The sequence below is a fragment of the Cryptomeria japonica genome, chromosome 3 (genome assembly GCF_030272615.1).
Source record: "Cryptomeria japonica chromosome 3, Sugi_1.0, whole genome shotgun sequence".
Classification (NCBI taxonomy): Eukaryota; Viridiplantae; Streptophyta; class Pinopsida; order Cupressales; family Cupressaceae; genus Cryptomeria; species Cryptomeria japonica.
In genome coordinates, this window is record NC_081407.1 from 459,892,066 (window position 1) to 460,036,244 (window position 144,179).

General features: G+C 36.7%; 1 protein-coding gene across 1 annotated transcript; it reads left to right on the forward strand.

Annotated features, from left to right (window-relative positions):
* The first annotated feature begins 9,135 nt into the window (after window positions 1-9,135).
* Window positions 9,136-110,956, forward strand: LOC131062416 (beta-carotene isomerase D27, chloroplastic). The gene is made up of 7 exons (XM_057996067.2): window positions 9,136-9,569; window positions 9,700-9,839; window positions 84,025-84,117; window positions 99,206-99,267; window positions 99,503-99,609; window positions 110,395-110,490; window positions 110,583-110,956. The coding sequence occupies exons 1-7, from the start codon at window positions 9,323-9,325 to the stop codon at window positions 110,630-110,632; spliced, it is 795 nt and encodes a 264-aa protein (XP_057852050.1). The 5' UTR covers window positions 9,136-9,322; the 3' UTR covers window positions 110,633-110,956.
* Window positions 110,957-144,179: the final 33,223 nt, after the last annotated feature.

Genomic DNA, 144,179 nt, shown 5'->3' on the forward strand with positions numbered 1-144,179 from the left:
GTTAAGATTGCTCAATCTTAACCCTTCATTTCTCCATTTCTTCTATAAATAGAACCCTTCTCCTCAAGCAAAAAGAGAAGCATTTTAGAGTATTGTTGTTATACTGGCATTAGCATAGAGCTTTTTCATAGCATCACTATCTACTCTAGCATAGTATTTAGCTTTTCATTTCATATTTGAAGCTTAGTATTAAATCTCAATCCTCCATAAGCATCCATAGTGCAAAAAGCTGCTGAGAGCTACACTCATTTGGGACTTGGAGAGGAGAGGAACAAGGGAGGAGCAACTATGAGCATCTTGATTAGCTATTTCATTTTATGTTTATATGCTTTCTATTTCATGCTTAATATCTCTCTTGATATGCCTGTTTAGGATAATCTTTTGTTGCTAACACTAACGTTTGTTTCTTGTGCTCTTGTGTGTGTTGCTATCAAACAGATTTTCTAATCCTTTTTGCAGAGCATCAGCGACAATATTTGAAATCCATGGGGAATAATCAATAGGGCGGATAAATCCAGCCTCCAATAATTTTTCAATCTCAGCCTTAACAAGCAGAGCCACCTTAGGATTCATTTTTTAAATTCTTTGTTTCACGGGCTTAGCATCAGGAACTAAGACAATATTATGGGTAACAATCTTAGGATCTATACCAGGCATGTCAGAGCATGTCCAAGCAAAGATCTCGGGGAATTCATGCAATAAATCTTCATATTGTTTTTGTTCCCCTTTGTCCAGACATTTTCCAATTTTAATAACTTTTCCTTCATTGCAAGGGTCCATCTTAACATCAGTGGTGTCACTTATGAGAAGATTACTTTGTTGAGGAGTATCTTTTAACTGAGGGAATTCTTTCACAATCTCATCATTATCAATCTCTTTTCCAAAATAGGCTTCAATGTTCAAACAATAAGGGAGTCCCCTATTGTGATGATAACGAGGAAGAGTATCATATGCTCCTAAAAATTCAGCTAAAGCATCATCGGTAGGAAAAACATCCAAAGCAAAGGCACACGAAGGATCTTCATCAATATACTCAGGGTGTTGCATTGATAGAGATGTAGAAATAGTATCAACGCTAATACATGGTCTTCTAGAAGCTTTAGTGCGCTTACAGGGATTATAGCCAAGTCCAAAGGCATAATTGTGAAGATTATTCTCTAGAGGAACTTTTATCCCTTGTTCGTGAGCGCCACAACCATTTCCATGATACCCATGCTTAGCAAAAATGCGAAAACCACGACCATAACGATCAGCCATTTCAGAAAGAGAAGGTGGTTTTTCATAAGACAAAGAGTCAAACTCTTCAGAATTAGAGGTGTGAGGAGAAGAAGTTTGAGAAGCGACCACAAAGTTATTACTCATAGGCTCAGGTAATGTTGATTGATTTTTAGCTTCTTCCTTCTTTTCAGCTTTAAGCTCTCTAGAAGGAACCTTATATTCACCCACAAAGGTAGGATTAAAATCAAGAGATCCCCAATCGTTGTCTGCGAGAATCTTCTCAGGATCAAAATCCTTCTTATGTGTAGTTTCAAATCGAGAAGAGTCTTCTTCGGGAGCTCCAGACTCATCCAAAGAATTTTGATCATCAGAGAGTGAGGATTCATCGATAGGTATCTTGTTTAAAGAGTCATCACTAGACGAGGACGGCTTAGAAGAACCCCCTTTGGAAGTAGATGTTTGTAAACAAGCTTGGAAATTAGTATCACCTATCAAGGTATATGTCTTATTGTTATAAATAAATTTAACTTGTCTATGCAATGTAGAGGGGACAGCTTGCATACTGTGAATCCAAGGTCTCCCTAATAGCAAGTTGTATGTTAGATTTCCCGACATAACATGGATAGGAGTAGGCAAAGTAACAGGCCCCACTGTGAGGGGTAAGGTGATAATACCTAATGAAGTTTTAGCCACATTGTCAAAGCCTCGAATAGGACGAGAGTTAGGCTCAATTAGGGATGTATCCACATTCATCTTATGCAAAAGATTAATGCTACACACATTGAGACCAGAGCCATTATCTACTAGTGTTCGTCTTATAGCAGTGTCTTTCATGATAACCACAATCATCAAGGGATCATATTGATGTTGAATTTCACTAGTAGGCAACTCATCTTGGGTAAACACAATTTGAGCTTTAGGATTCATCACAGAGTTAACCAAAGATGCTATATTACTAGATGTATTCGGTGGAGGAACATCCAGATCTTTCAAGGCATCTTGTAACATTCCATGATGAGCGGAAGAAGTTTGAATCAAATCCCAAAGGGATATCTTAGCAGGGGTAACTTTAAGTTGTTCTATGAGATCATATTCCTTACTAAGAACTTGTGAAATACGTGGAGCTTGCGGAAGAATTGGTTGAGGATTCAGAAGAGAAACTGGAATAACAGGAGGAGGACTAGGCTGCCTATTATTTCTGGTATGATAAGTATGGGCAACCGCATGATAACTCTCTCTAGTTATTTGCTTGGCATAATTATAAGGACTTATAGGTTTTCTTCCTTGCACAGTGATGATAGGTTTATTTGGAGTAATAAAGGAGTCATGATCATACCCTCCTTGGACAGTAAGGAGAGGTGATTTAGGAACTTGAAAGGTGGGAGAAGGACAAGCACCTTGGACTTCAAAGAGAGGCCTATTATGCTCATTAAATTTTATCATGTTAACCAATTTAGAAGTCTTGTTCTTGTTTAGAGATTTCGATAAAGCCACAAAGTCATCAAGAGCATCATCCAACAAAGCATGATCATATCTATTAAAAGGTTTATCTTTTGATTCAAAAGGAGACATCTCCTCATAGAGGGGATTATTGAAAACAACCATGTTACTAGATTTAGTGGAAGAGTTGATAGGAATGTACCCTTGAGAGGAATCATTCAACTTATCTTTCTCATCACAACGAAATGGCATAGTAACAAGGTTTATGAGTTTTTGGTAAAATGAAGGTTTAGCATCTTTAGGGTTCAAAAACTCATCTAAAGCTTCATCTAATTCATCTTGGCTATACTCATAATCAACATAATTGCATACATCATCATAAACATGAACATCTTGCAAATAGAAATCTGACATTTTGAAATAAAAGTTGCATAAAACTTAGACACACAATGCAAAGAAACAAAGAAACACACTCCTTTCTTTTTTTTTCCTTTCTTTTTTTTGAAAATGAAATGAAAACACACTAAATCTAGATCTAGATCTAACAAATGCAATGTAAGAGGAAGCAATGATAGATTCACGTCGGGTTCACCAAAATGTGTGGGGGAAAAAGCGAGACTAGGTTATCATGCCCTAATCCTACCTTTTGACACACATTACGGAATACGAAAGAGCCTAGAGGTATCACACAATTGGCTACTTCTTTTTGTGAATGAGAGAGCCACGAGCTACCTATTAGGGTTTCTATTCCTTTGTTGTAATTGAAAGGTAAGATTATGCAAGTTCAATTCCTAACCCTAAAATGCAAGTATGAACTAATAACAAGATTGCAGAATTGAACTTAAACAATGGAAAGCTGTAAATACAAAGATAAGACAAGAATGCAAATGCATACCTGGAGTCAAAATCTGAGTGGAAATGTTCAGGACGGGGGCGCGGGCGCCACTGTCCTGAAACTGCACCTGAAACTGCTGTTTTGCACTCTGGAAAACTGTCTGAACTGCTAAAAATTGCTGTCTTTCAGGAGGACCAGGGCACCCAGCGCCCCTGTCCTAGGGACCAAGGTGCCTAGCGCCCCTGTCCTGGCAGGACCAGGGTGCCCCACGCCCGTCCTGGTCTTCTGCTCCGAAACTGGGTGTGTGGTTTCGTCTCTGTCTGCTTCTTTCGGATCTGTAACTTGCGGCGTCGTCTGAATCCCGAAATCTGCACTTATATTTGAAAGAGGTGTTTGGGTGGCTATATAGGGTTTTGCCTTAGTCAAACCCCCGCTTCGGTGATTTCCACCTCCACGAATAGCCAAGTTGTATTGTAAAAGTAATGTGTGTGCAGACCTTGTGTGTGTGCAAGATCTAAAATGCAAGTAAGCAAACTAGAGCAACCTAGAAAGTAAACCCTAATTGCTTGTAAATGACAATGTAAATGCTCCAAATCAAGATGCCAAGTGATCTAAAGCATGAATGTAAGCGATATAATGAAGCTTATGTAAATACATGAAAACAACATGAAATCATACCCAACCCCAAGGGAGGGGTACAAGCCAATCTTCAGTCGGTGATCCCTTATTGCTCTTCAATGCCTTCAAAGCCCTAAGTGAATGAATGGATTTGATGAATGCTTGGAGGATGAATGTTGAGAGTTGCTGAAGTCTTCAAAGATTTGCTCTTTCGCTACATATGAGGTTCCTGAAAACCAAAATTCCGGATCCCTTCAAATGAAGAAAGAGAGCTCTTATGTATGAAACCCTAGGTCTTAATTCCAACTTTTGGCCGACCTAGAGATTGAATATCCTGCCAATTTCTTGGGGTTAAGCTTTATTTTATGATTGGATCGTGCTCCTAAAATTTCGGGAAAAATGTCCTGGACCGTGTGCACTTCGGGCGCCGCGCTCCCGACAACTTTTCACCAAATTTTCAGGGCCGTCAGATATGATGATTTTAGAGAGAATCCCAAAGTTACAGGTGATTTCGAGATGTTTTGACCCTCGAAATTAAGCCCCCAAGCTCAGAATAGGGCCTAATTAGGGTTTTTGATTAAGTGATGTCTTGGAGGAATAAAATGAGAGGGGCACGCTTTAATGAAAAGGGCCCGACTTTATGATGTGGAGGATGATGAAATAGAACCTTTAGACCTAATTAATTTGATTAATTAAGTGCTAAAGGGGAAATAAAATGCAAAATGCAACTGCGCCAAGGCGGGTGCTAAACTAGGTGTAAAATTGTACTGCTTTAGCAAGTGCGTACAATTTATGACTTTACAGATGCAATATAAAAAATATGTGTCTTTTCCTATGGTGAATTAGGTTGCCCTCCTCATGATGCACAAATGCATAAACAAACTCTCCTCTTAGGTGACATCTTATATGAGAAATTCCATAATGAAATAATTTAAAGTTTCTACACATAACACACAAAGTTCCCATTGATAAAACTTGGCTTTGATACCAAATATCATGCATAATTTTTTTGACCCTTGGATAAAAATATTACCAACAATTTTTTTGATGCATTACTACTAAATGTCTACCATGCTTGACATGGTAGTGTAACTTGTGCATCAAATGACATTGAACATTCACCATCATCACTAACAAGTTGTCCAAGAGAGGAGAAAGGAGAAAATGCGAGTGGGTGTGTGAAATTGTTCGTGCACATCCTTACATGAAGTAGGTTAAACTATGTGGGTTTAGGTGTGTAATTGAGAGACACCTCGTTGGGTTTGTCACACATGGGTCAACTATCATTAGGGTTACAAAGTGACACAAGGTGGTTGGTCCTTCAAGGAACAACCCAACCTAATAATACTAAAATCTTATTTAACTAACACAAGATTTTAATAAAATATCATTGTAACTAAATTGTACTTCAAAAGCATAAAACTTTGCAAACAAGTTTCCTCGCATTATTATCTCATCTAATATAAGTAAAACTTAAATATATATTACTAACTTTTAATATTTGTAAATTGAAACAAAACTTTTGAAAATTTTCCTTTTTAATAAAAAATGCATACATGCATACTCATATATTAACATTTAATAATTCCCACAACAAGAAACCTGATAGATCTTTTGTGTTCATTGACATAAAAGAAAATACATACCTAAATATATGTACCGCTTTATATATTTTTCTATAAAAAATAAAACTGAGTTTATTTGTATTCATCCAACAAGAGAGCACTAGCATAGTGTTTTGCATGAACCAACACTAAACTAGTTAAGCAATATATTAATCTGTTGAGGTCCATGAAATGTAAATAAGAAGAAGTCCTTAGATAAATTCCTAATCCTGAACAACTTAATGCCATGATCCAATTCCTAGGAATTCCTAACCCAAGTGAGGAAGTACTATTAAGAGTCGATACAACCTACAAATTAAGCAACTAGACTATAATTTTCATACATGCTGAATATAAATTCAGCAATATTATCAAGTAAAACAATATTAGGCTCAAAGGACAAACCTCATTGTAGACCTTTGGGACATTTTTTTAAGCACAACTTGGAGCCATCTTTGCCACCTAATGTAACATTGGTTGTTGAGGTCTCTGTGAGAGTTGAGAAATACAACACATAGGAGCCCAAATGATCTTTGCAAGCTGAATAAACCTATTACAAGGAGAAGCATGGAAGCAACAGAGAAAAACCAAAATACACAGGAAATGCTCAAAAAGATGAGAGCTCTATATTCACAAAAATGTTTAATAGAATAATGATACAAAAGAAAAGATTCAACCTCTAATAGGTCAAGAAACCCTAAAAGGGAAAACCCTAGGCTTGCACATAATAATTAAAAAAAGAATTAATTATTATGCACCTAATGTTAGCTAAAGTGTAAAAGAGATAAAGGAGAACTTAATTAATTAAACAAATATCGTTTAATTAATCAAGTAAAGACTTGATTACTCTAACACCCCCCCTTAAGCTAGACTTAGGGAGAAGCTAAAACCTAGAACAGCTACAACAAGGCCTGATTAGGTACCCAAATACAAGGAAATCTCTTTGAAACAGAGAAAAAAGAGAAAACCCAGTGGGAAAAAACTCCTCTCCAAAAAGAGATAAAAGAACACCATTGAAGCATGAAATAGATGCAAACATTGTCGAAGAGTAACTGCTGATCTGAAGAACCTCCACTGAAATAGAACATGACCAGGTAAAGAAGACTGTGATCTGCATGAGTGCCCTCAAATGATACTACTCGAATCAGATGGCAAATAAGGCAAACAACTGAACTTGAAGATACATATGGCATGAGAAACCAAAGCCTGAAGAGTTGATCAATCGAACCATGAAAGCATTAGAACCAACATGACAAACCTCCCCATAATGCTGAAAAGGGAGAGGGACAAGAACACTGAAAAGAATGACCAACAAGAACTGCATGACAAAGAACCAAGAACATCAAAGGTGTTGAGAAAGTACATAGTGTCGTGGAAGGAACACTCACTTGACACACATCATGAGGTGAATGTCAAGGAAGGAGCACTCACGTGACAAAGGTAGATGGCAAACAAAGGTAAACATCAACCCCCCCATGACACTTTATCAGTAGTGCATGTAAATCTGGAAAGAAAACTCATATTACTGGAAAATACACAGAACAATCTTTCCAACAATATAAAGTTTTCGAAAAACGGAGTTCAGATGCTCATTCTATGGCCCTAGAAGTGCAGAAAAGAGACTCCACTTTGACTGGAAAAAAGTACAGTCAAACAACAAAGTTGGAAAAAAATTCCAACACCATGAGGTCCGGCTCGGAACTAGCTTTCTGACGCCTATTCGTTTTCGAAAAAATGACTCCGTATGCTCAAGATATGGCAAAAAAACCAACCCCCCCTAAAAGAGGCAAGAGGGAGGATGTCTGGTGGCAGGACCGGGCGAAGGTGGGCCGTGAGTGGCGCTCCAGTGCTGGAGCGGCGACGGGGCTGCAGTGGCGAGCGAGTGGCGTAGCAGCAGCAGTAGAGGGGGGGGGCCGACAGGAGTCGGAGGTCGGCGGGCGGGGCCCGCTATGTCAGTGCCGACAACGGTGATGCTTGCTGCAGGCCAGGGGCCCACAGTACCTTGCGTACCGTGGGGTAAACCCCTAAAAAAAAAAATTTTTTGGTTTTGAAAAACTTTTTGCCAAAAAACTTTGAAGTTTGATTTTTTTTTTTTTTTTTTCAAAAAATCAAATTTAGACTTGCATGTCGTAAAAAGGCAAAAAATTTTAAATTTTTTTCTCGAACTGTGTGCCAGGGTCGTACGACCTGGTACAAAACAAAAATACCCCCAAAGGCTCAGGAGTCAAAAGTGACCAAGTTTTAAATGACCATAGGGGTTTTTGGGCCTTCTGAGCACGATGGTGAGGTCCATTTAGGCCCAAAGTGCTCAGAAAAAAGGCCTATCCCTAGGTGCACAAAAAAACTTTTGAAAAACTTTAGATCTGCTTCCAATGCAAAACACTCAAAACAAGAACAGGTAGCTGCAGATCTGAAACTCTAATACCATGTGAGAGTTGAGAAATACAACACCACATGAGTCCAAATGATAAACCTGTTACAAGGAGAAGCAAGGAAGCAGCAGAGAAAAACCAAAATACACAGGAAATGCTCAAAAAGACGAGAGCTCTCTATTCACAAAAATGTGTAATAGAATAATGATACAAAAGAAAAGATTCAACCTCTAATAGGTCAAGAAACCCTAAAAGGGAAAACCCTAGGCTTGCACATAATAATTAATAAAAGAATAATTATTATGCACTTAATGTTAGCTCAAGTATAAAAGAGATAAAGGGGAACTTAATTAATTAAACAAATATCGTTTAATTAATCAAGTAAAGACCCGATTACTCTAACAGGCTCAACTTTGGACATTATGAAACCCTAAACCGACATTAAGAACAAATTGAATGCACACTCACTTTAAAATTTCTCACAAAAATTATTTAGCATAAATAAGATTAAAATGCAATTATAATTATATAAAAATAGATCATAAAAGAATGCACAAGATTAGAACACTCAATAATAGATACTTGAAAGATCCAATTTAAACCTTAAAGAATCTTTAAAACTTCATTTAACAAAAAAGTTGTCATAACCATAAGACAAAAGTTTTTCACTTGTAAAAAGTTTTCATGTCTACATTTTTTAAGAATATATATTTGCTACATTAATGATATATATATTTAAAAATGATATCTATTGAATAAAATTATATATTATTTGTTTCAAGATTCACATTACTCCAAATAATAACAATTTTAAAAATCAAATATTTAAAATGATGCAGGGAAAAAAAATCCCTTTCAGTGGGACCATTACCCAAGAATAGACTAGATTGCACTAGAAAAGAAATAAGAGAAAATATTGATTACCTAAGAATACAGTAAATTGCGCTATAAAAGAGATAAGAGGAAATATTGATTACCTAAGAATGGAGTAAATTGCACTGAAAAGAAATAAGGGAAAATATTGATTATCTGAATGGAATATACCATGTGTATCCAAACGAGGTCAAGAGTTATGCCATGTGTACGTCTCCCATCCTCTCGCGCCACTTCCTTTCCTCTGCATTCATTTTCAAGCTAAACACCTCTCTGAACTTAACAGGAAAACATTTGACCAGCTTCCAAGTATACATTTGGAAGTATTCCTGCTAAGCAATATCAAATCTAAGAAATCAATTATGGAGCTGGCTGCCAACAGCTTTGGTAGAGTCTGTTATCAAATTCCAAGAGACATCACCAGTTCAAACTATACAAGAAGTGTTTCCCATGGTATCAGAAACAAGCAGACTAGTTTAGTTGTCAAATGTGGCATAGCAGAGCCTTCAGGAGAGCCAGCTCCCATGGGCCAAAAGACTCGTTACAAAGACAATTTCTTCGACAAGGCCTTCATGGCTCTCTTTGCGAGAAAAATGAATCAGATTACCGGTTACAATTTATAAAACTCAATCCCATGGATCAAAATAGCAAGGATGAAACTGCATTTTTTAAGTTCTAATTTGGCTCTGTTAGGTGCAAGAACTGCGAAGTATTGAATTAAGATTAAATTTGAATGCAGGGAAGAGAGGTGCAGTGGATGGGTATGAAGGATTTGTAGAAACATCAAGAAGAGTAATGCAGGGCAGGACATCCATACAACAGCAGGAAGCTGTGAGGAAGGTGCTCCTCTCCATGTTACCACCTGGTGCACCTCAAACAGTAAGCCCCTTCATTCTATTCCTGCCAATCATAATCATTTTCACGCATTGTGTCTCTTGCACTGTTTGACAACTTTTCCAAAAGCTCGATGTTCTCTTGAGCAATATTTCTCCCCTGCATCACTCCAGGCTTTTTTTTGTCAATTGTAAGGCCTGGTTGAAATTGTTTAAATTCTCTTTTAGTGAATGGAGTGTAATTACTCACTCGAACTACTGTAGCAACAAAATGTTTGACATACGGTGAAAAAGTCACAATGAACTATTTATACAATATGTGTCTCCTCTGTCACAAGTAAATTCAACTGCAGCATCTGCTGTACTTCTTGATTTATACTATCGGACAACACATTGTGTACAGTTCATTTACATTAACATGACATTTTTTCTAAGAAATTCCCTAAGGGGGCTCAAATAACTGCTGTACGGGACGGTGTAATGCACTCTAAATTCTGTGGAATAAAACATCTTACATTGCCCGATTTTTTGCGCCCCTTAATGAATGCATATTCAGATTATGAGTATGGAGTACAGAGCGGGCAATTGAGCAATGAATGGGGATATACCTGTTGAGTTTAAAGAGCAGATTGAGTATTTAAATAACCACCAAATAGAAAATGACAAACAGAGACAATCAGAAAATAGACATTGCCCAACGAATTACATACTTCACCATTAAAGGTTACATCCACGGGAAAAGCAGAGTAATATCTTCTAGTCACTGTTGCAGCAAATATAGAGTCTCTTCTCATCATTTATACAAGTGTTTTTTTTAGCTCTCCAAATATGAAGAGACAACGAGTAAATGAAGAGGCAGGGAGGAGAAGAATGGTCAGATGACCGTTGGACTTCACGCATTCAACAATCTTCCCTTGAAGTCCAACCAATACAGCCACGAACAGTGAAATCCCCTGCTTTTCCAAGCTCAATGTCACATTTTAACCAGGCCAAGAGAAGCTTTGCAAGACTTTAGCTTCTTCAAATTCTGTTCAAGGACACTTTTGATGAGTCTTCTCGAAGACATGTTGGAGTCAATAAAATCTAACAGCTGAGCATCATCTGCTTTAAACCTCACAATATTTTCAGAACTAGCCTTTGTCAAACTTATAGGTACTTTCAGGACCTCTGGCCTACGATTTGTGACCTTTGAGAAGAGAATTGATTGCTGCCTGTACAAATCTGAGTATTTACCATGTATGGAACTTGCAATTTCATGTTCACCTTTGAGGAATTTATATCAACACGTTGGAGAGCTACATCTCCAGTACCGTGGAGTTAAGGTGCTTGCACAGAAGTTTCCAAAGATCTTGTCAAGGGAGATTTGCCATTACCTTAAAATATTTGCTCAGAATTAGAAGCTTCTTGATCATGAGATTGACTATTTCCTTGGAGAGAAAAGGTGCTTTGGCCATGCATATCCAAAAGGGCTATCTTGTCTACAGTCTCAGTGCTTCTTCTTGCATGTCGATCAAGCATGGTAACATTCAACTATATAGAAGGCTCGGACCTTGCAATCGCCAACTATGATTCCACAGACGTTTCTTTAAGTAAGGGCATCATCCACTCCAGATGCTCCAAAATTTTACATGCGGCCTCGCTAGATTGTTGCGGCATATACCAAAGTTTGAAGTCAAAGCTTTTCTGCAGTCCTCTTGTAATGGAAATATTGACATAAATTTTTGTTTCTTTATTTCCAGATACTCTGCAACACAGTGAAGGGGAGTTAAATTAAAGGGTGTGAGTTCCAATTTGGCACCATAGCAGAATTTTGTAGCAAGATCAAATGCATAAGCCCCACCAAGAATGTCTAGGAGAGTGATATGGCAACTTCGTTCCTCGTTGTCATCTGGTGCTTCAGGAATTAATCATGATAACTTTTCACATCTTGACATTAAGGAAAACTTGTGTAGATGAAATGACATTTTCTCTACCTCTATTATAATGTCACCCAATGTAAGGCCTCTTTCACAAACAAGACTTTCAATTTGGTGAAACTTGACAAGATGTGTCCTATCCTCTGCCTCATTTTGAAGAACCTAATCAATGGAGAGGTATCTTTTGGGAGTAAAAAGCTTATGGGCTAATGCATAAAGCATTCTAGATGATTTCACTTCTAGTTTCAAACCCAGTAACTACATTTATTTAAAAGTTTTAAGACTTCATCGCCTTGCCCATTTTGTGTGAATCTAGCCTTATTCTTTGTTGTATGAAGAAAAGGCTGAAGTTGAAGCTCTACCTTTGCCTGTGGACTCCTCTCGACCAAGGAATTCAATCCTTCTCCCCGCTTGTCCTCAAGATTTACAACAGGCTGGTGTTTGGCAATTTACTCAACAAGACTTTCCCTATTTCTTCTATAAGCATCAGTTTTATCTGAGGTGAGTGCATCTCAAAATGATCTATATGGTGTACTGTCATCTCCAAAAGGTCTACCTTGCAAATGTAAAGTGGATGTTGGTGCCCTATGAGACTGCACATCCATAAAAGCTTTTTTGCTATATTTGTTGGAGTTGAACCAACATCATCACAAGCATTTCTAGCTACAAAGTTCCTTGCCTTCTTCCTCTCATCTCACCATCTTTGAGTCTTTGCAATTCGCACATTGTTTGGTTCATTTCTGCCATTAAATTCTCTCATTTTTACTTTATGGTTTTCCATTTTAGGAGAATTATCCACATCTGACAACTATAATACACGTATCAAGTGATTGAATTCCTCTGAATTTGTTGCTCCTAATAGGACACTTGCTTTGCTCTTCATGTTGTTTTTTAAGGTGTATTTGTGATTATAATGTGGTAAGAGCCTTAGCGTTGAACTTTGTGATTTAAATCCATCACTTCTAGAGATGATGTCTTCTAAAAATACACATTCTTTCACCAAATTTCTTTGTTCTGATGAACTTGGCATTACCCTTTCATTGAAAATGACATCTCTGTTGTGAGTGACTTGTTTCAAAATGGGATCCCACTTGTAGCCACATGTTTTATCTTTGGATCCGATGAAAATACAACTGCTTCTATTTCACTTCTACCTTCGTTCTTTCTTCTTGTGGAATGTGAACAAAAGCTTCACACCCAAACACCTGTTGATGATTATATGGAATCCTCTTTATCAGCCACTTTTCTTCAAGAATTTCAAAATCCAACGGAGAGGATGGACCTCGGTTAATTAAATACACTGCTATATTTACTGCCTCTGCCCAAAATTCTTTTCCCAAACCTACATTTGATAGCATGCTACGAGCTCTCTCCGAAATTGTCCTATTCAAATTTATTGCTTGAAAACGGAATAATTTTAATACTATTCTCTACACAAAATTGATCAAATTCTATGGAACAGAGTTCATCACCATTATCCATTTTCATAAACTTAATTTTATTTCTAGTTTGGTTTTTAAACAAGTGCTTTGAAATTCTTAAATTTTCCGAATACTTCATTCTTCCTAATTAACATATAAACTTAAACTTTTCTAGCGCAATCATTAATAAAAGTAACAAAATAATTAAACCCACCAATCGAAGTTGCTTCCGTGGGACCAAGGATAACCAAATGCATTAGCTCCAATAGTTGTGTCTTCTTGTCATGTTCCTTGGTAGAGAATCTGGCCCTCTTTTGTTTGTCATATATATAGTGCTCACACATCTCCAAATCTATTTTTTTAGCCCCAAATTTTGATCCCTATTGTGCAAAATCTCAAGGCCTTGGTTACTCATGTGATTGAGCCTCTTGTGCCAAATCTTCGTGCTATTATCCGCACAACTCCCACTTCAATGCGACTCTTTATCATATACAAAGCGCCTGATTTGCTGCCCCTAGCAATTACCAAGACCCCTTGTCTCACTTTCCATGTACTTGATTTGAAAGTGACTCTACATCCTTGAGAATCCAATTGCTCAGCTGAAGTCAAGTTTCTTTTGAGTTGAGGTACATATCTAACATCTTGTAATAGCCAACTATTTTGATTTTTTAGTTTCAACAAAATAATCCCCTTGCCAACAATATCACAAGATTTATTATCACCAAGATAAACCTTACCAAAATTATTGCTTTGATAGTTTTGGAAATGCTCCTTGCATGAAGTGGCATGAAATGATTCTTTGGAATCAAGCACCCAAACATCTGTTGTACATTTCGTCATAGTTAGAACAAGAGCACGTGTATCTTCTTCATATGCTAAAATTTGCTACATTTTCTTTTGGCTGATTTTCAGCACCCTTGAATGACCAACAATTTCCTTTTGATGTGGCCTTTCTTGCCACAATACCAACAACCACTATCTCTGCCTCTTGACTTCTATCTCTTCCTGAATTTTAATCTTCCTCTATGGTTATTGCTTTACTCTTTCTTGTGATTCTCCCTTGTTGTTGGTTATCAAAGCGTCTCCCAATGAAGCTTCTTAATTCTTCCTCCTCATATCCTCACTGAGAAGAGTATTGACAACATCATCAAATTTTAATACACTTCCCTACTTGTCGAACACCGAGTTGCTGATTACCACAACAACTCCTCCCAGCTATCGAGTAGAGAGCACAATAACAAAATGGCCTTGATTTCATCATACAAGTTTATACTCACATAAATTAATTCATCAATGCGTTAAATTCATTTAAATGGTTTGACACAATTCCGCCTTCCTTCATCTTCAAATTGGATAACTTCTTCACTAGAAAAACTTAGTTTGATGTGGAAGCCATTTCATGCATATCGGATAAATGATCCCAAATACCTTTTGTTGTCTTCTTTGTTGCAATATTGAACAACACATTGCTGGAGAGGGAAAGAATTATGGTTGCCACTGCCTTCTTGTCCAATTTCTCCCACTCATCATCGAACATCGTAGTTGTCTTCTTTGCTCTTCCTTCTAGCATTATTGCAAGGTACTTTTGAACCAAAAATGCTTCTAGCTATAGCTTCCACATGCTAAAGTTTTGCCTCAAGAACCTCAAAATTCTCCATTTATCTACTTCTTCCATCTTTCCTCATTTTCTCCACAATTTTCCAACAACTTATCCTTGGCTTTGATACCAAATGTTGAGTTCAAAGAGCAGATTGAATATTTAAATAAGACCAAACAGAAAAATGAAAATCAAAGACAACTAGAAAAATGACACATTTCAGCGAATTACGTGCTTCACCATTAAAGGCTACATCCATGGGAAAAACTAGAGTGCTATCTTCTATTCACTGTTACAACAAATACAGAGTCTCTTTTCATTTATACAAATATTTTAACTATCCAAATATGAAGAGACAATGAGTAAAAAAAAGCCAGGGAGTACAGGAATGGCCTAATGACCATTGTGCTTCACACATTCAACAAAACCTGCTGCACGAGCAACCATAATGTTTCATCAATATTTCTCCCAATAGGTTTAGGCAGATTTTAATTTCAAACTCCCATGGCAAGCTTGATGTAGAACTATTCTCCAAGCTCTTGAAGTAAATTTTTAATCTCTAGTAATGCTTGATGTAGAACAAGCAACTATTATATTCTCCAAGCTCTTCAAGTAAATCTCTAGTCTCTAATAATGCTTTAAATTAGGAAGGACTGATACATGGTTCTACATGTAGAAGGCTCAAAGAAAGGGGCATTCCAAAAGACAATTCTAAGGCAAGTGGGTGTAAAATAATCTCTTCCATTACATTTCATTTCTTCACTGCACGTGTAACAACCTAACAATTCTAACAACCTTTCGACATCAACGTTCGGCTTTACTACATACATTATAGTTCCTAGTAGCACATTTAACGACTTAGAATCATGTTGTTATTAATACTCCATTTAATATATGGTTTCTTCTGATTCAATAAAGTAATATAACATTCCGTTATCAGAACCATAGTATTAGCGCCATGTGACTAAAGACTTAATTTTTCTATTTCACTTTTTGATTTAGCTAATATCCTGATAGGAACTCCATAAACATTAAAAGATATCCACCCACAGTAAACATACAGGTGAGACAGAAAGTAGAGTAGTTACAAATCTGCCTCTTATGGGCATGCAGCAATTCTAGGTCTTTCAAAACATATTAAAACTATCCATGCATATATCATTCTCTAAAATTTTGAGATCATAACCAATCATGTTTACACCATAATGGAGATTCTTGATACTATTAATTATGGCATAATATATTGTCTCTTGTGATTCAATAGTCATTCCATATCTTGACCATAGTATTACTGCCATGGGACAGAAGACTTCTTTTCCTACAGGTTATGCACGTAGTGCCGATAAGCTTAGTTTACATTTTGATTTAGCTAATATTCTGATATGAACTCCTTTAACATTAAAAGACATCCACTTGGCAGTAAACATATGGGTGAGTCAGCAAGTAGTAGAGTAGTTACAAATCTGCCTCTTATGAGTGTACAGCAATTCTAGGTCTTTCAAAACATATTAAAAACATTCACGCATATCCTCAAGTTCTCTAAAATTTCACATAACCAAAATGACACCATAATGAAGATTCTTGATTCTATTAACTTGCATTGGAAATCATCATATAGTTTACTAAACAAATCATATAATTTTTCATAAATTACTATCCTCAGTCTCACTATATACTTTCCCAAGTTTGACCACCATTACCATTACAATTACAATCATGTACATTCGCTAAATTTTATGCTCCTGCACCATTCATAACAAAAGGATCTCAAGCTAAGGACTTTTAAATCTACCTCTGCACAATCATATCATTTTGACAGTTACAATCATCTCCATACATTAAGTTTCATGCTTCTGCACCATCCATAACACAAGGACCTCAAGCTAAGGACATTTAAATCTGCCTCTGCACAATCGCATCAGTTTGCCAGTTTGCATAAGCTTTGATGCTTACAAGGACACAGAAACAATTGTAAGTAGAGCATATCTGTCCTAGACAAAGATAATAAGTAAGAATGGCTAAACCATTCCTTTACCATAACAAGGGGTATGGCTTGTCAACTTAAGAATTGGATTCCACACTTAAAATCGATACCACAGAGATAATGGTATATCCAGCCCCCATCATTTTAATCATACAAGTTTGTTAAGACAGGTCTCAAAAGATCATCATGGGTTACACACACACATCCGACACATCCATCATCATTATTCATTATGGTTTTGCCCATTTTGGATAAAAGATTTCACCATGATCATATTTAGCTAGCTAATCAGTCCTTAATCACTACTTTTAGGAGTATACCATCAATTCTAAACATTTTTCCACACCTTTACAACTAACTGACATACATTCAATCCCAAACAATATTCTAACATTAATTTAATAGCATTGAACATTCACACTCATAAATGATAAATCCACTCAAACAATATAAGACTCCAGTTAACAAGTCATGAATCCACAGTCACACACAAAGATATTATAAAACAATGACAGTGACCTCACACAAACCAAGCAGAGCTCCCAATCAGAAAGTAGTAATCAAATGAAAATCATTTCAATCAAGTGAATGTATGTGTACTTGTCACTTTCTCTGCTTTTTTCCGTGGCTGTATCACAATGCTGAAATTGAGACTCTATCTCTTTGCACTCACAACAGCCGGAGAATTTAGTTAGTACAGTAAGTTCTATTATTGGAAGGAAACATTGTAAATATGAATAGCTTGCACAGACATTAGAAAACAGAAAACAGAGAGAGAGAGAGAGAGAGAGAGAGAGAGAGAGAGAGAGAGAGAGAGAGAGAGAGAGAGAGAGAGAGAAGAGAAAGAAGAGAATTTTGTAAACCAGGTAATCATAATGGCCATCTGTATTCCTCTTTTATATAGAATAAAAGTATAAAGAACTGACATTTCCATTTTACATGAGTGTATGTGGGAATCTCCCTAACTTACAATCAGTTATGCATGCACTGCATACATTTACAAGAGCCACTAATTTAGTTCGTTCACCCCAAAATTAGCTATTAACTGAGGGGTATCTGCCACACACTCACTTAACAATTTCCCATGTGGTGACTACCTAGGGCAAGGTTGTATTCCCACCTTACCTCGACACCAAGAAAAATTTTGTCCCTCCAAAGGTTTGGTCAATGCATTTGGAACATTCCTTTGTGCTTCACATTAAGCACAGTACATTACCCAATTGCACCACTTTTCTAATGTAGGGAAACTTTAATATGCCATGTCCTAGAGTGAAATTTAGGATTCACTGTTAGATCAATTGCACATTGGCTTGAAGGAATATAGAATACAAAATGATGATTCAACAATCTCCATAACATTCATTTATTTTTCATTACATTCTGAGAATACATTGTTGTGTATATAGATTTAAAAATATAACTATAATCTGCAACTACCTATAACAAACAACAAATTACATTAACTAATGTTCATTATCCTTCATTCTCCCCCATAATGAAATTGAAAAAATTGTCATTATTCTATCATTTCTCCCCCATAATGAACATTTTGAAGAATATTGCAACATTTTCTTGTCTCAGGGCATCTCCTTGGTCATCTCCCAAAAATGGTGGAACTACATTTTCCAATTATTGATGCAGTCATGCTACAATTAAGGATGAACAATCTACAGCTGAGCATTGAATGAATGAATGAATGTTTTTAATAACGTCCACGAGGCCAAACAGCCTATGGGATCCATGGATAGCTAGCAAAAGAAGCACGCAAAGCCCAAACAAAAGACTATGACTGCTAAACCTCCTTTTCCTTCTGCATCTTGGATCTTCTATTGTGTTTCTTGATTAGGAAATCTGCAACTCTTGTTATCTTTTCTTCGTCAAATAGGTTACTCAAGGTGTTTACATTTAGTATCTCAACATAGTTGATCCGAATATCATTGTATGCTGGACACTCCATGATGTAATGACATTATGTCTCCACCACCCCTTGAGTGCAATATCTACATCTTTTTTCTTCCCATTCCTCTTTAGGTATCATCCATCTTCCTGTTTTGCATCTAAGTTGATGTGAGCTGGTTCTTGTCTAAGCAATTAACATTTTCGCCTTCCATTTTATGTCCATTCCTATGTAGTTCTTTTGTGTATGGTCATTGTGAGTCACTTTGGTGCTCATTCCAATAAAAAATGATCAAATTACAATTGACCATCATGAGCGCTCACTCTAAATCATGACCATGCATGGTCATCTCATCTCTATATGCGGTGTCCAAAACTCTATAACTTGCAATCTAAAAATCTCAATCAAATTAGATATCAATAATCCTAGACCCTATCTCACCGTCCATCCACAAATCTGACCATTTACGACCAAAAAATATCCAAATCTGTCACCAACAAATTATGCGAAATCAATAGATTTACCCTTTGTGAAGGAAGCATACTACAATAACTACTTATACAAAATCAATAAATGTGCCCTTTGCAAAAGAAGCATGCTACAACAACAATTGAATCAACATCATCAAAACAAATAAAAAAAATCAAATTGAAGGCATCTCTAACATAAAGGGAGTCCATAACACTCTGAAGATGAACATAAATTTTATCATCACCAATAACATTGTCATTGCCAACAACATTGTCGTCACTATCATCATTACCATCCTCATAGCCATCACCAATAACTTCATCAACATCATAGTTATTAACATCATTATCATCACCAATAAGGGCTTTAACAACACTCAACATAGCCTCTTTTGGAGCATTTGGCTCAATATTTGTTAAAGGTGTCACAATTTCAGTATCTAAAAAGCCATTCGATGTCTCCCATGGAAGTGGTTCAAATAAAGGATTAGCAACACATAACACAAGTTTGTGCTCTTTCTTTTGAAAAAAATGAGAAGTATCATGAGTGTGTTGACAACATAAAGAACAAGAATGCAGATCAAAACAAGAAATTGATGTATGACCATGCCGACCACAATGAGAACGCAATTTTGGTTGAACCAATTTGACACTAGTAGATGAAGATTTTACTTTACATGTATTCATAAGCCCTTCAGATATAAATTTCATGAGTTTCGAATACTTTGGAACATAAGACCCAACAATACACCTCTAACCAAGACCACATTTTCCTTTGTTTATGTTTTGAGACTCTTAAATTCTCACGAAAGGCTTTTCACTTGCTGCTTGTTTGTAAGTGCTAGAAGGAACATCTTGTTCAACATTTTTCTTTTATACTGAGGCAACATGTGTTTGATCTTGCAACCCATATATCTCTTGTCGTAGCAAAATATTGAGTAAAAAAATGCATAAAGGTAGGCTGAAATTACCTCCAACATTTTACAATTTGATTAGCTTCTTTTGAGTTGTTAATTTTAATGCATAAATATAAAGTACTATCTTCATACAAAATAGATCCTATTAGGTAGGCTTAATCAATAAAGCCAAAAACAACTTCTTACAAGCACTTATTTCTCTAAGTAGTTTGGTTTAGCAAGGGAACCCCCTGAGTCTTGGTCCGGTTCCTTGTGGGTTCAGCCCTGTGAACCCAAGATTAACTCGAGAACAATTTATGGGAATTTCAAGGAACTAAGGAAGGAATTAGGTTTTTATTGTTCTTTGCGTTTTTTTTAAAATAAATTTTTCCATTGCATTTTTTTTAAAATAAATTTTTGCATTGCATTTTTTCTACAAATTGAAATGAACTCTCTAGTTTTCTTTTATTTTATCATTTTGGTTTGTAGAGTGGCAAGTGTTTCTAGTTGTAATGTCCCCTCTCCTCTAGTTGCCATTCAGGAGCATGGATTTGCCTTTTAGCCATCTCCGTAGGCAAGTTCTGAGGCTAGGAGATGATTGGCTAAGCAAGGGGATTTATACTTGTCATTTTCTTGGCCTTAGTGACCTTATTATGTAAACTTTATAATATTTTATTATAAAGTTAATTTTTCTAAAATTAGACATATTTTATAAAGTAACTTTATGAAAGGGGTTAATTAAGTTGTCAATTATAAAATATAAAGTTTACCCCTTTATACACGCCTATCTAGGCAAAGGGTGAATAAACTTTAATAAAAAAAAAGTGGCCCCATCAATGATGAATCATAAGTTCATAACCCTTAAGCTGGGAAACCAAGTTGAAGGGATATTCTTTTGGAATCTTGGCATATTGGAGCTCTAATTTGGGCATAGGGTGAATGAAGGCATAAAGGGAAGTGTACGGCCATCATTTTGGCATACTATTGATAATTTTTACAACCTCTCATTGGGATTTGTGCTCTGCAATTTCAGAACAACAGGGAATTTTCATTAGGGAATGAAAAATCCTCAATTCCAGGTGAGCTTGGACGAAACCCCAAGCCATACAACTAAGGAATTCACTCAAAATTCCTATTTGGGCTTCAAAAATCAATCTTTATTAGCATTTACAGACCTGAAACCGCAAGAGGATCAGTTATTGGAGGTAACTGAAGGCAGCAATTATCATTTTCAAGCCCCATGTGGCCCTCCTAGGCTGGTCGTACCATCATGATGTCATCAGCAGGGTTGATTTAATTAATTAGCAGCAATTAGGGTTTGAAGATTGAAGGAAATCCATTGATAGTGTTGGCAATCAGTAAATAAATTATTTTATCAGACTTATTCAGGCTTATATGAGTAGTATGAGCAATTATTTGAGGATAACAAGGCAAACTCAGTGGTCTTGCGTGGGAAATTGATAGAACTGTTAGCAAATTTACTTAATTCTTCAATAATTGTTTTTGATAATTCTAGTGGATGCAAATTTACCCCATTGGAGGTATTGTCACAACTTGGACACCCCCAATTTGTCATTTTTGTGAGATCCACCAATAAAAAGTACACTTCCGGGCTGGGCGTTGGACTCATTGTATGCTATTTGTCCCTTTCTAGTGAAAAAAACACTCTTATTTGAAATTATAGTTTGCTGTTGTAAAATTCTGAATTCTGGAATTATTTTTCAGTCAATTATTTCCTTGTATTTTGCATTCAATATTCATTCAAAGTTAAAAACACACAAAAAATAATCAGAAAAATATCAAAACAAAACAAAGATCAAACAAAACCCCTTCACTGGCCAAAGGCAGAATTGGAAACAAAAATCAGTAGAATGAATAAGATTTCAGTTCGGGATCTTACACTAGTGCTAGGAACGAACCCCGATTTAAAAGGGACCCAAACTCTCCCATTTGGAAATATGTAGAAATGGTCATGAAAACCAAATCAAATCGACTGAGAGAATCAGTAGATTACAATTTTGTAGATAATCTTACACATGAAGAAAGTCATACACATAAAGGCCAACACACAAAAATTATCACGTGGAAAACCCTTCCGGGTAAAAAACCACAACATTAAAATCTTTCATTAAAATGGGCACCAACCCGATTACAAACGAGAGCATTAATTCCCAACATAGAAGAACTCCCAACACAGAACAACTAAGGCACCAACCTCAAAGGCAGTTCAAGAAAATAAATGTTTGTGAAAACTCAGTGTTTTACTCAGAAGTAAGTAAAACTCATTCAACTAGGTACAATGACATATTTAGATACAACACATTCCAGTTATCAAGAAGTCACCGTTGCATCAAAAGCTCCTAAGCATTAATCAGGCTTCTTCATGAAATAAGGAAACAAAAATTTCAACATATACATCACTGCATTCACTAATTCATCATCAACCTCAAAAAATTATATACAAACTGAAAACAAGAAACCAAAATCTCAGAAGCAAATGATCATCCCAAAATTTGAAATCTTCAGTCTGACATTCAGTTACAGCTGCAAGAATAATGAATCTTCTTCTTCATGACAAGAGATTGAGGAAGAACTTCCTTGACAGAGAAACTCCATAAAATTTGCAATCTTCTTCAAGTGCACTAAGACAAATGAGAACAGAGGCATACATATAATACCAACTACCAATTATTTTCACCTTCAGCACACTTCCTAAAACGCTTCTCTCCCTTTAAAAAAAAACATAAAACCTTGTATTCGTAATATCTGAAGGCCCCCCAAAACGTCTTTTAGCACTCAGACTTAATGCGACAACACAAACTCCTTGTTTTTTTTGCTCAAAAATATATTTCGTTTAATAACAGCCTCCTTCCAATCATTAAACCACTACATATGACTCACAACTGTTATCAGTTACCATCTTGAGAGACGTTTTCAGGTTATACATTTTGTTCACCAAAAAGCATCATACAAAACTCCAGCAAGTGAATGGATGGAGAAGCAAAAGATATCCACTAAAGCAAAACATGTGTTTGTTTGTTTATTTTTTAAAAATCTGACAAAAGAATGCCCAAACACAACACGCACTCTCAAAAACCTCCAAGCCTGAAAAAAACGGCTTCTGCAGATTAACCACACCTTCATATGTTTAAAAAAAAAAAAACGTCTTTCTTAAAAAACGACTCCAGCCAATGGAATAAAAGGAATATTAAATACGAGCAAGTTACAGACAGAAATTTTGCAGATTCACCAGCACCCATATATCAAACAAAAATGTATCCATTGTGTCAGGAATAATGCCTTACTAAGAAACTGGCAATTACACAAATGGCAACTTGCAAACTGCTTCCACCTGGAAGAAAGATTGAAACTGAATCTTAAAAAAAACTTCACGCAAACTCCAACACTTATTGGAAATTTGTCTAGTAACAAGGACCAGATGACAAATGGCACAAATTGAAGTGAACAAGAACAACAGTCAGCTCGAGCAAAAAGAACTGCCACCAAACTGCAAAGATCACATCTAGCTACAACTGACTAGTTTTAACATCAATGACACAATCCAACAGGTAGAACAACATCCAAGTGGAGGAGGTTTTCTTTGGATTTGTTCTCATTGCAAAGAACCATATAAGAGCTCATATAGTTGAGTGAAAGCATATTTGTGCTTTATCCCTCAAAAAGGCATCAAATTTTGTCTAGGAAAGCCAAAGGTAAAGGCCTTCTTATAGAGGCACAAGTATTAGCATATTTTTAAGAGAAATCAAAAGCAAACGAAGTAGTTGGGAAACAATCTTCTCATCCTTTGGCAAAGAGTAAGACTAAGAAACAACCAATGGCCACTCCATCATCTTCCAATCTTGAACATACAGAGGGCCATTCATTTTTGTGTATACCTCAAGAACAACCTATACTGTCACATAAGAGAGCAAAGAGACCGTTGGAAACATCATTTCACAATGAGGGTAGATAGATTGTTGAGCAAGACATAGCTAGATGCATCTATGCTAATGGATTGACAAATAATGTTGTTCGCTCACCTTATTGGCAAAAAATGGTGAGATCAATTAATGAGGCTCCAAAGGGGTTCAAGAACCCAGGTTATGAGAAGGTGCACACTTCCTAATTGGAGAAAGAGGTGAAATATGTAGAGGACTCCTTGAAGTCCATCAAGGATTCATGGATCGAAATAGGGGTGTCCATCATACTTGATGGATGGAAAGATGCAAGAAATCGCCCATTGATCAACGTTGCAATGTTCCCTAAAGGGGCAATGTTTTTGAGAGCAGTGGATTGTGAAGTGCAGGCGAATGACGGTCCATTTATTGCTAATATTCTTTTCCAAGCCATTGAGGAAGTTGGCTCTTGAAGTGTTATTCAAGTGGTAATAGGCAATGCAAAACATTGTAGGGTTGTTGATTTATTGGTTGAGGAGCGCTATCAACACATTTTTTGGACACCTTATTCTGTCCACTCACTCAACCTAATGCTGCAAAAAATTGGCAACAAAGTTGATTGGATCAAACAGGTGTATGTTGAGGCCAAGGAGATCCAAATGTTTATCACCAACAACCATATGCCACAAGGCATATTTAGACAATTCTTGAGATTGAAACTATTGAAAGTAAGTTAATTTTAAATTTATTATTTAGTTAATTAATAAATATATTTAGTAAACTTTTTAATTTAATTTTAATTTTAACTTTTTCTTATTTTGATTTTGAAATAGGTTGCTGAGATCCATTTTGCCTCCAACACACTTGTGTTGAGATGACTTGGGAAGGTTTGTGAGGCACTAGCTAGCATGATAATCAACCCTAATTGGAGCATATGGAGGAAATCTAGTAGTGCAAGGGCATAAAACATTAAGAGAATGATACTAGATGACTCTTGGTGGGATTGTGTTGAGTAGCTCCTAAATTTCAGTGAGCCTATATTGAGCATGATTTGTTACACTGACATGCATAGGCTTTGTTTGGGTGAGGTATAAGATAGCATTGACTCAATGATTGAGAAAATGAAAATCATCATAAATGCAAAAGAGCAAGATCTAGAAGAAACATTCTTCAAACAACTACAAAAAATGATTATGGAGAGATGGAACAAAATGACCACTCCATTGCATCCCCTTGTCTTCGCATTGAGTCCGAAGTATTATAGTCAAGATCTCCTAACTGACACAAGAGTTGCCTCGTATAGAGATCTCGAAGTTGCTCAAGGGTACAAGGTAGCCCTTCGTAGATTCTTTCCCCAAGATCTACGGTCTGTAGTGAGAGCTGAATTCATGAGTTTTTAGAGTACAAATGATTGTGGTCTTAAAGCTCTCTGGGACAAGAGTAAGGTTCGTGCTCATAGTTGGTGGTACTTCCATGGAGGAGCATACTAACACATTCAACCGATTGCCATCAAAAAGATTTCTCAAGTTCTTAGTAATTAAAAAACTTCTATTTGGCTTATATTTTAATTTAAATTTAAATTTATCTCTTAACTCTCTAATTTCAAAATTTTGATAGGTTGCTAGTTCAACTTCATCCAAGAGGAATTGGAGCACATACTCGTACATCCTGTTGGTTGAAAATTTTGTACACTTGGGGAAATATACAAAATTGTGGTTTCAACCACAGTGTGTGAGTAAAACTCTCCTAATTAAGGGAAGGCTCCCCATATCTAACTACAACTTTAAAAATAAAATAAAATGGGATGACACAACAGTCTTTCTTCTTCTTTCAAGAAAGCCAATATCCTTTTCTCTTCACAAAAAAAGTGATAGCAATTTAACATAAAACAATAGTAACAACTTTTTGAAATGAAATGAGAGAAAGGAAATGAAGTTTTCTGAAAGCTCAAAGACTTTTATCACTTCCTTCGGGATGGGACAACAATATTAAGCTCAAAGTCTTGATTATATGAAGTCCTATCTACCCTTTTCTATACTAACACTATCAAGAACAAATTATAGCAGCTCAAAGACTGAAATATCTTATTCTTTTCTACATAAAACAATGGGAAGTAGTATAAGCTCAAAGACTCACAACTATTTCTCACAAAATCTGCTTCTAAACTCTCTTAAGAATAAGTGCAAGCACAAAGACTTACAACTCCTCTCAAAAGAATATTTATTCTAATTTATATTAACCTCAAATACTTGCAGCACAAAGGTTGCAAATCAAATTCGATTAAGTTATTTGAAGAAACACTTGCAAGAAAGATAATATAGAACACAAACTCAAGAATGTAGCACAAAGACTCAAAGCTTGAGCAATTTCCTTCTATTTCTTTCAATTCTTGAATTCACACATGAAAGCTCAAAGAATTCTTTGCTGTAAATTTGACAGATTTTTTGCTTTCTTTTCAAAAGATAAAGATTACAGTAGACCCCTCAAGTATTTATAGAAGAGGAGTCTTGAGAAAAAGGTGGGAGGATCCTAACTAACTTGAGAGACTCTCTCAACCACCAAGACTTATTCAATAACTAACTAAGACTTATTCCAACTACAGTCTTAACTGAACACAACATGTAGTTGCCTTACATGTAATTACAAAAGTGCAAGTAAAGACTTAACTTGCAATTTAAAAAAGGCTTTTACATGCAACTTGTCAAAATAAAAACTACAACTAAGAGCTTACAAATCTGGAAAAATACAACTAAGTGTTGAAAAACACTTAAGCTGCAGCATGTGAAGACATTAATCCTTCGAACTTCTGGATGATAATTCATAGCTCAGCGGGATTCGGTTCGTGGGTGTTCTTGGCAACAACCATGGTCTTCACAATGGTGTCATGGCATCGAAGAAGCATAGAGTCGTTCTTCTCCAAGATGGATTGGATTTCATGCAAAAAGATTTGATGTTTCATCAGAACCTGAATTGAAGCAGCTGAGAATTGTTCGCTCCTCCATTCATTATGAATCCTCATCTGTAGATCTGCGAGCACTTCTTCTTCTGGTATCAACTCTCCATTCTGACTCATTATGTTGCAAGAGGCCTTCTCACAATGGGAAACAATACCTTGGAATACTTCACCTCGCAATCTCATTGCATCATCAATCTCCTCAATGAGGGATTTGAGAACAAGGGCTTTATTCTCCATAAGTTCTTCAAATTCCAAGTAAATGACTCTGGAAGAAATAATGGCATGCTCTTGAAGAACACTCAACTGTTGTTGGGGCATAGTGCGCCAACAACACAACTAATTACAAAAGTGCAAGTAAAGACTTAACTTGCAATTTAAAAAAGGCTTTTACATGCAACTTGTCAAAATAAAAACTACAACTAAGAGCTTACAAATCTGGAAAAATACAACTAAGTGTTGAAAAACACTTAAGTTGCAGCATGTGAAGACATTAATCCTTCGAACTTCTGGATGATAATTCGTAGCTCAGCGGGATTCGGTTCGTGGGTGTTCTTGGCAACAACCATGGTCTTCACAATGGTGTCATGGCATCGAAGAAGCATAGAGTCGTTCTTCTCCAAGATGGATTGGATTTCATGCAAAAAGATTTGATGTTTCATCAGAACCTGAATTGAAGCAGCTGAGAATTGTTCGCTCCTCCATTTATTATGAATCCTCATCTGTAGATCCGCGAGCACTTCTTCTTCTGGTATCAACTCTCCATTCTGACTCATTATGTTGCAAGAGGCCTTCTCACAATGGGAAACAATACCTTGGAATACTTCACCTCGCAATCTCATTGCATCATCAATCTCCTCAATGAGGGATTTGAGAACAAGGGCTTTATTCTCCATAAGTTCTTCAAATTCCAAGTAAATGACTCTGGAAGAAATAATGGCATGCTCTTGAAGAACACTCAACTGTTGTTGGGGCATAGTGTGCCAAATTGTCAAACTACCTTCAACCCTTTCCAAATTCTGTTTGAAAGTGTCGGAGGTATGATTCAATTTTTCTTCAATGGTCTCCAACTTAGACATCATTTGGAAAATGTCTTTCAGCACTTGTGCACATAGATCATGAAGTTGATCCACCCAAGAATCCAACGCTTGTACTTTCTGAGTAGCTCTTTCAACTCCCCGAATTAATTCTTGGGAATTGGAAGAACTTGTAGGATTACTCCCTTCACCAACAGGTTTTGTAATTTTATGAACAGCTGCAACAAGTTGCTAGTTCTCCTCTTCTAGCTTGTCTTTCTTTGCTAGAAGTTCATCATACCGCTGCACTAGTGAGGCTACGGATTGCTTGGCATCATGTTTGACCAATTCATGCGTTTGTTTACCCAATTCAATCCTTGTAACCCTATAATCCACAACTCACATTTCCTCACGTGGCTTATCCGCAAGGGGCTCAACAATTTTTGCCCCTTTCATCTTATTGCTATCAACAGTTACTCTTGAGATTGTCTTGGCCTTTTTAGCAACCTTGGCCCTAGACTGTTTGAGTTGCTGATAGTCAAAGACATCAGGAGAGATTCCCTGCTTCTTCCTCTTTGGGGTAAAAGAACTAAGCCATGGAGGTAAAACAACTAGTTCTCCTCTAGTAGCTGTTGAAGGCAAAGGAGAAGCAGTTTCTGTTTGAACAGCTGTGGTCACCCTGGGAAGAGTATCTGTTTGGATGGCGACCATGGTTTTCTCAGTAACCAATGGGCATGAAGATTGCCTCATAAATTCTTCAAAGCCAAAAGTAGAGGTATCAATCTCTGACAAATGGATACATGCAGTAGTATCCTCAGGAATTTCCAGTGAACTCTCTTGTAGATGATTAGGAGGCGGCTCAACTGCTGAAATGGGAATGACATTCTGAGGAGACTCTTCCATTACTATGTCAGGAGGAGAAAGAGGCATCTCAATGGAAACTGAGGAAGGAATCTCATGAGGTGAGTCCGAAGCTAGAGACTTAGGAGCATCATCTGATTGATGTCCTTCCTCTGGATTATCAGGATAGATCACATGAACATGAAACCGAGACTTTTCCTTTCCACGAACTATCGCCTCCTCAGGAGGAAGCACTATTGCCCGACTAACCCGCAATTTGATCCTGGTGCCTGAAGATGATGCACCTTCCTTGTTATCAATCTGAATCTTAGACTTACGTCCAAGAGGCCTCGTAGAGTCATCTTCTTTCCCAACCTTGATCTTGATGAGTCTAACACAATTACTTTTGAGCCAAGTGTTGGTGTTAGCCAAGATAGGCTGAAATATTTCAAGAATGGACGTGCATTCTTTATGCAACCATTGGATTAAAGGAAGTGGGGCTTCCTCAACCCTTCGTGAGATGTACTCTGGATCAAGCACATGACCATCATCGATCATTCCTTGCGGAATGTCCACCAGGTTCAGATCAATAACTTGCTCAACAGTAAGCCTGTAGTAGTCCATCTTGAGAACCTCCATTTCTATATGGAGATCTACCCAAATATCCTCAATACAATGCATGTGCACGAAGGGCTTTTTGATCTTTTCCTTCATACCCTGGTAATCAAAATCTTCCCTAGACTTAAACCTTTTGAGTTTAATCTCTTGCATCTCAGTCTCCATAGCTTTGGCTTTGAAGGATGCGACAAGAGAATACCGGCCAATTTTCAATGGGTTTGTTGTAGAGATCCCCATTCCGACCTTATGTCTGACAGATTGATGAGCGTGCACAACCATGATCTATCTTCCCAACTCCATAAGAATGATCTTATCAGTCGCGTATCTAGGGAGCATATATGGTTGCTTGCTGTAGCATCCGACCCTCACATAAGTGAAAGTTGGGAATTGAAGAAACAAGCACCCATACTCATTGACTCTTTCCCATGCTTCATCTGACACCCTTCTGTTCTTTAGAGTCTTGTCAAACTGGCACATGAAGTAACCAAAGAATGCATCTTGAACTCTTCTGAAATGTAATCTGGTGGGTCTCAAAGGCAGCTAATCATAATACTCCCACATAGGTATAAGCGAGCGGTCACCCTTGGTAGAAAGACCAGGGAAATGTCTGAGTGACGCTACCAAATACACTAAGTATGAATTCATGTAGAAAGTCATGGTGGTAGGGACTACTGCAAGTTGCTCGCATAAAGCATCACTGATAATCTATCCCCATGATATATGATGGGATTGCCTTATGAACATGGTAAACTGATACATCTAGGGTTCAAAAACATTAGAGTGTTCAAGACCCATTATCCTGCTGAGGAGAGTTATGATGTTTCCAATTTCCCACTTAAAGTCACAACGGTACAACATAGCCCACCTTGAGAAGGCGGCTCGTGGCTCATGAATACACTTGTTGATATGACGTTTACAGTCCTTTTCCCTCTTGACATAGTACTCGGCTGCACTATCCTTTGAAATTTCCATATAAACAAGTGCTGGTGGTATTTTGAAGACTTTCTCAATTGTATCTGCATCAAGGTGGATTATTGCCTCACCATCATCATTTTTAATGGTTCTCGTCTCCTTGTCAAAGCGATGGGCGCAAGCGAGAACAAATTCAAGTTCTAGGGCAGCCACTGGAAAAGAGGATGCGTGATGGATGTGGCTGTCCAACAACCGCTGCATATTACTATCCTGCGGATCCTTCACTCTCTTGACGAATTCTGACATGTCGACATGCCCTATCTTCGTGTCTTTTATGTGATCCAAAGGAGAGGAAACTTGCGAAGGCGAAACTTCGTTCTGGTACTTGTCATATTTATACTTCATCTTCTTCGGAATAGGAGAGGATGGTAAATCTGACATTGAAGGATAACCTGGTATACTGCGATGAAGACTTAAAAGTGTTAAGGCAACATCATAATCTGCTGCAACTAACATTTTTTCTTCTTCAAATGGGAAGAACTCCAACCCTTGCACTTCACGAATTTGTGAGAGAAAGATGGGAAATAAATGGGAATGGTGGAAATTTGACTTTGACCAATTTCGAATCTTGGGGAGAGCTTTACAAGTATACAAGTTGGGAAGAATGAACATGCAATCAGATTTTTAAAACCCGAATGCAAGTATACTTGTAAAATGGAAAATGGAGAAATAAGTGAAAAATGAGATTTAGACTTGTGGGAAATGACGTGAACGGAAAGTACGGATATAAGCAATATGGATGGATAAAAATAGGAAGGTTTTGGGAATGCCATTATCAAGAAAATGGGAAGAACTTTGGACATGCAATCCGGTTCTAAAAACCTGATTTTGGAAGGATGGGTATTTTTCATCTTTGCAACTTGAAATTTCACTAGAAGATGGTTAAATTCTTATAACCATAAGGGAAGATCAATTATTTTCATCCAACTTGTAATCGGGATTTAAAATCCCGAATGCAAGTAAAGAGGGAAAATGGGGAAGAACAATGCAATTCACAAATTGCTTTGCAAAGGGGAAAATCTCTCTCACAAAACCGATTTTGGGGCAAAACCAACATATACACAAATTTACAACTAGAACAAGAAGACAAGAAAACAAGAAAAAGAAACAAGAAGAAGAAAAGAAATCATACCTTGCTTTAATCCGAAATGCCTCTTCAAAATATGATCAATCTTTGAAAGAAGAGAGGAAAATTCTTAAATAGAGAAAAAACCGCATTCCAAAACCCTAACCACGTTTTTGCCAAAACGCCATAGGAAGCAAAATGTGGCACAAGATGCAAGTTTATAGAGCCAAATCGCTAAGGAGGAACCCCGCCTAAGAGTCCCAAAGCCAAACGCCTAAGGGAGAAGTGAAAACGTGGCACCAAAACCCCCCAAAATGCAGCTTGGAAGAATCACGTGGAAAACTGTTTTTGCAGAAAATGAGGGTTAAACAATTTACCAAATCAAATGCAACGTGTTCTTAAACTCACAAAAATCGCCTTGCAATAATATCGCCTCCTTGTTCCATGAATCTCTCCACAAAAATCGGGAAGAATTTGTGGCAAAATTGTTTTAGGAGAGGAAAATTGGGTTCTTGGGAAAGAATGACAAGTTTCATTTTACATGCAATAGAGAAAATCGGGTTTTTATTCTCATTTTACAAGTTTAAAATTTCACTTTTCTTTCAACAAGGAAAAATCGGGTTTTATAAATCCAATTGCAAGTTTAAAATGCCTCCATTTTCACTTTATGGAGCAAATCGGGTTTTTTAGACACAATAGCAAGTTTAAAATTTCACTTTATTCCATTTTTAAGCAAAATCGGGTTTTTGAGAGAGAAATACAAGTTATAATAACTTGTAAAGGGAAAATAAAATCCCTACAACAAGTTTTAATAACTCAACACATGCAATAGGGGGATAAAATCCCCATTACAAGCAAAAAACACCAAAATAGGGATTTTACAAAAGAATTACAAGTGACCTTTAAATATGTAATTTAAAATTAACTTGTAACTTATCCAAAAAATCCCTATTATGACTTAAAAAGCCAAAAAGCATCAAGGGGGAAATAAAAAGTAAGTTACAAGTTCTTTTTTTCAAAAAGTACACATGTAATTAGCTAAAAATTTCCCTGCAAAGACTAAAACAAAGGAAAACTTGAAAACTTGCAATTTAAGGAAAATTTCCCACCTAAAGTCAGGGAGAAAAAACCCGAAATTGAAGAAAAGACAAAGCAAACGAACCCAGAATGCGATGAAATTTGAAAGGTGGTTTGAGGATGGATTGAGGATTAAGCCAGTCCAAGGGCGAAGCAAAATTTTGCCTCAGGAAGCGTGTCGTAGAGTAAAATTTTCATTTTTTGACAAAATTTTATGTAATGGTCCTTCATTTTTGAAAACAAAAATGAGGAAAACACATCCACTCAATAAACCACAATATACTACACTTCAAAAAGGTGGAGAACTTGGTATTTGTACATTCAAACTTGTAGCTGCTCATACACAGAGAAAATGCCTACAAACAAGGGGAGACAAAGCAATGGGATATTGATCTGGAGCATGCTAAGTTGGATGATTCAATTTCCTGCCTTGCTGCACTTGGAGATGATGACGACCATGAGTTACCTAGTGATCATGAGACTGGGTATGTTAGTATTGCTGCCAATGTCAGTGCTAGTGCCACTATTTGTGGTTCTTCTAATTTACCATAGTATATGGAGGACGATGATGATATTTTTGATGACCCATATGATATTTGATCAATGATAACTGATTGGTGACACAACATTATTAATTTTGAACAACATTATTAATTTTGAACTAAAACATTAATATGGTTGTGTATTTACTATTTTTCTATGTTATTTGAATTAAAACTTTAATATACATCATGACAGTTGAGTTTTGACTACTATTATGGTGGTGTATTTTGCTATGTTATTTGACTATTATCATATTGGTGTATTTTGAACTTAACTTCTACTGCACACACACACAAACACACACACACACATATATGTTTTTGTACTAACAAACCTAAAACGAACTCAAAACCCCCAAAAAAATTTGGCCAAACTTGTGAACCCGAACCTTGAGCCCAAACCAAGACCGACAACTTAGTTATTTCTCATCACACACAAAAATACCTTATAACAACAAACCAACATCTTATATCTCACAAAAAACTTGTAATATCACATTGCAAAATTATCTCCTTTTAATATTGCACATCACATTGCAAAATTATGAATCAAAGTCCTTAACCTATGTGCTTTTTATCACTATTTGTCCATGCACATGGTAGTCCCAAAGAAACAAAAAAACCTCATGCCAACAAAAACTAGAAATATATATTGAACACAAATGACACCTTATGTAAGGTAGATAATACCTATACACCCTTGCATGCAAAGATGGCTTTGTAAATTATTCACAGCATAAGTAGAGTGCACCCGATTTCTTATACTAGCAGAATCATAATAAAAATGATTTACTTTCACACAATACTATAGTAATCCTCTCCTTCTACACAACAAGGTGTTCGACCATTAGGAGGACAAAATTAAAGAGAAACCATAGGAAGACCTGAAAATAAAATACTTATTGCTGTATGGCACAACAACTGCTATGCTGGATAGTGTGCATGCACTTCCACACTCGCTGGAATGACTCAATACTGTTACACAATTGAAAATTTGAACACTTTTAGTGACTGCTACTATAATTCCTTTTGCCTATGATGGCACAACAATTTGGACAACTTCCATTAGCCTTTTGTGGTGACGAGAATTATATGACTCAAATAACTTTGTGAGAAGACTTTGGAAAAGATGCAAGAATAGTAAAGATAGATGTTGAGGTCATCACATGGATGATCATTATTCTCTCTTCAACTACTTGAAGATGAGACTAACTGTCCTACATGCCTTCTTTGTAGTTTTTTGTTCCATACTTCAACATCATATCTTTCTTTCTCGTATCCACACACAGTAATGTTGGTTGAAAATTTTGTACACTTGGCGAAATATACAAAATTGTGGTTTCAACCACAACACACGAGTAAAAACTCTCCTAATTAAGGGAAGGCTCCCCCTATCTAACTACAACTTTGAAAATAAAATAGGATGGGACAACAATCTTTCTTCTTTTTTCAAGAAAGACAATATCCTTTTCTTTTCATAGAAAAGGATAGCGATTGGATATGAACAACAGTAACCACTTTCAAGTGAAATGAGAGAAAGAAAATGAAGTTTCCTGAAAGCACAAAGACTTCCATCACTTCCTTTAGGACGGGACAACAATATCAAGCTCAAAGACTTGACTATTGGAAGTCCTATCTACCCTTTGCTATACTAAATTTTAAAATGAATAAAAGACAACAGCTCAAAGACTGGAATAATCTATTCTTTCAACACAAAGACAAGAACTAATGCAAGCTCAAAGACTTGCTGCTATTTCTTATCAAACAGTAATTTTTCTTCAAGAATAGATGCAAGCTCAAAGACTTGCTGCTCCTAGATATTTTCCTATTTTAATTAATCTTCTCTACTTGCAGCTCAAAGACTTCAAATCAGATTGGACTAAGCTCCTTTAGAAACACTTTGCATAGAAGAAATAAAAAGATTCAAACTCAAACATGTAGCTCAAAGACTCAAAACTTGAGTGATCCTTCTTTATTATTCTTCAAAACCTTCAATTCACATACATAAGCTCAAGACTTCTTGCTATAATTTGGCAGAGTTTTTACTTGCTTTCTCAAAAGATAAAAATTACAATAGACCCCTCAAGTATTTATAGAAGAGGAGCCTTGAGAAAAAGGTGGGAGGATCATAACTAACTTGAGAGATTCTCTCAACCACCAAGACTCATTCAATAACTAACTAAGACTTCAATAACTAACTAAGAGTTATTCCAACTAACTAAGACTTATTCCAACTACAGTCCTAATCGGACACAACTTGTAGTTGCCTTACATGTAATTACAAAAGTGCAAGTAATGTGTAACTTGCTTTTTACAAAAAATACTTTTACATGTAACTTGTCAAAACTAAATTACAACTAAAGATTACAAAAGAGGGAAAATTCAACTAAGTGTTGAAAAACACTTAAGTTGCATTTTGTGAAGACACAAATCCTTGAAATTTCTGGATGCTCGTTTGTAGTTCCTCGGGATTTGGTTCATGGGTGTTCTTGGCAACAACCATAGTCTTCACAATGGTGTCATGACACCGAAGGAGTGTAGAATTGTTTTTATCCAGGATAGACTGGATTTCATGCAGAAAGACTTGGTGTTTCATCAATGTCTGAATTGAAGCAACCGAGAATTGTTCGTTCCTCCATTCATTATGAATCCTCATCTGTAAATCAACAAGAACTTCTTCTTCTAGAATCAGCTCTCCATCTTGACTTACTATGTTGCAAGAGGCCCTTTCACAATGTGAGACAATATCTCAAAAAACTTCACCCCGGAATCTCCTTGCATCACCGATCTCCTCAATGAGGGATTTAAGAACAAGGGTCTTGTTTTCCAGGAGTTCTTCAAATTCCAAGTACATAACCCTGGAAGAGATGATGGCGTGCTCTTGTAGAACACTCAGCTGTTGTTGGGGCATGGTACGCCAGATTGTCAAACTTTTTTCAACACTTTCCAGATTCTTTTTGAAAGTGTTAGAAGTCTGATCCAGTTTCTCCTCAATGGTCTCCAATTTAGACATTATCTGGAAAATGTCTTTCATTACCTGTACACATAGATCGTGAAGCTGATCAACCCAGGAATCCAGTGCTTGTACCTTTTGAGCAGCCCTTTCCACTCCACGAATCGATTCTTGGGAACCAGAAGAACCTATGGAGTTACTCCCTTCAGCAGCAGGTTTTGTGATTTTATGAATGGTTGCCATAAGCTGTTGGTTTTCCTCTTCTAGCTTGTCTTTCTTCACTAGAAGCTCATCACACCTTTGCACCAATGAAGCAACAGAAAACTGAGCATCATGTTTAATGACCTCATGCGTCTGTTTTCCCAACTCTATCCTTGTAACCTTATAATCAACAGCTGACATTTCATCAAGTGGCTTATCTGCAATAGGTTCCACAATTTCAGCTACCTTCATCTTGTTACTGTCAACAGTTACTCTGGAGATAGTCTTGGCCTTCTTGGCAACTTTGGATCTGGATTGTTTGAGTTGCTGGTAATCAAAGGCATCAGGTGAGATTTCTTGCTTCTTCCTTTTTGGGGTAAAAGAACTAAGCCATGGAGGCAAAGTCATCAACTCCCCTCCAGTAGCAGCCGTAGGCAAAGAAGAAGCAGTTTCTGTTTGAATCACCGTGGTCATCCTGGGGGGAGTATCTGTTTGGACAACGACCACGATTTGCTCAGTTACCAATGGGCATGAAGATTGCCTCATGAATTCTTCAAAACCAGAAGTGGAAGTATCAATTTCTGATAACTGGATGCAAGTAGGAATATTCTCAGGAACTTTCAACACACTCTCTTGTTGATGATCAGGAGATGGCTCGTATGCTGAAATGGGAATTGCATTCTGAGGAGATTCATCCACAAGTAATTCAGGAGGAGAAAGAGGCGTCTCAATGGAAACTGGTGGAATGATCTCATGAGGTGAGTCTGAAACTGGAGATTTGGGAGCATCATCAGATTGCTGCCCCTCTTCTGGATTATCCAGATCAATTACCTGTACATGGAATCGTGATTTTTCCTTCCCACGAATAGTTGTCTCCTCAAGAGGAAGCACTACTGCACGACTGACTCGCAACTTGATCCTTGTACCCAAAGATGAAGCTCCCTCCTTATTGTCAATCTGAATCTCAGACTTCCGTCCAAGAGGCCCCGTAGAATCATCTTCTTTACCAACCTTGATTTTTATAAGTCTAACAACATTACTTTTCAGCCATGCATTGGTGTTGGCCAAGATAGGCTGAAATCTGTCGAGGATGGATATGCACTCCTTGTGTGACCATTGGATCAAAGGAAGTGGAGCTTCCTCAACCCTCTGTGAAATGTATTCAGGATCAAGTATATGCTCGTCATCAATCATCCCTTGTGGGATATCCGCCAAGTTCAAATCAACAATTTGCTCAATAGTGAGCCTGCAGTAATCCATCTTCAGAACTTCGGCTTCTGTGCGGAGATCTACCCAAATGTCTTCAATGTGATGAACATGCACAAAGGATTTCTTGATCTTCTCCTTCATACCCCTATAATCAAAATCAGCTCTAGGTTTAAACCTTTTGAGCTTGATTTCCTGCAATTCAGTCTCCATGGCCTTAGCCTTCACAGATGTGATAAGGGAATACCGACCGATTTTCAATGGGTTTGTGGTAGAGATCCCCATTCCAACCTTGTACTTAGCAGACTAAAAAGTGTGGACAACCATGATCTGTCTTCCCAACTCCATAAGAATGATCTTATCAGTTGGGTATCTGGGAAGCATGTATGGCTGATCACCATAGCATCCGATCCTCATATAGGTGAAGGTGGGAAACTGTAGAAACAAACATCCATACTCGCACACCCCATCCCATGCCTCATCTGATACTCTCTTGTTCCTAAGATTTATGTCAAACTGACACATGAAATATCCGAAGAATGCATCTTGGACTCTTCTGAAATGTAGTCTGCTAGGTCTCAATGGCAACTAGTCATAATATTCCCAAACTGGTATAAGTGAGCGATCACCCTTGGTAGAAAGACCTGGAAAGTGTCTAAGTGATGCTGCTAAGTATACCAAATATGAATTCATGAAGAAGGTCATGGTGGTAGGAACTGCTGCAAGTTGTTCGCACAAGGCATCGCTGATGACTTCTACCCATGAAATGTGATGAGACTGCCGTATGAACATGATGAACTGGTACATCCATGGCTCAAAGACATTGGAATGCTCAAGGCCCATCATCCTGCTGAGAAGAGTGATGGTGTCGCCTATCTCCCATTTGAAATCGTAGCGGTACAACTTCGCTCACCTTGAGAAGGAGGCTCGTGGCTCTCGGAACCACCTATTGATGTGTCGCTTGCAATCTTTTTCCCTCTTCACATAATACTCCATTGCACTTTCTTTGGAGATTTCCATATAAACAAGTGCATGAGGTATTCTGAAGACCTTCTCGATTGTATTTGGATCGAGACAAATTATAGCTTCGCCATCATCGTTTTTGATGACTCTTGACTCTTTGTCAAAATGATGGGCGCAGGCAAGAACGAACTCAGGTTCTAGGGCAGCCACTGGGAAAGAAGATGCATGATAGATATGGCTGTCTGATAGCCGCTGCAAGTTATTATCCTGTGGATCTTCTACCCTTTTGACGAATTCTAACATATCAACGTGCCCTATTTCCGTGTCTCTAATGCGATCCAAAGGAGAAGAAACCTGGGAAGGTGTAACCTCGTTCTGATATTTGTCATATCTGTATTTCATCTTCTTGGGAACTGGAGATGTCGGCAAATCTGACATTGATTGTGAACCTGGAATGCTGTGATGAAGACTTAAAAGAGTTAAGGCAACATCATAGTCAGCTGCAAATATCATTCTTCCTTCTCCAAATGGGTAAAACTTCGATTCTAGAACTTCACGATTTTGTGAGAGGAAGAGGGGAAATATATGGAAATGGGAAAATCTTGACTTTGACCAATTTCGGATCTTGGGGAAATTTTTGCAAGTATACAAGTTGGAATGAACATACATGCAATCGGAGTTTTAAAACCCGAATGCAAGCACACTTGTAAAATTGCAAATGGAGAAATGGATGGAAAATGAGATTTTGATCACTTGCGGAAAATGACGGAGATGGAAAGTACGGATATGGGGAACATGAATGGATAGAAATGGGAAAATCCAGGAAAGTCATTTTCATGAAAATGGGAAGAACTCTTCAACATGTAATCCGGTTTTTAAAACCCAAATTTGAAAGAGGGGTATTTCACACTTTTCAATTTGGAATTTTAGCCAAAAATGGTTAAATTCCTTAACCGTAGGGGAAGAACGAGAATTTCTAGCGAACTTGTAATCGAGATTAAAAATCTCGAATACAAGTAAAGAGGGAAAATATGGGAAGAACAATGCAATTCAAAAATTGCATACCAAGGGAAGATTTCTCTCACAAAAACCGATTTTTGGGGGAAGAACAACACATGCCAAAAATGCAACTAAGAGAGGAAGAAAATAATAAAAAGAAGGAAAGAAAGGACAAAGAACATACCTTTCTTGAAAATGCAAAAGCTTCTCCAAAAATGCAACCAATTTTTGGAAAGAAGAAGGAAGACCAAAAAATAGAAGCAATCTGCAATGCCAAACCCTTAACACGTTTTTGCAAAAATGCCCCAAACTGATAAATGTAGCAGCAATCCCAAATTTGGAGGGCCAAAATGCCAATGATTGAGCATACCCAAGAGGGTTATAGCAAAACGCCTAAGGAGGAGTAGAAGAAATGGTGTCAAGTCTTTGCAAAACGCAGCCAAAGGAATCACGTGGAGAAAAACGTGGCCAGCAAAAGCATCTTCAACGACATCATTAAATAGATCAAAACTCCTCCCAAACTCCACGCCTAGGTGAGAGAGGGTAAAACTATTTAGGAGATTGCAGCTTGTTGGAGATTTAATCAACCAAAATGTGGCATTAAAGAAAAACATGATTGCTGATTTAGGGTGAAAAACCAGTCAATGCAACCTCCATATGGCATGAAAGGTGTCCAAGAATGCATGAAAATAGGATGCAAGCCAAAACGCCTTCCTCCTCCAACAATTTCTCCACAAAAATTGCCTTGAAATGTTCAAAAACCGTTTTTCCTTGCAATTCGGGTTTTTTGGAATAAATGACAAGTTCGATTTTGCATAAGGGAATGAAAATCGAGTTTTTGGGAAAGAATAACAAGTTTCAATTTCACTTTTTCCACTTACAAGGCAAAATCGGGTTTTTGGAAAAGAATAGCTGATGAATACTAAGAGGGGGGGTGAATTAGTATGCCAAAAATCTCTGCACTTAAACACTTTACAAGACTAACAGTAAATCAGTAAAACAGTTTAGCAGACAAACCGGTTAGCACACATGCAAACCAAATAGTAAATAATGCATTCACCCACAAAAGCACAAACACCATAACACATGAGATTTTGATGTGGAAACCCAAATGGGAAAAACCACGGTGAGATGGAACTCACAAGTAACTATCTGTAGAATAGGAACCAGACCGGTTAAGGTCTTACAATGTTCTTTACCAGAACAGATCCTGTTAGGAATCTCAATCTCTGTTAGGAGATAAGTCCGATTAAAGACTACCTTGCTAGAGGATTTTAGATCCACAGATGTGAACCACCTTGTTAGAGGATTTACAAAAGGCTTTTGGGCCTACCCGGTTAAGGGCTACAGACTTGTCAAAGATGTGAGTAATCAACAAGTGTTTGATCTAGCTAGTAGCACAGACTGCTCGGTTAGATCCTTGATAGCTCGTTCTTAATGCATTCCAGCATTACTTCAGTCTTCTACACATTCATTTTCTCTCTAACTCCTCAACCACCTTAAACCCTAGCAACAACATAAACTTTCGCTATATCCACATCAACAACCTAAAACCCTAGACATGATGTCCTTATAAAGGAATTTGATTTCATGTCGGTCCAATAGGATTACACTACAAATTCCTAGGTTCAATGAACCTGGACATACTTGGTAACACGACACAAAAAGCACCGTTAAAGTGTCAGCACCGTCAAACAATCGGTGGATGGTAACTCATCACAAAATGCCGGTTGGTAACTCATCACAGAGTATTACCAGTTCATACAAAATGCCGGTTGCGGGTTTGACAAAAATGAAGACTGGTAAAAATGTGTTATGCCGCTTTAATCCCTTGTACCACTTGGGATCTATGAACCGCTTGGGGTCAACATGCCACTTTAGACCGAGAAACACATTCTGCAAACACCAATAGTCTAAAGACTATAATACAACATACCGGTTGGAACAAATACCGGTTGTGCTCTAACTCATACATATAAAGGGGATCTCAATGCAAGTGTGTGTCCATCAATGACAATCACAACATAAACATAAAAAATGCCAACAATCTCCCCCTTTGGCATTGATGGCAACACTTAGGAAAATAAAATTTTGACATCTAAGTGTTTTACAACAAAATCATGCCATTAGCAAAATTGCTCTCCCTAAGCATATACACTATCCCTTTGGCAATACAATGTATAACAATTTTGCATAAAGAGCATAAACATTGAGATATTCAGAGCATATATCAAAATTTTGATTACTAGATACTTCTCCCAAATAGAATTTTTCTCCCCCTTTGTCAACAATGACAAAGTACAGCTGAACAACCCTATTTTCATTTGATATTAAAATAATAAAAGTTTATGACAATAAGGAATAATACTTGTCAAAAACAGATTTAAAGTCCTGCAAGAATTGTTTCATCGATAAAGACCAGGACTCAAGTAGGGAGGTGGCTACTTCTTTCTCTGTCTGCATCTGGGAGACCTGTTCTTCCATGGCATCGATTGTGCTCATCTCCTGTGTCACTGTTAAGGCTTCCAAGTTTAGATAGCACTTCTGAAGAATTTGCAATTGTGGAAGTAGAACTAGTTGTAGCTCCTGTAAATCTCTAGACCGGGTGCTGATCTCTTGCTCCATTTTTGCTGACTGGATGTGAAACCGGTGAATGGTTTTCCCATAAGTTGTAAAGGAATCATAAGGTGGCTTGAATATGCTCATGTAGGACTGCAAGTCCGTTTGAAGCTTTTGCTTCTGAGCTAGCACATCATCATAGAATAGATGGGATTGGCAGATCTTGCTGTTATCTAAAATTTCATTACCCATGTAATTTTAGCCAAAGGATGCATATTTATCAAATGATTGCATTTACAAAAGGTACATTGCAGTGTTTAAAAGGAAGAAAGGGCGTATTTTTCATTTGTATTGAACAATGATAGATTACAAATTGAGTTCATGCATCTGAAGCATATTTATATACACTGAGTTTCTTAAAACCTCACACAAGCCGTGAGCTTAGCATTTCTATCTTTCCTACATATCCAAAACAAAAAAAGGATAGAATCAAATAATGAGTGTGAGGATAACCAGTCATTGCCTTGGGTTGCTTTGACTGGTTATTGGCTGCTCCGTTGCCCTTATGAATGTTTTCTCGATCTTCAGACTTTGAAAAACTCCTACTTTCCTGCACAAAAAAGAAGAGGTGTTAGATCCAACCGATCTAAGCAATGAAAGATTATCCTACAACATATCATTTATTATAGCCTATCATATTTCTGTTTTGAAAGGGTGGGAAAGATAAAGACAAATCACTGCTTCAGGAAAAAGAAATGTTTATGCTAATGTGTTTGTTTCATGTGCAGATAATTAGTTACTCTAATTGGCATGTGCCCCTGACCGAGGCTCCCTTCGGGTATGAGCTTGACATACCCTTTAGAGTAACTAATCTCAGAATATCAAGTGGAATGATGAAGAAACCAACTGAAGTATCAAAGGGACATGTTTGTTTTAAATATGAAACCTTTTACTTTACTATTCATGATATGCATAAAAAGAAAATGTTAATGCATAAACTGTTTTAAGGGACATATTATTTCAATGTGAAACCTTACAGTATTTTAAAAGGGTCAATACTACATCATGAAGATAAACAATTCAATGCAACAAGTTGGTAAAGAAATGGAGTATTTGAGTTTTAAATGCATATTCAAACAGTGAACTTCAGTGAAATCAGAATCGACTCGTAATGAAATGAGTGTCATGAGCCCGTGCTCGAACTTCATTTCTACATAAGATCAATCCCAGCATGTGCCAAAGTCAGAAATTCAATAAGGATAAAACACAATCTAATCAAAAGGTACAATTCTCTCAAGGAATAATGTGTATACTTCATCAGCTAATAATCTAACATTCTGGAGATTATGTATAGCTATTTAAAAGTTGATGGTTTATCTGAAATATGCATTTTATGGCGAACTGGCTTGTATTTCTTATTCTTCTATGCTATCCATATATAAAAGTGTGCTGGAACTGTTCGATAAAATGTCTTTTAAAAGATGCGGTATCATGGAATGCGATGATTCCAGAATATAGACAAAATGGCTAAAGACAGATCAATGGGTCACCAACCTTGATCTTCTTAGAGGCCTACGCCAATTTTCAGATAACAGTGAGCTGCAAAGTGAGTGGGCCTCGGCTAAGATGGCCAACAAAATTCGCTTGGCCCAGTACATTTTTCAAGTAACAGGAGTGAAAGTTAATCCAAACAGTCTCTTTGATATTCAAATCAAACGCATCCATGAGTACAAACGTCAGTTGTTAAATATCTTGGGTGCCATATATCGGTACAAGAGATTGAAGGAGATGAGTGCAGAGGAACGAAAGAAAGAAATGCCCCGGACTATTATGATTGGTGGGAAAGCATTTGCAACATATACCCAGGCTAAAAGGATTGTGAAGCTTGTGAATGATGTAGGAGCTGTTGTGAACAATGACCCAGATATTGGGGATCTTTTAAAGGTGGTCTTTATCCTAAACTACAACGTGTCAGTTGCAGAAATTCTAATTCCAGGAAGTGAGCTATCTCAGCATATCAGTACAGCTGGAATGGAGGCAAGTGGCACTAGCAACATGAAATTTGCATTGAATGGGGGTCTGATAATTGGTACACTTGATGGTGCAAACGTAGAAATCAGAGAAGAGATAGGCAAAGATAATTTTTTCTTGTTTGGTGCTGAAGCCCATGATGTACCAAAGCTACGAAAAGAGAGAGAACAAGGCTTGTTTGTTCCTGACCCTCGTTTTGAGGAGGCAAAGAATTTTGTAAAAAGCCGTGCTTTTGGGGTTGTTATCTATACCACAAGTTTTGTAAAGTGCACAAGAGACCAGCATTGAATGTTGATGAAGGCACATCTGTGGTCATGTTCCATGGAGATTTGCCTTACTCCTCAAAAGACATTCTTAGAAAAATAGAAACTTTAGATGATGAGAATATCATAGGTTCTGGAGGATTTGGAACTGTTTACAAACTAGTCATGGATGATGGCAATGCCTTTGCCTTGAAGAGAATTGAAAAAAACCACATTAGGCTCTGATCGGGTTTTTGAGAGGGAACTTGAAATCCTAGGGAGTGTCAAGCATCGACATTTGGTGAATCTGCGGGGATATTGCAATGCTCCTTCAGCAAAGCTACTAATATATGACTTTCTACCAGGTGGAAATTTGGACGAAGTTCTTCATGGCATGCTAGTCTCCAATGTTTGAACTGAGAACGGCCTCTCTTGGTAGCAGTGATGGAATTTATATCATAGCGAATACAATTTTTCAATGGACGTCTGTGCTAATGACAGCTTCACAGTTGATAATTATAAGAAAACCCAGTGGGGCTACATGTATTTATTTGAGGAGAGAACCAACCCACTGTCAAGCAAGGTGTCTTCCAGCATACAGTGAACCCCAATGTCAATAATAATTAAAGGCAATTTAAGAGTTTGCAGCGCCCTGTTAATGCAAATAGAGCACTACAAAGTTTCAAGCACCTTGAATAAATGCTTTGTACAACAAATTTTCTCAACACTCTTTCTTAGTCGGGATACTCTATGGACTCACAAGTACAACCAGCTACAACAAAAAAATATTGGGGTAGCAAAGAATCCTGGAAGCTGAAAATGCAACAAAATATTATGAACAAGCTGGAGAATATGTGCATGCAAAATATACAAACAGATGCAGCACGTTATTTTCCTGGCAAAATGTATGCAAAATGCGTGCAATGTGCAAAATGTAAAAAACCAGACACAACACGTTATTTTTCTGGTAAAAATATATGCAAAATGCAGTGTATGCAAGTTGTAAAAAAAAAACGAACACAGTAAGTTTCCTGGTAAATGTGGTGCGAGCATACCTGTAGAGGAAAAGATTTGCATTTAAAAAGAAGACCCAGAAAGTCCAGCAACCTTCGTCCATGGCGGCACCAAACCCTCCAGAACTTTCTTCGCTATTCGCACTTTGCAAAATGAAAAATGCGATGGGAGTGCAAAACTTTAGGGTTATAAAAATCCTTTGTCATATTTTATATTCTCCCTCAAGTCCGCTGGGCTTATTAAATAAACAAAAATATAATAAAAAATAAAACATATTCGATAAATGGATGTTTATTAAAATATCAAATATGTTTTATTTTTATTATATTTTTGTTTTCATTCTTATTTCAAAAGCTGGTGTTTCTTTGTAAAAAAGTATTTAATTACAATGCAATTATAAATTGTAATTGAATATTATTATTCGAAATGTAAAAGGTATACTCATATGCAAGAAGGAGACTAAGTCTTTTGACTTAGTTTTGAAGGAGGAGTTAATTCAGGAGAGATAAGGCTTTCATTGAAGAAGTCTTTTCAGTTTGGAGACATAAGGAGAGCATATAGGATCACTCATAACCACTTGGGAAACATTCAAAAGGAGTTGAGATATTTTTGGAGACAATAACGTTTTTATAGGAACATGAGTTTGTTTGAAACCAAATGGAGCAAATTTAGGGAGGTTGGAGCATTTTTAGGTAAAGGGTCGAAGTTGGACTTTTCCACCATTTTGGGGGGCTTTTATTACTTGGTTAAGTGTTTTGAGGCTGTTTCTAGTAATCTTTTGGGGTGATTATTTATTAAGGAAGACTTTTCCAGGTTTATAGCCCTTTTGGGTGTCTTCTAGACTCCTCTTTTTGAGGCATTTTTCTTGCATCCGACCCAAATCAGTTGGGGTTTTTTGTACTTAGTGCCTGAAGACACTTCATTTGGAGTTAGTTCTGATTATGCAGAGAAGGCTCTTGTGACAACATTTTGTCCTTAGCATATTTTCTTGTATACTTTCTGTAACTCAATCTTGGAGACTGAATATATGATGACAGCATTTTTTGGAGCAAGGTTTTATTAAGTTTTTTTTTCAAGCCTTCTTTTCTTTTTGTATCTTTGTGTTCATAGCATGATTGATAGAGGTAACCAGTGAATTGTATTATTCCTTGTTATTTTGTCTCATCAAGAGCCTAGTTGCAGAAGTGTATTTTGTTTGCAGGTTGCAGTTTGTGTCCACAAGAACATGGAGCTTTTATGTGAATATATATTTTCCTTGATTGCTCAGTCTAGGACCTTTCTGTGAAACATTTATGCAGGCCTATATAGAACAGAAGTGTTACCCACTAAAATAGAGATTTTTGCAATTAGAGACCTGTCATTATCATTTTAGTTTCCCTCAAAGTTTGGTGAATCACCTAGTTACTTAGTTTATTTTTATTTTTTCCTTTTCTCTTCCCTTTTCCTACCAAGTTTTCAGTTGTTAGAAGAGCAAATAGGCGATTTATCCAATAGGAACCGGCCTAGGAACCGGAGGTTTCATTTCAAGTTGCGCAATTGCCCACATGCAGAAGTGAATCCCATGTTAGGCCAAATTACTAAACTTGTAGTTTAGTAGGGTGCAAATTTGAGCCTTAACACTTGCTAAGTAGCAGATTCCCCTCATCTAGAGCGTCCCTTATATCCTTTTGTTCTTTCTTCAGTTCAGACCAGAGCTCATTCAACTTCTTCACCAGAGCTATATTAAGAGCTTTTTGATGCTCCTTCTTGACATTTGCCTCTGCTGCCTCTTCTAGACTCTGCACTTGATCATCCACTACTGTGCATAGGAGCTTTAGTTTGGCTAGTGATGATTCAGTGCTGGGAAGGTTAGTACCGGGTATCAAACCGGTAAGAGTGTCCACAACCGCTTGAATTACATCCTGCTCCTTCTTCCTCCGTGCTGTGACCTTTTTTTCCACACATCGTCCCATTGCTACTGGGGACCCTCTGATTTTCTTGCTTTCTAGGGTTTGTTAGCGTCCTGTGACCTTTTGTTGCAGTTTCACCAAGCCTTGTCCAGTTCAGAGCATTTCAGGCCCTGACGATTGAAAGTTAATTTTTGCAAGTTATGTGATTCCGAAGTGTGAACACCACCAGAGTGCTTAGAGAGGCCAAAGGACGAAGATCGCAGTTGATTTGGACGAATTTGGACAACTTTCTATTTTTAGAAAGTTTTCTTTTTTTGCTTTTTCCTATTTTTTAGGAAGTTTTGTTTTTTTGGTATTTTCAGCCCGATCCCCGGTATGGCTATTTTTAGAAAGTTTTTCCTATTTTTTAGGGATGTCTGCTTTTTTCTTTTTCGGGATGCAAACCTAGGGTTTACACTTGCACCACTGACCAGCTTCGACCGAAACTCAAAAAATTCCAAGTTTTGATCTAAAAAGTTAAATCCCTAGATTTTAGGCTTTTTGCTTTTTCGGGATGCAAACCTAGGGTTTACGCTTGTACCACTGACCAGCTTCGACCGGAACTCGAAAATTCCAAGTTCTGACCTAAAAAAGCTAAATCCCTAGATTTTAGGCTTTTTGCTTTTTTGGGATGCAAACCTAGGGTTTACACTTGTACTACTGACCAGCTTCGACCGGAACTCGAAAAATCCAAGTTTCGACCTAAAAAGCTAAATCCCTAGATTTTAGGCTTTTTGCTACTTCAGATGATCCACCTAGGCATGGATTTCAAATTTCAAGTTAATCCGATTAAATTAGACTAAACTGTGAAATTTTGAAATTTCTCTGAAAATTATTCTAAGTCTGGCTAACAAGGGTTTTGAAGTATTTTTGCAGGTTCAAACCCCACCACGATGCAAGAGAGGCCATGAAGGAGCCTTGCCTGAAGTCCGCCATGCCTTAGGAGGCTATGTGGGTGCTCACCCTGAAGTCCACCATGTTTGGGGAGGTCACATGGGAGCACACTCTGAAGTCCGCCAAGGGTAAAAGGGCCATGAAGGTCCTCACTCTAAAGTCCGCCAAGGTCTAAGAGGTCAATGTGGAGAACCTTCCAAAGTCCGCCCAAGCAAGAGGAGGGAAGGCTAAAGTCCGCCCAAGTGATGGAGGAGCTATCCTTAAAGTCTGCCACACCTCAGGGGGGCCATGAAGGAGCTCTCACCAAAGTCCGCCATGAGTTTGAAGGAGGCCATGTTGGAGCAAAGGCTAAAGTCCGCCCCAATGCCTTAGCCAAATAACATCAATGATGGAGGCCATGAAGGTGCCTTAGCCAAAGTCCGCCATGCATTTGGAGGCCATGTGGGAGCACTCTCCAAAGTCCGCCCAAGGTTGGGAGGCTAAGGAGGAGGAGTAATCAAAGTCCGCCCAATGAGGAGAAGCACTAGAAGTCCGCCCAAGATGGAGAAGACACCAAAGTCCGCCATAGTCATGTGGAAACCTTGCTAGAAGTCCGCCCAAGATGCTAAGTCAAGCAAGAGGAGCCTTGCCTAAAGTCTGCCACACCCTAGAGAGGTCATGTGGGAGCTAACAACAAAGTCCGCCCAAGCTTGCCAAGTGTTGGGAGCAACCTCCAAAGTCCGCCATAGGCTAGGAGGGTCCTGAGGAGAGGTCACCAAAGTCTGCCCAAGGTGGGAGAGAAGTCTAAAGTCTGCCATAGGCTAGAGAAGTCATGTGGGATAGATGTCTAAACTCCGCCCTAGGCCATACTGGAGATGTGTTCAAAGTCCGCCCAAGATCTTCACAAGGGGAGAGGCCACCAAAGTCCGCCCAAAGTAAGAAAGCCATGGAGGAGCCAAGTCTAAAGTCCGCCAAGGGTTATGAGGCCATGAAGGAGCAAAGCCTGAAGTCCGCCCCATGCCTTAGCCAAAATTTTACCTTGAAGAGGGCCAAGAGGAGAGGTCTCCTAAGTCCGCCATACCTTGGAAAAGATGGAGATAAAATTCCAAAGTCCACCTACGCATTGAAAAGTCAACATGATGTCACAAAATCCACAGAGATTTCAAAATTAAATCCAAAATGAAGAAAATATCTAAGAAATATCTAAAAATCCTCAAAGTAAATCCAAAATGGAAAGTTTTTTTTTGAGAATATTGAGAGAATATGGAAAGATTATTGAGATATAAAATCAAAATGGAAAGTTTTTTTTTTGAAAGGAGAATCGATAAATATCTTCAAACTTAAATCATAATGGAATGTTTTTTTTTTGAGATATTGTCTTAAAACTGGGAAACGTGAAGTTAAAATTAGAAGTATGGGTTGGATGATTTTAAGGGTTTCTACTTGAAGATTTAACCTTGTCTACAAATACTTCATTATTACACCAAGAAGTTCAAAATTACTAAGGAGAGCTCAAAATTACTAAGGAGATCTTAGTAAAGTATGTCAGTTTGAAGATCATCTGGAGAAAATTCTAGATATTGCTGGAAGTGGGATAATATTTTTTGGCAGAAGGTTTACAGATTTATGGAGAAAGGCAACTAGTACGAGGAAAAATTCTCCAAACTTTTCTGAATTTTTTGAATATATTGGAGAAAATTCTAGCCTTACTCCTATCCAAGTCAGAGGTGAAATTAAAATTGTGAATTTTCTGAATATTTTCCAGAATTTAATAAATGATTTTTTCGAAAATTTTGGAGGAAGAAAATCATTTTTTTTGCTAAGTGTGAATTTTTTTTGAAAGTTTTGACACTTGGTGGTAACCACAACCAACCTTAAGACTGAGGGTTTTAAGGTGAAAATTCAATTTTTATGGCTAAGTATGAGAATAAAAAATGGAAAATTTTCCAACACTTAGCCATCTCGCAGCCCCGTTATTTTCAAAACTTTGCAAATCCTTTTCTAACTTTAAAATTTCCATTGTTTGCCTACAGGCCTTATACATTATGAAATTCCAGGTAGACAAAGATGCTCCTCTAGAGTCTAGGATGACTTCAAAGTGGAAGAATATCAGCGACACCAACCACGGACACATCAATTTGAGGGAGTTTAAGAAGCGAATGTTTGGTCTAGACAACCTTGTGCCTACCACCATTGTGCGAAAAATGATGAAGAGTGGTATCGTGCACGCTACTGGCTTCCTCCCCACCATGCAGTGCAATGAACTAGTAGTTGAATGTGCCAAACACTACAACCCCATCAGTAAGGATATTGTTGCACCTGATGGAAGAGTGTTGGCGAATGTCAGTGATGAGGCCATCAAAGAGGCCTTCAGGATCCCCGAGTACCACAACGCAGTATATATGACAAAGGACGAAGCTGACAATCTATACCACGACCACCTGGAGGAATATGATGCCATAGTTAACCATTCCTGGCTAGACAAGCCAAGGAAGGGCGCCAAACTCCAGAGAAAGAGCCTAGTACGAGCATACTTCAAGGAGGACATTGGGGACATGATTGTCCTGCTCAATAGAATAATAGGAAATCCTCAGGGAGCTCCATTCGAACCCTGGATGTATTATTTCATTAATGAAATAATCAATGGAGTAAAAATGATAGACTGGGCCCGGATGATCAGCGACAACCTAGACAGCTAGCTAAGGAATCTGGAGGCGAATAGGACTTTCTTCATGAGTTCTTACTTGTTTTATTCTTTGGCCAGGACCTACAGGTACAGAGGTCTCACTTGTAGAGGAGAAGTTGGGAACAAGCAGAACCAATTTCCAGTATATGATTGCTATCCCCAGCTCCACATGGAGGAGAAGTTCCATTTCAAAAGGGTGAATGATACCTTCCTGATGCACATTACCTGGACCCTTCAAGGTGGCCTGCACCAGAGGCTCTCTCAAGAGTCTATGGACTTCATTGGTCGGTTCGGGTGTTGGTACATCCATTATCCAAAGTTCACTTACCTTCGAATTTAGGGATTCTCTGGGCCTCCATACAAGCTTCCAACTTACCCTACCAACCGAGTAGTGTTGCTCGAGGTTGTGAGACAATTGGAGGAGTATATAGTGATTCAAAGAGATAAGCAGAAGAAGGCAGGGACGTCCTCACTTACAATTGGTAATGGGCTGGAAACATGTCCATCATCACAGGCTGCAACCACTGCTGAGAAAGAACTGGCCTGGTATCCCTTCTATCAATACAAGGCAAGAAAAGATTTCGATCCATTCCATAGGATAAAGAAGATCGAAGGGACAACGTTTGAGCACAGACTGGATCTAGAAGACTACTGGGCTAATGCAGCCGACAGTTTCGAGATCCGGAAGAGGTTTTGGTCAAGAATTCCTTTGAGTATGGTGAGAGCAACGGAAGTATTCAAAGTTGCCAATCAGGTAGAAGAAGCCTAGAACTTCAGTAGCCAGGTTTTGAGAAGATGAAGAATGAACCCTTAGTCTTGATAGATTGGACAGAGGGAGAAAAATCAGATCTAGCAGACCTCATGAGGTCGGTGGTTGAGTACTCAAGGTGGTGGGCGTCTAAAAAGACAAAACAGTTGAAGGCCAAAGGTGTGACTTTAACTTATGAATTAATGGGAGTAGATGATACTCTGTCCGTCAATCCTTGTACCTCCACCGGTGATGCTCGGAATCTAGAAAGTGTTGGGTGTCAAAAGAGGAAGGAGTTGGGTGGAAGCTCCACAAAGGTCACCGGGAAAAGGGCTGTAGGTGAGAGAAGAGAATCCAGCGAAAGTCACTCCATCCTAAGTGTTGCTTCCATTGCGCCTGATCAGAGTACAATTGGGGAGCAAGAGATGAACATCTGTGTGATTGATGATGAAGTAAGAGTGCTTTCCCAGCCAGTTGAGGAAGTGGTGGAGAAGGTCTTTCGAACTCTAGACAGGGGGCAGATTGAGGCCCCTACAATCTTCTTGGATGGCATACCAGTGAACCCAAGAGAGGCAGATGATGAGTTTGATCGGAACACTGTAGAACAATCAACCATTTCGGATTGGCTGAGAGCAAGGATAAAGGCCAAGGTTCCCAAGGAGGCCCACTCAACCGAGGAGGTCACCGCAACATTCCTGGAGAAGGTGAATGAACCCGCTATAGCCAAACCGCCCAAACCAGCCAGGAAGTTTTCCCTGATTCAGAGAGACAGTGCCGGATTCAGGACAGTCCAGATAGCAGTGCCCAAAGAAGGGAAGACTAGGGACAATGTCACCGCAGATGATTACAAGGTTACCACCATAGAGATGGGTAAGCCTACCCAGGACCAAGAGATCCAATATTTTGATGACTCCTGCAACGTTCTAAAGACGAGGCTGGCTCATGAAAAGGAAAAGAGGAAGAAAGTGGAAGAAGAGAACCAACAGTGGAAGAAGTATGTTCTCCTGCTCAACCATGGAGTTCCGGCTACTCCACCACAGCCTCTTCAACAGGGATCAATGACGGACTATGATGATATGAAGGGATCGTACACTCAAGAGAAGGAGTGGATTTCAGATGCTTTGGTATGTGCTGACACCCTGGTAGAAAACTTAGTATCGGCACATGAGGCAACTTCTTTGTTGACTGATCATATCCAGGATCTAGCATCCAATTGGGAAGAAGTGGATGAAATTCAGAATGAAATACTCCCTCACTTGAAGGTTATCTGAGGCATGTCAAAGAGGAGCTTAGTGGATGCAGGCATCATACAGACAGGAGACAGGTACGACTTCGACACGTGGTACTATGCTCTGGTCACTCGGATTGAGGTTCTGAAGAAATCCGAGACCAAGTGTTTTGAGACAGAGGCAAGTGTTAGAGAGATCCTGGGCAAGGTATTCCATGTGGCGTCAGAGATCTGGAAGAAGGAAAGCCTAAGGGAGAAGCATTTACAAGTAGAGAACCTGAGAGCCATGATTCAGGCAAGCTTCTTCCGAGATTCAGGGATGATTAACAAAGGCGATCTTTCGAAGATTGCAAACTTCCTCTCCATCGATGACAACTTCCTCACCCAAGCAGTGAAGTGGGAAGGCATCCTTGCCACATGCGCCGACGATGTGGACCTCATCGACTTCCAGATTGGCAGTTTGCCAAGTGTCACCATGGAGGAGGTCAAGCTCATTGTGTCTAGATACGTTGAATCTCTGAAAGAAGAAAGTGGCCACTCACCTCAGTAAAATTAGCAGCTACACCACTTGTCACTCTTTCATTTGCTTGAACTGATAGTATTTTGGGAAACCCTAATTAGGGTTTAGGACTTTCAATCTTGGCCCTTGATCACTGTTTGATCTCGGCCATTCATTTATTTTTGAGAAACTATATAAGGTTGCCTCCTCTCATTTGAAAAGTGTGAGGTTTTTTGATGTATTGTTGCTTAAGGTCATTTCCAGATAATATATTGCATGTGCGCTGCTTTGTAATCTCTATTATTTGTATGATTTGCATGGTTTCAATTGCCTCAACACTTAGTTAGAATTAATTTAGATTTTCTTTCATTGTTGTTAATTTGAATGAAGGATTTGATAAGTGTCAATTGATGGTGTATTTCCGCTCATACTTTTGGTAAATGGATGATTTCCATTCTACCGTGCAAAGTTAGTCTGAGCCCATCCCCTGTGCATCCCAACATCTCGATCATAAGCACAACCCATTGAAGATTGCACTGGCCTTGTGTAGTTGTCCCTAGTGTGGCGAAGCAAGGTTTGGTTTCTCGAAAGCACCCAGTTGATACCGTCTCCGAAATTCGTAGGATTAAATTAGCCTTTCTAAACCCTATCTTTTTTTCCCTTTCTTTTGAAAGTCTAAATCCCGGAAAATCGCCCCCCCAAAAAAAGAAGAGCCTAAATTGCTAAATCCATCTAAGTCTAGCAGTTCAAAAATACTTGTCAAACGTAAGTCCCCCTTGAAAATTTCAGCATACGCTACCCAAGAAGCTATTCCACTAAAGTTGCTTGTTTGCACATATAGACCTTGGAATCAGTAGTGATTTTTCAGGAGAGGATAGAATACCTTCGAGTATCCTATCCTAATGTTTGGTAGATGATAAAACAGACACCAACACTCTGTATGTTTTCAAGCCGTTCTTGGGCAACTTTGATGCTCTGCATCAGCTCCATTTCACTTGCAGACTGGAGGTCGATAGGACTGGTGAGGTCAGCCGGTTTGGCTTGACTACTGGTTGCCTTCGGAGTCTCCATCTGGATTCTCTTTGCCGCTTCTCTTTCCTTATCCTCTTCTGGTTTCTTCTTCTTCGTGTCTCTTCTCTTCTCCTCTTCTTTGTCTTCCTCAACCTTTTTCTTTTCTGCTTCCTTCTTCTTCTCCTGTTCCTTATCTTCCTCTTCCTTGTTTTTCCTCTCTGCTTCCTTCTTCTTCTCCTGTTCCTTATCTTCCTCTTCCTTCTTTTTCTTTTCATCTTCTTGCTTCTTTTTCTCTTCTTCATCCTTCTTCTTCTTCTCCTCTTCATCTTTCTTCTTCTTCTCTTCTTCATCCTTCTTCTTCTTCTCTTCTTCACCCTTTTTCCGCTTCTCTTCTTCATCCTTTTTCCTCTGCTCGGCCTCTTCCTTTGCCGCTTCCTGTCTGTCCTCGGCTTGCTTATCAACCTGTTTAGACTGTTGCTCCTGTCCTGTTGCCTCAGATGGTGTTTCCTGAGTAACATCCTCTACGTCTAGAGCATCGACATCAATGGTGTCGATCGGTTCAACAACCGGATTTCCTTCATCATCAAATACTTCGTCCGGTTTGGATATAACCGGTTCTTTTTCAGCTTGCCAGTTAGCTAGACGCGCTTTGTGAGACTGGACAACGGTTGTCATATACTGATGAGTGTCTTTTTCGACATCATCAACTCTACCTTCTAACAGCCAGAGTCTTCTTCTTCTAGTGAAGAAGAATCCTTTATTTTGGTCAATAACATCAAATAATTCAGAATTTGACAGGTCGGGAAAGTACTGTGCAAAAACTTTCTCCCTAATTTCCTGTTCCTTCTCTATGGCAATGCGCCATCTATTATCTAATGACTTATATAAAGAATCCGGTGTCTGAGATTTAATCTCTGAGGGCAACTGGTCATTAACACATAAATACTGAATTATTTCCTTTTCAACCACTTCCTTTTCATCATCATTAAAGTCATCAAAACACTCAATTAAGTCATGTAGCACTTTTCTTCTAATATTCTTTATTGTTCTTTGACAATGTGTCAAAGGTTTATAGGAAGAGATATCTATATTTACCGGTGCAGATGATGTTGGTTCATTCTTTGTCTTTCTCTTTGCTTGACGTGTTTTCTTTGGTTTTTCCTCAGACACAGTTTCTTCTGAGTCTGGAGAGGCATTCCTTGTCTTCCTCTTTCTCTCGAACACTTTAGCCGGTGCTGCTTCCGGTTTCTTCTTGGCTGGTGACCGCTTGGTCACTTTTGGAGTTGCAGTAGTAAACGGTGCTGATGTTGCAGGCACTGCCTTTGCCTTCTTCACAGCAGGTTTTTTTCCTTTCTTTGCAGAGGGTTCCTCGACTGGTGTAACCCTTTCCAGATAGGTTCCGGTCCTCTTTGCCTTAGGATCAAGAGGTGAGGCAATAAGGGTAGAGGCATACCCTTCTAGCATATCGTACATCACCTCATAGCCCATTGGCTCCATTTCTTCCTATCTGGGCTCAACAGCCTCCATTATGCATTTATCCACTTGGATGGTGAAACAGATATCGTCATCATATTTCTTGATGATGTCACCTGATATCCTCATTCTTTGGCTCATTTTCTGTCTGAACTCATCAAAATACTTGTTCAGAACATCAGGGTAACCGGTTCCAATTGCTTGAATGCTTTCCTTGATTTGCTTGGTCACTGGTTGGTCAGCAAACCACTGGACATCTCCTACTCCTGGAAAGTAGCCTTGGAAATAGAAGAACAACCCAGCTAGTAGTTGTCCAAACTTGAACCTTAGTGCATTATCCTGTTTGACCGACTTTAGATTCAACAGGAGTTGTCTCTGCATATCGGTGCACAGGTCAAATGATGCATCCTCCTTTATCATTTGGTAAGCGGCATTTACCGCTGCAGCAGATACAGAGTTAATTCCTACTGGCAGAGAATGTCCGATAGCCTATCACCATGCAGGCATACTTAACCAGATCATCCTTGATAGAATTGACTGTCATGCCTCGTGAGTCGCTCACTGAACCGGTGAGCTTGGACATTTCAGTTTTTCTTACCGTCCTTAGAGCTGTCACTTCCCCTATGTTGTAGAAACCGGTGACTGCATGAATTGCCTGCGGCGTGATATCATGTGTTCTCTCCACGTACATCTTGTCACCATGGACTCTCCTCAGAATTATCCTTATATGATCCTCTGTGAAGTCCTCCAGGAAGTAAACAGCATTGTGGAGCTTCTTCTTCTCCAAAATATTATACTCCGGTTTGATCTTCTTATCCTTTCCACAAAATAAACCTAAATGGGAGTGGATAGCTAGAGACCCTAGGTCTTCAATCTTGCAATCTATGTAGTCAGAAATTCCCTCTTCTACTATCACACCAGCCGGAACTTGTGATAGGGCATTATACTTAGACTTTCGTTGAATAAAACTTGCAGACTCGACAGATGCACTAGAATTGGTATGAGATGCGGAAGCCATGATAGAAATTTTAAGAACTCGAGAAATACCTTTTGAAACATGTGAATTTAGGGCTTGCAGATTCTCCTTCACTTCACACTCCGTCGGTTGCTGAATCACCGCTTTGTGTTCTCCACTTGACCGTTTGCAGTTTGAATTTGAATCTCCTTTGCGGTTTCTCAATTTCTCAAAATCTCAGCTCAAATCGCCTTTTCGTCGCTCTGCTCTTTGAAAAACTTTTCTTCGCTCGAAAACTGATAGTGAGAAATGATTTGAAAAAAAATGCTTTTAAGCATATTCCTCACCTACCGTCATTAATGCTCCTCCATTAGGGCGTAAACCCTAATTTGCCTTTTTACTGTTTCCAGTCTTCTGCCAAACGACAGGTATCACATACCGGTTAAGGTCTTTTACCGGTGTAAACCGGGGGTTCGAGACATTTCGCCGTTTGCTCCCCCTAAGCTTTTCTGAAGTTTAGTTTGCCGGTTCCGTGATTTCCACACTAGGTGTAGAAATTGGTTCCTCTTGTAACACCGTTGGTTTCTTCTTCCAGGTTTTGTTCATGTCCACTTGAACAATGTCAACATCGATGTTTCCTTCCGGAGTGATCGGTATATCATCAAATATGTTCTTTCTTGATCTACAGAATCTGGCAATGTGACCCGATTTGTTGCAGTGATAGCAGACCAATCCAGGTGCTCTCCAAGGTCCATTGTTCGTGTTTTCATTCTTCCTTCTGCATGTTGCAGTAGTGTGACCATGACCATGATAGACCATACAGTTTGCTCTCCATCCAGTTGCCGCTTGATAGCCACCGCTTCTTTGCTGATGATTGAAGGCATTAAACCGGTTGTGATTCCGGTTCACAAAAGGTTCAAGACCAGCTCCTTGGGTCCTCTAAGGATATCTATCAATGTTGTTCATAACTGACCTGCATTTAGATGCTCTATGCCCATACTTGTTGCATGCATAACAGTTACCATTGAATCTATAGGATCTAGGCTTATCATTTAGAAAATAAGGAAAATTGTTGTAAGCCTTACTCCTACACACATTTGCAATATGTCCTTCTTTAAGACAGTTGAAGCAAACAGGTTTAAACTTTTGCTTACCTTTATCCTTTGATGCCGGTTGTTTCTTTGATGTTCCAACATTTGTACCAGAGGTCTCACCTTCCTCATGACCGGAATAACCAAGTCCATTGGTATTCTTGACCGGTTTGGCAGATTCAAGCTTTTGCTCTAGCTTGACAGTACTCTTGTTGAACTTAGCAAGTATTTCCTCTGACTCAGAGAGTTCTTTGGAAATAGCAGCATTTGTTTCCAACAGGTTTTCATTCTTAGAGATGGCAATGTTCAGTTCTCCTTGCATGTCTTCCTTTTCCACTTTGCTTGCATGGAGTTGATCAGTTAGGGCACTGATCTCTTGTTTCAGCTTGGAGACCTCATGATCTCTTTCTTTCACCAGATCTTCAGCTTTCCTCCGGTTCTCAAGCTCTTGACACATCCGGATAGTCAGTCCTTCCAATTCCTTTCTCAAGTTGGAGTTTGATTCATTCAACTTATTTACTTCTGCAATTAGGGCTTCCATGTCTGCTTCATCTGAAGAACTATTTTCAGATAGCTCCATCAGCTTTTCTGCATGTTCTCTCCTTTTTGCTTGAGATGCCTTGTATTTGACCATAAGATCATCATAGGCTTGCTCAGACTGAGTGAGCCGATGAGTAAGTTCCCTTATAGAGTATTCCCCCATATCTCTTTCCAAGTGGTTACACTTATCAAAAGGTAGGCTCTGATACCAATTGATGAATACTAAGAGGGGGGGTGAATTAGTATGCCAAAAATCTCTGCACTTAAACACTTTACAAGACTGACAGTAAACCGGTAAAAGAGTTTAGTAGACAAACCGGTTAGCACACATGCAAACCAAATAGCAAATAATGCATTCACCCACAAAAGCACAAACACCATAACACATGAGGTTTTGATGTGGAAATCCAAATGGGGAAAACCACGGTGAGATGGAACTCACAAGTAACTATCTGCAGAATAGGAACCAGACTGGTTAAGGTCTTACAATGTTCTTTACTAGAACAGATCCTGTAAGGAATCTCAATCTCTGTTAGGAGATAAGTCCGATTAAAGACTACCTTGCTAGAGGATTTTAGATCCACAGATGTGAACTGCCTTGTTAGAGGATTTACAAAAAGCTTTTGGGCCTACTCGGTTATGGGCCTACTCGGTTAAGGGCTACAGACTTGTCAAAGATGTGAGTAATCAACAAGTGTTTGATCTAGCTAGTAGCACAGACTGCTCGGTTAGATCCTTAATAGCTCGTTCTTAATGCATTCTAGCATTACTTCAATCTTCAACACATTCATATTCTCTCTAACTCCTCAACCACCTTAAACCCTAGCAACAACATAAACTTTCGCTATATCCACATCAACAACCTAAAACCCTAGACATGATGTCCTTATAAAGGAATCTGATTTCATGTCGGTCCAATAGGATTACATTACAATTTCTTAGGTTCAATGAACCTGGACATACTTGGTAACATGACACAAAAAGCACCGTTAAAGTGTCAGCACCGTCAAACAATCGGTGGATGGTAACTCATCACAAAATGCCAGTTGGTAACTCATCACAGAGTATTACCGGTTCATACAAAATGTCGGTTGCCGGTTTGAAAAAAATGAAGACCGGTAAAAATGTGTTATGCCGCTTTAATCCCTCGTACCGCTTGGGGTCAACATGCCGCTTCAGACCGGGAAACACATTCTGCAAAACACCAATAGTCTAAAGACTATAATACAACATACCGGTTGGAACAAATACCGGTTGTGCTCTAACTCATACATATAAAGGGGATCTCAATGCAAGTGTGTGTCCATCAATGACAATCACAACATAAACATCAAAAATGCCAACAATAGCAAGTTTTAAAATTGACTTTTTCACTTACCAAGCCAAAATCGGGATTTTTTAGACAAATGACAAGTTTAAAATTGTCAAAAATGCACTTGCAAGGCAAAATCGGGTTTTTTGGAGAGGAATACAAGTTTTAATTACTTTTAAGTAAAATCCCTAAAACAAGTTAGAAATACTTGCACATATGTAATGGGGATTTAAAATCCCTATTACATGTAAAAACCATTAAAGTAGGGGTTTTTAGACCAAACTGCAAGTTTACTTGTAATTGAGCCAAACAATCCCTATTTTAACTAAACAAGACCAAAAAACAATAAAGAAAATAAAAACAACAAAGGGGAAATTTAAAAAAAATTACAAGTAACATCTTTTAAATAAAAGTGCACATGTAATAAGTCAAAAATTCCCCTACAAAGACCAAAACAATGAATATCATTTAAAACTTGCAATTTGAAGAAAATTCTCCACCTGCAGTCGGGATTTTAAAACCCGAAATTGAAGGAAAGACATAGCAAACGAACCCAGAATTCGACGAAATTCAAAATGCAATTCGAGGATGGACTGAGGATTAAGCCAGTCCAAGGATTAGTCGAAATTCTGCCTCGAGAAGCGTGCCATAGAGTAATTTTTTTTCATTTTTTCACAAAAATTTCATGTAGTGGTCCTTCATTTTTGGAAACAAAAATGAGGACAACAAGTAACAAACAAGTGCAATGATTTTGGATGCACTCAAAGGACCTCCCTACAGCTCTAGTACCAATTGAAGAAATATATAGAATATAAAATGATGATTCAGTAATCTCTCTTATATTCATTTTTTTTCATTACATTCTAAGAATACATTGTTGTTTTTATAGATTTAAGAATATAACTGAAATCTACAACTACCTATAACAAATGACTGATTACATAAACTGATGTTCATTATCTTTCATGGCTATCACACTAGAAAGTTATTGATCTTGTTGAAACCAACATATTCACATAGCAAATGCAACCATACAACTTGTTTGAAGGCCTCAACAGCAGCAATGCACTCTACTGCTGTTGTAGATTGTAAAACCATCTGTTGTTTCATACTCCTCCAACTTACTGCACCATCAAACAATGTAAAGGTGTGTGTACTTGTGGAATTCCTCTTATCCATTCTCCAAAATCTGAGTCAATGAATCTTTGCAATTGATTGTTTCTTGTTGTATCATAACAGATTGCATAGTCTCTTGTCCCATGTAGATATCTTGGCATCCTCTTCACAGCAACCCAACAATGCTTACCTGGATTGGATGTGAATATTCTCACAACTTCCACTGCATGGTCCAAATTGGGTCTTGTGGAAACCATTGCATATATGAGCTTTCCAACTGCAATAGCATACGACACAGTTTCATTTCTTCTTCTTCTTGCTTATTCTTTGGACTCACTCCCTTAGTATTCACAAGAGTGCATTTATCCATTTTAAAGAGTTCAAGCAGTTCTGTTATATATCTCCTTTGGCTTATCCAAAGCCTTCTTTTCATGTAGTCACTACTTACTTCAATGCCCAAGCAATAGTGCAATGGATCAAAATCTTTCGTGTCAAATTCACTTGGCATTTCAGATGTGGTCTCCCTCACTAATTTTTTTGAATGATTGAGGAAAAGAATATCATCAACATACAAAACCAAAACAATGAAGTGATTACCCTTTTTCTAGAAGTGGACACAATAATCTTCATTACTTCTCATGAAGCCATGCCGAATCACATACTTGTCAACCCTGTGATTCTACTGCCTTGGAGGTTGCTTCAAGTTCAAACCTAGAGTAATTTCTTCAATTTACACACTAAGTCATCACTTTCACTTGCTTCAGATTGTTTTAGTTGTTGCATAAAAGATGTCTTCATTGAGATTTCCATGAAGAAACACTGTTTTCACATTTATTTGCTTAATTTCCCAACATGAGGAGTTATCAATGCTAACAACGATCAGATTGAAGCCAACTTTGACACTAGAGAGAATGTTTCATCCAAGACTATACTGCAATGTCCCATATTAGGAAAAATGCAATATAACCACAAAATGTAATGGTCTGATGCCACTTGTAATGTCCTTATTGAACAATATATGAATTATAGGACAATTAATGTCTAATTCTTACAATAAACTTATGTAATTGAAAATAAGAATGCAACTATATAATTAATGATAATGATCAAGCCACGGGCTGTCTTTGATTTATACGATTAGGATTATGCTTAAGTGAATTGATATCAATTTGCACTAAGTGCCTAAGTTACCGGTTTCAGTTCGGGTACGCGAACCCGGTTGGTGGGTTTGGGTAAAAAAAATTTGCCCTTTGGGTACGTGGGTCAGGTTCATCTGTACGTATATATATATATATATATATATATATATATATATATATATATATATATATAGTATGTATGTATGTATGTATGTATGTATGTATGTACACACACACACACATATACACACACACACATACATACATACATACATACAATCTCCATACATGTATTACCATGGAATGGATCTCATCCTAAAGATGGATGGTTCTGATTCCAAAACATAGGATTTATTAGCATTGAATTCAAAACACCACAATTCATCATTACAAATGTCGACTACAATGTTCTTCTCTTTACATGGCTTACGACCTTACTCTAACATGCTATTAAAACATGATTTAGAGCCTAATTTTCCATGTATCACAGCTATTCAAGGACATGATATAATAATGAATCTCATTTTATTTTCGTAACACAACTCTACATTTAATTCACCTAAATATTTTATTTCCAAATAAGATCTAATTCAACTATACAATGCATCAGAACAAGTTTTTTGATCATGCTACAATATCATATCATATTAATCATAATTAAATGGAAATAAGAGTTGGATGAACACCAATTATTCCATGGAGTTTCAATTAGCATCTACAAAACATCCATGAAATAAAATGTCATTTAAATCCAAAAGCATGCCTAGCAACATCTATGATACTTAAATGGAATTAATCCAATGTTACCCCGAGTTTCCGGGACGGGGGGATGGGGAAACGGGTTTGCGGGATGTTTTTTTTTTCCCGGAGCAGGGGACGACTATATATATATAAAATCTAGATTCTGATTTATAAATGTTGCTATGATGAATGTTACTATGTTACAATGCTATATAAATACATAATTCATGAATATATTTATATATAGGGAAATCTGAAATTTTAAATATATTCATGAATTATGTATTTATATAACATTGTAACATGATAACATTCATCATAGCAACATAATAACATTTATAAATCAGAATCTAGATTCTAAAATCATTAAATCATCATAGAACTAAGAACATAGCATCAAATGAATCAAATCGAATCATCATAGAATACAAAGATAGGATAGCATTATGATCAAATGAGAGTTCAAATTTCAATTTCATACATTCATAGATATAATTCATTGAAACAATGAAAAGTATCACTAAATGTTTAGCCTTTAGATGTTGATTTTCAGTACTTTTAGATATCCGTATTTAGGTTTACCATTTTAATATTAAAAATAGATTTTATAAAAAAAATCTTTTTTTTATCCCTCTTGCCGTCAGAAACGGCCATCTGTCTTGGGACGGTTGCAAGTCATCCCCAGCCATTCGAGGGACGATCAATGGTCTCCGACTACATAGTTGACCGTTTCCGAATTTTTTTCTTGATTAGGGACGACTTAGAAACATTTCTGGCTGTCCAGCCGTACCTGAAATTGTTTCCATTTTCAAAATGTGTGCCTTTACAGTGGAAATGTGTTTTTGGTTAACATTGAATTAACCACATACACATGCATTTTCTATCAAAATATATAACAAAACAATTATTACAAGCCCATGTCCAAAGAATACAAGGATAGGCATAAACGAAGATCAAATATAAGATTATTTACAATGATAACATGATTGCAACCTTTATATGACTGTATAATACAAGATGGCAAATATACCAAACCAAGAGCTCTTCAAGTTTCCAAGTGATCTTTCAAAAGGAGAATATTGGGAAATGTTACCTACCTCCCAACCATATTACTCTCATTGAGTGCAATAAATGCCTATACCATTGTAGGCATTCCTTAAGCTATAGAGAAATAAGATCATGGATACACTTCCACTATGATCAATATCTCACGCAAACTAGGGTCTTACAAAAGACACCAATAATCTACACCATGCTTACACGTAGATATCACAAACCATCCAATGCTTAACACCATGGGAACAATAATCCAATAGAATTCAATGCACAAATATGCTTGAATATACACACATCAAGGGTCCAATGGTTAATTCAAGGATAGACAATAAATTAGTAATTCAATGCACAACAACACTTAAATACACATAAATCAAGGTTCCGATACATAAATCACAACTTAGGTATTCACAACCCAACCAAAAGTAGGAAAAAGGAATAGGCTAATAGGAGCATCAATAATTTCAATCCACATAACTTGTCCTTTGCTATTCATCAACACTAATCATTGCATTTTAATGTAGTTGAAGAAAAAAAGAAAACCACTCCAAAAATATACAATAGTCCATCCATTAGTACATGCTAAATCATCATTTACACCAAATGGTCGTAGCACAAAAAACAAGGCATGACATCATCATCCAATAAACATAGACATTGTGATCATAATCAAATAAAGGTGCACAAGCGTTATGGTAATAAGCAACAAACAACACACAAGGGAATGGTAATTGTTACTGAAATTTTCATGATATTTACAATTCAATGGAAAATTTAAGTACCTAGGCAAAGATTATTGTCACATAAGTGAAATCTTTCAATTGTTATTTAATTCATTATATTTTATACAGTTGAAAGGATTACGAGAAGTAATCTATAGAAAGAAAGAAAGGATTACGAGAAGTAATCTACAAATAAATTTCCTCTCACACAAGACCGTGAGAGTGATCCTTATTTTCCTATGCAAAGGAGAAAAACTTAATTAAACAAAGCAAATGCATAGAGGAGATAAGAAAGGAACCAGCCATTGCCTGGGGGTATATGGCTGGCATAAGTCTGCTCTCGAAGTTGTAGGTCTGCATTTTTGAAATCTGTTCTCTTCCAGTCTCCTCCTTGTCCTGAAAAAGCCAAAAGGTGAAGTGGGTTAGATCAAAAGATCTAAGCAATGACTAAATGCCTACTGATCTTACCTATACATTTGCATCATTTAATCAAGATCCCCTTGACAGAAAAATAAACATCTTGGAAGACAAATAAGAAAAGGTCATCTTCATTGCTTGGAGGATTATTGTTTTCTAACTGTTTGTTTAATGTGCAGAGACAGGTAAAGAATTGCAAATTTCAGAGGTTTTATTATGAGCGGGGTTAAATGAGGCTCCCACAAGGGTTGAGCCCAGCTCATAGAAACCATATGATTGTTTTGAGTGTACTTGCAGGTATATATAGTAAGCATAAGATGGTGTAAAGGCAGCCATGAAGATGCAGAAAGAGAGCCTAAGTTCTGGAGTCTGAAGGAAAATGCTAAGCAATTGCCAATATTGCAAGCAAAAAGGAAAAAACACATCTATACTGGAAGCACAAGTAAAGATGAAGCCATAGTAGCTGATTCTAATGCAAAAATAAAGGGGCATTAGAATACTTTCAGAGACTTTTCAATCAAATGTGTGAAAAAGGTGAGACGTACATAGCACAAACTGGGCAGAGAGAATACTTATTGCAGAATTTCATTTTCAGAAAAGTGCAGAATTTTCTAAAAAGCAAGCTCAGCAAGGAAAAACCCCAAATTTCCTTTTAAAGCAGAGATACATGAGATTACAGAATTCTTTTTAGAAAAGTTAAAAAATAACAGAAAACCATCGTTTTTGTGCCTCTTAAATTTGCAAGAAATACTGTGCGTAAAGGGTTGCAGAAGGAGTTTCTTTTCTGTCAAATGCCAAAAAAACCAAAAAAAAAAAATTATTGCAGATTTTCGCGCAGTGAAACCAAGTATTTTTTTCCCATTTACTTCTTCAGTTTGGAGACTCAAAGAAAAATGTAGGGTTTCTTTCGTTTACAGTTGCAGAGTTTCAAAATGCAAGCAAAAACCCATAAATTCAGTATGAATTGCAGAAATAGCAAGATACAGGGATAAAACAGAGTTTTCCTTCTTAGGAAATATTCATAAATCCACATTTTCTATCTGAGTTTGTAAAATATAAAGGAATTTCAGAGTCTCATCGAATCCAGATGTGTTGAGCAGACAATGATGAAACGGCAAAGGTCATCACACAGGTTCCTTCGGAAAATACAGAAAAGCTTCCTTTGATAATGCAATCTTTTCCAAAAAAAGGAAAACAAAAGTGAAAATATCGCTAGCAGAGCCGTGACAAACATATTTGTCGAGTTTGCAGCTGGGAAAAACAAAATTATTCATTTTTGCATTTGAAACTTCGAAAATACCTCATTTTCTGCAAAAATGGAGTGATGCCGTGGTTTTAAGGAAAACCCCTATGATTCCCAACGTAGGAGCAGACCAGTTAAGTCCCAGATAACGGATGCATAGAAGGAGTCAATGCACAAATCCTGTTTCCATCTGTGTTTCAAACCCTAGCAGCTCGGACCATTTACCTCTTCAGCAATGAAAAAAGCGAAGTTACAATGCAAAATGAAGATTATTTTATAGGTTTTCATCGCTTTATTCTTTCTTCATCTCTCTTTTTCCTATTTTAATGGGATTGCATTTTGTAAAACAAGGAGATTAATATATGGTGGTCGAGTTGTAAACTCCCACTCATATGTTAGATAATAACTTATGCCTAGCCGTGGAGAGGCTTTAAAACCCCTAAGTCTTTCTAAGACTTATCAAATTTAAAAGATGTAAATTAATTTCATATTTATTAATTATATCAATGTTGTAAAAAATGGTATTTTCTAACAACATTTATATAATTAATGAATATTCAATTAATTATTTTTGTAGTAAACTTTCCTAGCAATATCCCTAAAAGGAGATTAAAATTTTTGGCATCTTTTAATTTTAGGATTCAATAAATTTCTTCCATATACACATGAAAATGTAAAATGAATATTTTAATTGGATGAGTTATAAATCCAATTAATATTTATTGTGTCTTTAAAATTATTCCCAATATGCATATGGAGGGAAAATATTGAATCCTAAAGAGGTGAAGCTATCTCAAGAATGTGGGGTCGAATTTGAGCTTGAAATTCAGTTATTCATGAGTTTGGGCTAGTTCTCCAGTAGTTAGAGCCTCATTTTGAGTATTTCATGGGTCAACCTTCAGTTGACCAAGTGTTTACACCTGATTTCACACAATTATGCAAAGTTTGAAGCCTTTTTGTGGGGGTTTCTTTCCCTACTCGGATTTGAAGATATTTTTGACTTGGAGATCACTCAAGGAGACTTTCAGTTGAGCACTAGTCATCTTATCCTTGCTTTTGGAAGGCTTTTTGTATAAAGGAAGAAAAGATGTCAGTTTGAGGGGGTTCTGGATTTTTTTCTCAAGCCTAGCTGAGTTTTTCTTTCTTGTAACCAATTTGCAGTTCTGAGAGAAAATTTTCAATAAAGATATCAGTTTATGCCTTACTCATTTCTGAGTTATTTTCATTGTGTGATTGAGAGCAATTTTCATTTTTGTGTTATTTATCAAATAACCTTTTTTGAAAATTTCTGTCTGATGCATGAATCACAGGTCATGCATTGTGGTTTACTAATTTAATTATTTGTGAAAGTCATTTCCTTTCAATTTTTTTGAGCAATAATCCTTTGCATGAAACACTTTTGTGATATGAATTCAGGGATGTTATATGTGTAAAACAGGTGGATTTAGAAGAGTTTTCTGTCACTTTTCAGATTATATGGTGTATCACCCTATTTAGTTTTCCTTGTATTTTTCCTTTTATCCTCATTTATTCCCTCTCCCTTTTCTCCAGAAGTTGTTCTTCAAGGTCTTGTTAGAGTAGGTGATCCATCATTATCAGGAACCGGCCTATCCGGAGGTCCAATCATAATAATAGTTTGCCCACAGACTCATGATTGTTCCCATGTTATCCCAAAGTCCTAGGCTTTAATAGCTTAGTTTTCGGGTGCACTTTTGGGCCTTTAACAGTTTTGGCACGCCCGATGGGACCTTTTCCTTAAGGTCAGAGATTTTTATTGTTCTTATTGATATATTGGTATATCTAGCAACTCTGTTTGTGAAAAAGAGTGGAAAAGATCAGTGTTTTTCATATTTTATGAGACAGATCTAGACTAGGAGCTCAAGTTCTTTTGAGTATTTGCAGCTAGAGCCTCCTAGGCGAAGAGGAAGAACACTTGCAAGGGCTCAGCCTTTGAACCGTTTTCAGTTATCAACACCTGATTTTCAAGTGTACAGAAGGAGAGAAAGACCATCCAAAGGAAAGGAAATCAGGCATTCAGCAAGTCCAACTTGCAAATCAGCAACATTTGATCCTCAAATTTCAACATTTCCATTATTGATAGTAAGTACTACATCTGCTACAGCACCTGTTTTACCTGTTGTTTCTTCATTTACAGCTGTTGTTCGTCCTGTTTTTCCTATAATGACACTCCCAAGAGTGCATGGATTTGTTCCTTTTGATCAAGGCAGCCCCTTGAACTTTGTACAACATCATGATGTGCCATTAGCAACACTTAAAAGTTTGCCTGATTTTACTGGTGAAAGTCAAACTACAACGATTGATCACATCAGAGATGTCGCGTCCCTATGTAGTGTGCATCATGTTACTGAAGAAGATGTGGTTGTTAAATTATTGGTAGCGTCATTCAAGGGTAAAGCCTTAGAGTGGTATAGAACGTTGGCTGTAGCCTCAATAAATTCATGGGATACGCTTGGTGAATTATTTACCAAACATTTTGAAGACAAATCAGATCACTTGTCTTTGGTAGAGTAGCTGACCACCATCAAATGTGCTCCTCAAGAGCAGATGATGGACTTCAACAGCCGTTTTCAAAGGACGTGGAATAGGATTCCTATTTCGGTAAGACCCTCAGCTGATCATGCTATTTTATATTATCTGAAAAGCTTAAATAGTGATATATCAGTGATGATACAGTCTATGGGGGGTGTATCTTTGCCCCAAGCTTTTCATATTTCTGTGAGAGCTGAAAATAGTCTTATCCAAGCGGGTAAAATAGCACCTAGACCTCCAATGCCTATTTTCCCCAATATCCAGTCCAACATGCCATTAAGTATACCACCATTCAATCCTTTGCCAACTGTTCCTAGTCAAGAAATAGTGGTTGCAGGACCTTCTCCTGGGCTTCAAGATATTAAGAACAACCAACAAAAGATTGAAGGATTGCTACAAACTTTCAACAATGAGCTCATAAACCTTAAAAAACAGCAGTTTCAGCCTAGACAACCTTATCAGGCTCGGAATCAAGTTGTAAGTCAGCCTTTCCAGCAACCAAGCCAAGGCCAATACCAAGGTAATAGGAAGCCATATCAGAATAATAATGCTGCTGGAAATAGGCAGAATGTCAATCAAAGACTAGGCCTTATGCACCTGCACCTTTAAATGCAGTCAGAGATATCGTCCCTACTCAAAACAATCTAGCCGCAAAATTTGACTGGTGCTATCCTTGCAATCAGCCTCACAATCAAGCTACGTGTTCAAATGGAGTTATAAATCAGGCCCTAATGGTTCAGGGTACTTCAACTTCACAGTATGTGCTTGAGACTGAACCTGCACAAAACAGCAAGGTGGAAGATGCTGGTTTTGGGATTTATATGATTTGTGAACCAGATTCTATTATACCAAATCTTGTAAAAGATACAAGTGAATTTTCAGAACAACAAAATCAAGTTTGGCAGTTGTTCTTTGATGGATCAAAAAGCAAAAATGGGGCAGGTGGAGGTGCAATGCTTGTATCTCCACAAGGCGAGAAATATTTTTCAGCTTATCACTTTGCTTTTCCTTGTTCTAACAATAATGCTGAATATGAAGGTTTGATTCAAGGATTGGAGTGGGCTAGGAAAAGGCAAATCTGTTATTTGCAGGTCTTTGGTGATAGTGAGTTAATTGCCATTCAAGTCAGAGGTTTGCATACTGTTAAGAATGATGTTTTAAAGTTATACAAGAATAGGGTTTGGGATATTATAGAAGAATTTGATGCATTTAACCTTATATCCATTCCTAGAAGCAAGAATCAGCATGCTGATAGACTTGATGTTGTAGGTGCACAATTCAATATTCTAGAAAGTATGGAAAATATGCAGCATCATGTGAAAGTTGTTGTTAGGCCATCAATTCCTGATAACAAATGTAATTGGCAAGTTTTTGAAAGTGATGAGCAGATTTTGAATTTCCTCAAAGAAGAGGATGTGTTTTCAGTTGCTGATCAAAATAAGTTGAATCAACAATTCAGTGATCAGATTATCCAATTGAAATCGAATAAGTTGCCAAGAAGATTGGTCACTTTGGAGACAATCTTTAATCCAGATGACCAAGCAAAAAGGAATAAAACCAGCATACTGACCAAGGAGGAGCACTATGAAGAGGCTGAAATATTCAAGAACAAACTCCTCAAAATTGGTAAGATTAACTCACATAAAGAAAGAGAAGCTTGTATTGCTTTATTTCGAGAATTTAATGATGTATTTGCTTGGGATTATTCTGACTTAAAAGGATTTGATCTTCAACTTACCCAGCATAGCATTGAGTTAGAGCCAAATGCCAAGCCAATTAGGCAAAAGCAGAGACCCATTAATCCCAGATTAGAACCCCTTATGCTTAAAGAATTGAATAAACTCTTGGATAGTGGCATTATTTTTCCTATCAAACACACTTCATGGGTTTCTAATTTAGTTCTAGTTAGGAAAAAGAATGGAGAACTCCGCCTTTGTGTAGATTTTAGAGATTTGAATAGGGCTTCTCTGAAAGATAGACACCCATTGCCTTCTATGGAACAAATCTTGCAGTTTGTTTCTGGATCTAAAAGGTTTTCCTTGTTAGATGGTTATTTAGGCTATAACCAAGTCCTTGTAAAGAATGAAGATCAATTCAAGACTGCCTTCACTACCAAGTGGGGCACTATGGCTTATAGAAGAATGTCTTTTGGGCTGTCAAATGCTGGTGCTACATTCCAAAAGGCTATGGATATGCCTTTTTATAATCTTATGTATAAATTTGTGCTGGTTTATTTGGATGACATTACTGTTTACAGCAAGCAAGCTGATGATCACATTGATCATCTCAGACAAGTTCTTCAAAGATGTAGAGAGTTTGGTATTTCTCTAAATCCTAAAAAGTCTGTATTTGTTGTTCATGACGGGAGACTTCTGGGATACCAGGTCTCCAAGTTTGGTACTACAGTTGATCCTGAGAGAATTCAAGCCATTTTGGATCTGCCTTTACCAAGCCATAAGAAAGGGTTACAAAGTTTTATTGGCAGAATTAATTTTGTAAGGCATTTTATACCAGATATTGCTGACTTGTTGAAACCTTTGATAGCAATGTTAAAAAAGAATGTTCTTTTCAGGTGGTCTAAAGAGGGAAGAAGTACTTTTGAAGAAATCAAGAAGGCCTTATCTGCTGCCCCTACATTGGTAAATCCTGATTTTTCAAAAGATTTCATTTTATACGCTTATGGAGGACTTGATACTATTTCTGCTATGTTGGTTCAAAAAAATGATGATGGACTTGAACAGCCCATTGCTTTCTTTAGTAAAGGATTGGAAGAGTATGAACAAAGGTACAATTTTGTTGAAAAACATGTACCAACAGTTGTTAAAAGTCTTAAGAAATTCAGACATTTGGTCTCTAACAACAAAATTCATTTAATGGTTACCCACCCAAGTGCCAAAGATTTCTTACTAAGCAAGGATTTAAATGAAAAGAGGGCAGGCTGGATCACTAAAGTAATGGAGTATGATGTCAGTTTTCATGTTACTAAGCTGGTAAGAGGAAAAGGTCTATGTATGCAGCTGACTGATGAGGAAGGTTCAAATGCAGAATCTGATAAGGAAGTTGTCTTGGTCCAAGATGATCCTGTTGATCAGAATCAATCAGCATGTTGGGTAACTGATATGACAAATTTCCTTCAGACTGGAGAGTGTCCAGCTGGCCTTGACAGGATTAAGAAGAAGGTATTTCCATCTTCAATCTGTTCCTTATGTTTTAATCAATGGAAATTTATTCAGGAAATATTATAGTGGAATGCTTCTTAAGTGTATTGATACTGCTGAAACTCAAAAGATTTTATTTGAATTCCATGATGGATCTTCTAGAGGTCACTTTAATCCAAGAACTACAACTTATAAAATTAGAAGGGCTGGTTTTTACTGGCCAACATTATTCAAAGATACTCACTCTTGGGTTAGAAAATGTGCTAAATGTGCTATGTTTGCAGGAAAAGAAAGATTGGCTGCATTCCCTTTGCAGCCTATTTTAGTTGAACAGCCATTTGCAAGATGGGGTATTGATTTTATAGGCCCCATTAATCCAAATTCTAGTGCTGGTCATAAATGGATTTTGACAGCAATAGACTATTTCACCCGTTGGACTGAAGCTATAGCACTTAGGGAGGATAATGAGTTTGCTATCCTGAACTTTTATGAAGATATCATAACCAGATTTGGTATACCCGAGTCAATCATATTAGATAATGCCTTGGCATTTGTTGGTTCAAAAGTCATTGAATGGGCTTTAAAAAATGGCATTGTTCTGAATACTTCTTCTAACTATTACCCACAAGGTAATGGGTTAGCTGAATCAACCAATAAGAACCTAATCAGGATTATTAAAAGGACATTACAAGAGAACCAAAGAGATCGGCATGCTAAGCTTAAATCTGCCCTATGGTTTGATAGAATTACTCCTAAGCAGATTATAGGTAATTCTCCTTATATGTTGGTATATGGAAAAGAAGCAAAACTGCCTATTTCAACTGAGTTTCCAGCACTCGACCTTGCTAACCAACTTGTTTTTATTTGAAGGAGACCCCTTGCAGTAGAGATATACACAATTGCTTCAACTTGAGGAAGAAAGAGAAAAGTCCTTCAAGACAATGGAGTATCATCAGCTCCAGACAAAAAGAGCCTTTGACAAGAAAGCAATTTTCAGAAGCTTTAAAGAAGGGGATGTGGTTCTCAAGTGGGATGTTCTAAAAAGTAGACCAGGACACCATACTAAATTTGACAATATTTGGATTGGTCCTTTCATTATTGTGGAGTGTAAGGAGTATAACGCATTTCAGCTCTCAAAGATGGATGGAGAAATTCTACCAATCCTAGTCAATGGGATTCATCTCAAAGCGTGTTTTTGATCCAGGTTTTCCTAATAAGTGCTTTGCACATTTTCCCTTGTTTTCTAGTTTTTCTGTTCTGTTTTTGTTTCAGCAAAGCCTTTCGTTTGTGTTTAAAATCTGTTATTTTACCCCTCAAACCATTCAGATTCAATATTCCTGCTAAATGACTAACTGATGAATTATCAGTGTAATCACACAGCAGAAACACTGGATCTGAATAGAGTCAGAGCTATGAAGTTTTTGTAAGCAAAATTATCTAAGGGATGGGGTTCTTATTCTGAAACCTTATAATTACCAAAAGAGCCTCATTGTTAAAGGTAGAGGGAGAATTATATAACAGATTTCTTTTGATGCCTAAAGCGAAAAAATGACTTTTGAAAGGGACGTGATTAATTCATGAAACCTTTATAGTCATAAATGTGAAAGAAATACAACTGGGTTTGTTGCTTTGTCAGTTTTGTTTTCCCAAAAGTGCACTTGCACATTTGAGGTTTTGCCTAAAACCTCCCTACTTTTCTAGTCTGCTGTTTTGTTTTGCTGTCAAGCTGTGTTTTGAGTTCAAGAGTTTCTTTTGATTCCTAAAGCTAAAAATGACTCTATCCGCCCAATGGACTGATTAGGCTACTGGTTTCCCTATGACTAGCAGGCAGACATGAAGCAAAAATCGCCAAAAATGTTACTGAAATTTTCATGATATTTACAATTCAATGGAAAATTTAAGTACCCAGGCAAAGATTATAGTCACATAAGTGAAATCTTTCAATTGTTATTTAATTCATTATATTTTATACAGTTGAAAGGATTACGAGAAGTAATCTATAGAAAGAAAGAAAGGATTACGAGAAGTAATCTACAAATAAATTTCCTCTCACACAAGACCGTGAGAGTGATCCTTATTTTCCTATGCAAAGGAGAAAAACTTAATTAAACAAAGCAAATGCATAGAGGAGATAAGAAAGGAACCAGCCATTGCCTGGGGGTATATGGCTGGCATAAGTCTACTCTCGAAGTTGTAGGTTTGCATTTTTGAAATCTATTCTCTTCCAGTCTCCTCCTTGTCCTGAAAAAGCCAAAAGGTGAAGTGGGTTAGATCAAAAGATCTAAGCAATGACTAAATGCCTACTGATCTTACCTATACATTTGCATCATTTAATCAAGATCCCCTTGACAGAAAAATAAACATCTTGGAAGACAAATAAGAAAAGGTCATCTTCATTGCTTGGAGAATTATTGTTTTCTAACTGTTTGTTTAATGTGTAGAGACAGGTAAAGAATTGCAAATTTCAGAGGTTTTATTATGAGCGGGGTTAAATGAGGCTCCCACAAGGGTTGAGCCCAGCTCATAGAAACCATATGATTGTTTTGAGTGTACTTGCAGGTATATATAGTAAGCATAAGATGGTGTAAAGGCAGCCATGAAGTTGCAGAAAGAGAGCCTAAGTTCTGGAGTCTGAAGGAAAATGCTAAGCAATTGCCAATATTGCAAGCAAAAAGGAAAAAACACATCTACACTGGAAGCACAATTAAAGCTGAAGCCATAGTAGCTAATTCTAATGCAAAAATAAAGGGGCATTAGAATACTTTCAGAGACTTTTCAATCAAATGTGTGAAAAAGGTGAGACGTACATAGCACAAACTGGGCAGAGAGAATACTTATTGCAGAATTTCATTTTCAGAAAAGTGCAGAATTTTCTAAAAAGCAAGCTCAGTAAGGAAAAACCCCAAATTTCCTTTTAAAGCAGAGATACATGAGATTACAAAATTCTTTTCAGAAAAGTTCAGAAATAATAGAAAACCATCATTTTTGTGCCTCTTAAATTTGCAAGAAATACTATGTGTAAAGGGTTGCAGAAGGAGTTTCTTTTCTGTCAAATGCCAAAAAAACCAAAAAAAAAAATTATTGCAGATTTTCACGCAGTGAAACCAAGTATTTTTTTCCCATTTACTTCTTCAATTTGGAGACTCAAAGAAAAATGCAGGGTTTCTTTCGTTTACAGTTGCAAAGTTTCAAAATGCAAGCAAAAACACATAAATTTAGTATGAATTGCACAAATAGCAAGATACAGGGATAAAATAGAGTTTTCCTTCTTAGGAAATATTCATAAATCCACATTTTCTGTCCGAGTTTGTAAAATATAAAGGAATTTCAGAGTCTCATCAAATCCAGATGTGCAGAGCAGACAATGATGAAACGACAAAGGTCATCACACAAGTTCCTTCGGAAAATACAGAAAAGCTTCCTTTGATAATGCAATCTTTTCCAGAAAAAGGAAAACAAAAGTGAAAATATCGCTAGCAGAGCCGTGACAAAGATATTTGTCGAGTTTGCAGCTAGGAAAAACAAAATTATTCATTTTTGCATTTGAAACTTCGAAAATACCTCATTTTCTGCAAAAATGGAGTGATGCTGTGGTTTTAAGGAAAACCCCTATGATTCCCAACGCAGGAGCAGACCAGTTAAGTCCCAGATAACAGATGCATAGAAGGAGTCAACGCACAAATCCTGTTTCCATCTACGTTTCAAATCCTAGCAGCTCGGACCATTTACCTCTTCAGCAATGAAAAAAGCGAAGTTACAATGCAAAATGAATATTATTTTTTAGGTTTTCATCGCTTTATTCTTTCTTCATCTCTCTTTTTCCCATTTTAATGGGATTGCATTTTGTAAAACAAGGAGATTAATATATGGTGGTCGAGTTGTAAACTCCCACTCATATGTTAGATAATAACTTATGCCTAGCCGTGGGGAGGAGGCTTTAAAACCCCTAAGTCTTTCTAAGACTTATCAAATTTAAAAGATGTAAATTAATTTCATATTTATTAATTATATCAATGTTGTAAAAAATGGTATTTTCTAACAACATTTATATAATTAATGAATATTCAATTAATTATTTTTGTAGTAAAATTTCCTAGCAATATTCCTAAAAGGAGATTAAATTTTTTTGGCATCTTTTAATTTTAGGATTCAATACATTTCTTCCATATACACATGAAAATGTAAAATGAATATTTTAATTGGATGAGTTATAAATCTAGTTAATATTTATTGTGTCTTTAAAATTATTCCCAATATGCATATGGAGGGAAAATATTGAATCCTAAAGAGGTGAAGCTATCTCAAGAATGTGGGGTCGAATTTGAGCTTGAAATGCAGTTATTCATGAGTTTGGGCTAGTTCTCCAGTAGTTAGAGCCTGATTTTGACTATTTCATGGGTCAACCTTCAGTTGACCAAGTGTTTACACCTGATTTCACACAATTATGCAGAGTTTGAAGCCTTTTTGTGGGGGTTTCTTTCCCTACTCGGATTTGAAGATATTTTTGACTTGGAGATCACTCAAGGAGACTTTCAGTTGAGCACTAGTCATCTTATCCTTGCTTTTGGAAGGCTTTTTGCATAAAGGAAGGAAAGATGTCAGTTTGAGGGGGTTCTGGATTTTTTCTCTAGCCTAGCTGAGTTTTTCTTTCTTGTAGCCAGTTTGCAGTTTTGAGAGAAAAATTTCAATAAAGATATCAGTTTATGCCTTTCTCATTTCTGAGTTATTTTCATTGTGTGATTGAGAGCAATTTTCATTTTTGTGTTATTTATCAAATAACCTTTCTTGAAATTTTCTATTTCATGCATTGTGGTTTATTAATTTAATTGTTTGTGAAAGTCATTTCCTTTCAATTTTCTGAGCAATAATCCTTTGCATGAAACACTTTTGTGATATGAATTCAGGGATGTTATCTGTGTAAAACAGGTGGATTTAGAAGAGTTTTCTGTCACTTTTCAAATTATATGGTGTATCACCCTATTTAGTTTTCCTTGTATTTTTCCTTTTATCCTCATTTATTCCCTCTCCCTTTTCTCCAGAAGCTGTTCTTCAAGGTCTTGTTAGAGTAGGTGATCCATCATTATCAGGAACCGGCCTATCCGGAGGTCCAATCATAATAATAGTTTGCCCACAGACTCATGATTGTTCCCATGTTATCCCAAAGTGCTAGGTTTTAATAGCTTAGTTTTCGGGTGCACTTTTGGGCCTTTAACAGTAACAATTACCAACACCAAGCAATGACTCTAATAACCCAGCAACACTCAAGCAAGGGAATCACATAGATTGGTACATACATTGACCCAATTAAAAATACGAGAAGACTAATAGATAAGGGTGTAGAATGAGTGATGTCACAATGTGTTCCCTTCTACTCCTAACTCTAGGGTTCAATCCTAGCTGAAAATACCCAAAAGATGATGGCATGAAAAATGAAGCCAAAAACATGATACTCGTATCCAAAAGGTAGAAAATCACATTTTCAACATGAGATATGACATCTAAAAGAATAAAATGTTTTTACATTCCTTAATATCTAAAATTCACATCTTTACAACTCAAAAAATAATGAAAAAATCTCAATTACCATCAATGGGAGCTTCAAGCTTTTTCACTAGTAACTAAAATTTACCATAGATAAAAAGTCCATAATTTTAAAATCAAATTATATGCTCTTACTCTAAATAGGCTATAGATCGCACTTTTTCAATCACAAATTTTGTGAGGAATTTTTAAGGGTTCTTGAGCTGTTTTTTTTTCTTCTTTTTTTAAGTAAACTAGAAAAACACCCAATCAATTTTTAACAATACCCTTTTGTTCTAAATCCACCCGACACCACAAATATGCAATCACATAAAGATTTTAGAAAAAAATAGCATCCAAACAAAGTGATTTTGAATTTCTCAAAAATAAAAAAGAGCATAAAATAAATGCAGATGTCTATTCTATGAGTTCAAACTCAATTCCATCCTAGGGAATGAGATGCCACATGCAACCACCTAGCATGGGCATGGATAAAAGAAATAAACAACATGCAATTGCATAAATCAAAGGAGGAACTGTTGTCTTTCAAAAAAAATTCACACTCACAAATTGGAGAGATCTTCTTTGTTGCCACACACACCAAACTGAAAGGTTGAAGGCCAACAAACTTTTGTCCTTTTGTATATTCCCTCCAATTGTGACTCTTGGAGTCATGTATATTGAAAAGGATTTATATACAACTGCTGCTGTCATTTGTAAATCATTCTTCTTTTAATAGAATACAATTACTCTGCTCAGTGTGGACGTAGGCAATTGCCGAACCACGATAAACTTCTGTGTTCTTGTTTATTGTTTATTTCTTTCATTTTATTTCATTCTACAACCGGTATCAGAGCTGGGCGAACAGCTGTTTGGAAATTTGGTGATTAAATTTCCTGAGAATGGAAGATTTGAAAGTTCAGAAATTTTTTGGGAAGAACTATGGGATATGGAAGATTCAAATGAAATCTTTGTTGATCAAGCAAGACCTCTCTCTTGCACTTGAGGGAAACACAAAGAAGCCAGCTACCATGAAAGATGAAGATTGGGAGAAGCTTGATGAAAAAGCCAAGGCGACAATCTTCCTTTCATTAGGTGATAATGTCTTGCATAATGTTGCAAGCGAATCAACAGCAAAGGAGGTATGGGATAAACTGGCCAAAACATATGAGCAGGCATCTGCTGCAAATAAAGTTTTTATCATGAAGAAGTTGTATAAACTCAAGATGAGGGAAGGTGAAACCATGACAAATCACCTTAATGAGTTTAATACCCTGATCAGCCAAGCGAATTCGGTTGGCATGTCACAAGACGATGAGAACAAGGCTGTTTTATTATTGAGTTCTCTTCCTACCAGCAGGGATGGACTTGTGACAGCGGTAAGCACTTTGGCATCAAGCTCCAAGAAGTTGGCTTTCGATGAAGTTTCAGCCACTCTTCTCTCCGAAGACTTGAGGAGGAAAAATAATGAATCCTCATCCGGTGATGCTCTCACTATGGTGAGCACCGAGAATAGAGGAAGAAGCCAACATAAAGGCAGAAATAATTATAACAAATGGAGGTCCAATTCAGCAAGAAGATCGCAGTCTAGGGGAAGAGAAGGCGGTTGCTGGTTTTGTGGAAAGTTTGGACATGTTAAGAAGGATTGTCGAAAATACAAAAAGGCACAAGACAAAGTATTGGACAGCAGAGCAAACATAGTCCATGATAAAGATGATGATGAGATTCTAGTGCTAGCCACAACCGATATAAAATCTGATTCATGGGTAATTGATTCCGGCGCTTCTTTTCATGCTTCCTCTCTCACGGATGCATTCACAAATTATCAAAAAGGAGAATTTGGAGAAGTATATTTGGGCGACAACAAAGCTTGTCAAATCATTGGAAAAGGTGATGTTCTCATACACTTAGATGGAGGAGCCAAATTATTGCTCAAAGATGTGAGACATGTTCCACAATTAAAAAGAAATCTGATTTCAGTCAGCCAATTATATACACAAGGCTTTAAAACTGAACTCACGAACACTTGGAAAATAGCCAAAGGCTCCTTGGCTATTACAAAAGGAGACAAGACGGGTAGTCTCTACATTGTGAAAACCATTGGTGAGGTGGGAGCTGCTATGACTCTTGTGGGCAGCAATGTGGCTCTTTGGCATCAAAGATTGGGTCACATGAGCAAGAAAGGACTTGAGGTGATGCTCAACCGTGATCAACTTCTGGGTCTACAATCAGCAAATTTAGAGTTTTGTGAACATTGTCTTCATGGAAAACAAAGGTGGGTCAGCTTCTTAAAGAATGGGCATGACAAGAAGACGACACCGTTGGAGCTAGTGCACTCGGATGTCTTCGCACCTACGGAGGTAACCTCTTATGGAGGCGCAAAGTATTTTGTTACTTTCCTTGATGATTGTACTAGGAAAGTTTGGATTTATATGATGTCAAATAAATCTGAAGTTTTTTCAAAATTTAAAGTTTTTAAAGCTCTTGTTGAAAATCAAAGCGGTCACAAGATAAAAAGTTTAAAAACGGATAATGGAGGTGAATTTTGTTCTTTGGAGTTTGATAACTATTGTGCAGATCATGTTATTCGAAGGATTAAGGTTGTCCCATATACTCCACAAGAAAATGGGGCAGCAGAAAGGCTCAATAGAACCATTCTTGAGAAAGCTCGATGTATGCTTTCCAATGCCGGCTTGGATAAAGAGTTTTGGGCAGAGGCATGTAACACAGTGGTTTATTTGATAAACAGAAGTCCTTCATCTCGGTTGGAGTTCGGTATTCCGGAAGAAGAATGGTTGGGTAAGAGGATTTCCTATGCACATCTTCGAGTTTTTGGATGCGCAGCTTATGTCCATGTCCCAAAGGAAAAGAGGACAAAGCTTGATTCTAAATCACAAAAAGGTATCTTTGTAGGTTATGGCGAAGACCAATTCGGATTCAGAATTTGGGATCCAGTTGCAAAGAAAATAATAAGGAGTCGGGATGTAGTCTTCAATGAGAAGACATTTCCAACTTTAAAAACCGAGGAACAATCAGAAGTTGAGTATGTTCCATTCTCAATTTTTGAGAATAATAATGATTCTAAACCTATGACAATATTTCAGTCTACTCAAGGACAAAATATGATACATTCAACACCAAATTCTGTTCTAAATCCTCCATTTTATTCTTCAAGCTCTGAACAGAACAGTGAATGGCCAGAACAGGAGACATCGCTGTTTGAAGGGAATCAAAGCCCACTCCATAACACGGCACACTCCTTTGATAGCCACGGTGATGTGGATACACAGCAGGTCGTTTGGGGGGATGCGCACGCAGAACAAACAAATTATGGAGCTCGCGTGGAGGACAGTCAAAATGGTGGGTTTGAAAATACATATCAAAACAGTGTTTCAGCCACGTTTTTAAATAACTTTGGGGATGCCAATTGTTTTCAGAACAGGGGATTAGCTGAGTCACATAACGCACAGGGTACCCACACGCATAAGGAAATTGGTGAACGGGAGAATATCAACAGCGGGCAAAATAACGCTGAATGTCAACAGTGGTCTCATGGAACAAATGTCTCACCGAAAGACATTGGCCACAATTTGGGTAGGGCTGAATACCAGAAAGAAAGATTAGAGGAACAAACAATATCCTCACGTGATCACACTAGCAGTGGAAACATACAGGCACACGAAGGTATTGAAACCAATACAGTTGGAAATAGTGGCACTATGGATCCAAGTCATATTCCAGAATTGAGAAGATCTTCCAGGCAACGAAAAATTCCACAAAAATTTTCTGATTATCAGTAGTTGTATGCCGAAGAGGCAGAGCCAAAATTATTAATTTCCAAGCAAATCGAACCGTCCAGTTTTAAAAAGGCATGTTTGAGCAGCGATCATGACAAATGGATGATTGCTATGAAGGAAGAAATGAATTCCCTCAATACAAATAAAATATGGGAATTGGTTACACTACCTCCAAATCGAAAACCACTCAAGAATAAATGGGTGTATTGGTTGAAGGATGAGGGCAACAGTGGTAAAAGATACAAGGCTCGGTTAGTGGTAAAAGGGTATGCTCAGCGACAAGGGATTGACTTCAATGAGATTTTCTCACCGGTTGTCAAAATGACAACAATCCGGACAGTTTTGGGACTAGTAGCCATTTGGGATCTTGAGTTGGAACAACTTGATGTGAAAACCGCGTTTCTACATGGTGATGTAGATGAGGAGCTATACATGGAACAGCCTCAAAGATTCGTCAAGAAGGGACAAGAGCATCTTTATTGCAGGCTGAAGCGGAGTTTGTATGGGCTCAAACAAGCCCCGAGACAATGGTATTTGAAATTTCATCATTTCATGCTTGAGCACAATTTCACTAGATGTGAATCCGATCCATGCATCTATTACAAGAAACTTCCGAATGATGACTTTGTTATTCTTCTTCTCTATGTTGATGATATGTTGGTAGCGGGAACAAGCTCTAGAATTGTTGGTGAGCTAAAAACTAAATTGGCAAGCACATTTGCTATGAAGGATCTAGGGACAGCCAAGAAGATTCTTGGTATGACTATCGCCCGTGATAGGAAGAAGAGGGAGATCACTTTGTCACAAAAGGAATACATTGACAAAGTCATTGAGAGATTTGGCATGGCTGATGCACATAGTGTTTCTACTCCACTTGCTCCACATTTTCATTTATCTTCTGATTTGTGCCCACATACACAAGAAGACAAGGATTTCATGGAAGGAGTTCCTTACAAATCAGCAGTTGGTAGCATTATGTATGCTATGGTTTCTACACGTCTCGACATTGCTCATGCGGTGGGAGTTGTGAGTAGATTCATGAGCAATCCCAGGAAGATTCATTGGGAGGCTGTTAAGTGGATATTGAGGTATCTAAAAGGGACTTCTAATTTTGCTTTATGCTTTAATGGCAATAATGTTCTGCTACAAGGTTTCACTGATTCCGATCTTGCCGGAGACTTAGACAAAAGGAGATCTACTACTGGTTATACCTTCATGTTTGTTGGGGCTGCCATTAGTTGGGCCTCAAGGCTGCAACATTCAGTTGCTCTTTCTTCTGCTGAAGCTGAGTACTTGGCACTTTCAGAAGGTGCTCGGGAGATGATTTGGTTGCAACGACTACTTGGTGATATGAAATATCAACAAAATGACTACATTCTATTTTGTGATAGTTGTGGTGCCATTTTTATGGCTCACAATCATAGATCTCAGTGACGTTCAAAACACATAGACATTCATGCTCATTTTGTGTGTCACATGGTTGAAGAGGGCAAATTGAAGGTTGTTAAAATTGACACAAAGGTCAATCCGGCAGATATTTTCACTAAGGTTGTAACCAAAGAGAAGTTCAAATGTGCAAGAACTTCTCTTGGCCTTGTTAAGCTAAAGTAAAATCAGCAGGGCGAGCAGGGTAATGGGTGATTAGTGGCAGCGTCTGTTGACCATCAGGTGGGAGATTGAAAGGTTGAAGGCCAACAGACTTTTGTCCTTTTGTATATTCCCTCCAATTGTGACTCTTGGAGTCATGTATATTGAAAAGGCTTTATATACAGCTGCTGCTGTCATTTGTAAATCATTCTTCTTTTAACATAATACAATTACTCTGCTCAGTGTGGACGTAGGCAATTGCCGAACCACGATAAACTTCTGTGTTCTTTTTATTGTTTATTTCTTTCATTTTATTTCATTCTACACAAACAAGCTTTCCAAAATTATATCCTTCCAATAGTGTTGCAATCCACTGAGTGCACACAATCTAATTTCAAAGCAAGTCTCCACACACAAAATGAGGGAGAGAGGGGAGAATGAATGAATTCATAAAACCCTTCTCTAGAAAAGTCACCACGTTGTTTATTTCTGCATAACTGTTTGTGCAACTATAGGTGCCCAAAGAACATGGAAGGACGCTTTTCTGTAGTGGAGGGTGCAGAGGATGTGCTCTGCTTTTAGGAGCAGGGACAGACTTAATGCTCCTCCTTCTCCGGCTCTCGCTTTTGGGAAATGTTTGTAACATAAATTGTGATATAGATGACTGACCTAATATGCCTCAAGGAAAATGGACACAAACTGGATGTTAATTTATTAGTTCATGGAACTTTGAGTTTACGATCCTACTAAGCAGTTCACAAAATGACAATAACGATCCTAATTTATGGATGGTCAAGAGTCACTTAAGAGTCTAAGACAATTATTAATATTATTGACACAGACTTTAGGTGGGGAGGGGTTCTTCTTAGTCTGTTTTCATCATCAGAGCTAAATCAGTCAAATATGCTTGATGATAAATGGAAATCTAATTTTTTGTATGGTGGACTCTCCAAATAGAGATTTAAATTAGTAAAATATGCTTGATGATCAATTAAATTATTTTTCTGCTTGACTTGGGTGAAATGGCTACGTTGGTAGTATTCTACTTTGTATATGCTTCCCTAGTTGATCATTCCATCAGCTCACAGATGGTCACGTATCTCCTCATGAAAGAATATGTCTTTGTGCTTTAGTCAAGTGAAGAATTGTCTTCCCTGGTTGCCCAGACCCCAAACAACTCTTCTACCTTTTAAGGCTTATTTGCCATTTATGCTTGCTGTAGAGAATTCTTAGCACCTTTGCAAGGTTGTATTTTGGTGTAACACTGTCAGACATTGATCTGTACTTCAAGAGTTATTTTGCAAAATTTTGATTAACATTTTCATAAGGTTCATTTATCTATTCATGAGTGGTTTTAAGTGGACTATATTCTTATCCAGTGCATTTATATGTATGGGAATACAAGGATGTAAAACAAAATAAAATAAAACAAATGGTTGCCTTGGTAATTCATGTGTTCTTTTGTTTATATCATATCGTTACTAAGCCATAAAATTACTTGTATTTTTGCAGTTCCGCAAGTTATTTCCACCAACACAGTGGTCTGCAGAGTTTAATGCCGCCTTAACTGTTCCTTTCTTCCAGTGGCTAGTTGGGCCATCTGAAGTAAGTTTGCCAATAACAACATTACCATTTTTATTTTTGTAGGAGTGGTTTTTCATAGCTAGAGAAGCTACTTCAACGGACAGCTTAGTAAACAATTCTAATGATAACTTTTTTATCAACCATGTACCTGCTCCTTTGATCTCTATTACTTAGAAATGCAATTCTTGAAAACAATCATTCATCTTTTTTAAAATCAAAGCTGACAAATACTCATTATCAATAAAAAGTTAAAAAATTGAGAAATACTCATTATAAGGAAAAATTAAAAATCAAATATGATTGTATCAAAACATATTGAATCTAATGGAATTCTACTACTCTTAGGAAGATCTAGGGATATTTAATACATCAGCTGGTGTTGTGATTCTAACCCTTGACATTATAAAATTGCAAACATAAACATTTATCTTGACGAGTTTCCTCTTGTAAATCAGTCTACACTGAAGTAAAATTTTACATTCTTTGGAGAAATATAGAGTCAATAGAATATAAAGTAGAATCGTGGAGAAAGGTGGAGAAAGAACTACATCATTGCAAAATATGCCTTGAGGGATCTAGAATGAAGATTTCAAGTCCCAAGAAGTCACATAACAAAATTGAAGTTTGGAGAAACGAAATTCAAAGCAAGGAAAAGACCTTTGTGTCATTTCCAAAAGGAAAATCCATCAGCTAAAGAGTAAATGAAAAAATAAAAGATAGGAAAGTGGCACGCAATATACAATTCTATTGGGCCCTCAATCGGTGAAAGTCATGCTTGCAAGTATTTATTTGCACAAATCAAAGGATTGAGTTCTATGTATCAACACGAGAAAATATAAATGGATTGTGGATACTAACCGATGGACCATTGGAGGAACTATTAACATTGTCCCATCTTCCAATTCAAAGAAGTATAAGGATTGCTTTATTCTTTAATGTGGTGCTATGGTCAACAAACATGTTTCATGTTTTCAGATGACTAGAAGAGTTTGATAAAGGGGCCTCCATCCCTTATAGTTAGTGGGGTTATTTTTTTGTTTGATGCATTTTCAATGAGGATATTGTTGCTGTTATGATGCTTCTACTTGTATTCTTATTATGTGAACGCCTCGCATACTTCTTGCCTCATTTCTCCTCCTACAAGGCATTTGCTTTCGTCTTCTTCATCCTTCACTTATATAGTTTGAACACTCTTTCCTTATATCTTCTCCTACAAGGAAACCACTCTTTTTTCCTTGTTGCACTCAATCACCTATGTGCCTACCACACACTACCACTAGCAGAAAAGAATAGCACTCCAACATGGCTATTAGCTTTAAGATGTCCTTGAGAGAGAATTGAACCTTGGTCTCCAACATGAGAAACAAGTGGTCCTATCAATCGATCACAACCCCTTTGATGGAATGGGCAATCCCACAATACCGTGTCCCACTTCTAGGACATTGATTTTTTTTTTAAATCATATTTTTTTAATAAAATATAATGATTTATACCTTGAGGGGTTCTATCCAATAGAGTTTGATTTATACCTTGAGAGGTTCCATTTAAAATACTTTAATTGATGAGGTTTAGATCAAATCCCCTTAGATCAAACTCTATTGGATAGAACCCCTCTAGTCTTAAATCATAAAACCACTTTTGCTTTATGTTTTGGGGATCAAATGAAATCATTTAGAAGTAATATTTGTAATTTTTTAGTATGTAAATCTTATTATAAGTTTTTAAAAAATTATAATTTTGAATATATATATATAAACATTGTTGTACCAGAAAAGCACAACATGTCAATATACTGAGTATAAAATGATAAAAGAAACTTATATTTTCCCCGGCCAAGATTCATGAATAATGCTATAAATTTGCAAAAGATCAATGATCATTACTTGGACAAATTTGGACAATATACACTCAATTATTCAAAATATGCCAAAAAGGTGATGACAGCCAAAGCAAAAATCCTAGACCCATGAAACATTGATTCTTCATAATAAAGTTCAAACTTCATGGCAAGGTCCAACAGAAACATGGTACAACGAAAAAACAAATCAGACTGCACGTTCAACACCTTTTCTTGTCTCAAAGAGGCTCATTTAAATGTTGTAGTGAAGAAAAGCTACTTCTCTTTTATAACTTTCTGAAACCCCAAAGTTTTCCTCCAGCTGTGTGCCAAGATTGGTAAGAACCAAGCTGAATGTCTTGATCAAGCTTCAAGCACTAATCTCTTTGAGAAAAACCTGCCTCTTAGCCTGTTGAGCCAAGCGAATCTCTCTCTCTCTCAGACTCACGTGGCTTAGCTTTCTGAAGAAATGAAAGTTTATCGAGGTACTTATCACCACTTCTGTTATATGCATCCAACTCCTCTAATAAACCTTTCTCCTCCTTAAATTCTCCCCAATCTTTTCTTGATTTGTCAAGTATGTTAAGATTTCGTTTTTTACTTATCTTGTCAAGTAATGCATCCAAACCAAAAGAAGAAGACGCTTGCATTCTTGCTTTTTCCTGGGCCATCTGGGCTTCTTTAGAATTGGGATCTATAAACTTTTTTAGCTTCACTTGCTCCCCAGCAAATTCACATACTTCACTGACCTCTATTTTTCCTTCTTTGCCAATTGTATTACTTGCTTCACTGCTGCCAAAGCTGCAGCAGCAATTTTTCTGGCCTCTTCACTTGCTCCATTAGATTCTTTGGACTGTGCTTTTGGCTACATATTTAACTCCAGGTCTTCCCTAGGCACTTGTGGATTAATGCTATTCAAATTGATCAATGTCGGCTTCTTTGGTGCCATGCCCAAACTCACCATCCATCCTGGCACAGATTTTTGCTATTTGGGCTTGTCCTCTCCTACTTTCGACTTTTTAGGAACACTACTGGATGCCTTCCTGGATCCATTACAGTTCAACTGCTCCTAGATAGCATTTATATGTGTTGGGATGTGAAGCCCAACAGTCATGACCATTCGTCTTCTGGAGACTCTTTGCTTGAAGGCTCTATATGATTACATGAGTACAGTCCATGCTTCGTGTTGTTGTATTTTGCATTATTGATTAATAGAGATTACTCCCTGCGTTTCTGGTGGATGTAGCCACTTAGTGGTGAACCACGTTAAACTTGTGTTATGCATCGTTGTGTATTTGTTTTTGTTTTGGTTTCTCTGTTTTATTGTTGATTATCATGTTTTTTCTGCTCGGTTTAAACTAACAATTGGTATCAGAGCTATGGTGAAATGTTGAGCAAAGATGGGATCCGATTGGGTGGTTGATCCTGGAGATGGGTCCCCTTATTTTTTGTTTGATCCCGGAGTTGGGTGATTTTATGTTATCAACAAATAGGCTGAAGATTCCGATGATGAGGCCGGATCAGTCATCGAATTTTTTTTTGGCAGTCTAGACTCAGTAGAGAGTGATGTCCAAGTGGAGGTTGAAACCAAATATCATGTTCATTGGTGGGATGGCTGGGAAAAGGAGGAAACTTCGGCTGAAGAAGAAGAGGGTTTGAAGTATTTGTTGTTTGAAGAAGAAGAGATTGGTTTGTTTGCCTTCCAGGATGAGAAGGATGCCTCCCGGGGTGAGGAGTATGCAGTCTTGAATTTGGCGAATGAAGATGACCCTAAAGAAGGTGAGGCCAACAGCTCAGAAGATTACTTGTACGAACGAATTGAGAGACTGCGGGAAGAAAATTTTATTCTCACAGAGCGAATATACAATCTGGAATATGAAGTGGCAGATTTGTGAGAGAAATTTATGAAAGAGTGGGAGTTTTCTGAAGGAAAAAGAAATGAAGAGCTGAAAAAGGAATTGGCTGCCCTCAATACAATTTTTACCACATTAGAGAATGTTTCAGGTTCTATGGATGTGGATGAGATATCATTTGTTCCTCCACAGATGCATCATGGGTTTGAGCAACGACCAAAAGGAGAAAGCTTAGTCGTTTAGCTAGAAGACTATGAATTTGGCGTGAAAAAATCGTAGGAGGAGATCAAGAAGAAGGCAAGGCCTTTGGATGATTCCTTGGAGCAAAGCAAAGACATCCTTGTGACAGAGTTGCAGAAGACAGAAAGGCCCATGGAGAAGCCTAGGAATGATGGCACATTTCCTTTACCAATGGTGGCAGGCCCCCTCAATACGAACAAGGAGGGGTTGGAGATAGGCGGCAAAAATATTTGAGTTCATTGTCGCAGATGTCCTCATACGGTAATTATATCCCCAAAGAGCCACTGGTTTGTTATCAGTCATGGGGTTTCAATCGGTTGTTAACACCATTTCAATACATGGTCTCACGTTGCATGGTTTCGAACTCACGACCAGTCTACTCTCTCGTAGATATGGGAAGGTTTGGCAAAACATTTATAGGAGACACTGAGATTTTGTTCGAAGGCTGCAATTACGAGCACTGGTTTATTACCATGGATTTTTCTAATCCACAGCCCACACAAGAAGAAAAGATCGATACATTTATCAAGACACTAGCTACAGTTGTTGACAGCGAGGAGGCAAAAAAGAGAATCTATGCATTGTCTACTACAACTTATATGGGATTTCAAGCTCAAAAATAAGAGGAAACCCCAGAAAAAATGAAAGGCATGCCTAGAGTAGTTTGGGTATTGCCAGATTCTTATATTGACCTTGTCAACAAGACGTATGGAGGGTCTTTGCCGTTCGCTGTTTTGCATGGCTTGAATAAAGAATTTGATCAAAGTGTTGAAGGGGAACGTGAACTCAGTAATGGGGAACTTTTAGATATTTTATTAAGGGAGGGGGGAATCATGCTTCTTCTCGGACCTAATGGGACTGGATCAGAAGGTGCTTTGAGAAGATTTTTACCAGATAGGCAAACTCAACACCTCTTCCTGCTTGAAGGTGCTTGGCACTGTCAAGAGTTTGGCCTTTATGACAAGTCTGTTGAAATTCAAAAATGGGTTGGGGCATTTGCAATGGCTTTACAGACCATAAATAATTGCCTCTTAGAAGCCATTGGTGCAATTGCACGAGGTCGGGCTGATGGAGATACTAGGACTACTGGTCTAGTGTATTCGGGCAATGATATTATTGAAGCTTACAAGTTTTTTGGAGTAATGTACAAGTTTGTGCCTGCAAGAGTAATAGGCACTAATGTTTTTAATTTTGATTTGACTTGGAAAAGGCTTATCCATAGTGTCCGTGAGCAAAATTTGGTGAAATTGAAGTCTTTGATGCGCCTGATTCCGGTGTGAAGAATTGGAAATGCAGGGAATGTTGAGAGCATGGCTGTGCTAGTTGGGCTTCAAGTGGGAGATTGTTGGGATGTGAAGTCCAACAGTCACGACCATTCGTCTTCTAGAGACTCTTCGCTTGAAGGCTCTATATGATTATAAATACATGAGTACAGTCCATGCTTGGCATTGTTGTATTTTGCATTATTGATTAATAGAGATTACTCCCTGCATTTCTGGCGAACTTAGCCACTTAGTGATGAACCACGTTAAACTTGTGTTATGTGTTGTTGTGTATTTGTTTATGTTTTGGTTTCTCTGTTTTATTGTTGATTATCATGTTTTTTCTGCTCGGTTTAAACTAACAATATGAGCCTTCCTTGCATCTACCTTAACTTGTGCCAGTGGGTCTACAGCCATGTTCCCAGTTCGAGCAGCTCCTCATCGTCTCTCCTATTTGTGCTTCCTGAATCGGTTCCATCGACAGCCATGGCAATCGCATTCAACGTCTAGCACGACTTGATCGAATGCCAATGTGACAAATCCAAAAAAATTGGAGTTGAGATTGCGACACTTTTGCTTGATCGTACGGAATTTTTTATGAAATGAGAAGATGAACTTAGAGTTTCAAGAGAAAATTTTCGGCTGCAATTGTTTACTTGTTTGAATTCCACACAAAATTTGGTTGAGCCATAGTTTTGAATATATTAAATTTGATTATTATATATATATATATATATTTTTTTTTGTAAAGGTAGGTTTTTCACCAGACATTAAGGTCTTTGTTTCATACATTTGAATAAATATAAAAAAAAATTCAAATTATAAGGCAACGTACACCTTTGTCCAAATTATAATTACTCTGACTTCAAAAATTAGTTAAAAAATTAAGACGACATACGTATGTAAAGAAATCGCACATAAAATCTCACAAATCACTAGTTTACATATACATATACATATATATGTAACATGTGTGTGTGTGTGTGTACAAATATGTATATATAGAACTGCACACAAAATCTCACAAATCATTAATTTACATCTTCAAATTTTCATGTTTTATATGTTATATGTGTCACAAAGTGAAGATCTAGTGAGAAATATTGATTTAATTGTCTTGATTTGGCCAAACAATGGGACTCATTATTGTGGGCTGACCCAACTTTATTGTTGATGATGGTAGCCAAGAGAAATTGAGTTTTCTCTTATCTAATGTCATGCAATCAAGATAAAAATACTAGATATATCATCATAGATGACAACAAGGATAAATACCTCACATGAGATTAGTTCCTAATTTGTCACTCATGAATGCCAAGTAGGCAAGAAGTTGATCAATTAGCAAGATATTAATACTCTTAATGGTGAGATTTGAATTTAAGAAAGACATCCTTATAATACAAGATAATGTCACACCTCTATCATAGAACAATAATGCGTAACCAAAATGTTGGAGTATTACAAGGATATATCTTATTCGTGAATTGGAGTACCCAAGCATGTGTGTGGTCATCATATTATTGATCTAATTTTCATAATTTCTCTTCTTGGCATCTCTCTATGCTACTATCCATTCTTGTAAAATTAAGAGATCAAGTGGAAGATCCATGAACTAGTGGAAATAACATAGTAGAACCATCTTTTTGCCTTTTGGAACTAAAAAAGCATGGGATGTGCCATTTGTGCATCAACTCAGATCTCTCAACATCATCTTTTTAAGATTGATGACTTACTAGAATAGCTTTGCGGTGGCAAATAATTCACTAAAATAGATCTTAAGTTAGGGTACCATCAAATTCCTATATTAAAATCTCCCTTTTTTCTAAGACAACCTCAAATCTAAGAAAAGTTTTTTTCAATGGTTGGTTACACCTAGTTTGACCGATGTGCCCACTCAATATTTGTGCAAGTGATGAATTACATCCTTAGTCATTCATAACTTTAGTCCAAATATTCTCATTTTCAAGAAAATCTACTCATTCAACAAGTGTTTGACACTTTGTAAAGGTACAAGTTATATGCAAAAATGGAAAAATATATTCTTATGCAATGCAAGAGTACAATACCTTGTTTGTATCATTCACTCATATGGAGTACATATGGATCCAACAAATCTTTATGTCGCATAGAAATGGACTAACCAAAAAAAAATTATAGAATTTTGTAGTTTTTTTTGGGCTTGATGAATTTCTACAAGAAATTTATTGTTTGTTTTTTCACATCACATGGCCATTGGACCAAGTTACTTACTATGAAACAAAATTAAATTTCAATTGGTTAGCCATACAATAGAAAAAATTTGAAGAATTGAAATTTATTCTTTGTTTTTGTCAAATCACATGGCCATTGAACCAAGTTACTTAGTATGGAACAAAATTAAATTTCAATTGGTTAGCACTTAGCCATACAATAGAAAACATTTGAAGAACTGAAATTTATTCTTTGTTTTTTTCACATCACGTGGACATTGAACCAAATTACTTAGTATAGAACAAAATTAAATTTCAATTGGTTAGCCATACAATAGAAAAAATTGAAAAATTGAAATGCAAGCTCTTTTACAAACTAGCACTAGTGCACCCAACCTTCACCAAATATTTGAGATTGAAATTAATGCATCTAAACACGCCATTGTCATATTCCTCTCTCAATTCGCTCACCTACTATTAATTCTTCCAAATGAGAAATCACCCCACATACATGTAAAAATTGGAACATAGGATATTACAAAAAAGATCACCATCCATACAAATAAAACAATATTGTAGTTCATGTAAATTTACAACAAGTTACAACTAGAGTTGCATAAAAAATGGTATTCATGTGTTTAACAATCCATTTAAACATATGAGCCAAAAAAGAACTATTGATCAAGTAAAATATTATTTGAGCAGATCTTTAATCTGGGATCTTCTCTTGTGCTCAACACATGCAGCCACGCGATTGACATGTCATAATTATACAAATCTATTTTAGGCTTTGTAGATCATATCTATTAGGAATTGCATAACACTAAGACTATACTACTAGTTTTAGGATGAACTCTTATATCATTTAGGACACTTGTGTGTAGTGTTTGAGGAAGACTGCCAAAAGTTGGATTGGAAGGGTCCTTTTCGCAAGGTTTTAGGTCACTCCAAAGTGAAACCAAGGAAGTATTCACATAACCATGTGATGATACCCTCCATAATACTAACAAGAGAGAGGTATTTAGTTGAAATGTAGCAAAAAAGTGTGCAAAGGAATGTAGTAGCAACATTAGGTCTAATATTAAATGTACAAGCAATTAAAAAGGGTGTGCAAAAACAAGGCACACACATATGTAGAATGTCTTATATTTTTTATTCTTATGGAGGGACACTCACTAGAAAAAGTTGTGATGAAAAGGTAAGGCATTTATGCATACGCAACCCCATTAGCACTTTATAATAGTGCAAGTACAAAAAGACCACAATATGATGTGATGTGCAGAATTCCCCTAAGGAACACAAATCAGATTCAATACATTATCTTAGTGTTTTACAAACAAATGTGTTGTTTTTAGAGTTCCTAGAATTGTTCAAAAATTATGATTTTAGCTTATTTCATGAGGTGAATAGAAAAATACATGATTCAATCATGCCAACCTCATAAAATGTTAAAAAATTGAAGAATTTAACTCCCCAGAATAAATAATGTTGTACATGATACAACCTCGCCACCCCAAAATGTCAAGTTTTGAGTACGATTTGTCTATTATGGAAGACTAAATCAACCATTTATAATACAAATTAATTTTATAAGTTTTTGGAAAAACGGGCTTTCTAAGGCAAGAAAGAACTTGTACCATTGCATTCCTTGTGTTTTCTAATAAATTAATTTAAAAAAAAATGGACATCAACAATGAATGGATAAAGTGCAAAATTGAAGTTTGGAGGCAAATATTGAAAAATAAAAGTGGAGGAAAAGTTAATTACATAATAGTGAATAGATAGAAAGATCTTTCCAATGCCTATAAGAAGTTCAGGACTCTAAAGTCTAACTACAAACTCCTAAGGTATGGAAAAAAGGAAAAAGAAAAAAACAAACCTTTTAGGAGTATTGCACAAGTCCTAGTGGTGATGTGGTGGTGCTAATGAAATCTAGGTGATGTTGTACTGGCCATGGTGGAATTTGGAAGACTTTTGTTATGAAGAGAGGATTTGGAGTTTGAAAGTCTAGAGTTTGAAAAATAGAAAATGTTGAAGTTGTGCAGAGAGGCTTTGGAGTTTGAAAGTTTGGAGTCTTCAAATGAAATTGTGAAGTTCAATGAAGTTTAGAAGTCCATCGTGTTTTAGTATCCTACAAGGTTGTGTAAGAGTCCCAAAGTTTTACAAAGGTGCTTTGAAGACCAAAATTTTGGAGTTTTCAAAATTGTCATTGAGTCCAATAGGGTGAATGCGCAAAAGTGTCTTGAATTCTAAGAGTGTGGAGTTTGTAGGGATTCCACATTTTCTAGAGATTCCTTAGAGTCTAGAAGTTTGAGGGTGTTCAAAGATTGATAGTTTTCAAAATCTTGGACCTTGCAAAATTTCTACAAAAAATGTTTGTAAAAAATCTCTAGAGCCTACAACAGTTAAGTGTTTCAACAATTGGTAGGATTGGAGTAGCTGAGATCAACTTGAAAGGGCAAAAATTTTCATAAACAAGAATATGCACTTGATGACAATATTATCATACAAAGCTTCTCTCATAAATTGTACAAAGGAGCCTTGCATATAAAGACAAGGATGAGGAGTTGATAAGATAGGACTAAAAGTCTAACTACCCCTCTAGAAATGAGACACATGTGAAACACTTGGGACAAGTGTGAGGAAACATGTAGAGTCCACATGAGGTGAGACAAAAGGGACAAAGTTTCTCTAAGTGAGTTTAAGTGTAGTGTGAATACGGCCAACTAGGTAGGATAGTAACTAGTTAGGTAAAAAAACTTTTCACACTAACACTTTTGATATTCATACACCTTTGGATAATGTAAATAGAGGTTACTTTTTTTTATTTTATCTTGGACCATAATTGGTTATAATGGTACAAAATGAGGTTATGACCATGTCATTCATTGAGAGTAGCATCCTCTTATTTTGAGTCTTAATACTTTTTTATGACAAAAGGAATTTCATATTGAAGATGTGTGATCAATACAAAATATAAGTTGACTTCATGAGAAAAGTGGAAACATAACATACAAGACATGGTAAGTAGGATTTGGGAATCAAAAGTTGAAAATGCTGAAAAATGAAGTATTCTAGGCCTTTTTGTGAAACCACTAGTTTCATAATGTAGCAATTATGTAACTGCCACAATGGCTCCAAAATTGTTGGGGTGATTTTTTCATTTCTTGAAGAAACATGTTTGCTATTTGTTTTGAAATGGCTAATACCACCTAATAATGCTTCAAATTTTCCTCTTCCCAAATTTTGGTTGCTTCTAATATCCCTCACAAGATTGCTCAACTCTATAAATGTATGCAAATGTCCCTAGAGACACAATAGAAATTTGTCACATATTTTTAAAAATTGTTCTTTTAATACTCATAATCTTGGAGTAATTTGGACTAGGGTAGTTAAATGAGAAATAATATGTTTGCATTTTGTGTGTGTCTATGAGTGTGTGTATGTGTGGATATTGATATTTATGATTAAAATGTTATGATATCAATAAATTTTATAATTGAATAAAAGTATGAGTTATGCATTTGGAGTCTAACCTTATTTTTTGTGAATTTATTTGAAGTATAGTATATTAAAAGTATTGAGCCAGTGGTGCTAGATGATAAAGAATTACCATAATTTTGTTGGAAACATACTATTCCCAAACTTCAAATCTAGAGTCCATCGTGTGTGTTAATTTCATGGCTTGGTACTATTGTAAATGTGTAATTGTTATGGTGTTCCAATGCAAATTACAAAAAAAACATTTTACCCACTAATTTTATTTTAAACCCCCCACAACCCCAATCACAACATTTACAAAGGACTTAGCCTAAAAAAAAAAAAAAAACTAACTAAACAAACTAGCCTCTCTTAACCAAAGAGAAGTAGAAGAAAATAACAAAAATATGCGAACAAAGAAGAACCAAAGCCAAAATCAAGAGTCAAGAATACCTAAAGAGAGACGACACCAAACAAAAATTATTCTCATTTAAAATACTACAACTTCACTAAAACTAAGAGCCAATGCCACTCCTTCCATCGGTCTTTGCACCAAACTTAACTACCAAGGACACACTGACATACCTCTACTAATAGACAACTTCACATCATGCACTAATTCCAATTTCTTAGTAGCACGATGCATATTATTCTTCCTTGGTTAAGGAGGGATAAATTCGTTAACAACCTCCAAAAACCCATGGGATTGCGTCACTTGAAGTTGTAGCACAACTTTCATTACATCCTTCTAATACACTTGCAAATCCTATTTTTTTTTAATGAATGGAGACAAGGGATTTATTCATACTCAGCCTATGTACAAAGAGGTTGCAATGGGGAGGGAAGAGCCACCACAAGAGACATCACCATCTTCACCAACATCAACAAGTTGAAAGTCCACAATCTTAGGGATCTACCTCAAACCTTATAATTCAACCAAGTCAATAAATCCACTCTAATTGTTCCCTTGCCACTTTTAACAATATTCTACACTCTAGTTGCTCCTAACACTTCCTTGATCATTTCTAAGGTTCTTAGGTAGAAGTAATAAAAAATTTCTTTGAGGTAATAACTTGAGATTGAGCCATGAAGTTATGGTTCTTGATATTCCTTCTATGACCTTGTGCCACATCAACCACCTATAGTAGCTAATGAAACAACAATGCCAAACATAGAAGACCACATGCAACATTACACTTGTGCAAACCAATATATGACAAATTGTCATTTGCCATGAGAGTGCAAGCTCAAAAGAACTACTCTTTGCATGAATTTCCATGCTACTTAAACTAATGAGATAGTATATATAGTGACATTTGAAGCCTATATAACACAAGAGAGGGGCTATCTTATAAATGAACAATGAATAGGAAGTAGAGTTATGGCTGACTTGGGAAAATTTCTCATAAAGGAAATTAGAATCCATATCCTTCACAGTCTTCAATCCTCATGGCATACATGTTTTTCTCTTCCTACAAGATATTTTAACATGTTCCAACCATTTGGTCTAGGCTAGTCATGGATTCTACATTTATTAGATTTCGTGTGTATTTTATGATATGATAAGAGGCTTGCCACCTTAGTCCACTCCTAGTACATGGGTGAAAGATGTATTGCAAAAGTCCTTGCAAGTTGACAAGCATTTGAAACTGATACCTTATCTTACTAATTGTTACATGCTCCATCGTTTAGACCTAGAATTACAACCTCCAAGTCTACTCATGTATTCTACTTTTATTAGGTTTCACGTGTATTCCATTATTTGCTATGAAGTTCACCACCTTAGTCCACTCTTAGAAAGAGATATTGCAAAATTCCTTGCCAAGTTGACAAGAATTTGAAACTAACAACTTATCTCACTAATTATTATAGGCTCCATAATTTAGGCCTAGAATTACAACCTCCAATTCTCCTTCCACTGTTAAATTTTAAAAATCCATTCACCTAGCCATTCTACCTCATTGATAGATTTCATTTAGAGAAAAAAAGATATGCTTGTGACAAAAATTTTCACACTTATGATGAAAAACAACACCCTTACCCAAATTACCTTTAATGACATTGGTAAGGCCCATCTTGAGATATCCTATAGAATATAATAATTTAATTGCACTTTATACTTAAGTTTACTTTGATAGAATAAATGAGTGCTTGTTAAAATCCTTCTCCTTTTTTCTCAAATGTGAAAACATTGATAAAGCAATTCTTTTATTTTTTAATTTTGCTTGAGGCTATATAATGTAGTTCTTTCTTATCGTTCAACCAATTGATTTTGATATTAATATTTCTTATTTTCTCAATAATGAAACATTGTTGACAATTACATTTTGCACAACCTATATGCTGCATGTAGCTCTTACTAATCTTTTGTAGTTTTATACATAACAATTTTAATAAATATAATTAACCAATTATATAGTACTTCATTATATTACTAGCATCTTTTATATAGATTTTTTTTAAGATAATTATGTTAGTCACACTTAAAATTATTTTAAGATTATTCTTAGTAATTTGCATTTACTTTATTTTGATGAGAAGAGTTATTTTATTATGTAAATTGATAATAAAATAGTAAATAATAATGTATTTAACTAAATAAATATATGACAAAATTTACTTTTTTATATGCTTTTAAAAATTGTATATGAATAAATTAAATAATTAAAATAGTATTTTATTTGGTAAGTACAAATAATCTTTATTGTTAAATTTGACATCCTTGTTGGATGTCATCCTCCCACTTCAACAGTTTGTTGCTTTTAATTTTTTTCATCCACCAATATAATAATATATTAATAATATAATCTTAACAATTTTTTTGTTTTTGTCAAGAGTTTAATAGAAATATTATTAAATAATAATAATTTTGTACTAATTTTTTTTCTTTTTAAAGATTTTGATGGAATATAAAAATATAACAAGTGCCACATAGTGGCGAGTACTTGCCTTGTTAATTTGTAGTTGAAATAGTAATTTATTAATTGTAACTAATATATTCTTAAATTTAATTTATTTTGTTTTTTATTATTATTTTTTGTTAATTTGTAGTTGAAATAGTAATTTATTAATTGTAACTAATATATTTTTAATTTAATTTATTTATTTTTATATTATTTATCTTGACAATTTATTATTTTTACTGGTCAAGAAAATATGTAATTACCACTCTTCTATAAGAGGCAAAACTTGAGATTATGCATTGCGATTCCGAGAAACCTGCCTATAAGAGGCAAAACGATATTAAGTTTGCAACAAAAATAATTTTTGTAAATTATAATGTTAACAAATGTGCATCTATACTATTAAATAAATTAAAAAAATTTAAAGAAAGAAAAATAATTGCTTTTCATTGGTGTAAATAATTTTTTTTAATAACCATATAAGTACAACAAATGAATTTTCATTTATTTTAATTTTTTCTTCATTTTGTTATAATATTTACATTTTTGACACTCATATTTATATTTACATTTTATTTTTGTAAGATTATTTTTTTACCAATATATGTTTATTGTACTTTAATTTTTTTATAACCACACCATAACACTGAATCCCTTACTCCCTTACTGTCACTGTAATTACACTTGTCAGACATAATTAATCTATTTATTTATAATCTGATCATCCACACGATAACAGCCAAACCTTAACTAAGTTCCAATCTAATTGAGAAAACGGTTATGTTGGTGGCCTAGAACATTATTTCCTTAACACTCTCTATATTTCTTCTTCAAATCTGAAAAATGATGTACAACTCCTCTAGCAACATTGTTTTTGTCTATGCGATGTAGTAAGCTAGGTAGGTCTAGTTTCGGATTATGTTTTTATATTAATGCTTATAGCCCTGCGTGGCACTGGAAGAATACGCTGACTGGTAATATTTTATTGCTGATAAACTCTCGTATGATGGTTTTTGTTTTTGATAGAGGTAAAAGGCTGCTTATGTGCTGATTGTTTGCGGACAATGGTCCTTCCATTGTTCTCCTATTTGTACCCATGAGTCAGCCCCCTCGTTTTTGACTGCTGTTATTATCAAAAACATTGTTCTGTGTTCTATCAACGGGATCTGGAAAGAATGCCACTTTGTTTTTAAATTTCCAAATAAACACTGTATTTATTAGTTTGAAATTAGATCCCTTTCTTAAAAGTCTCTTTTCTTTCAAGAACCATGTTCGATAATTTACACTTACATGCAATCATGAACTCAGTTGCTTACATGTAAATCACAATTTACAAAATTAATAGGTGATCGAGGTGGAGGTAAATGGTGTCAAACAAAGGAGTGGGGTGCATATCAAAAAATGCAGGTATTTGTAGGTCTTTCAACACTTTTCTTTGTGAGTTTAAAGCATGTAGAGGGCAAGTCACTGAAGTAAATGTGCATTAGAGTTGAACCTCAGATAATGCTGGGGGAAGATACTATGATACCATTACACCAGAGGCTCTGATGCAACAAAATTTCACCTATTTTCTAGTAGTGAAAAAAATAGTTGTTAGAAATCCTGAGTCCCTGACAAGTAAAGGTCATTTGGATTTAAGCAGGTATTTAGAGAATAGTGGATGTGTTGGCATGTGCGTGAACATGTGCAAGCTTCCCACACAAGATTTCTTCACCAATGAATTTGGCCTCCCCCTCACCATGACTCCCAGTATGTATATCATTTCTTCTCTTTTCTTTTCTTATATTTGAATTTGTTTCTAATTGTATGTGTCTCTGCGATTAATTTTTCAAATTAATTAGTAAAAGGAGATACCCACTTGGTGTATAGCATCCATCTGTCCTTGTGCTTTCTTATTGTTTGCAAGAGAATACTTACTTTGTTCCTCTCTACACTTCTTAGAAAAGACATAACCCTTTTAGTTATGGAACCCACAAGCCATTGCTGCCCATTTTGACAGTCTCTAATTCACACAAATTTGCAATTGCAAGACCTGAGGATGGCCACCTCAGATTTTAGCAGTGCAAAATAATTTTTTACAATACTATTTAGAGAACACCAGCTTCTTTGTTACAAAATAAACTGCAAAATCAACCCATCTCCAATTTCAACAGCCATGCAAGGCCAGCCATAGGTTTTAGTAACAAACCACATGTCAAGAAGCAGAAACATAGTTCTGCAGGAGGTTCCAGCCATGAATAAATGTGATCTTAGGGTGCTGGAAAGGCCATCATACAGACAAAAAGTCTGAACACATAATCACAAAGGGGAAACATCAATTCTATTCTTTTTTTATCACACTTGCAGGTCAATCTTATCTCAGATATGATGTAGGACCTTTTACAAAACACAAAAATTACTCCATCCTTTCTCAAGTACATATGAGCAATCTTAATTTGTAACATGCTAATTACTTCTTAAAGAAAGACATAAGAAAAAGGCGCTTTTCATTTTGATAAAAGAAAATATCAACTTTTAAATATTTTCAAAACTATTGAAATTTTTCAAACATATTCTAATTTAAGTATTGAAATGAAATCAAACATCCTTTGAATAAAATATATAACAAAAAGTAATCTGTATTTTTCTTCTAACATTAATTTAATGTAATAAGTAAAATGAAGAGGTTAGAGTTTACTGATGTTTTTGTTTGTCAATCTAGAATCTCATTCAAGTCTTGGCATTATACTATAGGATGGAGAGCATCATCAGGGGCTTTACCTTCAACCACAGACCTAGCGTCCCCCCACACACCTTCCTTATGGAAGTGGCCCTACCTTTCATGAGGGTGCAGACATAAGATTAGGTCTGTTTGCCATCTGAGTCTGGTGTTTAAAATCTACACGACTCTAATCAGTTACACATTATAGGTACTTCCTAACTAGTATGACCACTCTAACTAAGAAGTGTATCTATTCATGTAAATTGACAGACGCACACTAAACACTGTGCCACCTTGACCAATGTTTAATAAATTGCAAGCACGTATAACTTGTTGTCTAAGTTCACCACCCCATTCAACTTATTACAAATTAACTAAGTTTGGTTTGACTTAACTAGAAGGACTTGACTCCCTTGACATGCTAACTACATTCTGTCACAGAGAAAGTTACTTTAGACTCAAGGATGCATTAAATCAACTTTTGGTATCATTATTAATGTATGCATAGTGCATGCATAGATCTTCTCAAGAGATACTTCTCTCATCTTGATTTATCTTATTCTTCCACTAATAATCATTAAGTATGCAAGTGATACATCTTGACACAATGCATGTGTACATGTATGTGCATCCATGCATGTGTGCACGTGTCTTTCAAATTCATTAGCACATCACATACATGCATGTATGCACATCCTTGAACATACATGCATGTATGTATGTGTTCACTTAACCCTTCACGTTTTCATCTATGAAATTGTAATCAGTCGATTCATCACTGATTGTTAACATACAAACCTTATTAGTCGTTTTTAATTTGTTAAATAGTTCGACTTCCACGTGGGTCTATTCAGGTCTACCGACCTCTTGAATTCGATAATTGAGTTTTATAAACAATAGAGATAATATTTTGGCATCTTCCACAAATTGATCCTTAAAGGATCTACAATGTGAGTGTATGACAACACTTAAGCCGTACACGGCTCATCCACACTTCAATGATGATTATGCATTTGATGAATCTGAATATTCATGATGAGTTCATGGTCGAGGCCAATGACCTCTATGTTAATTTTGTCCTAAGATTCGATATAGCCAAGTTATGCTTTGGAAATAGAGGCTATGACTTATTGCACAATCTTATTTTAAAGAAATAAGGATTGAATCCATAATGATAGGATATCTATACAAGCATGGAAACTCTTCATACATCATCATATGATATGCATATTCCTAGCTAACCGATTATATGTCAGCTTGAATGATTTATTGTTAATTCATTTGCCAGTTAAAAATGAAATTACTGCATAATGCACAATCTACTGATGATTTGCAAATTAACTTGATAGGAGTAGTATAGATAAAGAATAAAACATACCTGCAATCTAAACAACTGTGAATGATTGAGATGGGTCATTCCTCTTAGTTGAGAGCTTCGATCATACAACAGTTTGCTACCCACAATCGATCCCTTGAGATTGGCTTAACACGGAACAAACTGTTCATGATGATGACCACGATCGACAATAATGAATGTTTTTACTATCCAACCCCGGCCTCTAAAGGCTGTGTTTCTTAAACATACTCTTCGATGAGAATCACGAAAACGTTATGGTTTGCAATGTTCTTGGCCTAAACATCCGATGCATTATTATTATTAAATACCATTATTGCCATCACCAATGGTGGTTAAGAAACAAGGTGACGTCCACCTTGATATGCTCGACTATTGCTTATACGAGCATGGAAACTCAACTATGATAGCCGTTACTAATATGTCTCCAAAGACTCAAATAGAGTTCACGAATAATCAATTACTTTGATATGATTATATATAAATATACATGTATATGACTACATATGTACTCTCATTATAGAGGTTATAATGAAGATGATTTACATAAGGTAGACAATCTTGACCCGACCAACTGGTTGACAAGGAGTTGACAATTTGATGACATGATACTAACTTGACCCTAGCAGCTCTAGGATTACCAAACCAAACCTAAAAGGTCACTTATCTCAAGGATTTGACAATGATGGCAATTTTGACCTCTTTCCATGTCTGCGCTCCTCTTCATGATGATACTCTCCCTCCTTTCTCTGAGGGTGGTAGAATTTTCCTCATCCACTTAGACATATTAAAGTAGTTAGACTTTACCTTTAACTTTACAAGGTATATATTAAAACATTAATTGCTAAGATTAATATCATTATTCCACAAATTCATCAACAAATGTTTTTTTCAATAACTTCGAATAACATCACTATATCTCTTTTAATTATGCAATTTAAACAAATATAAAAAGTTCATGAAAGAAGGATGTAACATAACTCCACACCCAAACAGGCAGTAAGCCAACAACATTGCGAAGCCAATCAGAATTTTATATTTTAAAAATATTCAAGGCATGTAACTTTGGTGCATATGTCAAAGAGAAACGAGAAACATAATACTTGGAGATGTGGAGGTGCGAGGAGGTGCCAATACAGGTACAGAGGCACCATTTGAAATCAGGGTATGTTAAGGAAATAAAAAACGGTGTGGCTATACTATACATACATTGTCACCCAAAAATGTTAGTAGTATGGAGATGGAGACATGTCCCTGTCCCTTTTTTCGAGTCTCTTGGTGACTTGGATTAGAAATTATGTTAGACATCTGCAAAACAAAAGAGCGTGTTTGGATTATCCCTATGCCTCAACCTTCATCTTCACAGAAAATAATCCAAATTTATAACCTATTCTGCACATGTTCCTAACCTCCTCTTACCTAAGAAACCTTCAGACTAAACTTAGAATGGGCACACAGATTTGTTAGTCTTTAACAAATATCATTAGCATAATCAGATTCCGCCCACTGTCACATAAAATTTATCGGAGAAATGTGTGAAGAAGCAAAAACTTCATTGTTCTGCCACAGAATGCTAGCTATCCTCTATGATGATCTCTAGGTGGCACTAATGCTTTCATTTATTTTCCTAATTCTGGGTAGATCCGTTGACCTGATCTAGATATTAAAATTCAGTGAAATATAAGCCAATTTGATTCACAACTTTCCTTTCATTCTCCTCTCTGAGTTTTTATCCCTCCATTGTTTTTCCCTTACTTGCATGGATAAACTTCTAAAGTTATAGCTAAAAGATTGTGTTTCTTGCCACCTCAATATGCTCAATAGAATGTGGAAAATATCCAAGGGTTCCTGTAGCTGAACGTTACGCATGGTATATTTTGACCTTGTTCAATGGGACATACATGACCGAGATGAAACCCTTTCCACAAACTATTGGAGGTAAAGTTCTTCCTAACCTTCATGAAATTTTTGACAGTTCCTATTTTTGAAGAATCAAATAAACACTGATGTAGTAGATAATTGGATAGATCAGTTAGAATCATATTTTTCTATGAATGACTTTTGATATAGGAAAAATAAACAGCACTTCCAAAAGTGCATGGGAGAAAGATCAATCATCAAATAGAAAAAGAATCCGGCTTGAATTGGGAGAAATTTTTAGAAGCTTTCAAGGATAAGATGTTTATGATGATCAATATATTTAGTGGCAATGATTATGCCAAGTACATGATCAATCAGTTGAAGAATGCATTGATTCCTTTAATGACTTATATTAAAAAATGGGCTTATCCTAGTGAGAGAAGCACAATGTTCTAAGTACTACAATGGCCTACGACCATAAATTCAATTTAAATTGAAGTTGGAAATGGTTAACGCCAGCTCATGTTTCATACCCTACAGTAATGCCAACTCATGTTTTATGACCTATGGTAGTGCCAGAGCATTTTCAAAGGTCCATAGTGCTTCCAAGATCAATCAATCTCCACTAGATACCAAACTCACATTTTATGTGGCGTAGAGCAATCTAGATACTGATAGATTGGATGTGTACCATCCAAGCGCACACCAAACCTTGTGTAGTCTTCATCATTGATTTTGTTAGGGTTTTAAACATATGGGCCAAACTACTAAGGTCCACTCACAACATATGATTCCAATGAATTCCAACAATGATTTTTATTTTTGCTTGAAGGGGTTGAGCCCGATCTTCACTCCCCCTACCCGCTACCTCCCATCCTCCTCCCTCCATATGATTACCATTTAATTTTTAGCATATTCAACAGTTAAATATCTTTCATAGGTATATAACTATTTAATATTGGAGAATATATGTAGTTAGAGGAAGATGGACAAATAAACACCTCCCCTCAAGATAATTATGCCATGTAAGAATGCACAATGATTTTTATTTTTGCTTGAAGGGGTTGAGCCCGATCTTCACTCCCCCTACCCGCTACCTCCCATCCTCCTCCCTCCATATGATTACCATTTAATTTTTAGCATATTCAACAGTTAAATATCTTTCATAGGTATATAACTATTTAATATTGGAGAATATATGTAGTTAGAGGAAGATGGACAAATAAACACCTCCCCTCAAGATAATTATGCCATGTAAGAATGCACATATTAATAAAAAGATTTGTTCCAGTTATATTATATTTCATATGCTTCATTCTTTAACTGTTATTTATCAGTTTTGAATAGTTGTCTAGAATGTGGGTCCTAACATATAACATATCTAACATCTCACAATTGAGAATTTGGGTCCTAAGCAACATCTTGGGATTTGGATCAAAGGTCTTTTACGTCAATTATTGATCTTTTAAGACATTGCATCTTCCATCTTCCTTTTCACTATAAATCTTTTAGTTTTTTCCCCACCACGAATGCATTCCTTAATTATTTGTCAGCAAAAGATTTACCCAATGGATTTGTGCTCTCAGTTTGATTAATTTAGAAACTGAGAGGTTCACTAAACTAGCATTAATTTAGAAACTGAGAGGTTCACTAAACTAGCATTTTCACATCTAAACTGAGATATTCTTTATCTCCAATTCAACAAGGCTAACATGCCCATTTTATAATAAAAAAAAAAAATTGGATAAAGTTTATAAAAATGGATCATACAAGCAACAATTTACAAATCACACTAAAAATAGTCCCTCATAAAAATAAGACTAATAATAGCTCACCTGGAGAACAATGTCAACAACATGGTATGCCAAAAAACTAATTCAAACACCCACTAACAGCCCAACAAGCTGACTACAAAATATCTGCTCAGGAAAAGTATAAACCAGTGCAGCAAAAACATGTCCACATATAGAACATTAAAAAAAATGCTACAATGAATAATGCTGTAATAAGGCCTATCACTTATCATTTTCCAATCATTTCCTTATCAATATCAATAATGAAGCCTTAAATATTGTTTCTTGAAGACTGAACCTTGTACTCAACACAGTCCCGCAACCAAACATCTAGATAAATACAAATGGGAACCATAGGTTTAGGAGTGACATCCTCCTCGTTTTCTGAAAATTTGTCATCAACCGAACCACCAACACCCTGAATAGGATCAACATCTGCAACACCTCTACCTTCATCAACCTAAAAAGAGGATCATTTGGAGCAACAAGACCTTTATCTTCAACATTACTAGAAAATACAACCATATCTCTCTACAATGGCCAACCATCCTTATCCTAAACGTCATTATGAGAGCCAATACTCCACTGTGTTGTTGTGTAGCTAGGTCGGATCCCTTCTAGGGCCGACCTAGTGCACAAAATGCCAAGTGGCCTGTTAGCCTTGGCATTTGGATATCTCAGTTGTATGAGTCTAATTTGGGGCAGGCCCTATTTGGGCGAACCACTTGTGTGTAACTTGTGATTAAGTTAAATGTAACTTGCAACTAAGGGAGACTCGTATGTAACTTGTAATATATAGGTTTGACCCTATCCTTGGCGCCACAAGTATATGGCCGACTTGAGGTCTATTAGGAGGTATTGACTCATATATATGCAAGGTCATGATTGCATCAATAGACATGAACTCAATAACATGAAGGACATGTATTGTGCTCGAGGGTGACGATAAAAGCTTATCGTCTATGGTTGGGAAGGCAACAAATCTGATGTTTGTCTATGGTTAACGAGAACTACCATAAAATCAACATGGTATCAGAGCGGGTTCCTTCTATAGAGCCTAACCGCTTGAAGGTAGATCCTATGCTTTCAAGGGAAATTCAATTAGAAACAATTGCAGATTTAAGATCTCTTCAAGATCGAAAGGCGACTACAGAGGATAATGTAGCGATTACACTCGCTAACCTCTGCCCTTCACAGTGGCGTCGGTGAGGCGTCTAAACGAATCAGGATTTTCCGACATGATTTGAGAAGTACTAAAGAGTCATCGATTGCACAAAGGAGATTGGCTTAAAAGGCAGAAATGAAGTTCCGAGCCTTAGCCGTTATTCACCGAATTGACATTCCTTAGCATATATATAAAATTGTGGGAGTTTTGTCGAGTGCTGCCATTAAGTCAGATTGGTATTGAGATTTAGGAAGGATTCGTTCATGGTTTTGAAGTAAATTCGTATTGCTTTGGGAACTCGACCACTTCTTCAGAAACATGGGAGTTCGGGAAAGTGTGTTGATTCAAGTTTGGGCGTACTCATGTTCCTGAATTATTCTTGTGAACATTATACAGCTGTGTATATTCTTGACGTCACCATTATTGCGAGAGTCGCTTAGTCTTTTGTGGTGATATCTTCCGCATCATACCTATCTTCTGGTTCGAATATTTGCTATTGCCATCCCTCAACTTATAGCCAAGTCGTGGACATTGGAGGCAGTTGTGGGACATTGTATGTGGCCAGCCTTGCACAGTTCATATAGCCGCTGCCCTTGTCTAATGTTACAGGTCTGCAAGTGTGTGGCATGAGGATCTTTGGGGCAAGTCACCCAGTTGTTGGCGCCAGGACTTGTTTAGGGAAGCCATGTAGTTTATGCTAGGCATATAAACCCTTGTTGTGTGAGGTTTTCAATTGTTGTCCTATCCATTCTGCTATCATGGCTTCCATTGCTAGCCGTGAGACTTCATCAGCTATTGCCATTGCTTGGGAGCTGCACATTGCATTCGTGGACCTACTGAGTCTTCACTTGGAGTTTGAGCATTGTTATTCTATGTATGGGATGAGATATATGTGGACTTCCTTCAGAGTTTCTACCACTTCTACAGACATTCACAGTCAGGAAGCCTAAGATTATCATCGGCACCTTGTTACCATTTCAACTCCAGTCAGGTGTCACTACTAGGGGATGGATCGTGGATGCCCAAGATGATGGAGATGACTTTGTTATTGATAGTGATGCGACTGTCAACCAAAGTTGAAAGCTCGGCCTGATCGCTCCAATTGTGTCCCTACTATAGTGAAAATAGACTAAGGTTCTGAGATCCATTAAATAAGAGATAAGTATTCCATGCTTGATTAATGCACATGAATTTTTTTTAATATAATTATTAATTCATGCTATAACTTTGATAGTGAATCATGTATGCTTCATTTGGATTATATAATCTCTTTGAAATGCTTTCAGGACGGACCAAGAAGCATAAGAGATTGCATTCAAGGAAGGAAGAACTTGATAATTGCTGCTATGAGACTGAGATGATGGCCGGAAGCGTTTCTTCAAGGAAGGAAGACTTTGAGGCATCCTGTGAGGAAGCATCACAGGCTGAAGTCTAGAGACAGCTTGCTGCCATAAAGCTAAGTTGATGATACAGAACTAGAGGTAACCTTGGACAAGGAGGTCAGAAGATTGATTTCAGCTTCAGAGGGAGCCTGTCATTTTTCAGCTTCAGAGGGAGCCTAACATTTTAGCTTCAAAGGGAGCTTCATTGTCATGAAGACTTGGTTAATGAGTTCTTCTCTGTGAGGGAGAAGTTCGAGGTGCAATCCCTTGGTAATGCATTCTTCTCTGGGAGAAGTTTGAGGTGAAAGCCCTCGTTCCACCCTCTGCAACTAGGTATGGTGGATCCACCCTTTGTGAGTAGGCATGGTGGAGATGCATTCTTCTTTGGGAGAAGTTTGAGGTTAAAGCCCTTGTTCCACCCTCTGCGAGTAGGCATGGTGGTGATGCACCCTTCTCTGGGAGAAGGTTGAGGTGAAAGCCCTCTTCCACCCTCTGCAAGTAGGCATGGTGAGCCCACCCTCTATGAGTAGGTATGGTGGGTATCATGGAAGAAATTTCATGATGTGCTTGTTCACCCTCTGGGAGTAGCTATGGTGAATGTATGGTGGTAGTCACTATGTGACTTGTTTATTCAGAAGGAATCCTCCCTAGCTAAGAGGGAGTGTTGTTGTGTAGCTAGGTCGGATCCCTTCTAGGGCCTACCTAGTGCACAAAATGCCAAGCCTGTCGGCCTTGGCATTTGGATATCTCAGTTGTATGAGTCTAATTTAGGGCAGGCCCTATTTGGGAGAACCACTTGTGTGTAAATTGTGATTAAGTTAAATGTAACTTGCAACTAAGGGAGACTCACATGTAACTTGTAATATATAGGTTTGACCCTATCCTTGGCGCCAAAAGTATATGGCCAACTTGAGGTCTATTAGGAGGTATTGACTCATATATATGCAAGGTCATGATTGCATCAATAGACATGAACTCAATAACATGAAGGACATGTAGTGTGCTCGGGGGTGACGATAAAAGTTTATCGTCTATGGTTGGGAAGGCAACAGATCTGATGTTTACCTGTGGTTAATGAGCACTACCATAAAATCAACACACTGAACACTTAGAGGATTAGGAATTTGAGACCCATATAGCATAAACATTTTTATATCACTCTTCTTCCCAATGCACTTCAATGTTTAAACATAACATTGTATGCAACAAAGGAAATATTGAGTTATTGTGAAAAGTTAGTGAACAACCTTGTGATGTTTTGGAACAACTCATTATTTCTTTCAATCCATATAAGCCACATACTTTCAATAGAAGAGACAAGCCATAACAAATCCATGAACTTAGAAAAAGGAGGAACACAATTAATTTTACCAAAAACAATATCTAACCACTCAATAGAAGAATTGCCAGTACACTCAGCTCAAACAGGAAGAAAATACTACCACGCAGCTTTACCAAAGACGCAATCAAAGAATAAATGCATAAAAGACTTAATATCACTACAAACAAGGTAGACTTTTGCCTTGAGAACAAAAGAAGTAACACCGACAGTCAATTTTGATAAAGAAATAACAACCTAAGAAAGCTATGGCCTTAGCAATTATCCAAAATATATCTCCTCTCTACAAAACTAGTTTGAGTGGGAGATTTAATTTTGATTAATTCTTTTTAAATCTTCTGACTAAGACACTAAAAATCTTGTAGGAGGCATTAAACAAAGTGATAGGCATTCAATTTGTCATCTAAGGGGAATCACCAATTTTAGAAAAAAGTTTGATGGTACCTTAAATAATTTGATTTCTAAGGTACCAATAAAAAACAATAACAAATCAGATCAAAAATGCAAAAAGGAGAATAATGGAGGATGACCATTTGTATTCCATGCCAGAGCTCCCCTTGCCTTTATTCCTGCAGTAGTCGATTTTCATGCTATAATTTAGAATATTCCATCCGTACCTTGTTATCAAACTGAGTTCCAGTTTGCAGCGAAGTAAACAACTATATCGTCATTAATTAGCCAATTTAACCCCAAAGGCTGCCCTGACTCCAAACTTACATGACCTTGAATCAACCAGTAGTCATTAATGCAAATTTTCATGTTATTCCAGAAATTATTTCTTCCTAACTGCAACATCATTGCCAAAAATAGAGCTGCAATACCAGTATCACTGGCTGAAGTTTTGAGGCTATAGTTGATTACTTTTTGTTTCTCGTTGTACTGAACTATATTTAATTAAGTAATAATCTATATTTCTCACATTACTAACTCCTACATGCAGATTTTGAGGATATGAGTTGTGAGATGGTATATGGTCAACCACCCCCACCACACGATGAAGATCCAGCCTTCAAACAACCATGTTATGCGGCACTCTGTAAGTCTCTGCAATTAACATAATTTCAACAGAAGTTAGACTTCCAAACATTTTATATATGTTTTATGAAGCTGAATGGCATCTTCCAACAGGTTCAGTAGCACCGGCAGATAGAGACGTATGTCCTAAACTCCAAGCATAGATAAACCCTGAGCACCCCAGTTCGTGATATTTTTGTGAGGATTATGTGCGTCTAGTTAGATATGATCAGAATTGTATAGTAGGATCCACATCAAATCACTCCATGTATCTTTTTAAACGTAACCTTTATCTATTGTACACCCCAGAAGAAAATACATAGGTTGAAGTATTTGTGCTATCAACATGTTACCAGGGAAAATAAGTAGCATGCTATGCAAGCTGTAGCTTTGAGAAATTCTGTAACTGCAGACATAATACAGAGGGTAATTGTCTATACAGAGGCATTGAAGCACCATTTTTCAAATAAAAGAATCCATTTAAACTCTGTTGCACCGACTGCCTTGCCAAATATAATGCAGTTTTCCTTGAATTTTTTAAAAATATGTAGCTTCAAAGTTTCTCTTTTTAATAATTCAATTAGACAATCTTTTATATAACTGAAGGGCCCTTCTCTAAAGCAGCTAATCTTATTGTTTGATGGTTAGGTAATCTTGAGTTTATTCAATATCATATTTACTTTAATTCCCACTTTTGAGGGAAAGCTCACTCCAATTTTTTTATTTCTTTTTGGGTCAAGGGGAATGATAGATCTCAATTAAAAAAAAATTGGAGGGTTGCAAATTAAAGATGTCTAGGAATAATAATATTCTAAAAATTTCAATTTAGTTCATGACAATTTAGATTTTTCAGGGTATTCATGGTCAGTATAATCATGGTTTTAAATGTTTCCATGAATGTTAGGTAGAAATTTTTGTTTATGAAAGAAATATATTAGTGGATAATGAATGAGTAGTGAGGAATCTAGTTAAGTGTAACTGAGAAGGGGGATTCCCCACATGTATTAGAAATTTACAGTCTTTTACAAGAGTGCTTCATAATGATAAATAGAATTTTATTTATAAGGACTCAAGCATCCAAATTTATACATTTTGATCAAAAGCTATCTAATTAAATTCTACCACTACAAGGTAAGAAATCTTTGCAAATTCTCCAAGCATCTCCAAATGATCTGCAGGCCCCAACAATGGTCAAACCATCCAACCAAGTAGAACCCTTAGGCCCACCCCTATATACTAGGAGGCAATTGACTTGGTATCACACCAAACATGACAAATATGACACACATCCAACTCAATCATAAGCTATAGAATACCACTACATATCATACATGTATGCCAACAACATAGATTAGAAAAGAACGTACCAATCAATGCATGCATATATGGAATCACAAGCAGATGCCAAAATTGACAATCTAACACATAAAATAAGACAGTATCATTGGCTACCATAATTAATGTCCACTATGATACAACATATTCATAGGCATACAAAATTAAGCTTGCAGGTTAATCTTGTCAATTTTTAAATGTAACCTCATTGGTTTCAGTTATTACTTTCCTTTTAACTCTTACTTGCCACATCATATAGCTTGGATTTCATTATATGGTCATGAGAATATGTTCCATCCAAACCTAAAATCCACACTCCTTGGCCACATAGTTATATACTCATTATGGGAATGACATAAAAAAAGAGGTCCTATTAATCACATCTATGGCCATATGATATCCCATTCCATTTTCATGAGAAAATATTAATCCCAGAAAATACAATGCAGAAACAAGTTTGAAGTTTAAAACTTTCTTTTTCAAGAAGCACACAAAAGTTTACAATTTTCAATTTCCATGTTGGAAAGCTCAAAACCCTACCAAGATTTAAATTTGTAATCTAAAGAATACTCTCTTGAATACAATAGCATAGAAGGAAAATTTCCACTCAACATAGTTTTTAAACATGATTTCCATAATTCAAATGCAAAATAAAATTCTTTAAAAAATTAAAATATGAGATTGTTATATTGTTCAATGAAATGTCATATGTATAAATTAAAATTTAATAATCTCCATATGCATATATATACTACTCAATGAAATGTCATATGTGTAATGGTGCAAAAGTGACCCTATAAAGGGAAGAACTATGTTCCCTTGAGAGCCAATTTCACAACATATATCCAGATATCTCCAAATAGTGGAATTGGTGAAGATATCTAATTAGAGAAATTGAAAGAGAAGACATAGAGAGTATTCGGTCTAAGTCTAAGCATTTTAGCCACGAACACCAGTGCAACAGGTTGCAGTCTCCTACGGACCGCAAATAGAAAAGACTCAGAAACACAAAAACCCAACTATGTTCTTCAGATAACCTACAAAACCCAAAAGTTAGAAATCTGCCAATGAATGCTAGATAATAAATATAAAAATAAATGAATACAAATGAGATAAATAAAACACAAGCAAACCCTTGTGCATTCAAATACTTTTAATAAAACTGCACACATGAAGAAGAGGAAAAATGTTTGGAGCTATTTAAAGCTTGCCTCAGTCAAGTCCTTGTTTTGGTGTTTCCACCTCCACAACAGCTAGATAGATAGATACATAAAAATGTAAATAGAAAAGATAAATGATTTGATAGATAAGGGATGTGATGAATCCTCATGATGCTCAAAGATGCAAGAAAGATATTGCCAAGAAGGTTTGATAAAGCCAAGAGAGTTGCAAAAGATTATTGTGAGAGCTTGAGAGTGTTGTAGCAAACTAGAGATTGTTGTAGCAAGAAAGAGAGAGCAAGAGAAATTTGTGAGAGCCCAAAGAATGAGAGATATTTCTTGAGAGAACCAAGAGAGTTGTAATGTCCCCTTTTTAGCCTCCTGTTGTTTTTGGATGGTTTAACCTATTCCTGACCCTCGTAGGCAAACACAGATGATTAGAGGGTCCTTCTTGGCAGTGTTCAATGTGATTTCTCCTTCAAATCTCAGTGTGGGTTCAGGTTTGGCCTTTGTTGGACTCAATTCTACATACTTACTATTTACAATAAGTTACTATTTTAGGAAATTAGGGTTTCTATTTATAGTAGGGCACCTAGACAGGCCTCAGTTGCAGTGTTAATCTCATATGTAGATAGATGGGTGAAATATTAAAGGATTAATGATTAATTATCACTAAAAGAGCACTTTAATGATAATTTAACATTATAAAGTTAAATTATAAAGTAAAGCGTACTTTATAATCAATGGGGCCATGACCCTCAATTAAAAACAACTTAAAGTACATTTATATTTATTGAGTTGAGCACCTAAGTATAACGAGATAATATAAAGTTTTTTATTAAAACCCTAAAAGTGGATTTCAAATGAATATTAAATGCAACTAAGAGGTCGACTTCCTTTGTGAGGCTATTAAAGGTTCTAAAAGTAAGAAAAGAGACTCATTTTGGAAGACATTTTTAACTTGTGCTTTGATATGAGAGTTGTATGTATAAATACACAAGGGTTTCAATTCTAGCATTGGAGGACGAAAACCCTTCGATGTTTATGCAATTATGAGGTTGTGCAATACCACCTGATATTATTGCTTGAGGAGAGCTTCATTTTAGAGTTCTATTTGTGCTTAAAGGTGAAAGATATTAACAGGGGAGTAGAAGATTAATGAAGAATAATTAGCTGCAGACCTATAGCTCATTGTGGGCAACCATTATCAATCAAATTTCAAGCTTTAACTGTTGCTACAGTAAAATGTGAACAATAAACGCTACAATGTTTGAGCAAATCTGTGAAAGATAATCAAGGGGTCTATTGTTGTTCTTTACCAGTTCGTATGTTGCTACTGCTTATTGAATCTGGGCTTATTTGAGAAGAAATTGCAAGTATATTGAAGGGCTTTCAAGCATATTTAAAGGACTCTTACAGCAGGTCTAAAGATTTTTAGTGATAGCCATAGTTGTTGCTATATTGGTGATTTCTGGGTAGAATATATTGCTTTTGGAAGGATGTTTGATGTCCTTGGTGCTAGAAGTGTTTTCCTTGCAGCAAAACATTGGCATTTGGTTTGCTTCCACAACATGGTTGGGCGTCTAATCTAATGAGGGTGTGTTGCTATAATGTTATATTGGACTTTCCAGTACTGCTGCTAATGCACTTTCAGATTATCTTCTTGCTAGTTTGCGCACCGAGTATGATTTTGATTGTATTTCGAGTAAAAAATTATGAATTGGAATGAATATGTTGTAATTGCAAACCTTGGTAAAACTGATTTGAGAATGAAAGAATAAAGATTTGCTACAACTGCTCTTGAATTGTACTAATCAACATTATTCTTTGTTGCCCATGCATTTCTTTCCAGACACTTACATTGAGAAAATACATAGAAATTCATATCTCTACTAAAAACACAAGAATATTATATTTTGCATAGCAAAGGCAATGTTTGGTGAGTCAGAACCTGCAAGGGTTCTTTACAGTGGTATCAGAGCGGTCTCTTGCCATCCTGCTGGATTAAGACAAACATCCAGTGAATTAACATCTTGCATCATTTGAGTGATCAACACTCATCTATAGCAGCTATCGTTGATTGGTAGTTTGGGTATAATGAAGTCTATGTAGAAACTCGTGCTAGAGCTCATCCAGGTCTTTCAAAACTATGATAGGAATTTAACAAGGCTTTTACAACATCTGAAAATTTTGGATCCCTTGTTTGCAAAGAAATAGAAAGAAAACACTAATACAAATAATCTTAGCAATACAAAGAAAATAATGGAAAAGAAGGTGAGTTTTGAAGAGAATGTTGACATTATTAGCGCTCAAGAAGTTGTTATCAGTCATAATAAAAATTCTGATTTATATGACAACAGTCCTTTGCTTGAGCGTAATGATGTTGTTGATGTCATGGCAAGTGTAAAAGATGTTGTGGGAGTCTCCTTGAGTATTTACACTCAAGATGGGAGTGTCAAACATGAAGATTGCTTGGAAAACATGACCTATAACAATTTTGATTTTCATGATAGTAGTGAGTTATGTTTGCATCAGCATGAGACAACATAGAATTCATAGGTGGATGATGTTTCAATGGAGTTGTTGAATGTTGGTACTCAAGATTTGGGTACTAATGATGCAATTTATGATGAAGATTCATGATACAATGAGTTTGATTTTTCATATCAGACCTTAGAAAACAAATCAGAAAATTTATTTAATGGCAACGAATCCTAGGATCATGAATTGGATGGACATTTAGTTGCTTTGGTAGCAGAAGTGTGAGAAGATATTGTCAAAACAACACCTTCCACATTTCCAGTTGAGCCATCCTTTGAGGTACATAGCAGCAGTACCATTGATGATATTGTGAGTGAAGTTGATAGCACGCATGATGTTGCTTATCATGAGGAGAGTGATGTTGATTTAGCCTCACATTATAGTGCAAAGTTGGATTAGAAAGCTTGTATGGGTATCATAAGCTACAAAGTCCTAATCATTTGGTAGGGCAGCTTAAGGTTAATGACAGTATGATTGCTACAACATTAGAACATTTTGATGTAGCTCGTCAGATGTTGGCAACTTATGGTTGGATTACTCTCGTGACAGATGAGCATTGTGATAGTGGTCTTTCCCTTGCAGAGTTTCATGCACTTCGAGAGGCAATTGGAATAATGAAACAAAATTGCCTACAACTAATTGTGGACAAAGATTATCTTCTCGAGTGGGATGGTATCCGTTGATGCCTTGAAGGGAAAGGAAGAGGAGGTTGATGAGCTCACTCACGAGCTTGAGGTGACTATGGATTCATTGAAGAGTGCTCAGTTGTCCCTTCAAGAGTAACAGTTAAGGATAGAGGAGCTTGCTATGGAGTTGAGTTTGGTACAGTCTTCACCATCTATGGATACAGTTCAGGCTTCTATGGCAGCAGTTGGTGAGGCACTTATATATATCTATAGATTATGGTTGTGAGGAGGTCGAGGATGTGGTTACATCCATCACATTTACAGGTGCAGTTGTTACAGACATGATGAGTGCATTAGTTGAGAGTTGCAGGGAACCACATGATGCATCAGGATCTCCTGAGGATAGTCCCGTGAAAGGTGATGCAAGACAAATTATTGATAACTCTTGTGACATAGTAGTTGATTCTCCTAAGAGTTGTGTGACAATTCACAACACTACTCCATCTTCTTTACAGGAGATATGCAGAGTCAGAGTATCATCTAGTTGTGATATTAGTTCCTATGTTGATTTGTTCCCCTCTCCTGAAAGCAAATCAATTATTTCATCCCATGCAGCTGTTTTTTATTGACAGTTTGTCGAGCCACGGAGTTGGAGGGATCAATTGAAGGTTACAGGAGAGAAGGTTGATTCAACTTATCTCACTTTAACTGCACGCATAAGTATGCCGAGTACCTTCTTTGGAGAGCAAAATTTGACAAGAGACAATATGGGGTCTAGGATGATACTCATATTCACGATTTGAGGTTCATTTGAAGTGCTTTGGAGGCATTTAAATTAGAGTACCTCCACTTGTTTCATGACAGAGAGTATGTTACTGGGTATGTGGAGAGACTTGGTAGAGCATCTACCCAATTAGCTTTTTAGGATCACTGATGTGAGCCATCTTTTGATTCCAGTATCGTGAGCGATGGATCTAATAACGAGGGTGATACTCAAAACTATGTTAGCCAGCCATTGATAGAGGCTAGTGTTTTTTATTGGGACTTTATAGTGAGGAGTGCGTACAGTTTTACATTTGATCCTCGTGCATGATCTATATCAGATGTACAGTCTAGTGGTGCATGTGCTAGACAGCTTGTATGATAGCTTGCTTTGCATAGAAATTGGAAGCAAATGTTGTCAATCTTTTGAGTTGCTTCCTTTTGAGGCTCATCCTCTAGCGACACCTAATGGCGAGATTACTTTGGTTTGGCAGGTTCCGTCAGTTGTTCTTGTGATGGTGTTACAAGAGATGTTTGGTGATATCTGGGACATTACACAGATCTTCCTTTGGGATCTAGGTGGGGGAGAGTTTTCTTTGCAGTTGAGATTGCTTGGAGACAAGCAATTTCAAGGAGGGTGGACTATAATGTCCCCTTTTAAGCCTGTTGTTGGTTTTGGATGGTTTAGCCTATTCCTGACCCTCATAGGCAAACACAAATGATTAGAGGGTCCTTCTTGGCAGTGTTTAGTGTGTTTTCTCCTTTAGAGCTTGGTGTGGGCTCAGGTTTGGCCTTTGTTGGACTCAATTCTACATACTGACTATTTATATTAAGTTACTATTTCAGGAAATCAAGGTTTCTATTTATAGCAGGGCATCTGGACAAGTCTCGGTTGCAATGTTAATATCATATGTAGATAGATGGGTGAAATATTAAAGGATTAATGATTTATTATCACTAAAAGAGCACTTTAATGATAATCTAATATTATAAAGTTAAATTATAAAGTAAAGTGTACTTTATAATCAATGGGGCCATGACCCTCAATTAAAAACAACTTACATTTATATTTATATAGTTGAGCGCCCAAGTATAAGGAGATAATATAAAGTTTTTTATTAAAAACCTAAAAGTGGATTTCAAATGAATATTAAATGCAACTAAGAGGTCGACTTCCTTTGTGAGGCTATTTAAAGGTTCTAAAAGTGAGAAAATAGATTCATTCTAGAAGAGATTTTTAACTTGTGATTTGATATGAGAGTTGTGTAGAAATACACAAGGGTTTTAGTCATTTCTAGTAGTGGAGGATGAAAACCCATCGATGTTTTTGCAATTTTGAGGTCGTGCAATACCAACTGATATTATTGCTTGAGGAGAGCTTCATTCTAGAGTTCTATTTGTGCTTAAAGGTGAAAGATATTAACATGGGGTTAGAAGATTAATGAAGAATAATTAGTTGCAGACCTATAGCTCATCATTGTCAGCCATTATCAATCAAATTTCAAGCTTTAACTGCTACTACAGTAACACGTGAACAATAAATGCTACAATGTTTGAGCATATTTGTGAAAGATAATCAAGGGGTTTATTGATGCACTTTACCAGTTTGTATGTTGCTACTACTTAATTGAATCTAAGATTATTTGAGGAGAAATTGCAAGTATATTGAAGGGATCTCAAGTAGATTTAAAGGACTCCTATAGCAGGTCTGAAGATTTTCAGTGATAACCATAGTTGTTGCTATATTGGTGATTTCTAGGCAGAATATATTGCTTTTGGAAGGTTGTTTGATGTCCTTGGTGCTAGACGTGTTTTCCTTGCAGGAAAACATTGGCATTTGGTTTGCTTCCACAACATGGTTGGGCATCTAATCTAATGAGGGTGTGCTACTGTAATGTTATATTAGACTTTCCAGTACTACTGCTAATGCACTTTTAGACCAGCTTCTTGCTAGTTTGAATATCGGGTATGATATTGATTGTATTTCGAGTAAAATATTATGAATTGGAATGGATATGTTGTAATTTAAAACCCTGGTAAAAATGATTTGAGAATGAACGAATAAAGATTTTCTACAACTTCTCTTGAATTGTAATAATCAATTTTATTATTTGTTTCCCATGCATTTCTTTCCTAACACTTACATTGAGAAAATATATAGAAATTCATATCTCTATAAAAAACACAAAGAATATTTTAATTTGCATTCCAAAGGCAGTGTTTGGTGAGTCAGAACCAATAGGGGTTCTTTACAAGAGATAGATTGAAGAACCAAGAGAGCTTACATGAATGAAAGAGAGAGTTTTAATTGAGAGAATCGGAGGGAAAAGAAAGTTGTTGGCAAGCCGTTTCCACCGACCAAGGTAGGTGACAAGTGTCTGAATGCACAGAACCAACATTTGATTGTTAAGATGTTGTAGGACGAATGTGTGGTGCACAAATGTTTGTGCGGTATGCTAATGTCTAGATGAATCACAGTCAAAAATGATGAGTGGCAAGAGAAACACATGGCTAATGCAAAATAGAAGCTAAAGAATAGGTACTGAAAAAGGTAACTTGAGCATTCTGAGAGGGGAAAGGCTAATACAAGGTCTGAAATGAGCCCACTCAAATGCTAGGGGAATGGACACTAAAGTGGTTCGAAAAGTGTAGGTGGAATTGCAAAGGGGTATGCAATTTTTGACTCGACATTTTCCCCCCACTTTAGCAGGCTTATGAATCAACATGAATATGCACACTAAAGGAAATCTACTAAACGTAAAATAAAATCATGATTCCAAAAGGATACTATAGAGGAAGTAGACAAATATTTGAGCCAATGAAGCATGCCCCCAAGCTGAAGACCTACAAAACAAATGGATTAGACAAATAAATCTGCATGACAACAAGGTTAGAGAATAAAAACTCCCAATATGACAGTGTTAGATTATGATAAACAAATAGATATTTAGACAAGAACATGGATAACACACATGAAAGAAGATAACAAGAAAACTAAATTTTTTGAGTTAGCAAAGTGAAAGAGACCTCAATATAAAAGGTTGTCTCAGTACTATGTGTCATCCCCAAAATACAAGAACAATACATAGAGGAATTCTAAAAAGGAGAGAAGAAAGAAAGGATCAATTGCTTCAAGGAAGAATGCACTCAAAAGTTAGAGAAGAAATCAATGTTGAAGAGATAGTACATGACCCAGACACTAGCTTGCTTTGTAGCTACTGATCATATAGATGGTAATGATTAAAAAGATAGATCACAGTCTAGCAAGTTGTGTTATGCCAGGTGATCAGAGATAAGTAGAACCAACCTTGCTATGAAGGAAATCCACTACCAAAAGATAAGTAGAACCAACCTTGCTATGAAGGAAAGTTGCTACCAAAAAATAAGTAGAACCAACCCTACTATGAAGGAAAGCCGCTACTAAAAGATAAGTAGAACCAACCTTGCTATGGAGGAAAGCCTCTACCAAAAGATAAGTAGAACCAACCTTGCTATGAAGGAAAGCCACTACTAAAAGATAAGATGCCCAATAGAACCAACTTCGCTTGTGGAAGAGAGCCACTACTAATAGAGATAAATAGATGTTTGATAGGACCAACCTCGACACCATAGAGGGAAGTCGCTACATATAAGAGATTTTAATAAGCGCCACAAAGGGCACAAATAGATACTCACCATAGTGGGTGAGAGATAGACATGCACCACTACGGGTGAGAAAGAGATTGCCACCATGGGTGGAGAGTAGGTATAGTAAGAATGCACAAATGAGTGGAATAGATAAAAGAACGAGATAGAGGTAAACCTCGATATCACTTGTTTGTGCAAAGAAGAAGAGAGAGGTGTATCAATAGATGAAGAATTGATGACACCAAATTGATGAAGTTGTTGTATCTTATCCTTCAAGGCCTTACATTCACTTGTGGAATGGGAAAGAACTTGATGGTATGCACAGAAAGAGTGTTTTTCTTTATCAGCCTTATGAAACATCTTGTGTAGGAAGAGGAAGAGTAATCAAGCTGGCTTTGAGAAGCCTCAACAAAGTATGATCTTCATTAGATAAAGATGAGGAGTGGGAATAAATCCTTTCTCTTGTGGATAAAAGTTTGATTGATCGCAAGAAGAAGAAGACATAGAAACTTAGACAATGGAGGGGATGAAGACAAGGAGAACCTTTGTAACCTAAACCCACTGTAAAAGAGCATAGTTTCAATTCCAAAGGGACCTTAAATCCTTGAACCATGCACCCAAGACCATTTCCTTTATATCCATACTTGGAAGCAATATTGAATCTTGGACCATAACCTGATTGTAACTTCTCCAAAGGGAGATGATCACCTTTAATGGTATAGCCAATGGTGTTCACATGATCCTGCAATACAGAAGAATAATCATCTTTGATAGCTGGTGTGAATGGCACTTTTGGGATGTTAAGGTGGATAGGGTTGAATTTATATTCTCCAATGAAGGAGCTTGTAAAGTCTAAGGAACCCCAATCATCACCAAGAAATGCATTTTATTGAGAAGAAGGAGATGGCGTAGGAGTAGACTTAGGACTTTCTACTTTAGGAGGATCTTCTTTAGGGACAACCTTCTCATGGGTTTCCTCTTTAGGGATGTCCATGGGAATAGTTGTCTACATATTAGAAGATAAAGATGGAATATAGTTCTTAAAGATAGGTGTAACTGAGGCATGACCAATTGTTGCGATTTGACATAAGTGCATAGCATCAAGATTAGCCTTGATTGTGACTACCTGATTTTAGCAACAAACTTAATAAAACCTTGAAGGGTATAACTGACTGCTCCTAAAACATGAATCCAAGGTCTACCCAATAGAAGATTATATAATAAAGTGTTGGCCATTTAGTGGAATTGATTATGTGTTGCATTGATGTTTTGTCATTGATGCCAACACTAGTTGTTTGGATGCTTTACCGACACCCTTTTGGTCGCGATAGGTTGAGTAGTTTCTGGTTGGTTTGGATCCGACATGATCTGGTATGATTTGGTTATGGAGTTGGCTTACTCATGATACTCATGTTCATATTCAGTCAGTTGGTTTTGGTCTGGTGATCGGATGCTATCATGTTTGCTTGGAAGCTTGGCTTCTGGTTCCAATGAGGGTTTCACCGGTAGAACTTTTGTTGAAGATCTTTGATGAATTGCATAAGTGGTGTTGGTAGAAATTCTGGTATGGTTTCAGTATGTTGTTGGTGATCATGTTCGAGACTTGGCGGATGGAGATAATTGTTGTAGCGTATTGACCTATATTGGGTCCTAGTTGGTCTAAGTTATGGACTGGTTTAATGAAGCGTGTGGATTGGACCTCTCGATGTGTTTCTGGGATGTCTTATGTGTTGGATATTATTTGTTTGGTCTAAGGCCGACATGTTTTGTAATTATGTAATTGGTTTATTGTCTGGTGGCTGACCTAATTGTTTATGGTCGAGGGTTTGTAAATATAATGTAAGATCTCATTGTAGATCAATATGGTAGAGATATAGGAATGGGAAATGGATATGTAATGTGAGAATAATGTAATATCATTCAGGCAGAGGATTTGGTCGATCATTGGAGATCCAATTGGGTTTATGTAATATGATTTAGTTCTTCGGTATTGAGCTTAGCTAGAATTGTACTCAGGCATAGGAGATGCTATCTTTTGCAGTTCAACACTTCTCTGGATTGTAGTATGGATTTCTATGTAGTCAATGAGACTCCTTTTGTGATGAGCAGTGCGCTCTAGGTTGTTGGCCTTCCTGCAAGTACAGGTGCCTCAGTTGTAATTCACATACTTACTGCAAAAGTATTATCTGACTGTGGGTAGGCTTCTCACCGTGGTTTTTCCCTTTACCGAGTTTTCCACGTATAAATATTGGTGTCATGTGGATGGTATTTATTTTGTGATTGTTGTTTATGCTTAATTGGTTTGGCTATTATTCTGGTATTTTCTTTAAGCATTCTGGTATTAATGTTTTGGGTTGGAGTATTAAAGTTTTAATTGCTTAAGGTTCCGGTAATCTGTAACAACTGATTCAACCCCCCTCTTAGTTGTCTTCCGGTTACGTGAACTATCTAACAATTGGTATTAGTGATTTGGTCCTCTCTACAGAAAGATTGACCACTTGAGGAAGATCCTATGGCGTCTAACGGTTCAAGTTCATCCAGTTCATCTGGAGCTATCTTTCAGAGAGATATTCCCAGGCTTGATGGAACAAATTACACAGTATGGAAGATTCAGATGGAGACTCATCTGAGATGTTTTGGCAAGGAGATTTGGGAGATCACATAGAATATTGTCACACCTTATAATCCGGCATCTAGCAATCTTCCTCTGGAAAACCTGGATAAGGAGCTTGATAATGATTGTAGAGCAAGAGAAGCCCTCTTGTGTGCACTTTCTAATAAGAAAATAATGGAATTAACTAACAAATCATATGGAAATGTTATATGGGATAAGTTGGAGACTCTTAATGAAGGTGACCCTACAGTGAAGATTGCTAAACTTGATGGTTACCGGGTGAGATACAAAAACCTGAAGATGGAAGAAGATGAAAGGATTATTGCATTCATGGAAAGGGTAAATGAGATTGTTATGGGAATTCAATGTTGTGGTGGAACTCTGAGTGAAGATGAAATTATTTCTAAAGTTTTGAGAGCCCTACCACCGGCTTACAAGATGAAGGCTACTCTTATTAATGAATTGAGAACAATGGCTAATACATCTGTCAATAGAGATACCTTGGTTGGGAAATTATCTGCTTTTGAGCTTGGAGAATTTGGACCTTCTGGAGCTGTGAAGTCTGAACCTTCTTTTCATGCATCTACATCAGCAACTGGTAAGCAAGATTGGAAAGATTTATATGCAAAGGAATTGGAAGATATGAAGAGAGAAGATGAAGAATTTGAGCAACTTGAAGCACTATTTGCTAGAAGAGTACTTAAAGGACTGATGGGAAGTAAGTATGAAGGAAAAGAACCTTTTAAATGTTATGCATGTAATAAGATTGGCCATTTTGCATCTAGATGTCCTGAAAGGAATTTGAGATTTGAAGAAAGAGTTAAAAGATCTTTTAAGCCTAACCCTGGATATTAGAACAAGTATAAGTACAGGAAAAACAAAGACAAATCATGCTACATAGCAGATGAGGAAGGCATTGTTGATTCTGATGATGAACCGACAAAAGACTCTGCTAGTGGTTTCGGCAATGGGAAGGAATGGGTGTTCCTGACAATCAAGGAAGATATTTCGGCACTGGAAGAGAATGTACCTGAAGAGAAGGAACTTGCTACTAAAATTGAAGACAAGGGTGAATGGGTAATTGACAACGGTTGTTCACATCATATGACATGAGATAAAGGGAAGTTTTTATCTTTGCAATAATTTGATGGCGGTTTGGTTAGATTTGGAGATGACAAAACATGTATGATCAAAGGAAAATGAACTATATCATTATATGGTAAGAACAATACTGACAATGTTTATTATTTTGAAGGTTTAAGGCATAATATTTTGAGTGTAGGACAATTGGTGGATAAGGGATTTCAATTACAATTCAAGGATGGAAAATGAAAAATAATTAACAAATCTAGTTTGGATTGATGAGAGTTGGCTATGGCATAAAAGGTCGTGTCATGTAAATTTTGATTGCATTGTGAAGATCAGTTCAACTAAGGCAGTTAGAGATATACCTAAGATTATGAAGCCCTATAATCGGGTATGTAAAGAATGTCAAATGGGTAAATAGGTCAGAACCTCTTTTAGGAGTATACAAGATAAATCTAATGATGTTCTTGATCTTATTCATACTGATTTGTGTGGCTCTGTTAGAGTTAAAAGTTTTCAAGGTGATAGATATTTCATGCTAATCATTAATGATTATTCTAGAATAATGTGGGTTACTTTTCTAAAAGAAAAATCTGAGGCATTTAAAAAGTTTAAGATCTTTAAGGCTAAAGTGGAAACTGAGATAGGATTGAAGATTAAATGTTTGAGGCTAGATCATGGTGGAGAATTCACATCCGGTGAGTTTAATAACTTTTGTGAGAAGCATGATATAAGAAGACAATTTTTTGCTCCCCGGACACCTCAACGGGATGGAGTTGTGGAAAGGAAGAGCAAAACTATCTTGGATGCTGCTAGAACAATGATGATGGAAGATAGTCTACCTCATATGTACTGGAGAGAAGCAATGAGGACAATGGTTTATACATTCAACAAGGTACATATCAAAGGAGAAACTGATAAGACACCTTATGAATTATGGTTTGGCAATATACCTACAGTTAAGTATTTCAGAATATTTGGTAGTAAATGTTATATCAGGAGAGATGATATCATTGGCAAATTTGATCCTAGATGTGATGAAGGGATATTTCTTAGTTATTCTAATGAAAGTAAGGCATATAGATGTTATAACAAGAGATTGCAGAGAATTGTGGAGAGTGCTAATGTCAAAGTGGATGAGTTGAATAGAGGTCAAATCAGAGTTTATGAGAAGGAACTGGTAGTGGAAATGATTATATCTGAACCAGTAGCACCTTTATCGGAATAGAGTGTTAAACCAGTTAATCCGACAGTATCAAAAAATTCTACATTAACTGAAGAACATGGAAGAGGAACAAAGAGTCAGAGGACTCCTAGGTATGTGAGATTGAATCATTCAGAAGATTAGATCATTGGGGATAAGAACAATGAAGTGATGACAAGAAGAAGACTGGCAACTAATGAGGTATGTTTAATTTCACAAGTTGAATCGGTATCAGTAATTGAGGCATGAAAAGATGAATATTGGATGAAAGCTAGAATTAGATCAGATTAAGAAAAATAACACATGGACTTTGGTTCCCCGACCTAAAAATAAGAATGTTATTTGAAACAAATGGGTTTTTAGGAATAAATTGAATGAGGATGGTCAAGTTGTAAGGAATAAGGCTAGATTGGTTTGTAAAGGATATTATCAGAAGGAAGGAATTGATTATGGAGAGACTTTTTCACGGGTAGCTAGGATTGAAGCTGTGAGATTATTTCTTACCTATGTTGCTCATAAGAACTACTAGGTTTATTAGATGGATGTTAAGTGTGTAGTTTTGAATGGGGATCTTGATGAGGAAGTTTATATTGAGCAGCCTAATGGGTTTTCACTATCAGATGATACAAACATGGTTTGCAGGTTAAGGCAAGCTTTATATGGATTAAAACAAACACCTGGAGCTTGGTATGGAAGGTTGGACAAATATCTTTTGAAGCTTGGTTTTACTAAGGGTAACGCTGACAGTAATTTATATTATAAGGTCACTGATGATGATATGTTGATTATTGAAGTATTTGTTGATGACATCATTTTTGGAGGTGAAGATAAGTTGTGTAAGGAATTCGCTAACAATATGGAGAAAGAATTTGAAATGTCTATGATTGGGGAAATGAATTTTTTCTTAGGTTTGCAGATTACTGAGACTGATAAAGGTATTTTCATCTGTCAAACTAAGTATGCTAAGGAATTGTTGAAGAAATTTGGTATGGGAGATTCTAAACCGGTAAGTACTCCTATGGTTACAAGTGAGAAATTGACAAGAAAAGATGTTTTTGCACTGGTAAATCCTACAAGATATAAATCCATGATTGGAAGTCTGCTATATTTGACTTAGACTAGGCCTGACATAATGAATGCTATTTGTATTGTATCAAGATTTCAGAGTGATCCTAGAGAAAATCATGAGTGTGCAGTGAAAAGGATTTTTAGATACTTGCAAGGTACATTAGAATATGGTTTGTGGTACCCTAAGGATGATAACTTTACTTTATTTGCATATATAGATGTTGATTGGGCTGGAGATGTTGATGACCGGAAAAGTACTTCTAGTGGAGCTTTCTTTCTTGGAAAGAAGTTGGTTTCATGGATTAGCAAGAAACAATCATGTACTTCTTTATCTACTGCTAAAGCTGAGTATGTTGTTGCTACTACTAACTGTACACAAGTTTTATGGATGAAGCAAGTGTTGAAGGATATAAAGGTGGATTGTAAAACACCAGTAGTTATTCATTGTGATAACTCTAATTCTATTGACATATCAAAGAATCTGGTATTTCATTCTAAGACAAAACACATATCTATCAAGTACAAGTTTTGGAAGGAAAAGGTGGAAGCAAATGAAGTTAGACTAGTTTATGTGAACACTAAAGAGCAGATTGCAAATATTTCACTAAACCTTTGCCTAAAGAATCATTTGAGTACTTCAAAGACAGATTGGGGGTTTCTGCCCCTCCGGTAGAGACTTGATTGATGCGGTTTGGCATCAGTACGATATGCATTATCGAATATACTATTCATTTTGGCACTGATGTGGGGATGATACTGCTCAGGGGGAGTAGTCAGCTTTGTGATTCAATGATTTATGTTTTTGCTTTGATATTTTTGTCATATTTATGGCATTGTTGTCAAAGGGGGAGAGATATTGATGTGAAAAAGAAAAAGAAAGGGAGAGATATATGTATAATTTAGACCTTTTCAGAGATATCATTCATAGGGGAGAGTTTGTTCTTTGTTTAATAACTTCATTGCTACATTTGTATGTGGGAGTTTGTTGGTTGTCTTCCATTGGGGGAGACTTGTTTGGCATTTCTTGGTACTTAGATGTTTTTCACATCTAGTGTTGCCATCAATGCCAAAGGGGGAGATTGTTGGCCATTTGGTGGAATTGATTATGTGTTTCATTGATGTTTTTTCATTAATGCCAACACTAGTTGTTTGGATGCTTTACCGACACCCTTTTGGTCCCGGTAGGTTGAGTAGTTTCTAGTTGGTTTGGATCCAACATGATCCGATAGACTCCAGTATGATTTTGTTATGGAATTGGCTTATTCATGATACTCATGTTCATATTCAGTCAGTTGGTTTCGGTCTGGTGATCAGATGCTATCATGTTTGCTTGGAAGCTTGGCTTCTGGTTCTGGCGAGGGTTTCACCGATAAAGCTTTTGTTGAAGATCTTTGATGAATTGCATAAGTGGTGTTGGTACAACTTCTGGTATGGTTTTAGGATGTTGTTGGTGATCATATTCAAGACTTGGCAGATGGAGATCATTGCTATAATGTATGGACCTATATTGGGTCCCAGTTGGTCTAAGTTATGGACCGGTTTAATGAAGCATGTGGATTGAGCCCCTCGATGTGTTTCTGGAATATCTTTTGTGTTGGATATTATTTGTTTGGTCTAAGGCCGACATGTTTTGTAATTATGTAATTGGTTTATTGTTTGGTGGCCGACCTAATTGTTTATGGTCGAGGGTTTGTATATATAATGTAAGATCTCATTGTAGGTCAACATGGTAGAGATATAGGAATGAGAAATGGATATGTAATGTGCGAATAATGTAATATCATTCAGGCAGAGGATTTGGTTGATCATTGGAGATCGAATTGGGTTTATGTAAGAGGATTTAGTCCTCTAGTATTGAGCTTAACCAAAACTGTACTCAGGCATAAGATATGCTATCTTTTGCAGTTCATCACTTCTCCAGATTGTAGTCTGGATTTCTATTAGTCATTGAGACTCCTTTTGTGATGAGCAGTGCGCTCTAGGCTATTGGCCTTCCTGCAAGTGCATGCCCCTCAATTGTAATTCACATACTTACTACAGAAGTATTATCTAACTCTGGGTAGGCTTCCCACTACGGTTTTTCCCTTTATCGGGTTTTCCACATATAAATCTTGGTGTCATGTGGATGCTATTTATTTTGTGATTGTTGTTTATGCTTAATTGGTTTAACTCCTATTTTGGTATTTGGTTTAAGTATTTTGGTATTAATGTTTTGGGTTCCGGTATTAAAGTTTTAATTGCTTAAGGTTTTGGTAATATGTGACAACTGATTCACCCCCCCTTTCAGTTGTCTTCCGCTGTCTAACATAAAATACCTGGCATAACATACACCAAGGTTGGAATAGTAACTAGCCCAATTCGTTATAAGCAAAATAGCAGTGCCCAAAGAGGTTTTACCAGTATTATCAAAACCACAGATGAACATAGAAGATGCAGCAAGAGAATTCAAATCCACTTTGATTTTGGGAAATAGGTCTAGACAACAAACATTGAGTGCTAAGCCAGTGTCAATGAGAGTCCATCTAATGCCGACACTGTTAACATGAACAATTATCATTAATGGATTTGTTTGATTTCTTACTTCTGTAGGAGGGAGTTCGTGTGGATAGAATGTAATATTTGGTGAATCTTCACAAATCTGATCTATCCATGCATTCACATTCGAAGTCCTAGTAGAAGAAGGCAATACAGATCTTCTAAAGGGCTTCCTGAAGCATACCTTGATAAGCTGGAGCAGTTTGAAGCAAATCCCAAAGTGAGATCTTAGCGGGAGTAACATGAAGTTTCTCAATAAGATCACAATCACTAATCTTCTTAAGTGAAGGCTTAGGTGCTTGAGGAAGATTTGGTTGAGTTGGTAGAGAAGTATTAGATTGATAGAAATTTTTCTTATTCCCACAAGTGTTATAAGTATGGGCTACCATTTTACAAGAAGGAGCCTTATACTGTGTGTATCTCATAAAAAGATCCGATGAGTCACTTTTAAAAGGAACACCACAAATATAAATTAACTTCTTTGGAGAATGACTAGCTGCAGTCACACAAATGATTGGTCTCTTAGGTCTTCTAGAGGCAGTAGAGACAACAATAACATTTACACACTCAATACAACTTGTAGAAGAATTAGTTGAGGGAACTTTCTTAACATCGACCCAAGAGAGATCAAATGTGAGATGAGATTCATTAGTCACTAATGCATCAGCTCTAGAAGAGAGTACATTGGAACAAAGAGATGGTAGAATAAAATTAAGAAGGGTATCAATCATATCATCCTCTTCCAACAAAATATCTTCTAAGACAATAGAATTTTTACAAGAGGGATCAAAGACATAGAGTGGCATAGGCAAATCACCATCACATGCATGAAAAGGAACATCATTAGTACTTTGAATAAAATTAGTAATAGAACTAATAAAAGAAGATAACAAATGCATTTTGAAAATAGTAAACTATATTAAAGAAACAATGCATAAAGAGGTCCGTTGACGATAGGTGTATCATTTATAAATTGACGACATGGAATGGGGTTCGGGGCAACACCTTGAATTTTTTTTTGAAAAAGGGGAAAGATTAGAAATTGTCCTTTTTTTAGGGGTATATTGAATGACTGAAGAAATGATAAAGAATGATTTAAAAATAATATAGAAGAAGTGTTCATGTCAGGTTCACCAAAATGTAATGGTGCAAAAGTGACCATACAAAGGGAAGAACTATGTTCCCTTGAGAGCTAATTTCACAACATACATTCAGATATCTCCAACTAGTGGAACCGGTGATGCTATCTAATTAGAAAAATTGAAAGAGAAGACACAAAGAGTATTTGGTCTAAGTCTAAACGTCTTAGCCAAGTACGCTAGCATGAAGCACATATGTTTGCACAATGTGTTGTAGTCTCATACAGACTGCGAACAAAAAAAACTCAGAAACACAAAAACCCAACTTTGTTCTTCAGATAACCTGCAAAACTCATAAGTTAGAAATATCGAAATGAATACTAGATAATAAAAATAAAAATAAATGAATACAAATGAGATAAATAAAACACAAGAAAACCCCCGTGCATTTGAATACTTCTAATAAACTTGCACACATGAAGAAGAGGAAAAATGTTGGGGCTATTTAGAGACTTGCCTCAGTCAAGTCCCTATTTTGGTGTTTCTACCTCCACAACAACCAAATAGATAGATAGATAGATAAAAATGTAAATAGAAAAGATAAATGATTTGATAGAAGGGATGTGATGAATCCCCAAGATGCTCAAAGATGCAAGAAAGATATTACCAAGAAGGATTGAGAAAGCCAAGAGAGTTGCAAAAGATTATTGTGAGATCTTGAGAGTATTGTAGCAAACTCGAGATTGTTGTAGCAAGCAGGAGAGAGAAAGAGAAAGTTGTGAGAACCCAAAGAATGAGAGATATTTCTTAAGAGAACCAAGAGAGATTGCTTTAAGAACCAAGAGATCTTACATGAATGAAAGAGAGATTTAAATGAGAGAAACAAAGGGAAAAGAAAGTTGGTGAGTCATTTCCATCGACCAAGGTAGGTGACAAGTGCCAAATTGCGCATAACCGACATTTGAACATTAAGATGTTGTAGGACGAATGTGCAACGTGCAGATGTCTGGGAAGCATGCTAATGTCCAGATGAATCATGCTAAAAAATGATGAGTGGCAAGAGAAATGCATGGCTAATTCAAAATAGAAGCTAAAGGATAGGTATTGGAAAAGGTGTCTTGTGCATCTTGAGAGGGGAAAAGGTTGATGCAAGGGCTGAAATGAGCTTACTCAAATTCTAGGAGAATGGACACTAAATTGGTTACAGAAGTGTAGGTGGAATTGCAAAGGGGTATGCAATGTTTGACTCTACAATATATATCCAAGGCAGGCATGGCCAAAGCATAAAATTTAACCCACTAAATGCATGAAATCAAACAATAGTTATTTATAATCCAAACACACTTAATTAGAGATGAATCATTATTGTTAGACCACCACTCAATTAACATTATCAAGCAATCCCTTCACATTCAACCTCCAATCTAAGTAAATATAAAGACAAACCCCTTAAATGCAAAATATAAACTTTTAGAAGGAGAGAGCCACAAGAAAAAATAACAATAGATTTTAAAATTAACCCACTTTCCCTTTTTATCAAGAAAAAACTTCTAAAAAGATTATTTCCTTTCATTTCACACCTAAAACCCCTTTATAAGAAGAAATTTTAAGTAATGATATTTTCACAGATTTTAGTAGAAATAACTAAAAGTAATTCAATAAAATATTTCTTGTTAAAAGTGAAAACTTTCCCTTTGAACATTATAAGTTTTTTATAATTTTTTTTTTAGAATGAAGTAATAAAAAGGCATAGACTATATATCTCCAAAGTTAATTAACTTAGATTTCATATATATATGTGTGTGTGTGTGTGTGTGATTTTCTTTAAAATGATACATATTATTATAAAGTGATAATTAAGGGAATAATCATGCATAAAATGCATGAAGTGAATAATCATGAAATGCATGAATGGAATAAGCTTGAAAGACATGAAGGTAAGATTTTTAATTAAAAGGGGGATTTATCCAAATCATGAGAGGGAATAAACATTTCATTGTTTTTGCAGCATTTTTTTTATGTTACGAATAGAAGAACTTAGTCAAATTTTAGAGAAAAAAGCCCTATTCTTGCTTGATTTTTGGATTTTGAAGAATGAATTCGTTTGTGGATGGATTAAAATGGTGTTTGTTGCATTGGAGTAGGAATTGAGAGGTTTTCAAGCTGCCCAATAATTGTGCAAATTTGTTTGTGTAAATTTTTTTCAAATATAACCAAGATCTAGAGCACAATGAATAGTAGAAAAGAGAGACAAGATATTGATAAGAATAAACTATATTCTAATCAAGATGCAAATACTATCAATAGGATCATTACATACAATGTAGATGATCTTTCTTATAAAGGCAAGGCCATATGGATATGTGAGCACACAATCATAACATGTGGCTCAATGAAAAACAGGGGTAGGTAGGAGAAATAAGAAAATTTTCCACAAGAGGTGGATAACTCACTAAAGGTGGAATGTAACAACAAGATAAGACCACAAAAGGTGGAATTTATGCTACATGCATAATCTCTACATGCACACTTCCCTAAGTGTCTCATATCCAAATTACCATGAAATGCATTACCCTAAGTCAACTTAATTAAAGTGTAATTATGAGACATAATTTACACCAACACCCCCCCTTAAGTGCAACTTAGGGGAATGTAGACTCAAGTCAACAATGCAAGATGGGTCCCAGCTACGATGCCATGTTAGGTACCCATGTACAAATGCAAATGCACACAAACCAATGCAATCTCTCACAAATGGAGAAAGAGAGAAAAACCCAATGGGAAAAAACTGCCCCCCAAAAGAGAGATGAAAATGTACAAAAGAAATCTCAAAGCAAAAGTATGAGAAGGACAAAAACCCATGTGAGGAAAAAGTCCCCCCCATAAGAGAGAAGAAGAGAGACCAAGTAGCCCCCCTCAATGGAGAATATGCACCAATGATAGAAGCTTGAAACTGAATGAAGAAATTGGTGCATGATCGTCGAACAATGTTCCTCCCCTTAGGAAGAAACAAAACCAAAGGTGTGTCCATGAAGTCTCCCCAATCATGAAGGGAAGATGTAGGAAAAAAACTCATGATGTGTGGAATCTCTGAAAAACTACTCAAGTGTCCCCATGTTGATACTGAAAGTTGCCCGGGCCTCCAAATCAGGTGTATTGATCCACACTATTGAAAAGGGCACTCCAAGATCTAATGGAAATGAATGTAGAATGAGATCCAAAGACTCACATGTCTCCTATAAGGATAAAGATACCTCCTCCAAATGTTGTAAATAAGAATCCACAATCATTGCAACCTCGAAAGAATGATCATGTAGAGAATGAACAAGAGGGTCAGAGTGTTCCCTCACAACAATCGAAGAAGGATCATCTTCATCAAAGAGAAGATGAATGCCATCAATGCTGTCTCCCAAATCTGCAATGTAGGACTCCATAATGAAACCTACAATGTCTGTCAAGAAGTCATCCCAAAGAATTGAAGCTGGGAGATAAGATATACCCTGCTGCACTAAATCACAAGAAGGAAAAACTATTGCAATATCTGCATCATCAATTACAATAGGTGATGTGATATCAGTAGGAGGAGATGAAATGAAAGGCTCAAGAACGGGTTCACATTTGAGAATACCCAAGTTCAAGTACCAAAAATTCTCCTCAATAGCTGAATCAACATAAGAAGTGTGATCTGATGGTATGATGAAAGAATAAGTATCCAGTCAACTACTGAGAGGGGGGGTGAATCGGTAGATAGAAAAACTAATAATAAACTTCACCAATCAATCTCTCAAAGTAAACTTAGAACAATAACTCTATCAAGATAAAAACTCATAAGATAAACCGGTTGTCTGTTACAACAAATTAATAGTAAACAACTTCTTCATATCTCAATACTTTCGGTTATCATGACTTATCAAAAATAGTTAAGTAGTTAAGTAAATTAACCATGAAAACATAACCACAAAAACATTCACCACTTGACACAAATATTTTTGACGTGGAAACCCAAATAGGTAAAAACCACAGTGAGATGAGACTCACAAGATAACTATCTAAACTCTTCTGAAGTTTGCCCTATTAGGAGTCTAGCCTATTAAAGTTTTACAAAAAGCCCTATTAAGAACTGATCCTACTAGGAATCACTTGGTTAAGGGATTGACTACAAATGCCTCGTTAGAAACAATACCCTATAAGGAGTAACCTCGGTAGAGGATTTGAAAATCCAATCTAATGGACCTTCTTGTTAGAGGATTTGAATAGCACCAAGATTGTTAGAGCTTACCTGGTTAGGGGATTTCAACTCTGTTATGATTGTTAGAAACAACAGGAGTTTTCTGATCTATATGAATAGCACTACACTTTCTTGATTAGATCCATTTCATGCTCCTATCTGCCTTTACTCAAACTGTAGATACATCATGTGGTTCGACAACCACACACTCAACTGAACTGTGTCCATCTCTTTGCCAACTAAACAACTTCATCGACCTTAAATACAAATCAATTAGGTTGGTAACACAACAAAAACTTAACTCTCATCGAGATTACAAACAAATTCGGTTCAAGTATGACCGTTGGATTGCATAGCAATCTCTGCACATCAATCAAGAAAACCTTGATTGCTCCTTGATCACCGCTTCATTGAACTTGGTAACTCATCACGCGCTTTTCATTAGATGCAATACATTTTCTCATTCCCTAGACAAAAATCGTTACAATAACTCGCCAAAATCTCTTGGAATTGTCTTCATACAATAATCATGTGTGTCATCATCATTACCGCTCATCATCAGATCATAAAGCAATATAACCAACTCACCAAACTTAATCGGTTAGGGTTTATCAAAAATAACATGTTGTCTACTTGAGGACGATGCAAAGCATTGAGATCTCTTTTGGTCTCTTCCATGTTGACTCAAAAGACACATGTGTTCCCTTATTCCATGGTGGTTTCCTTTCTTTGGGGGATGAGGACAATTCTATGCACATATATATATATATATATATATATATATATATATATATATATATATATATAAATATATATATATATATATATATATATATATATATACACACACACACATGATATACATGGGTTATCATAAAAAGCATACTGACTCAAAAGTTAGGTGAAACCACCTCATGTTTTATGCTTTGTGTTCATTATCCTTTGATTTATCCTCTCTTGGGAACTAAATTATTGCAATAACATGCTTGTCTTTTTGGGTGTATCCTACCATAAAGCAATTGCTCCCGGAAAGGTGTGTGCAATCGCTTTAATGTGGGGGCATACACTCCGCTCATGATTCTCTCTCTTGATACTTAAAGTTACTTAGCAAACTTTGTCTTTGCTTTGTAATTTTTGGTGCTTTTCTTTTCATGACTCATAGTAAGAGAATCTTACTAGTTGTAGTCATGGTTCTCTCTTTCTCTCTCATTATCTTCCCTTTTACCTTATCATTGAAGTCGTAAGATTCTAAAGTCCACTGGGAGCTTGGTGTATCTTGCCTCTTTGACATAGTGAAATTCTTTCAATCTGAATTCCTTGTACTTTACTGTGAGTATTTGCGTAAACTCATACTCCCACTAAAGTGGGGGCTAAATGTAAAGTCCTAAAATTGCACCCCTTACAATTTTCGATCGCATTTGGGTCATCACCTTAGTGTTTGCGCCCCTCGGCCTGATTGGAGACTTGATTATGCTCATACATATCAAAGACAACATCCTAGCTCAAAGGTGCACCCGATGCCACCTTGATTCTGCCCTAAAATAGGGAAGGTTTAGGGCATGGCGCCATGGTCCTCCCTAAAGGGGACCTATTTTTGGGACCCTCCCCCATCTCAAATTTAAAGTAGGAAAACACCCCTCTATGTCGGCTCATGTCAAAAAATTAATTAATTCATCCTACTGGCAAGTATATAAGAGGGGTTTCCCCTCTCATTTTATGATCATGAAATTCAATCAAGCATCCAAGCATTCAAGAGCAATTGAGCATTTTTTAGTCTTCTTTCAAACTGTGGAGCAGCAATAGAGTCAAGATTTCAAGCATTGAAGATGAGATCATCATTCTAATTCATTAAATCATAATTCCATGTGGAGGCAAGCAAAACTTCACAAGGAGGTATAAGCATTTCATTTTCAGTCAATTCAACATCCCCTCAAAAAGGAGGATGATGATATGATGAAAGAATAAGTATCCGGTCAACTACTAAGAGGGGGGGGGTGGGAATTAGTAGATAGAAAAACTGATATAAACTTCACCAATCTCAAAAATCAATCTCTCAAAGTAAACTTAGAACTAACAATGTAATACCTCTATCAAGATAAAAAATCATAAGATAAACCAGTTGACTGTTACAACAAATTAACAGTAAACAACTTCTTCATTTTTCAATGCTTCCAGTTATCATGACTTATCAAAATAGTTAAGTAGTTAAGTAAATCAACCATGAAAACATAACCACAAAAATATTCACCACTTGACACAATATTTTTTGACGTGGAAACTAAAATATGTAAAAACTACGGTGAGATGAGACTCACAAGATAACTATCTGAACTCTTCCGAAGTTCACCCTATTAGGAGCCTAGCCTGTTAAAGCTTTACAAAAAGTCATGTTAAGAACTGATCCTATTAGGAATCACCTGGTTAAGGGATTGACTACAAATGCCTTGTTAGAAGCAATACCTTGTAAGGAGTAACCTCGGTAGAGGATTTGAAAATCCAATCTAATGGATCACCTTGTTAGAGGATTTGAATAACACCAAGCTTATTAGAGCTTACCCAGTTAGGGGATTTCAATTCTGCTATAATTGTTAGAAAACAACAGGAGTTTGCTGATTTGTCTGAATAGCACTACACTTGCTTGATCAGATCTATTTCATGATCATATCTGCCTTTACTCAAACTACAGATACATCATCCGGTTCGGCAACCACACACTCAACTGATCTATGCCAACTCTTTGCCAACTCATTAAACTAAACAACTTCATCGACCTTATAAAAAAATCAATCAGTTCGGTAACACAACAAAAACCTAATTCTCATAGAGATTACAAAAAAATCAGTTCAAGTATGACCATTGGATTACATAGCAATCTTTGCACATCAATCAAGAAAACCTTGATCACTCCTCGATCACTGCTTCATTGAACTTAGTAACTCATCACGTGCTTTGCATTAGATGCAATACATTTTCTCATTCCCTAGACAAAAACCGTTACAACAACTCGCCAAAATCTCTTCAAACTGTCTTCATACAATAATCATACCTGTCATAATCATGACCGCTCATCATCAAATCATAAACCAATATAACCAATTCACCAAACTTAATCAGTTAGGGTTTATCACAAACAACAGGTAGGATTTACCGGTTACATCAATAGATAAGGTTTACACCAGTTATCGGTTCACTCCACAAATTCATCCTACCAGTTACAGTAACAATATTACAATAATATCAACAATATCATTACCGGTTAATTGACATCAATGACAACATAACGTATCATTAATGCAATCTTCATCCAAATGCCAACAATCTCCCCCTTTGGCATTGATTGCAATACAAATATCTATACCATTGATTGCTGCATGATTGTGAATATGAATCCTGGTTTACATTACTAAGTATTCACCATGCTCTCTATGTCTTCAGCTTGTCGCTGGTTCTCCTTCCCATAATCACATAATTCTTCCCCCTCTTTGACAACAACACCAAATTGAAAGTAAAACATGTAATGTCAAATTTCACTGTGCATCATCAACAATCTACAACTTGATGCTCCCCCTGTGGAATACATCCACTTTTACACCAATCTCCTATAAAATTCTGCAAGTAGCTCTAGGACTGATGTAATCCACATCATACTTAACTGACTTCATGAAGAGGGACAAGACCTAATTGACTTCTAAGATACTCAAAAGTAGTCTTAGGTAGAGGTTTAGTAAAAATATTTGCAAGCTGCTCCTTGGTAGAAACATGCTCCAAGATAACATCTTTACATTGTACTTTTCCTCTCAAGAAATGATACTTCAATTCAATATGCTTGGTTCGTGCGTGTAAAAAAGGGTTCTTGGAAATATTTATGGCACTTGTGTTATCACATAAAATCTTTATAGGTTTTGAAATCTTCGTCTTAAAACCTTCCAAAATGTGCCTCATCCGTATAGCTTGTGTGCAATTCATGTAAGCTGCAACATACTCAACTTTAGTAGTAGACTGTGAAGTACAACTCTGCTTCTTACTACTCCATGAAACAAGCCTTAAATGCTCCATCGGTTGTGCTTTTTTAGTTGCAACCAGTTCACCTTTATTGTCATAGATCTTGCACATACCATTTTTAAATTCCAATGGGTTTCCTCTGTCATTGAGTTGTGTCACACTCAAAAGATTTTGCTTTAGACTTTCAACCCACTAGACATCATTTGCACTACTCTTTCCATTAAGAGAAATAGTTCCCTTACCTTTAACTATGCAAGGTGAGTCATTACCAAATCTTACAACTCCGCCATCAAATTCCTTCAGAGAAATAAATTTTCTTCGATCACCGATCATGTGATGTGAACAACCACTATCAATGATCCAATCATTAGAGTTATCCATCCTAGATACTAATGCCTTCTGGTCTAACATCTCTTCTTTACTGGATACAAACACAATGTCTTCATTAGCATCACCCTCAGATTCCTCATCAGTGATACCACCATCAACAACAATAAGACAATCTCTTTTGCCTTTACCCTTGTACTTCTTGAATTTCTCTTGTTTGTGCTCATTATCACCATTAGGACAATTAGCAGCAATGTGTCCAAATTTGTTGCATGCAAAACATTTCAAAGGTAATTTACCTCTATATTTACCTGTACCTCTAGGAAACTACTTGGCCAACTATGCTTCAAGCTCAACTAAACTGTCTTCATCATCAACTTCTCTACTGGATCTGGATTCATAATTGTGACTGACATCTCTACTTTTCCTCATAGATGGGTTAGAAACAAAAGTTCTAAATGCAAACTCAGATTTATATATACTACCATCATAACCATTTAGTCTAATCACCGTGGAATCTTCCACTTTACCTCCTACACTCTTAATTTCACCGACTATCTCTTTTATTCTTTGACCATACTTCTGGATATTCTCACCTTCAGTCATCCACATGTCATCAAACTTTCCTCTTAGACTCTCCTCTTTAGCAATCTTAACATGTTCATCATTGCTATAAATATCTTCAAGTTTTTTCCATACCTCATATGTAGTTTCAAGACCATGAACATCTACATACTCTACATCAGACAAAGAACTGATAATATCCTCCAGTGCTTGATGATTTTCTTGTTACTCTTTCTTCTGATCATCAGTCAACATCCCAATAGGTGCAACATACTTAGTATTGACATGTTCCCAATACTGACTTCCCGGGCTCTTGATATTAATTTTCATTCTGTCACTCCATATCCTGTAGTTCTATCTATTAAACTTCAAACCTTCCTTCTTCATCATGATCAATAGATATTTACCTCAAGCTGTTAGGATTAGACCTTAGAGGACCTGAAATTCTCTGATACCAATTGATGGTATGATGAAAGAATAAGTATCTGGTCAACCACTGAGAGGGAGGGGGGGTGAATCAGTAGATAGAAAATTGATAATAAACTTCACCAATCAATCTCTCAAAGTAAACTTAGAACAATAAATCTGCCAAGATAAAAACTCATAAGATAAACTAGTTGTCTGTTACAACAAATTAACAGTAAATAAATTCTTCATATCTCAATAATTCCGGTTATCATGACTTATCAAAAATAGTTAAGTAGTTAAGTAGATCAACCATGAAAACATAACCACAAAAACATTCACCACTTGACACAAATATTTTTGACGTGGAAACCCAAATAGGTAAAAACCACGGTGAGATGAGACTCACAAGATAACTATCTGAACTCTTCTGAAGTTCGCCTTGTTAGGAGCCTAGCCTGTTAAAGCTTTACAAAAAGTCCTACTAAGAACTGATCCTATTAGGAATCACCCGGTTAAGGAATTGACTACAAATGCCTTGTTAGAAGCAATACCCTGTAAGGAGTAACCTTGGTAGAGGATTTGATAATCCAATCTAATGGACCACCTTGTTAGAGGATTTGAATAGCACCAAGCTTGTTAGAGCTTACCCAGTTAGGGGATTTCAATTTTGCTGTAATTGTAAGAAAACAACAGGAGTTTGGTGATCTGTCTGAATAGCACTACACTTGCTTGATTAGATCCATTTCATGCTCCTATTTACCTTTACTCAAACTGCAAATACATCATCTGGCTCGGCAACCACACAATCAACTGAACCGTGTCTATCTCTTTGCCAACTCTATAAAACTAAACAACTTCATTGACCTTAAATACAAATCAATCAGGTTGGTAACACAACAAAAACCTAACTCTCATTGAGATTACAAACAATTTTAGTTCAAGTATAACCATTGGATTACATAGAGATCTCTGCACATCAATCAAGAAAACCTTGATCGCTCCTTGATCACCGCTTCATTGAACTTAGTAACTGATCACGTGCTTTGCATTAGATGCAATACATTTGTTCATTCCCTAGACAAAAACCATTACAACAACTCACCAAAATCTCTTGGAATTGTCTTCATACAATAATCATGCGTGTCATCATCATTACCACTCATCATCAGATCATAAACCAATATAACCAAATCACCAAACTTAATCGGTTAGGGTTTATCAAAAACAACAGGTAGGGTTTGCCGGTTACAACAATAGATAAGGTTTACACCGATTATCGGTTCACTCCAGAAATTATTCCTACTGGTTACAGTAACAATATTACAACAATATCAACAATATCATTACTAGTTTAATTGACATCAATGACAACATAACATATCATTAATGCAATCTTCATGCAAATGCCAACAAGAGAATACCCAAGTTCAAGTACCAAAAATTCTCCTCAATAGCTGAATCAACATAAGAAGTGTGATCATAATGTGAAGAATCATCCTCATCAATAATAACAAAATTGGCGAAGGAATACAACTGAGATGCATGATCCACCACCCTTGTAGCAATAATAGCTCTAGTCTCTAATGATAACTGAATCAAGTGTGAACTCTATAGTTTTCCTTGTTGCCCCATGAGTGATTTGATAGATGGAAATAAGATTGTTTGTCAAATGGGGTACACACAACACATCATTGAAGGAGTTATCCCCAATGACAATAGTTCCTTTCCCAATCACATTCACATATGTATGATTGCCCATCAAAATCGGTGACATATTGCAAGGCTCAAATGAAGAGAACATAGACTACGGAGATGCCATATGATGAGAAGCTTTTGAATCTAGATGCCATCTCCCTGAATCATGGCTTGTAGTAGCACAAAGAGCTTGTCCCTTTTATTTTGACTATGAGGAAGGGGAAGGGGATGAATCCTTCTTTTTGTAGGTGGATGGTAAATCAATGTTGTTCTTCTTGAGGATGTTGATCAATTCATCAATTTGCTTAGTGTGGCAACAATTCTCATCATGGCCACTTTTCTTTCAATATGAACAAGGAAGCCTCTCCTTAAATGATTTTCCCTTAGGTGAGGATGTAGAATCCTTTTGTTGTGGAGAGGAAGATTGTGCTTTATCTTGTTGTGTCTTAGGCTTAGATTGCTTCTGCTTCTTGTTGGAATCATTTCCTTGTTTCTCTTGATTAGCCACCAAAGCCTTGGACTTTGAAGGCTTGAGAATTCCCATGCTCATCAACTTAGATTGCTCTAACATCAACATGTATGTGAATGCATCAAATATGGGCATAGAAAAAGAACTACCAACTATCAAGCGATGGGTTTGGAAGCTAGAAACAAATTCTGCATATTCTGATGGAAGCTTTCCCAAAAGGTTGTAGACCAACTACGCATCCTTTTATCAATGCCACAATCCTTTAGTTGTGCTCTTAGCTTATTTGCCTTGGTAACATATCTTGGATTTTATCAAAGTTCTTGGGATCCAACATGGTGAGATCATTATCAAGTTGATAGCCTCTAATATCATCTATTTGTCCATACAATTTTCCCAAGACATCCCCTGCATCCTTAATTGTTTTACAAGTGTCAATGTGAAAGATGAGATCCTTTGATATATACTTCCTCAATGGTCCAATAGCCATAATTTTTTTAGTGAGCCATTCCATGTGAGCATTAGGATCAGATTTAGGATCAACTAGTGCAGTGATAGTTCCATCAATATAATGAGTTAATCCTTTTTCCATTAACTTACTCCATATATCAATTTTCCATGAAGCATAGTTATGTGGAGTTAAAAGTGGAAATTTAGGAGAACCCACAACAACAAAATGAAAGAGCACTAAGAATGGAGAGGCACAATCACACAAGACACCCCCTAATTCACTCAATCAAAGAATCTCCCCCCACCCCCAAAATGATGATTTGACACTTTATACTTAGTGCAATTACAATGGCCACATGCAAAATAAGGCAAAGTGGACTTCAGATTTCAACTTTACAACTGCCTTAAATAGGGTATAAGAGACTCCCACAAATATTGCAGGAGATCTAAGCTAAGATCCAAGAAAAATACAAGTACCAAATAGGCCAAAAATGACCAAATACTGAAAGTAAAATTTCTACTCAAAATGGTGAAAATCTGAATAGACCACGTGAAAGTAGATGAAAAATTATGCACTTAAAAAAAAATGGCACTTGAAAAGGAGGTCGTATGAGCCCGAACGAAGCCTCTAAAGTTACAAAATTAAGGATTGGATAGGTATAGTTGTGAAAAACTAAAAATTGTGAAAACTATGTTTACCAAAATCAAAAAATACCACCACCATGGCAAAGAGCATGAAAAATTAGCCCAAATAAAAAAAAAAGCACTTAAAAAGGAGCTAAAATGAGTAAGTTATGGGCCTTCAAAGTTGACCTGCAAAACCAAAAAGCTCATTAGAGAGGGGGTCAATTTTTTTTAAAAAAGTGATGATGTAAACTAACGCCATCAATACATGAGGTTAAATTTGATGGCCATTTGACCGTCACCAAACCATCACACCCCTGCGTTGTTTGACCGTACTGTACGAAAATGGAACACGTGGCAGAAACTAATTTGACCGTAGAGATGACACGGTAGTACGTCTGTTGTTGATTCAATGTTAGCTAGTGATGTGGCAGTTTCGTACAACCTGCATGGCAACTGATGTGTCACATCATACGTTAACTGTGCGCTACTGACTATGCTGACTACATGGGTTGTTGACTAGATAGGTCAACCAAAATTGAGAATGCCACGTAGTAGCTTGGATGGAAAACCTCGGTGAGTGAATGGACGTTGCGTGGCGCTTTTGTGGTGCTCAAGCGGTGAGTAAGGAATTGCTGGGGTGGCAGGAGGTTAGCTGTGGATTAGGGAACAGAGGCCGTGGGCTGCAAAAGCTGGGAGCGGAGGTTGCGGGTTGCAGAAGCTGGGATCGATGGGGCTGGCTGAGAAGATAGAGTCAGCGAGTGCCCAGAGACACGGCAGCTGGCAAGAAACTGCTAGCACCTGTGAAGGATCTTGATGCTGAAAAAGGTGGCGGCCTGAGAAAGTACGATGGTGGCGGGGCCCTTGCAGAATTTTTATTGCAGAATATGGAGTCCAAGAGTGGTACAACCCCTAGGTAAAATATAAAAATTTTGATTTTTTTGTTTTTGATAGTTTTGTTTTTAAATAAATAAAACTTTTACATATAAAATGAAATAAAAAACTACGAAAAGTAATTAAAATGAAATTCAAAAATATTTTTTGTAGAAAAAATAATTTAAAAAAAAATTTGTACCGCTTTAGCCAAATTGGCTAAAATTTTTCTCCAAAGTCTGAAATACAATTTTCACCAAATATAGATGAACTTATACTCAAAATTCATAAAAACAGTCTCCCAGGTGCAATGGTGAGGTCCAAATCGCCATAGGATGCTCCCAAAATGTGGAGCTTCTCAGATCTGAAAAATGAATGCTTAAAAATGTCTCCCAAAAGACTACTCAATGAATCCCCAATGGCTCTGATACCATGTA

Excerpts from the sequence above, each read along its gene's own strand:
- LOC131062416 (XM_057996067.2), top strand. The coding sequence starts at position 9,323 with ATGGAGCTGGCTGCCAACAGCTTTGGTAGAGTCTGTTATCAAATTCCA. Across the intron at positions 84,118-99,205 it reads GGCTAGTTGGGCCATCTGAA|GTGATCGAGGTGGAGGTAAA; the intron begins GTAAGTTTGCCA and ends CAAAATTAATAG. Across the intron at positions 99,268-99,502 it reads GTGCATATCAAAAAATGCAG|GTATTTAGAGAATAGTGGAT; the intron begins GTATTTGTAGGT and ends GGATTTAAGCAG.